The sequence below is a fragment of the Bombyx mori genome, chromosome 15 (genome assembly GCF_030269925.1).
Source record: "Bombyx mori chromosome 15, ASM3026992v2".
Classification (NCBI taxonomy): Eukaryota; Metazoa; Arthropoda; class Insecta; order Lepidoptera; family Bombycidae; genus Bombyx; species Bombyx mori.
The window spans coordinates 4,281,505-4,425,683 of record NC_085121.1 but is presented as its reverse complement, the minus strand read 5'-3'; the positions used below and the strand labels follow the sequence as shown (position 1 = coordinate 4,425,683).

General features: G+C 35.1%; 4 protein-coding genes across 9 annotated transcripts in view; 3 read left to right on the top strand and 1 right to left on the bottom strand.

Annotated features, from left to right (window-relative positions):
• The first annotated feature begins 37,749 nt into the window (after positions 1–37,749).
• Positions 37,750–94,881, top strand: LOC100306947 (cacophony). The gene is given in 40 exon segments (XM_062672438.1): positions 37,750–38,173; positions 43,845–43,979; positions 46,516–46,648; positions 47,942–48,081; positions 49,266–49,363; positions 49,984–50,139; positions 51,286–51,506; positions 52,302–52,405; positions 53,033–53,148; positions 53,253–53,312; positions 54,088–54,189; positions 55,200–55,397; positions 55,922–56,136; positions 57,097–57,309; positions 58,109–58,282; positions 58,541–58,597; positions 58,797–58,886; positions 59,563–59,669; positions 60,514–60,636; positions 61,484–61,663; positions 62,662–62,928; positions 64,252–64,395; positions 65,635–65,836; positions 66,425–66,589; positions 67,904–68,014; positions 69,789–69,872; positions 70,721–70,903; positions 77,318–77,409; positions 78,072–78,225; positions 79,379–79,506; positions 79,599–79,801; positions 80,439–80,650; positions 81,200–81,235; positions 84,410–84,522; positions 84,844–84,998; positions 86,239–86,319; positions 87,177–87,370; positions 88,611–88,720; positions 89,366–89,497; positions 89,499–94,881. Coding segments are annotated over 40 exon segments (5,625 nt in total). The 5' UTR covers positions 37,750–38,153; the 3' UTR covers positions 89,716–94,881.
• Positions 94,882–97,051: 2,170 nt separating this feature from the next.
• On the bottom strand, positions 97,052–119,267 carry LOC101739273 (Small RNA 2'-O-methyltransferase). Of its 6 annotated transcripts, none has more exons than XM_038015969.2 (24): positions 118,845–119,267; positions 118,129–118,299; positions 116,449–116,708; positions 114,472–114,644; positions 113,923–114,013; positions 112,968–113,210; positions 111,932–112,196; positions 111,353–111,522; positions 110,817–110,943; positions 108,715–108,793; positions 107,014–107,280; positions 106,489–106,540; positions 106,209–106,252; positions 105,664–105,765; positions 105,062–105,549; positions 104,362–104,728; positions 103,123–104,009; positions 103,031–103,053; positions 101,469–102,927; positions 101,251–101,391; positions 101,054–101,170; positions 100,196–100,423; positions 99,212–99,326; positions 97,052–97,229 (listed from the first exon to the last, which is right to left on the bottom strand). In XM_038015969.2, the coding sequence occupies exons 1-24, from the start codon at positions 119,109–119,111 to the stop codon at positions 97,111–97,113; spliced, it is 6,255 nt and encodes a 2,084-aa protein (XP_037871897.1). In that variant the 5' UTR covers positions 119,112–119,267; the 3' UTR covers positions 97,052–97,110. The 6 variants fall into 6 exon arrangements, with proteins under 6 accessions (XP_037871897.1, XP_062528420.1, XP_037871898.1 ...); XM_062672436.1 differs by having other exon boundaries at positions 104,362–104,680; XM_038015970.2 differs by having other exon boundaries at positions 105,062–105,546.
• A 6,393-nt stretch (positions 119,268–125,660) lies between these two features.
• LOC101739413 (uncharacterized) lies at positions 125,661–131,080 on the top strand. Its single transcript, XM_038016049.2, has 10 exons — positions 125,661–125,713; positions 126,019–126,093; positions 126,290–126,363; positions 126,614–126,881; positions 128,157–128,328; positions 128,541–128,721; positions 128,939–128,995; positions 129,147–129,276; positions 129,362–130,006; positions 130,346–131,080. Exons 2-10 carry the CDS (start codon positions 126,041–126,043, stop codon positions 130,806–130,808), a joined length of 2,043 nt encoding a protein of 680 aa, XP_037871977.1. The 5' UTR covers positions 125,661–125,713; positions 126,019–126,040; the 3' UTR covers positions 130,809–131,080.
• Positions 131,081–139,740: 8,660 nt separating this feature from the next.
• LOC101739926 (protein obstructor-E) overlaps positions 139,741–144,179 on the top strand; it is a 10,917-nt gene continuing 6,478 nt past the window's right edge. The window contains exon 1 of the mRNA XM_004928565.4: positions 139,741–139,950. Within this exon, the coding sequence (XP_004928622.1) occupies positions 139,908–139,950 (43 nt within the window). The 5' untranslated portion in view covers positions 139,741–139,907. The remainder of the gene's footprint in view (positions 139,951–144,179) is intronic.

Genomic DNA, 144,179 nt, shown 5'->3' with positions numbered 1-144,179 from the left:
CTAATGTCTACGGGCTTTGGAAACGTCTAATAATATTTAAAAAAAAAAACACCGTGCTGTAGGAATGTTGATATGTCGCCTGAAAGCCTCGCTTGCTTAGGATAAACCAACTGTTAGACAGTTATATTACAGTTATAACTGTACCTTATCTATCAGGTGAATTGTTTTACTGAATAATTTTAACCCATTTATTTCGGTATTCCTCTTGAAATTGTCGCTAAATCGAGCCAGATTTCAGGTCAATCAGCAAATAGGACAAGATGCAGCCGTTTGTAATTGGGTCAGTTAAACACGAATATTGGTGGATATTGTAATAATTTTTATATTTTTCAAAACTCCTTTGAGCAAAAAAAAAAATTAAATTAACAGCAAGCTTTGCTTTGTAAAATCGAGCCGACTCATCGTTGATTCTTTGCCAGGCCGAATGAGAAATGAGGAGAACATAATGCATTAATAGCTTTGTGCTACATTTCAGTACTTAACCAGATTAAATTTGTTAGCTTACAACATCAAAAACAATTATCTGGTAAGATATTGTTGTAAATGTTTACGATTGACTTCCACGATAAAGGAATAACATCGTGTAATAAAAATCAAACCCGCAAAATTATAATTTGCGTAATTACTGGTGGTAGGATCTCTTGTGATTTCGCGCGGGTAGGTACCTGCCGTGAAGCAGTAATGCGTTTCGGTTTGAAGGGTGGGACAGCCGTTGTAACTATACTGAGACCTTAGAACTTACATCCCGAGGTGGGTGGCGCATTTACGTGGTAGATGTCTATGGGCTCCAGTAATCACTTAACACCAGGTGAGCTGTGAGCTCGTCCACCCGTCTAAGCAAAAAAAAAAAAAAAACAATTATCTGGTAAGATTTTTTTGTAAAATAACTCGTACGTTATTTCAAGAAAATAATAAAACCGAATTTAGGCTTAGAGATATTGTTAGTTTGGTAAGGATTTATTTTAGATAAAATGGACAAGCAATGACAAATATATCTAAGATGAGGTAATCGGCAATTAAACTCACAGACGAGTTAATTTTTCGAGGTTCGAATTTCGACTTTACCGCCCAAATAGTGGTGAGGATGGTACCAACGCTCTCTAAGCATGCTAAATTTAAAGCTATATATATTAAGGCATCGCTAAATATGTGAAAAATATATTACTACGCGTGCACCTATCTTAGATTTATTGTACTATGAATAATATCGACCTTGAAAAACTAACACCAACTAAAAAAAAGTATTATTATTATTATAGTACAAAAATAATTCACCTTACAACACAAAAACATTCTATGTAGTTCTTCCGACCAGACCTTAACGAGTCTGAGGTTATACTCCTGAATTCGAAATTTAAAATGGTTTATCTAAAAGTGAAGAATAAATCAGTTGTATATGATACATACATTAGAGCCTAACAAAGCTTAGTACTTGTTGTTCCGGATAATACAACGATCTCAGGATGTGATCAATCAGCGCCCGCGGTGTCGATTACTTAACAGTCTATTTGTATCCTGTCGGTGTCTTTATGTGTTCAACCCGTTGCCTTCAGAGATTTATTCTCACGTTAATCTAATTCAATTTAATTAGGTGAAAGAGATGAGATTATGAACAAAAACTATAATAGAACATTTAAAATTATATATTACTAGCGGCCCGCTCAGGCTCCGCTCGGGTCTTTAACAAAAATTTCAACGATATTTGACGTTGTTTTATTTTTTTAAATCAAAGAGCACTTATTGCGGCATAACTATAATAGTTAGACATATTATTATGCTGTTGCGATGTAAAGAATATTTTAGGTAATTTTTTTACACCTTGGGTTACATTATTAGAGTTTTAGCAGGTATCTCTATTTTTTTCAAAAAGGATTATAGCCTATGTCACTCGGGAATAGTGTAGCTTCCAAACAGTGAAAGAATTTTTCAAATCGGTTCAGTAGTTTCGGAGACTATTAAATTATTATAAATATAAATTATTATTAAACTATTAAAGTATATTATTATAAATACAAACAAACAAACAAATCTTTCCTCTTTATAATATTAGTATAGATTTATGATTTGCATTGCAGGGCATTATCAATGTAAGTTCAATAAAAAAAAACATGAAATAAAATAAGAATTTTGGCACAATCAACAGCTAAATTAAAGCAGTTCTTGATCGTTTTTAATAATTTTACTAATCATTTGTTGAATTTCCAACCTAGAAGTACGAAATTCTAATTCAATAGCTAAAAAAAATCTTATAACTTTTAAATTATTATTCTGAGGCAATCAAAGCGATTCGGGATTCGCGAGCGTGGATTCTGGCGAAAAACATTATTTCATGAAAAAAAAAACACAATCTCAATAAGTACGCAGAAAACATACGCATTAAAGGTTTTTCTTTATGTCCTCGTTAAGTACGGATATTTAATTAATTTCCCAGTTTCCATTTAACGCTTTACTTCAGGAAGATCTAAAACAATCTAAACGAACGAATCAAGGTCCTATTTAGATTTTAATCGAGATTCGACAATAAGTAATGATTATTTTTTTTTGCTTTGATGGGTGGACGAGCTCACTGCCCACCTGGTGTTAAGTGGTTACTGGAGCCCATAGACATTTACAACGTAAATGCGCCACCCACCTTGAGATATAAGTTCTAAGATCTCAGTATAGTTACAACGGCTGCCCTACCCTTCAAACCGAAACGCATTACTGCTTCACGGCCGAAATAGGCAGGGCGGACGGGCGGATTATAATTTTGCGGGTTTGATTTCTATTACACGATGCTATTCCTTCACCGTGGAAGTCAGTCGTGAACATTTGTTAAGTACGTATTTCATTAGAAAAATTGGTACCCGCCTGCGGGATTAGAACACCGTTGCATCGCTAGATACGAATGCACCGGACGTCTTATCCTTTAGGCCACGACGACTTCAAAATTACTTATGACTATGTACTCGTATTTTCGGAATCGGTTACTGCAGTTTCACTGGTAGTCCTTGTGAGTCCAAACGGGTAGGTACCACCGCCCTGCCTACTTCTGCCGTGAAGCAGTAATGCGTTTCGGTTTGAAGGGTGGGGCAGCCGTCGTGACTATACTGAGCAATACCCTTCTGTGTGGTTTTATAAACGAAGAGGATACGTAAGAGCTCGTGATGTCGCATTCAACTAGGAACAATGATAGTGGTCTTCGAGCATAAATCAATACCTAGAGACAAATATAACCCAAGATGAATTCTAAAAAAACCATTTGAATATCTCTGTCGAGTGTGACTTACGGTTTTGTTAGAATTTAGATTACGAACAAAATGGCTGTATACAGTTTTTTTATCACACAAAAATATATCGAGGTAACTTTTTAAGTCATAAACAAACTTAACAACAAATACTTTTTCCCAAAAAAAAAACTTTATAAGAATTATTGAAACAATCGTAATTAAGGTGTAGAATCACTGTCAGTATTGTAATGTCTGTCTGTTGGTCTGTCTGTTTCTGATCTGATGTGTCAATTGAAAAAAAAAAACACCCCCGCATTTGCTTTTGACACGCGTTGAACGTACGAGAGACATCGGGTCGACCCGATAATTGGATTTATGCATGGAAACGAAGTTGAAACGTGAAATAAATTATGTTCTCGAACGAAAAACTTTTAAAGTACTGTATTCACTGTTCTGTCAGTGTCGCTGTCACTATAACTTTAATTAATACGGGAAGCAAAAACTTTATATCCCTTTTTACGAAAATTACGCGGACGGAGGAGTATGAAATTTCCCACACTTATAGAAAACTAGATGATGACCGAGCTTTGCTCGGTTTTTTTTTTGATAGCGCCATCTTGTTGTGTCTTTAAAGCGGTTAGTTGCCCTCAATTAAGAAAAATAGTATTACTATTCGCCAATAGATGTCGGGAAGAGTTGATTATTGAAAACACGAATAAAACAACATTTTCTGAAAATAAATCGTAGCTAGATCGATTGATCGCCCCCGAAATCCCCTGTATACCAAATTTTATGAAAATCGTTGGAGCCGTTTCCGAGATTCAGATTATATATAATATATTAATATACAAGAATTGGTCGTTTAAAGGTATAAGATATAGAGAAGAAGTGCACAATGCTAATATTTTTTAAAAATAATGCATAAAAGACACATTAAATCAATAAAGAAAACATTACACACACTACATTCCATGTATTTGATGCACACACGCATGCATACTATTTATTGTCAAACTTTTGTTCTTGACGTCTGTGGTCAAATTGAGAGTAGATTAAATATTGTTTGTCTTTATTAATATTTTTTTATAGTGTAGCCTTGGCGAAATTTTTTATTATAGAAGTATACAATACAATCATAATAGTGTACAAACTTACAATTCCAATTAATTATAGTCGAATTTCGACTACTGCGGGACCTCTAGTAACTTTAATTGTGCTCAAATAATCTGATTATTAACCATGAAACATTTGTAATTTCCGATCCAATTTGACAGATTGAGACTTCGCTACGGATTTTGAGCACCGACTTGTCTCACTCTATACGATTGCTGTGGTATATTTTTCTTTCCAACACGACGGCTCTAAAAGACGTCAGTGTGTGCGTACTCCATATAATCGGATGCGATTGAGTTGAAATTTTAAATAGTTGTTAATGTAAACTATAGGTACGATTTCTGGAATATTATCATAACCACACTAAGGTGTCGTGTGAACAGAATTAAATGTTTTAATCATTACCATAGTTGTTGTCTTAGTATGAATAATTAATGGAAAAATTGAAAAATACTTTTTTGTTCACTCAAGGATCTATTTCTACATGTTTAGTATATTTATTGAAAGTAATGGACGACATTCAATGTGAAATAATTCTAATTTTCAAGATAGGCTTCATCGCAATATATGCCAGCCGTAGTTTAACTGCGACCCAGTTTGAACTGTTTGCTTAGGTGTTAATATATAGAGAAGCCCCGACGAGCCGTAAGCAATTTATTGTTGCATTCTGGAACATATCAACAGGGGATTAGATGTCATTTCTGGATCAAGCTTAACTTAAACAAAGATACGTCGTGCCGAGGAAACAGAACTGGGATATCTTACAAGATGTTAATATCGGTGTATGTAATATAACAAATTCTAATGTGATGTTCCATATACATATAATTTAATGGTTCTGGTATTAAAAGCTTAGAAGGTAAATATTATATTGTTTCCAAGTGTCTTTTTTGTCTTCATCGCATGTTTTTGCTTATGTATTCCACTTTGAAATATATATTTATACTATAAAATATAATAAATTCTGGTAATCAGTTAAAATTATATGAGCCGTGAGATTATTTTTATCTATAGTATATTAGCAATATAATGATTTTAAGGACGGGAAAATTAAGATATTAAATTCCTGATTCAAAAAAGTCTATAGGTTCCCTAAAATTAAAAATTTATGGTATGGTATTTTTACTGGTGGTAGGACCTCTTGTGAATCCGCACGGTTAGGTACCACCACCCCGCCTATTTCTGTTTAATTCAAAAAAGACCTTAGCGTTAACTCGGTTTTCGTTTCTGCATACGCTGAATGTCAAACTTAACCTAGTTTATCGTATTGAGTACGCTGTGATGTATTAGTGTCAGGGCAGAGTGTGAGTACCTCAGTTATGTAGGTATAACTGAGAATTGTTTGACCTGACGCTCTCAAAGAACCACATTACATAGTTTGTACGTTTGTTTTTTTTTTGCCCTTGTAGGCAGACGAGCATACGGCCCACCTGATGGTGAGTGATTACCGTCGCCCATGGACTTCAGCAATGCCAGTGGCAGAGTCAAGCAGCTGCCTACTAACGTTTGCTAAAACATTACATTTTTTATTTTATTTTATTTCTTATATGTTTGGACAAGCTCTCCCCTGATGTTAAGTGGTAACTGGAGACCATAGATATCTACGACGTAAATACACCACCCACCTTGAGATATTAGTTCGAAGGTCTCAGTATAGTTACAACGGCTGCCCCACCCTTCAAACCGAAACGCATTACTGCTTCACGGCAGAAATAGGCAGGGTGGCGGTACCTACCCGTGCAGACTCATAAGAGGTCCTACCACCAGTAATTACGCAAATTATAATTTTGCGGATTTGATTTTTATTACACGATGCTATTCCTTCACCGTGGAAGTCAATCGTTAACATTTGTTGAGTACGTATTTCATTAGAAAAATTGGTACCCGCCTGAGATTCAAACACCGGTGTATCGCTCAACACAAATGCACCGGACGCCTTTATCTTATGGGCCACGACGACTTCGTACAAGTTAACTGTAGATATCATATTCATTTCAATGTTTTTACTTCGGGACTGAAATGGGCAGCTTGTGATTTGTGTTACACATCCTATTTCTTTCATCCTGGTCGCTTATACCTATTTGTATACATCAACCAAAGTATGGTCGCGTTGTTTTGTATGAGTACTGCGGAAGATTATCCTATATAATGGCCGTCTGGTGTAGTGGTAAGTGACATGGTCACTACACAAGGGGTTCGTTTCGAATCCCGCCAAGAGAGGATATTTGTATGATAAATATAAAATGTCTTTTCCAGGGTTATGGACGTATATTAAATATAAAAAATCTTACATTTATTTCTGTTATCTGGTACCTGTAACCCAAGTTCTTTACGAACTTAGCACGGGACCAGTTAACGTGGCGTGATTAGATTAGATAGTAAATATTTATTTATTTTTATTATTTATTCCTTTATATCTTTTAGGCCTCGACTAATTTGAACTCTGAACTCGTGAGCATAATGACGACTATCGAGCGTAGGTAATCGAGCTGATGGCCCCCACAATGTTCCATAAAGTGCTACTAACTCATACCCATAAAATGTGAATCGGAATAACGACCGGCTACCTCTCAAAGCCGGAGAGATGTACCAGTGCGGACTTACATGACGTCTCCTCTATGTATCGTATTCCTCAATGCTGAGGGTCGTGACCACCCCTCCTTAAAATAATGGTGAAGGAACATTATATAGTGTTGTTTGCTTGTTTATGCTTTATCCTTACTGTTAATTTATTATGTGTATGTATGTTGTCTATAGTGGAAATGAGTTGCTCGCTCCGGGCATTTCATTATTGTAATAATTGTTATGTTATAATACTCATGTAAAAATGAATATCTAAAAAAAAATCTAATATTATAAAAAATAATCTAATACTTAAAAAAAAAGACATGCCCGCTGAGTTTCTTGCCAATTCTTCTCAGGACGGAGGCTAGTTCTTGTGAATTGGCGGTAGTTCTTTTGACGTTCAATAAGTATGGACTTTCATTTATGTTGAATAAATTTTTTTTGATTTGATTTGAATAGTACACCGCAACATACCTGCTGTATCTTTATATGTCCAGAACTTAGGGTAATTAAACGGTTGTCTGGAAGAGATCGCTTTTAGCGATAAGACCGCCTATTGTAAAAATGTATCTGCTTGTTGACTGTTTTCTGATGTTAATTGTGTTTTGGTGTGCAATAAAGTATGTTCTCTCTTCTCTCTCTCTCTTCTGTAGAACTTTCTTCTGCAAGATCTATGTTATTGTCTCTGGCGGTGTGGAGAGTGTTTTGAACCCGTCCATGGAAAGCCCCAACTCCTTGCTCATCCAAAACGACAAGAAGTCTACTATGTACTACAAATTCTATCATTAAAAAGCAATATTTTTGTCTACTTCTAAATTCAATAAATAAGTGATTAGTGTATTTGAACCTAACAACATTTTTACGATCCTTTATTTTACTTTCAACTTCATTGATATTATTTTTGAAGGTAACATTCAAATTTTCAAGTCTACAACTCACGAGGAACTCTTTTTTTTTATTGCTTAGATGTGTGGACGAGCTCACAGCCCACCTGGTATTAAGTGGTTACTGGAGCCCATAGACATCTACAACGTAAATGCGCCACCCACCTTGAGATATAAGTTCTAAGGTCTCAGTATAGTTACAACGGCTGCCCCACCCTTCAAACCGAAACGCATTACTGCTTCACGGCAGAAATAGGCCGGGCGGTGGTACCTACCCGCGCGGACTCACAAGAGGTCCTACCACCAGTAATTACGCAAATTATAATTTTGCGTGTTTCACTTTTATTACACGATGTTATTCCTTCACCGTGGAAGTCAATCATGAACATTTGTTGAGTACGTATTTCATTAGAAAAATTGATACCCGCCCGCGGGATTCGAACACCGGTGCATCGCTTCAACACGAATGCACCGGACGTCTTATCGTTTAGGCCACGACGACTTCATCACGAGCTAATATAGATTTTTAGGATAGAAATCGTTTAGATTTTTAATTTACTAAAAGCCTTAAAAATATTGATTAACGCTCATCAAATGAAACTTAAACAAGACAATTAAGTATCAGATGATTAAACAGATCGATCTGTATGATGTCGATTTCTGATTTCTGCTAATGGATTGTGATTAGTCGATGACCGTCATCGAACAGAGCTCCCGCAGCCTTGATCAATTAGACTTGACGTTGTGTTATCGAAACGTAATGGCCGCCGAGTGACGTCATTGCCCACCATTGCTCACCCTGTAATTGTACACCTTAAATACCATACTATTGTTGTTCGAAATAACAATTATTTGACATATTTTTCGGCCGATTATTGACTGACACAACGACGATACGGTGTATTTGAATTAGAACTAGTGGTCCCGCAGTAGTCGGAATTCGACTATAATTAATTGAAATCATAAGTTTGTACATTATTATGGTTCTATTATCAAGCACTATTTTACTTCTATAATCACTGATTTCGCAAATAATATTAAAGACAAACAATATTAAAAACCTATTTTCAATTTGACCACAAACTTTATGCAATAACAAAAGTTTGACAATGAGTCTACACAGGTGTGTGTGTCAAATACATGATAGTGTGTGTAATGTTTTTTTATAAATTTTATGTATTATTAAAGCATAATTTTTAAAAAATATTAACATTCTGCACTCCTTCTCTATGTTCTCTATAAGTGTGAGCAATTCCATTTTCCTCGACCGCGCAATTTTCGTAAAAAGGGATACACAGTTTTTGCTTTACGTATTAATATATAGATGTGACAGTAGACCTCATCCTATAAAGTTTCCTCTCGGTTTATAAAACTAAGCCATTAGATGTTTTTAGATAGTAGCAGTGTTTATGATTATACATACAAATAGCTCTTAAACGTGTCACGTGAATCGAAATAATCTATTTAACAGGATATGCGACTGAAATTGAATAGATAGTTGTTATATGTACCAGCAATTGAGAAGATAATAGATTTCTACCGGTCCACGTTTAATGCGCCAATGTAATAGACAATTTCGTTCCTTTGTATCATCTCTTAAATGGTTCGTCAAACAAACGTTGATTTTTTAAATCAATACTTCATTAAAAACACTATCAAAATTTATTTGAAGCATGGTTCGAAGGATAGGCAAGTATTAGGAACTCTTCTCAAGATGGGTCTCGGCAACCACTTTAGATGATAGAAGCTCCAATTTTAATTATAACTATTATAGATATTATCTACACAAAGCTTTAAAAAAAAAAAAGAAAAAAGAAAAAAAAATTGTACCAACAAGCTACCTATTTAATCTCAAATAATTCATTTCGGTATGAAGTGTGAGAAAATGGTTAAATAATGCAAAAGAGACTTCAACAATTTCTCATTGTGATTAGCGGTCTTTACATTATCATGTCTATGTCCACATTATGATACGCGTGGGCCATAAATTCATCTCTTCGTCAACATTCATACCATGAAATCTATATTTTCCAATAGACACTTACTAAATTGGGCATATAACGTAAGTAATACCGAAAATAATCTATAATAGTTTATTTTTCATGTACGTACGTACATATATGTATGATCTTGATTTTTCGTCGCTTCATTAATTCGTCTGACTGTCGTTTCTTACCGTATAATATTTCGTATTAATTAATTGATAATGATCTTCGAATAAAAACAAAAAACAATTCTACATTTGGTAGGCAGCGGCTTGGCTCTGCCCTTGGCATTGCTGAAGTCCATGGGCGACGGTAACCACTCACCATCAGGTGGGACGTATGCTCGTCTGCCTACAAAGGCAATAAAAAAAATTCTACATTCAACGACGATGACAGCACCAGACAGTACAAACCTAGATGTGACAAGGCTAATTAAACCAAGATCCCAAATAGCGAATACTTTTTACATATATATTAGTTATTCATATATGTATAAGGATATATAAAATTATGCAAACCCAATATCGAATCAAAAAAATAAATTAATAATAAAATAAGATAAAAATGTTATAAGATAAGAATCCAAAAAATATATAAACTAAAACAATTACCTTCTGTTGAATTATCATAGAATAAAAATATTATGATTGAATTAAAAAAATATAAAATAAAACGTGTGGGACTCGGGGACTGCCGCGGTAAAGCTATTACGTAGCATTTTTTGTCAACTTATGCAATTATAATTAAACAATAATAATTTAATATTAAAACAATAATAAAATAAGACCACGCTATATATATAAACATTAACAAAAGCAAAGCACTAACTGTCCCCTTCCCACTCATAAGCTAGACGCCGCGCGCTTATTCACAAACACTACACAAGCGCAACTTGTGAATGTGTTGAGCGCGAGTTACATGGTAGGCGGAGTGGGAGTGTTAGGTTTTATTTTCGTTACGGAATTTCTTGATTCCGTCGCCGCGCTCAAAGCGCGCGATAAAAGCTATGCAATAGCTTAAAAAGCGCACATTCGATACTCAAATGCTGCATTTGAGTCGAGTTTATCGAGTTTGTGTCGAGTTTGCACCAATTATCTGTTTCATTCCGTAGTTTTCCATTTCTAATGTAAATAGTAAGGCAAATAGTAGCAAAATCAGATCGGCTGGCAATTATCGAACTATATCCGGGATTACATTCCCCCGGCGAATATGAAGTTACCGTCCGGTTCTATTTGCATAAATTGCGATTTCAATTAAACTTAGATCCGCAGATGTGCTTGATGCATTCGATCAATGGTGCTCAAGCTATTGCTAACTGGATAGCTGTGAATGTATGTATAATCAATTATATTATTTAATTGCTTCTACGTTGACTATTAATTAAAAGTGAAAATAGAAATAAGGTCCCTTTTTAATTAATAAATAAATACCAAACAAGTGTTCACTAATGGCTTTATAGAGTGTATGCTGGTAGTAGGGCCTATTGTGAGTCTGCCAGAGTAGATAATACTTTCTTTTCTATTTCTGCCGCGAAGAAACTATATATGCCGGCATGAAATTAATGTTATTCGCTGTTTCATAGTAATAGCAATGGCGCGAACAAGTCGCAATCAACGAAGACCAATTAAGCTTGTAATAGAGCGAGCTTTGTATTAATTTAAAAATATAATATTTCAAGGAATAATTTCTAAATAAATATAAAAAATTAAAACGATGCGTTTCAGTATCAGTAATTAATTTTACGTAATATTTCTTTTTTTTTTGTACCATCGCTAGGACATAAGAAATTACTATTACTAAAAGATCGTGACCACGAAAAGGGTAAACAAAATCTAACGAAACAAAAATAATAAACGAATTAATTGGTACCTCAAAATTAGTTTAAATAAAAAAAAGATGTGTGGTGTCGTGGGACACCGGATAGGAACGAAGTTCCTTATTATAAAAATATTAATTTAAAGTTCTATTCGAGGTATAAAGAAAATAAAACTGGAGGTTTCGCAACAACCCACGGTCATTCGGCAACGTGCGAACTTATTGTGGTACACTTCATTCATGGTTGTTTGCATAAGAGTTAGTGTATTGCGCAAACGAACGCTCTGAGATCGTGGTCAATGAATGATAAAAAAATATGTTATTTTTTTGTACGTTATTACAAAGTTAAGTCGTACACTGTGTGCATTACTAATAAAAATCTTACGTTACGGACGTTTTTTGCCGGTTAGGGTACCCCTCCGCATCATCCCATAAGGAAATTCGTTCCAAAAATACAAAAAAATATTATGTACTCGTATACTATAGAAGACAGGGAAAGAACTATAAATAGACATAATTGACATAGTCAAAGAACGAAGGTGTGCTATGCGTATGACGCACGTTCGCAAGCTAGTGGGAAATAGGGAATTTTATTCGGAGAATTTCCGCAGTGTCTCGGCAACCACTTTAGATGATAGAAGCTCCAATTTTAATTATAACTATTATACATATCTACACAAAGAATCAAAACAAAATAGTACCAACAAGTTATCTATTTAATCTCAAATAATTCATTTCGGTATGAAGAGTGAGAAAATGGTTAATGAAATGCGTTTATTTCAGGCAACTCAAGCCCATAATATTTCATATACAATTACATAACATCTAAATCAAAATACAATAAAATTAAAATTACAATTTATCAGAATTCCTCAAAACAAAAACAAACAAAAATGAAACCAAATCAAATGAAACCGAATCAAAATTATTAAAATTAAAATTGTCAACTACTAATATAAAATTAAAATTAATAAAAGAACTAATACAATAAATAATGAAATAATGTTAACTGAGTAACAACCACTATACCATTCACTGTGTTAGATTAGTGAGAGACAATAAATAATACAATAGAGACTTCAACAATTTCTCTTTATGATTAGCGGTATCTATATATTAATACGTAAAGGAAAAACTTCGTATCCCTTTTTTCGAAAATTGCGCGAACGGAGGAGTATGAAATTTCCCACAATTATAGAGAATATAACGAAGGAGTGCCGAGTGGTAATTTTTTTAAATTATGCATTTATAATACATTAAATCAATAATAAAAAAAAGGTTACACACACTACCATGTATTTGACACACACGCATATGAATACTTCTATGTTTATGGTCAAACTTTTGTTAGTCTGTGATCAAATTGAGAATAGGTTAATATTGTTTATTTGTCTACAGTGTAGTCTTGGCGAAATCTGTAATTATAGAAGTATAATAGTCTTTAACAATCTATACTAATATTATAAAGAGGAAAGATTTGTTTGTTTGTTTGTTTCGAATAGGCTAAGAAACTACTGGACCGATTTGAAAAATTCTTTTTCCATTAGAAGCCGACATTGTCCCTGATGAACATAGGCTACTTTTTTTTATTTTTTATTTTTTGTTTCATGTTTGTTTTAATATTTCCGAAGCGAAGCGAGGGCGGGTCGCTAGTAGTACTATAATAACGTTCAAACTTATAAATTCAATTAATTATAGTCGAATTTCGACTACTGCGGGACCACTAGTTTAGATTATTATGTCCATCTTCACATAATATCGGGTAGGCCATAAACTCATTTATTCATCAACACTAGTAAAGAATCGCTCCTGTTTGGTTAGAAATTTCGGCACTCGGCTTTTCCCCGGGTTACGTAACACGTTTGAGGTTCAAACTGGGTTTAAGGAAAAGAAAAACAATAGCGGTTTGAATGAGCTACTACTATAAATCCTACAGGGTACTCATATGGTAACCCTAAATCGTGAATGCCACGAGTTATTGTATAATTTAAAGTGAAAGAAAAATGATATCATACACACAAGCAAATATTAAGACGGAACAACAAACCCAAATACACGGGACCACGTGTAGATAGATTTTTAAGAGGGTTAACATTCTAAAAATTTAGTTTTATATAAATTATTAATTATAGAATATGTCAAAATAACAGATCAGGTCATGTACATTTTACTTATGACATTCGTTCGTGTGAATATTTCCTAAACACGTTTTTTTTTTTTTTTGCAAAATTTCTGATTTTTAATTTCCAATCCTAATTTCAAAATTGAAGAAATTGAGCATAGGTAATTTATCCCCAAATTTTTATCGATCATTTCGATAGTGCGTTTGTCATAGATTAAAATTAACTAGAGGTCCCGCAGTAGTCGAAATTCGACTATAATTAATTGGAATTGTAAGTTTGTACACTATTATGATTGTATTTTATACTTCTGTAATAACAAATTTCGCCAAGGCTACACTATAAAAAAATATTAATAAAGACAAACAATATTTAATATATTCACAATTCGACCACAGACGTCAAGAACACAAGTTTGACAATAAATAGCATGCATGCGTGTTGTGCGTCAAATACATGGTATGTAGTGTCTGTAGTGTTTTCTTTATTGATTTAATGTATCTTTTATGCATTATTTAAAAAAAATATTAGCATTGTGCACTTCTTTTCTATATTCTCTATAAGTGTAGAAAATTTCATACTCCTCCGTCCGCGCAATTTTCGTAAAAAGGGATACAAAGTTTTTGCTTCACGTATTAATATATAGATATATACTGTCATTAACTGCTGCTAAATATGCAAGACTGTCGTACTAAGCAAGCCAGCAGCATCGCTGTATCATTAACTGCGCTAGGTGTTCGTTAAGTCACTTACACATTAATTAAATGCCATGAAATCTGGCCTTGGTCTTTAACCTAGTAACTGCGTACCTCTTGGACGGCTTTATGAAACTCTAGTAAGAATTTTAGTAATCGATGTTTTAATTAATAACAAATCACATCACACACACACACACACACACACACATACACATTAAAACTATATATAGATGAATAAAATACATATGTATGTATGTATGTACAACTAACTGTATATAATACGTATATACATTTTTTATTTATTTAAATATTCAAACCTATGTACATAGCATATTTTTAAGCATTAATTTTGAGATGAGTTTGCCAATTTACCCAAGAAGATCATTTAGGAAGCTTAAGCCTACTTGAACTAACTTGAATACCCCCACTATTAAGAATAGCCGTCAAATTCTCACAACAAACTGTAACATTTACCCATAGTTTAAAGAATGCGCCCACTATAATATTAACATGATAACCTTTGAATTACTGATTAAGGATATATTAGACAGAATGTCCACCAATTCACCAAAATACATGAGGTGCGACAAATGTCAAACCCGCAAAATTATAATTTGCGTAATTACTGGCGATAGTATCTCTTGTGAGTCCGCGCGGGTAGGTACCATCGCCCTGCCTATTTCTGCCGTGAAGCAGTAATGCGTTTCGGATTGAAGGGTGGGGCAGCCGTTGTAACTATACTGAGACCTTAGAACTCATATCTCAAGGTGGTTGGCGGCATTTACGTTGTAGATGTCTATGGGCTCCAGTAACCAATTAAAACAAGGTAAGCTGTGAGTTCGTCCACCCACCCATCTAAACTTAAAAAAAATAATAAAAAAAATGCATCATTGCAGAGTAAATGTCACATAAAACACGAATTCGATGTCAATTGAGACAACATAAAGTACGGGTTTCTCATCGTAATATTCCACTCGTGTCAAATTAACTACCACTTAAATCAAGAACATTGAACATTTATTGTTGAACAATTAATAGTGACATCATGCGTTGACGTAATCACCTCTCAGCTATCATCAAACGGTGTGTAACTACACGTCATGCGTGGCCACTTGTCGTCACTTCATGCTAACCATTAAAAATATTATTAATTATAATTTGTAATTAGTTTTTTATCTAAATCTCAAATTTATCTAGTTAATTGAAAATTGAATGAAAAAAATTTAAACGAATGTAAAAAAGCGAATCTGTAAAAAGTTAGTTAGTATATCTGTTAAAAGGAAAGTGCATAGCAGACACTCTCTGATTATCTTATTTTCATGTTAGAGAGAGTGAGACAGTACTATAATACGGTTAATCCACGTGCCAGCTTTTCCTTATCCAAACTTTAAAGTAACTTTTTAAAGTATAAAAACAAAAATAAATATTTTAAATAAAATCAATGTTCGTTTATTTGTTTTCTTATAGTCGTAAAGACTACTAAAGTACTACTAAAAAGAAAGAAGAACTAGTTAAGAATACATTCGATTGTGATGTAATGTGGTGTAAGGGCTATTTTTGCCTAAAAATAATATATAAATACCTTTTGTTTATTCTGAAACATAGATAATCCAAAATTATGCAAAAAACATTAGCGTTTTAGAGTCAAACCTTTTCGCCTTTAAGACAGCATGGAACCGGCTTCAGTTTGAAGTCGACCTGAATACCCGTTGGTATACGAATTTTCATAGCACTAAGTAAGCAGTCATCTTCGAATTCACGCCTGATACAACGTAGAGTTTGTCGTCGACTTCAATGCCGAATGATTAAATAGCTAAATATGCATTTGACATATAATTTTCAATTAATGTTTGATGGTCACTTCGTTACATGCGTCTATTATTCTTTGGCTACTCCTTAGTGTCCGTATACCTATAAAGGTAAAAGGTTAATTATAATTATGGACATATGCTTACTATAAAAAAAATACAGTTCCCTCGAATAGCTTTAGCTACCCCTCACAAAAGAAAGAGTTGTGAATAACATGATATACAAAGTGTAGAGAAACCTCAAGCTAAAACATGAATATGACAAGCATAAGTAATTGTTTTCGTAAGTAGAGATTTCACAAATACGCGATGAATGATATATATATAAATATATAGTAGACTCCGTCACTTTTTTTTTTGTCGCGGATTCCGTACGATATTTTTAATTGAGATACGTTGCGTGCTAGAGCATACAAATTTTTGAACGTGACGTTTTAATGTTGTCCAGCTAGTAATCAACTACCACTAGTCTTAGTTCAGTTAAGAAAGTTCGTATCTAACTTACTTGCCGAATATAATCAATTTATCGGCTTCATGTTAAACTTCGGCGCCTGTAGGTGCAACTAGTCTCTCTCAACTACACCCGTATAATTCACTTACCGTGTTTGTTGTCATACAAATACGTAACGTATCAAGTCTCGTGATGAGACTACTGGAGAATTAGGTGGTGTCCGCTCATTTTAGTCATAAAAATTATAGCAGTTACATTTGGACGGGATCCCGTGAATTTAGTTGCTTTGAGCACACGATCGATGCAGCTTGGCTAAATAGTAGAATATATAGTACATATTATTATTTTCTTCGGTCTTCGCGAGTCATCGATATAACTAAAACAAGTTATATGATTTAATCTCGAGTTTTTCATTGTCATTGTATTATTTTCGATATTTCGAATATTTTATAGTAACAGTACAGAGTTTTAATAATTGTAAAATATAATTAAATATAATAAAATCCATTCTTCACTTTCCAATGAACACATTCACGGCAAACGGCAGTATTGCCTGTCGTTGACTTATGTTACAATTATAACTCTTAAGCCATATATTAAAAGCGTGTTGGTTAACATAATGCTCTATGTCATTTCTGTCTGGATCACAAATAAGGCCAGAAATATCTATAAGGTGAGTTAATAAACTTTCAACTCTTCGACGATTGAACTTTATTATTATTAAAGATAATCGTTTAATTAAGACCCGTTTATTACAGAAATTTGAATTTAGTTAAATCATAGCTGAGAACACTCAAAAGACTTTATCTCTTATCTCGTAGATTTTAATGTTCAAAATTGAAATTAGCCCTCCGTCATGCGATTGCGTGTGCGTACAATGCCCTTATTCATAAATATATGTACGAGGAAATCATTATACAAACAACGCTGTAAATTAGAAAACTCGTAACTGGTTCTCGTTCTTTTGTACGTGCGGACGATACATAATATTGTGGTTGTTTTGGATATCGGTATGGGGTTTTGAATCGATTCGAGTAAAAAGGTTTGATCGTTTTAAAATTCTAAACTTTTTTCAAATTCAAAACGATATTTTCATTCGAAACAAAACCGAAGCGAGCTTGCCATTCGATCGCACGTTCGTTAGCATGGAGACTTTTGTGCATATATGCCTATCCCGCGGTTTCGGATTGACACAGCACGTGTGTTTTAACTTGGTTTTTCTTGAACTTTTATAATCGGGAATTTCCACTGCCGTCAATCCTCATTGGGATTAAATTGACACTTAGGGATGTAATAAATTATTTGGATATTTAAAGTATCGATTTAAAGTAGCGATTGTGATCGCATATTTTTTTTATTAATTAGATAAACAAAAGAACTCACTGTCTTACCTTACAAGTCATAAAGTGAATACCCGTGGTCACCTTTAGACCTGAGAATTTTTAATCTTAATAATGTAATTATTAATGCTTCAGTCCATTATTGATGCTTCGTTATAAAAATAGATTGGCAATGTGAATTTACTCGAGTGGGATGACAATACGCCCTGCTCCCAATGTGATTCAGGCCAAATAACGGCGGGTGGTCGGAAGTATTTGATATTATGTCGTAGCTGTACCAATACAAGGTGCTCTTATTCACAGGCCCCAAAGTGGACTGCAAATGATTATTTTTATCATTTATAACAAATGCTTATGCAATAAACTATGTCACTGTTTAAAATTTACCTTATTTTCATCTATGGTTACTGGTGGTAGGACCTCGACTGGTATTTTATGGATATGGATAAAGAGTTGCTTGTTGCATTCGCTCACTAAAATAACACATAAAACACATTCTGTAATTTACAGGGCGTTTCGTTTTTTCTAAATTAGAAATTCAATGTGAGCTTAAGTACGTTTGGTGTAATAACAATAAAATATACATATATTAATACCTGACACAAAAACTTTGTTTCCCTTTTTACGAAAATAGGGCGGACGAAGAAGTGTGAAATTTCCCACATTTATAGAGAATATTTAGAAGTAGTGTAGAATACAATTTTTTTTTTAATTATGCATAAACAATACATTAAATCAATAAAAAATTTACACACACTACCATGTATTTGACACACACACACATACACACGCATATACACCCTTTTGTTTATTGTTTATCAGTCTGCGGTCAAATTGAGAATAGATTAATATTTTTATTTATCTTTAATATTATTTGTCTATAGTGTAGTCTTGGCGGAATCTGTAATTATAGAATAATGATTAAAGAAATGATAAATAAAGAAAAGAGACAATCTAATATATAAAATTCTCGTGTCACAATGTTCGTTCCCATACTCCTCCGAAACCGCTTGACTGATTCTCATGAAATTTTTTATGCATATTCAGTAAGCCTGAGAATCGGCTACTATCTATTTTTCATACCCCTAAGTGATTAGGGTTGTCCACCCCTAACATATTTTTTTTTATTTGGACTTTTTTTTTTGTTATAATGAGGTATTATGTGGTTGAATGAGGTTTTGTTATTTTTAATATATATTCCCTCATCGTTCACAGCAATACATACCTCTTTCACTCATTTACCACATCCTTACACACTTACAATAAGTTAGTTTTTTTTTCTACATTAGAAATTCCCTAGAAATCTTATATATGGCAAAACAATGTTTGCCGGGTCAGCTAGTATAACTATAAGAATGTTCAAATTTATAATTTAAATTAATTATGATCTACACTAATAACAATAAAATTGCCATTATGAACACAATATCAACATCAAAAAGAGCAATGCAACGAGAAGTTGTTGTGGCCTAAAGGATAAGACGTTCGGTGCGGCGGTGCATTTGTGTTGAGCGATGCAACGGTGTTCGAATCTCAGGCGGGTACCAATTTTTGTAATGAAATACGTACGCAACAAATGTTCACGATTTACTTTCACGGTGAAGGAATAGCATCGTGTAATAAAAATCAACCCGCAAAATTATACTTTGCGTAATTACTGGTGGTAGGACCTCTTGTGAGTCCGCGCGGGTAGGTACCACCGCCCTGCCTATTTCTGCCGTGCAACAGTAATGCGTTTCGGCTTGAAGGGTGGGGCAGCCCTTGTAACTATACTCAGACCTTAGAACTTATATCTCAAGGTGGGTGGCGCATTTACGTCGTAGATGTCTATGGGCTCCAGTAACCACTTAACACCAGGTGGGCTGTGAGCTCGTCTACCCATCTAAGCAATAAAAAAAAAACACAAGATAACTCATAAGGCCAATTCAAAAATGAACAAAACAGCATCGAAATATGATTATGAGCATTTTATTGTTTTTTCGCTTCACAGAACTGCCGTTGTGCGTGCCCTTAATACCTTGCTGTAAACAAGTCTCTGTATACACGGATATGGCGCGCGTGCGGTCTCTCTCTGGACGGCTTTAAAAGATTCACGACGCTACGGGTTCAGATACTTAAAAAAAACTAACTTAACGACAAACCTCTATTAAGATCAAATCAAATCAAATCAAAAAAAAATTATTCAACATAAATGAAAGTACATACTTGTAGAACGTCAACAAAACTACCGCCAATTCACAAAAAGTAACCTCCGTCCTGAGAAGAATTGGCAAGAAACTCAGCGGGCATGTCTTTTTTTTTAATATTAGATAAAAAAAATATTAGATTTTTTTTAAATCTCTATTTTTACAATGAGTATTATAACGTAACAATTATTACAATATTGAAATGCCCGGAGCGAGCAACTCATTCCCACTTTGTGCAATCTTCTAGATAATCATTGACTTTATAGTAAGCTTTATTGCACAGATGTTCTTTAATAGTTTTCTTAAACCTATGTATATGTAGGTTCTGAACATCATAAAGAAGATAATGATGATCGCATCGTGAAATTCGGGACGTTAGCTCTGTTGATCGACTTCGTGAAAAGTTTTGTTTTAAATCGATCATAACGCTATTTTTACCTTATAAATACAAAATGAAATTCTCGTAGACCACAGAGGTGCTACGAGAGTTCGTAGCAGTGGTTATCTTCATGCGCCTTAACAGAACTTCATTATTATTTTTTTACATACAGATTGGTGAACAAGCTCACGGCTAGCACACAGGGTGAATGCCGTCACTCGCCTTGAGACATCAGGTCTCAATCATGACATCGGTCAGCTCTTTTCCAGCTATCCAAACCTTCAACCAGGAACGTTTGACTATTTACCTACTCATGCTGGCTAATAAAATACCCTCCCTACCTGAGTAGATCTAATCTAGTTGGTAATTTACGAAATTTTAATTTATTGATATAGACGAAGCGTAGCGAGCTTAATGACAGTATTGATGACAACCGCTACGGCGTAGCGCCGAAGCCGGCCGTAGTACCGGCCTACTGATTCCTAACAACAAATTATTATGCTTCCTTCTATATTATTCATTAATCGCTACTACAGCACTGTTCCTATTTCACCGTTCATAAAACTTGTTATTATGTAGTTAGCTTATCAGTTTATCTATACATGTATTAAACAGCAGCACCCCTCTATCTAAACACGAGTTCGACAGTGTCGTAAACACATAAATATCATTATCGTTGCTTACCAAATTCACACATCATTCGCCCTGTGATTTATGCTCTCAGTGTTATAATATACAAACGTTCTTTCCTGCAATGTCAACAATATTCGTGACGTCACAATAGTACGTCACACCAAATTTCTATTGACTTAATTGGCAGATGCTATTAGTTAGTTACAATCCGATGCCTTTACCTAATACCTGAACAAAAATACTGTGACAATTTCTTGAACGGAGCCGAAGATGACGAGACGGGCTCGTGACGTCACGCAGACGGCACTCTGCGGCTGCGGGCTATCGATCGGACAGAGTATCAGCGTCTCACTCTAACACGCAACGTAATATATACCTATCCTGCTTTCTCATCAGTCCGTACCCTCAGTGAAAGCTGCGTTCCGTAATACGCTACTAATATTTATTTTAACGCAGCTGCCGGGGTGAGCACGTGGCATCTATCAGAAGACACCGGCAGGGCTTCTTGTACTTAATAAAGAGCCTCGACTTGTATTGAATGATGATGTGACGGGAAAATATAAATGTTAACTGAAAATTAATTTCCCTTTTTATTCATCAATGAATCTTTGATGTTCATTGAATATAATTTGTTTGTTTTTATAATTAAAATGATTATTTATTTTGATACTGACTGTATAAATTAATATATGTTTTCTCGTGATCTATTATAGAATGAATTTGTAAATAAACAAAAAGTAATAGGAATTAGCTATTTAGAATTAAATTACGAATCATTTTAAGTCCTTTTTGAAAATTTATTTAAAGTGCAGAAATATTTATTCTTAGTATACACATATTGACATAACTTATTTTGAAATATATTTGACGCTACCGTTTTTTTTTGTTATTATATACAACAGTAAATAATATTTTTATTGTTTAACTTTACCTATATTATTTTCATTTTATTAATCCTAACGATTCAAATACTTTTCAGTTTTCCCGGTGACGTATGAATAACCTTCGATTGACATTTGAAGTTTTTTATTAACTTTCGTCAAATTTTCTAACTAAAAGGTATTGACATTAATTACATTTATTGACGTATAAAATGTCTTAATTATGTCTACGACACGTGAACACTGAAGAAAATAGTATACTGCATAACATTAACTTTCCGTCTGATATGTATATGTACATATATGCGCCTTATAGAATACAATAGCATAGCCTATACTAATGTTTCGAAAATGTCAAGTATCAGATCACCCCTGACATTACGGACAACGATTTTTCGGTTAGTTTAGTCACTGGCCCGTAAAGATGTTTTACGCGAGCTTGCGTTGGAGGTGTTTCAATGTAGTTTTATAGTGATGTTTCGACTTATACCTACCTACCCACAGTGGGATTGAATACAAATTATAGAGGCTATACAATTCAAACGCAATGCTTAATTTCTGTCATTACACATTTTTTATCTCGGCAATAACAAAGTAACGAAGTAATGTCAAATGTCTCAAAAAAAAAAAGTATTTATACAATATTATTTGTATCTTATGAGCTCTACTTTTATTTGATATATGTCGTTTTATATCTATAAATCGAGAAATAGACGAAATCGGCAAGAACATGAAAATTTCGATTGTTTTATCCAAAATTACAAAACACTACATCAACTAAAACAACACTACAAAAACAATCTGGAGCGCATATAAAAATACATATAAAATAAATCTGTTCATGTATGTATGTATGTTTTTTTTTATTGCTTAGATGGATGGACGAGCTCACAGCCCACCTGGTGTTAAGTGATTACCGGTGCCCATAGACATCTACAACGTAAATGCGCCACCCACCTCGAGATATAAGTTCTAAGGTCTCAGTATAGTTACAACGGCTAACCCACCCTTCGAACCGAAACGCATTACTGCTTCACGGCGGAAATAGGCGGGGTGGTGGTACCTACCCGTGCGGACTCACAAGAGGTCCTACCACCAATATGTATGTGTGTATGTATGTATGTATGTATGTATGTATGTACATATATCTTTCCATGTGCTATTAATTAAGTGGGCTTAATAAAAGCCACTGTCGCTCTGTTTTCATCAGGTAACAGAATCGGTAATCATGTTCGTTAAGTTGATTGACTCAATTATACTCAGCGATTTTCGATCTTAACTCATTTCCGTTCATCGGAAAGCAATCGATGCTCAACGAGCGAACAAGAACAACTGTAAATGAATGCTAAAGATGCACAATTAACGATCTCTTCAATCTTCAATTACAGATGATTTTAAGAGAGAGAGAGAGAGAGATATAGTTTCTTGTTTTCCAATTGAAACTTAATAATTGAATGAAGAATTAACATTTTTCTATATTCCCAAACTATTTGAATTTCAAGATTTATTTTAATTTCATTTCGTCTTTACACTATTAATAGGGCTCATACGACGTGGTAAGAGCCTGTTAAATAATAATCTATGTAATGTACATAGATAACCGCGAAAGTTTGAAACAATTACTTTTATGTAATTTATGTCATTTCAACTCACTGTAGATATTGTAATTTATAGGTCGGTGCTACCAATAACTTACTGATTAGCATTACTTATGTCTCAATATTAGACCATAGATTTAGATATTAATTTTTAGATTTAGATATCAAACTTTTCAAATGTATCTTTTAAATCATACTCATTTTCTTACAACTCTTATTTAAATTATTTTTTATTGCTGGATGAGGGGTGGATGAGCTTACGGTAGGCAGTGGCTTGGTTCTGCCTCTGGCATTGAAGAAGTCCATGGGCGACGGTAACCGCTCACCATCGGTTGGGCCGTATGATCGTCTGCCTACAAGGGCAATAGAAAAAAAGGTCTTTCTGGTTAAACAGGCTCTGCTATCACAGACAACGCTTGCTTTAATTGAATATGTAATTTTGAAAAGGGCACATGTCGCATATTTTGTCAAATACGTTTTTTCATATACATGTAGTTTTGAGGCTTATCTATACTCATTTTATAACAATTCCAGTAATTTTCAATTGCTAATTAACCCTATAATATATCTCAAAAGTTAATATTTTAAATTTTACACTGCTTTAGAAAATAATCAGTTTTTTTTTCATTCCTGAACATTTTACATTTTCAGAGATGTGCCCTTTTCGAAATTGCATATTCAATTAATCTAGAAGAAAATACCACCAACTTCAATCGTCTATAACTCTCGGACTCATTAAAAAACTCATTCACGCCATCGTTCAGTCGTCGGTGTCGGTGTCCGCGCTCCGGTCATTTTTATCGGGAAATTGGCCTATATCCGATCGCGAACGATACCCAGCCGTCTGTATAAATCAAACTGTAGATCGCTGACACTTACATACATACAGCTATGTAAAGTTCTCAGTGCATTTCTATGAAGGAACGTTTTCAGTTTTTCGATTATTATAGCTAGGTTTTTTTTATGTATAATAATAGTATTATTACGTATATAATAATAATAGTAATCGTTACTGGTGGTCGGACCTCATGCGAGGCCGCACGGGTAGGTGCCACCACCCTTTTTCGGCGCGCACTGCGGTACCGTAGGTCTGGTGTAGCCGCCGTGGTGGAGCTCGATGGGGTTTAGTCGGTAGTCGTTCTGCGGGGCAAGTGCTTCGCGCGCCTTTTTCAAGGCGTAATCTCCTGCGAAGAATTCGGGGAGGTGGAGGACCTTAACCCTCCTCGTCATCCTCTTCCTCTCAGGAGGCGCTGGAGTCCGACATAACCCGGTTCGTTACCCCCCCGGACCGGGTATCCGAAAATGGATTCACCAGCGTTAAAAAAAAAAATTGGTGCCACCACCCTGCCTATTTCTGCCGTGAAGCAGTAAAGCCTTTCGGTTTGAAGGGTGGAGCAGCCGTTGCAACTATACTCGAGACCTTAGAACTTATATCTCAAGGTGGGTGGCGCATTTGTGTTGTAAATGTCTATGGGCTCCAGTAACCACTTAACACCAGGTGGGCTGTGAACTCATCCACCCATGTAAGCAATAAAAAAAGTATGTTAGCGGAGCTCATAGAATTCTGAATACCACTGCCAACGTTGAAATATCAGATCGAAACCTCTTCTGCGTTGATACAAAGGTTGTCCTACACTTCAAACTACGATGTATATTTGATTCGCAACTGAAGTAGATTCACACAGAATTAGGTTAGGTTACGTCGTAACATAAATTCTAATATATAAAAACTAATACAAAAAATAATTACATACAAACAAACAAAATAACTAGTTGTTACAATGAATGAAAAAAGGGCGCTTTAACTAGTGATAGCTTCATAATGATTATATAAGGTTGGTCGTTATATGGTCGTTGGTACCGGAAATCAAATTCTTTCTGGCTCCCCCCACTCCCAGAGAAACGTAACAACATGATGGAGTAACAGAAGCATTCACGACTCACTCGCTCTAAAAACTGTTTTCGCAAATCATAAATAACGCTGATGTTTCAATTACTTAAAATTAAACCTATCCTACAAACCAACTTACTTACGACTTACGTGGACTCACACCACGTTCCACAAACAAAAATCAAGATAATTATTAAGGTATCAATTGTACTGAAAATTTATTTAAGAATATTACGACTACAGACGGAAGATTTTGAATATAGAGAAACATAAATACCACAATCACATCTTCCAACAGCCCCAGAGAGTATAATAACTTATAAGCGACTTAATAGGAATAGCCCGTACCTAATATGTCTGTAATTGTCCTGAGACCATTTCCACCATGGTCATCGCTAGCCCATGAATACACACTCCTCCTCTGACCCAAATAGTCGATAGCTTTCGAAGCGAATCAAGTACGTATGCCTTAGACATGTTACCGTCAAAAACAAAAGCCGCCCAATACGATCGGTATTTCAGTCACCGGCTGTTACATGACTATACGATATGTCGAGCGATGTGTACTTTATTACGCGCCAGACCCACTAAAATATTTTAGGTTTTTTTATTGGTGTTGATAGAATAACTAGGCTCAAAATACATATTACTATATAGACATTATAAGATTAATACCGCGATCGTGCTTGACAAATGAATTCCAAGTTACAATTGTAAAAGACGACGGCTATTTTACAATAAAATTCTAAATCGAAGGAAAGAAATAATAATGCATTTTCATTTTCTTGGCAAACATGGTGACTAAATTTTCGAACGTAAACACAGTATTATTTTATTAATTTTTTTTATTACTTGGATGACGAGCTCACAGCCCACCTGGTATTAAGTAGTTACTGGAGCCCATAGACATCTACAATGTAAATGTGCCACCCACCTTGAGATATAAGTTCTTAGGTCTCAAGTATAGTTACAACGGCTGCCCCACTCTTCAAACCGAAACGCATTACTGCTTCACGGCAGAAATAGGCAGGGTGGTGGTACCTACCCGTGCGGACTCCCAAGAGGTCCTACTACCAGTAATATACTTACCAAACGCTCAAAATCGAAGTACATTATCAACAGAACATATGACACATACGTATTTCAATTGACATTAGGTTCTTCTTCCTATTCGTACACTCTTGACAGAGTGGTCGTGGTCATGCATCAGTCGGATCCTGCGATACCGATGCTCTCGCGATGCGACGCCATGTGGCACGATGTTTCGCAGAGTGAAAGCAAACATTTATGTTGGAGTGAGTAACAGATTTTATGAGGTCGGTCCATCGTGTTGGAGATCGTCCGCGAGATCTTTTGCCCTCGACTTTCCCTTGCACCACCAACCGCTCAATGGAGTCCTCATTACGAGTGATGTGTCCGAAGAACTTGAGGATTCGTAATTGGACTGTTGACGATAGTCTCTCCTTGATGTTGAGCTCTTTCAGGATCGAAATGTTGGTACGGTGCGCGGTCCACGGAATTCTGAGGAGACGTCTCCAACACCACATTTCTAGTGCGTCGATCTTACGACGGTCTTGCATCCTCAGCGTCCACGTCTCAGCCCCATACAGAAAGATTGGAAAGACCAGGCATCTCATTTTTTGTATTTTTGGTTATTCTGCGGTCTCTCCAAATCTTTGTTAGCCTCTCAACTGAGGATCTTGTCACGGCGCAACGTCTTCGGATCTCATCTTCGCAGCCTCCAGCGTTGGTGATAGTGGAGCCTAGATACCATGACATTAGGTACTTTCTAATTAAAATTGCAAAGCATATGTTTTGTCGTAATCAAATGAAACGCTATAACATAACAACCTATTGCATCATATTGCATGGTAGTTTAGTGGTAAAAGAACATGAATTAAATTATGACAACCGCTCGCAAAATTTTCCATTTACTTGTTATCACACTAAAGACGCCACCGAAAGAAATAGGGTCATCATTACCCGAACTAACCGCACCTACAGTAACTTAACTCATTGGCAGTATTGCAACATCTGCGTAATGTTTACACTGTGGCGTGTCGGCCCGCCATAAATCGGCTGCACACTCGCGTCCATTCACTAATGGCAGTTTAACGTAAAATTAACGGTAGAGCTTTGAGACAGTGTTTGTTTTATACTTGACCAACATTCATTTTGTTTTCGTGTCCTATTTACCTGTTTTCTGATATATCAACTTATTTCTTTTTTTTGTGAGGTGATGCGTATTTGCACTGGTGGTAGGACCTCTTGTGAGTCCGAACGGGTAGGTACCACCACCCTGCCTATTTCTGCCGTGAAGCAGTAATGCGATTCGGTTTGAAGGGCGGGGCAGCCGTTGTAGTTAGGTATACTGAGACTTTAGAACTCATATCTCAAAGGTGGGTGGCAGCATTTACGTTGTAGATGTCTATGGGCTCCAGTAACCACTTAACACCAGGCGGGCTGTGATCTCGACCCATCTAAGCAATAAAAAATAAATACATAAAATATCAGTCGTTTTTAGGCCCACCTATTGTTGACATTGCCCGTAGACATACAACGTGAAAGTAATAGCTTGATACATGAGGTTGAAATCTGGATTGTACTCTCCGAAACAGGCAGAATTATACTAAATATCTTACTCAAACTCCTAAGATATAAAACATTAACAATTCTTTCGTAATATTAACGGCAAAGCTTAATCCGTTCTACATTTCACCGTCCTGTAAATATATTATCATCGGGTTTTATAAAAAGACGAAAGCCCCCGCACTTTCCCCAGTTTTCTATAAATACCCGGGTAAGCCGGTTAAGCGTGCCAACCCGGTTATTTACGCCCAACCGAGTAGTATCGCTGCGATTGTGCTCGACATGAATGCACAATCATTCTGCTTTTAAATAATAAACAATTGCGTTCGTTTTGTTTGAGGTTTCTTGTCATAATTAATAGACCGAAAAATATCATCATTCTTTGAAAAGGACAATCCGTTATCAATATAAAGGTTATTTTGTTTTATATGTCTTTTTTAAAGTGAATATTCTTCTTCGACGGTGAAGGAATAACAACGTGTAATAAAAATCAAACCCGCAATATTATAATTTGCGCAATTACTGGTGGTAGGACCTCTTGTGAGTCCGCACCGGTAGGTACTACCACTCTGCCTATTTCTGCCGAGAAACAGTAATGCGTTTCGGTTTGAAGTGTGGGGCAGCCGTTGTAACTATATTGCGACTTTACAACTTATATCTCAAGGTGGTGGCGCATTTACGTTGTAGATGTCTATGGGCTCCGGTAACCACTTCACACCGAGTGAAGAGTGAGTGAAGTGAGCTGGTCCATGCATATATGCAATAAAAAATAAATAAATAAAATGCTAATACTAAATAAAACGAAACTTTAATTACAAAGAAAAATGTCGCGTATTAAGCGCAATGTTGCTTAAACTAAATATCCTTTCACCCCTGCATATATATATTATACAAGTAAGTACATGAGTGTTCGCATGACAACAATCACGTCAAAATGTTTATTTTCAACATTAAATTGGTCTCAGGACACTGAAGTAGGAAACCTATGGAAATGAAACGTCAACAAAAAATTCGTGCCACAGTGACGTCATCCGGCCACAAAACATGGCGGTTTTAGTGCTGCCCAGAAGATTTTAATGTTAGTGGGTTTTATCGATAAACGTTCTTGGTTCATTTTATTTTAAATATTGTTGAGTATGAATGTATTTGTAGAATTTATACTTTAATAGGAAGTAAGTATTTTGTTATGTGCAAAGATGATGTGATTTAGATATTATGTGAAATATAAGACGAGTTCGTGCTTCAAATTTGCCAAGTAAACAATATGACGATTTTTAAAATTTGCTACACTGATTTTATAAAGTTGGCGTTTGCCGCAAAACATAAAGATATGGCGTAGTACAGTGCCATCTGCCCATTTCTAGCATGCTGAATGTTATCGTATTTTGAGTACGTGTTTTTCTTAGACTATTACAATCTATTGTAATTGTTTTGCTGACTGTAAAGTCCGTAACACACTACCGCAGCGCACCTCAAGGAAGGTACGCCGCACCATTTGAATCACTCTCACTTGAGAGTGATTCAAATTTTAAACTTATTTATCAAGGGACCGCCTGATAAAAAAAAACACCTACAGAACATATTTTATTCGTTAATAAAATTACAAACGTCATTCCTTGTGACTTCCTCTCTAAAATCACTTAATTATTAAATATTTAACGAGTTGACAATAGTGTTTTACTTACTGCGGAATAAAACTATTTTATTTAAATAGTTCCGAAGAGATTTTGTCGGTAGCCTTTTTCCTGAAATATCTAAACAGAATGTCTAAATATGTTTTCATGACATATTTTAAAGAGGTATTTATGATAAGTGTCATGATCAATAGATTCCGACCGAAAAATGGTGTCCGATTTTTCGGATGAGGGCTCCATAATGAATTTAAATATATATAGATAATAGTTTTGGGGCATCGGTTTTCTTGAGATCCTATAAAATATGTTTTAATTATTATTTTTGTATGTTTTAAGCATGATAAAATAAGAAATTTTATATAAGCAATCATATTAAATCGATATCAAAGTCAATAAATAATGTACAACCCAAAACAGACGGCTGAACTGACGTGACAATGACATTTGGCGCGCTAAACATGGCGGATTTTCGGCCTCATTAGACGGAGATGGATACATTTACGTATATTCATGTTTCATTTTATGTACGCGCTGAAATACTGTTATATTGTTTTCCTGCGAGTTAAAGTGCTGAGTAAGAACGAGATAGATATATGTTTATGTATGTGCCTTCAAAATGGGTGCTATTTATATAAGCAATTGTACGTATAGAACAATATGTCGTGTCCCTACTATATAGGTCTATGTCTCAGGATGTTAAGAGATGTCATTGAGCAATATATAAACTCGTAAAAGCGTGTTGAAAAACTGTTTCACAAGATTTTGAATTTTATAGATTGACACAAAGACTTAAAGTTTTTATTTTAACCTATTTTGTCATGAACTATTTTTTTATTTTTTATTTCTTAGGTGGGTGGACGAGCTCACAGCCCACCTGGTGTAAAGTGGTTACTGGAGCCCATGGACATCTACAACGTAAATGCGCCACCCACCTTGAGATATAAGTTCTAAGATCTCAGTACAACAGCTGCCCCACCCTTCAAACCGAAACGCATTACTGCTTCACGGCAGAAATAGGCAGGGTGATGGTACCTACCCGCGCGGACTCACAAGAGGTCCTACCACCAGTAAAAATATTATAATTTATATACTATATTATACTAAAACTATCACCAACCATTATTAAATACTGCAGTTTGTTGAAGCTACGTCACCATATACGTCACCTACGTATGTTACACTTTCCCAAAAACTTACCCCGAGTTCCTAAAAGAACTACACTAAATTTTAAGAAAATCGGAACCTATTTGTCGAAACATACATTACATACACATATCTGAGTCGAATGAAAGACCATAGAGTGAAATAAAAAATTAAATAAAAAGCAAAGCGAACTAACAATCAATTCATCTTTTTGTCCTAGTTAGGGTATTATTTATTTATTTTATTTATACTTTATGCACAAAACAAAACTTGTACACAGGCGGACTTAATGCCATGGGGATTCTCTTCCAGTCGACCATAGGGTGGTGCAGAGATAACGCATGGTAGGTGCATTAACAAAAGAATAACAAACAACAACAACAAAACAAAAAAAAAAGAAGAACAAACTCAAAATAAAAATCTTCCTTAAAATAACATCTCAGTATTATAGAATACACATACTACAATTTAATATACCTATGTATAAAATAGTAAAATACATACATACACATGAAAATACACAATTTAGTATTATAGTTAAGAATGGCTAAAAGTAAATATAGGTATATATAATAATATAATAATAATAATTGAAAAATAAAATAAATTAGTTTGGAGATGATTCTTCCAGTTTTTTATGGATGTGTTCGCGAACTTTGAGTTTAAAAGTAAAGCGATTGCTGATCATCCTGATTTCTTTGGGAAGCGAATTCCATAATATTATGGACTGTACAAAGAAAGAAGAATGTAAAAAATCCGAGCGATGGATAGGACATTGTAAGAGACGATTATGTGAAGAACGTAGAATTTTCTCATGGCTTGCGTTCAAGTATCTAAAATGCGATTTTAAGTAAGAGGGTGAGGAGGCAGAGTCCAAAAGAGAAAACAAGGTAGTAAGCGCTCTCTCTTCTCTACGCTGACGGATCGGTAACCATTTCAGACGAGTTCGATGCGCGGACACATGGACATATTTTCTGAGATTGAAAACGAATCGAATGCAATTATTGAGAAGGCGGTCTAATTTGTTGAGGAGATCTGCATTCAGGTCATAGTAGCACACATCACCGTAGTCTACCATAGGGAAAATTAAAGTCTGCACAAGCATGGCCTTTACATTCGATGGTAGCATATTTTTTAGCCGATAGAGAGATCGCAAGATCCTGATGTCTTTTTGACTAATGGATGTTATTTGCGCTCTCCAACCAAGTGTAGTGTCAATGTGTAATCCAAGATTTTTCATGTTTCGGCTAAAGGGGATGATTATGTCATTGAAAACAACAGGCAGCAGCTTAAAATTACTGATCTTACTCATATTTCGATGGCTACCAACAATTATCGCCTGGCATTTGGTAGGATTCACCGCCAGACCAAACCTATCGGACCAATTTTTGATTGATTTTAAATCATTGTTTAGTTTGGTAATAGCGTCCGATATGTGAGTGTGTATTAGAGAGTAATTATGGTATTATTGTATTTATTATTAACCCTTGGCCCGCGTGCAAATTTCGAAGTTAACGCTAAGTAGTTTCACGAGACTGCATAAGACGGTTATGGTTTTTCTGAGAATCAATCGTACATGAAGTGTATTCAGGTACGTCGAGATCACGATTAGTTGACATTTTTGCCGTCTTCTTACAATTTACCTCGTATTTAAGTGATTACCAGGACCCATAGACCTACGTGAATACCACCGATCTTTGGGCATGAAATGGGAAATTCAATAGACATGTAGCATCTGCGTTGATATCACCGTCCGGCCCGTTTGTGTAGTGAAGCAATTTTACTTTCCTATTTGAAGAGTAGAATAGCTTCAGCTTCAGCTTCAGAATTCAACATCGTAGCTGTTCTGGTGATCACTCAACAACCAGGAAGAGCCTTCTTTTTCTTGTCCTTAACCCACTATGTGGGTTCGGTACAGCATGTACTCTTTTTCCATTCAGGTCTATCATATGTCATCTCACATCCTTCTCTCGCATATCCTTTTTCAAACAGTCCATCCAAGCGTTTTTTGAACCACCTTTTTAATACCAAGAAGTTTATAAGCTCCTTTATCCTCATGTATCAAATTATACTATGCATTCCGTTACATTTCGAAAATAATGTAAGTATCAATACTATTTATTGTAATAAATTGTCGATATTTAAGCAAGGGTCGTTAATAATATTTAATTAAACCATTCTTACTCTCTTGACGCGTCAAATATGCACCAATTTAGACTGCGCTGACCCAAATTCAGCATTTCCACCTCTCGAAATGAATTATTAGGGCGCCAGTGCAATGAAATTACATGTATAATGAACACTTGTGACGCCTTTCCACGTTATTAATTTCATCTAATTAGGACTTTGGGAACAATCTTTAAAAAAATATTGTAATTTAATCTTAATTCTTGACATCAGATACATAGAAACTAATGTAATTTTTGCAAAAATATTTAATATTCGTATGTAGTTTTTATGCCCATTCTTGTTTTCTTGATCCCTTGATCATAATTTTTCGATACTATTTTTACCGCGAAGTAGTTGGTAATGTGTTCTAGTTCTAAGAGTGGGGATAACGGTTAAATAAGCTAAATTGTTGCTCATTTAATATTCACTTTAATCCGAGATTTATAAGATAGCCAGCAAGCCTAATTTTATTAGTAGCAATATCTTTACTCATGTCCGAAGGTAAGTGGCGGCATTTACATTATCGATCTCTATAGACTCCGGTATCTGTTAAACACCAGTTAAGCTCTGCGATTGTTCACAGATCTAAGAAACAAATAAAAAGGTAGTCAGTCCCCTTTGACATTATTTTTTAAAATAATAACGGGAATCATCTAGATGATCTAATGCAGAGCCATAATTAAAAACCTTGTGTCGTGGTATTGTTCATGTTATTCGGAATATCAAATTACACGTACACACACTAACATGACTGTAAAAAGCATATTTATATAAATGGTATTAATTTGATTATAAGCGTATTCTACGTATCGAATTAAGCTAAGCCCATTATTTAAGTTTCGTTTTTATTACTCTAGATGTGTGACTTTCTTTCTGTTAACATGGTTTTAAGCAGAACCTCTAGAAGATCCATAGATATCGCAACATGAATTCCGTCCTCTATAAACGTGAACGTTATGTTATAACTACGTTATGTTATAGCAAAAGCAATCAAGATATTGTTACACACCCATGTGAGCTCCCAATATCCCTTGGTATCGTATTTTGACCACAACCTTTTAAACATCCGTAAACGGTTGTCATATTATGTACACGATACTCGAAAATTTAACACGTCGACTACCATGTAGGTCACCGGTGTCCTATGCGGCGCACTGAAGTAATTATGTCGATTTCTCTCTTCGATCTTCTTACTAAGGCGCCGGAATATCTTGTAGATTTTAGGATAGACGAATTCGAAGAAACTTATAATGAATCTATTTCTAAGAGACCTTTATGATTAAAACATACATTAACTAACAAAAGAAGGCAAAGTTAGCCAATACAGGCGCTTAGTAAACGAAGAATAATTACTTCAGTGCGACACGTAAGACACCGATCATCTACACGGAAGACAACATGATTTCTTTTTGATTTTTTTTATTGTCCTTGTAGGCAGACGAGCGTACAGCCTACCTAATGGTGAGTGGTTACCGTCGCCCATGGACTTCAGCAATGATAGGGGTAGAGCCAAGCCGCTGCCTACAAAAAAAGCCTGAAAAGCAATCTTCAATATTCACAAACCTAATATCTTAATATGTATTATATATTATATAGACTGGCTTTCGAAACCTGTAATTGATGTTAGTCAAAAAGGTTTCGAGTTTGTATCTTCGCACACACTATTATCGCAATTAGTATTCCGAATGGAAACCTCTAACAAGGACAAATGTATCCATTGAGCAAATACGCATTGATTTACCGGGCAAACATCCTTCACACTCCCATATTCATTCAGGGAGTAGACTGACCTCCAGAATCGGCGCTGTATGGCGCCGCGCTGTCGCTTTGCCTTATCTTCGTCGGTAGGATCTGAAGGACACGCTGGTTGGCGACACTCCAACTAAACGCCTCCTACGCCAACGAGGATATATGGAATGTCTCACTCAATTATGTAATCGAACGATTTCTAAATAATCATATACGATGTAAGGGATAATACAAAAGTCTAAATACTTATTATATCTTTAAACTTCCAATCACTGTCGAGTGTCAGTAAATTACTCAATACAAGAAAATTTTTGATAAAATACAATACGCCGATTATTATATGTTCTACCAATTGAACATAGCCGAATCAAATATATAGTGGACACAAGGAGTCACACTTGATGCATAAATAACTAATTTCATTGTCCAAAATAACAATAATTTAGAAATCATTACAGTCACATCTATATTTGTGTATATCATTGTCACTACACTGTAAACAAACTTTGTAACCAGACACTGCGGAGCCTGGTGTGTCATCGCAATAAACTTTGCTGAAAATACCTTCTGAAAACGTTTCTCAGATCGGGCTTCATTCGTTGTTATTCGAAATTGAATGCACACGTTTTATAAGCCTGAAAAATAAATAGAAGAAACAACATTAAACATTCAAACACGATCACAAGATGCGTTGTTAAAATTGTCAGCGTTCGAATTGGATTTTGGATCTTAAACGAATTCGCTTAGTCGAATAGTTTTGTGAAACTGAATTCAATGATTTAAACTTTGCAAGACATCAACTAGTACTAAAGTTTTTAGAGAGTAGAGAACTTTTTAAATAGCAATTTTAAATGCTATTTTTTCATTGTTTTGTGAACTATCTGATCGGATTTAGGACATGTGCTAATAACATTCAATCGAAATTCGTCACAGAACGAATGAGAAATTTAGTAATATAATATGTATTAACTCTTTTATTTATTTCAATTTGGTATAAAACAGCGTAAACACGGACATAAAAATCAAAATCAGGATCGAATGACGCAACTTTTGCACATTGCCATTCGCGGATTTATAGCACACTTACTTATTTTACTACTTATATTTCATATATGAAAATAGAACCGTAAGATTTGTTCTCAAACATGTACATGTTAATTAGCCACGTGTAACCCGAATTATTATATGAATCATTACTAATTTCGTCCCTAAGCAATAAGAGAGGGATTAGAAAAAACATGTTGTACCTTTTATTTTTAAAGTAAATGTCGGTGCAACTAATTTTGATATTCTAACGTTTTTATTTATTGAATTTAAATTTTTAAAATTGGAATTTTCTCTACATCCTACTCACGTTTGAAACTCGTTGCACAGATACGGTAAAACCAACGTTGCTGTTACATTTCAAAAGCACGGCCAAAACAAAGATTAAACTGTGGCCTCATTCGGCTACCCTATATCTGCGAGAGGCGTCGTGATGTCGAAGTTGGCGGCGCCGTCGCGTCTGGCCAGCATCTTCCGAAAAAGACCCAGATATCCAGGCGCCTTGGAACGAACCCAGAGAGTATTTTTTTGTGTATTGATGTAGGCATCGAGGTCATCTCGCCTGTTATGTTAATGGGACATCGGCCGGGAAAACCCTATGTTGTACGTACTTTAATAATTTGTCAGCGTCGTGACGTGAAAGGTCGTTTCTCTGCGCTGCTTCGGGAATTAAAATTGTATATTGCCAGTGAATTTCTTAGGTTCTTAAGAGTTTGAATTGAAGTTGTTCGTAATGAAGAAATAGTCCCCGATTAAATACGATTATAGTTATCCAGATATGTAATTAAAAGATTGCCATTGGTTAGTAAACGCACTTCTAAGTGGCTAGAACTGTCTGACATATTTTTTTTATAGTTCCTTATTGTCAGAATTAGCTTTTTACGATACTAAAAATTTAAAAGTCCCTCCCGGTATTCACAAAACTGTGACCAAAAGCTTAGTAAAATTTGGACAAGACAACGTGACGCCTGGCAGATCAGAAAGTCAACAAGAAGCCTCGTTCAAGTATCAGTTGAATGGAATATTTGAAATGTATTCAACTGATAATAATTTTTAATAAATGTATCTTTTTTATTTGATTGGTTTTGTTGATTTTAAGTATGTTTCAATGATACTATGTACACATATGGACTTGTTGTTGTCTGAAATAAAAGAAATCATTCATTCATTCTGCTGAAAAGCATTTTGTTTACACCCATCGACTATTTCAGTTCTTATTTAATTATAATTCGTCTACATTTCAAATTAATAATATGCGCCACTTTTTCTAATGCTAACACAGAGATAGGCAGTTTTTAAATCATGTATACGTACAATTGAAACACTAAACACCTTTGTATCTGCGCATTGTTTCCGATCCAACGGTTCATGGCACAATGAACTCTGCGTGAAATTTACCTAGAAGATTGATTGCTTCCACATGTGTTACCGATACGTCTATGTGTTCTAGCGGTAATGTATGTATCGAGAAAAACCGAACTTATGTGACGTTGATGTGTTTACGCACCGAATTATTATGAATTTACGAAACAGCACACACAAACATAGAAAAAAACAGTTCTTACGAACGTATATTTTTTTAGTTTATTCATTCACATACAAAAAATAAACATACCAAATAAAAAAGTATGAAATTTAATAAATACATGGACCTTAAAAGTAATGTAACTAAAAAATGTAAAAATAATATTCCAAATTATAAAATTTAAAATTATGTAGTAGGTATAAAATATTTGACGAATTTACAATTTGTCTTATTATTTAAAAAAAAAAATCGAGACAAACAATGTGCATCATCAGCAATCCTTCTGTACCACTTGATACAAATAAACTAATTTCTAAATTCTCATCTTGCACAATTGATTGATTTATTACATGTAGAGGGTAGTTCAATTTATTGTTCCACTACACAACACTTTTATCAGTTTACGTAATAAATTGACAGTAAATGTACACTGCCGAGCTCAGACAACAAACAAGCTAATTATAATTACTAATTATCAATAAGTTTGATTGACTTTGAACTAAGTCGATTGCTCATAAAGCACACTGTAACATACGGTGATAATGATGAACTTATACAAATTAAAAGTGTAAACATGTCATAGTGATTTGACTAATAGTGTGACAAACATGTGTAGTTCTATGAATAGCTTTAATCAGAAATCTTGATAATTTGCAAATTAAATTAGAATTGGAATATTTTTTTGTGAAATATTAGTGATGTATTAAATAACATATCAATTGAGTTAGTGTACGAAATGATATAATGCAGAACGTGTGCTTGGAGTGAGTAATTACAAAAATAAATCAAGTTATACCTAATCATAAGTTGACCAAGTGCTAAAAGGCTACGAGAGTCCATAGACAATGTCAAAAAAAGTGGTTTTTTTTCATCTTGGCTGCATAATTTGAGTGGTAGTCAGACTGGTGTTACCACTGTTGTACTTATTCCACTAATGAAACAATCTTACATTACCGTTTTTTGAGTATCACTACTAAATCATATTATATTAAAGGTTGGTAACCACTAAAGAGCAACTTATACTGGGCGTAGTGCTTATTATGAGAGCTAAATTATAGATTTTACCATTCTGCTTTAAAGCATAATGATATACATTTGATTCTTGAAAACTCATGTCTCATGTATCTGTTATTTGTTCTGTAGCATAGATTGGTGATCAACCTCACGACCCACCTGGTGCTACCGGTGCTTAAAGACATATAGTGTGTTACTTTAAAATGCTATCGGTAATATAAGAAGAAAGAAAATCGGATCTTTACCTTTTCATTTCGTCCACGGTGTTTTCCGAGCGCTATGACATGTCCTTCTTCAAACGAGGCTTGCGGAGCGTACTTAATGGTAGGCAGCGGCTTGGCTCTGCCCCCGGCATTGCTGACTTCCATGAGCGACAGTGACCACTTACCATCAGGTGGGCCGTATGCTCGTCTGCCTACAAAGGCAATAAAAATAAAAAAAATAACATAAAAGTATTTCAAATAAGGCGCTCACTTGTTCAATGCACGAAACATGAAAGCACGATGTGTCAAACAATTTAGCACTTTGTTCTCCTTCTCTTTTACTTACTAAAGGACCTAATTTTAGGAAAAAAGCGACAAATATCTACTTCGGTAATATAAGAAGGCCCTATTCTCATATTCAGGCGACAATAACTCGAGTGTTTCGGCTAATGAGGCGGCCGAAGGGCAAAATGCGGCAGTGTCCTTAGCCTCGGCCGATCACTCGACCTGGGCTTCCCTCCGCTCTCATCGGGGCCACACTCGATAAACACTGCGACGATCTATTGTGCTGATTTTGAATTTTTCATATAACGAAAATGCTAACTAATGCTCAGCTCAAAAACGACGTTAACAGGAGGACGGTTAGTGAAACTAATGACGAACGATTATGTTATACTCATTATATTTGAAGTCCGTGTTTAAAAAAATATCCATACTAACATTTTGTTAAAACAATTTACTCTTGATATTATTATGTTGATTTCTCGTTTGAAATCTCACCTGTTACTTTTCTATTTATAGTCTACGTAATGACGTAATGAAAACGCAAAAAAAAAACTTAATAAGTAATTCATATTTTCTAAAGAATCTTGGCTTTTCATATTTCTTACAATACTAAATTATGATATGAAAAAAAAACTGTTTGGCTTATTTGGGTTGTGATTCCAAAGCCACATTAAACTGATAAAATACATTTCGGGGTTTTAGTCTAAAACCTAAAAAAATATGTAATAAACCTAAACCTAAATCTAACCTAAAACTTTTTGGTCACAATAAAAAACATGTAGGTATGTAGCTTAGAATGAAGTTATACACAATTTTTTGGAACATGAAACTGAATTGGCGCCAATTTTGACATTATAATTTGTTCATGACCATTGATTATAGACTCTGTTTTGAATTCGATAAAAAATAAAACTAGTATGTATATCATAAAAATTGAGATATAAAAAATTACCTATAATGAAATATTTGACGTAAAGCAATCTCATAATACATCGTCGTGGCCCGAGGGATAAAACGCGCAGTATACTGTTATCTAACTATGTATTAACTTTTCTAATAAAATACGTACCTATTTCATTTTCATCAATAACATTGTGTAATGAAAATGAAAACCACAATTTTTTTTAAATGGTGTGCTTACAAAAGACAGACAGACCTCAAGCCTCAAGACGGCATTCACGATATGATATTCCTATGGACTAGAGTAACTATTTGACATCAGGGATGCCGTGAGCTCCTTATAACATTTAAGCAATAAATTTTATTTTTTTAGATTACTAGCTGACCCGGCAGACTTCGTAGTGCCTCAATCGATAAATAAAAGTCTTAAACTTTTGGGGGACACATTAAAGGAAAAACAAAATTGTTATTTTTATTTAATTCCGAGAATTTTCATATTTATCTACCTTTTAAACCTTCTCTGGACTTCCACAAATAATTCAAGACCAAAATTAGCCAAATCAGTTCAGCCGTTCTCGAGTTTTAGCGAGACTAACGAACAGCAATTCATTTTTATATATATATAGATTACGCAATTTTAGTATTATTGACTTGACTGATTAGTCAAATCTCAAAATCTAATTTATATTATTGCTATTTTAAAAACTACATACAAATACATTTTATATACAAGGGAACGTCACGAAAAGTGATTAAAAAGATTACAATGCAGTTAGTTTTAAAAATATATATCTCAAGTGATTTGTTCTCTCAATGCTCTCTTAAAATTCACTCGGCATAGAAACTAAAATGGATAAGCCCATTGTTGGCGTTTATTTAAAAATATTTTTACAACATTTTATCCCAAAATGCAGAATGAAAATAACGACTGGAACAATATAATCATAATACATCTTTGCCCGATTTTTTTTCCAATATTTTCATTGGATATAGAATAGAAAAGCAATATAGATCAACTGCAGACTTTTTAATTTAGGTAATTACTGTGAAAATTGTCGGCATACTCGGGAACCACCGCCCTGCCTACCTCGAGCAATAATGTGATAATTTAATAAAATCTTCACCCATTCGACTCAAGCTATCTATCTACAGGAAAACAACTGAAAACTAAAATCAATTCATTCCAAATTCAATACAATTAAACCTTCACAATAATCGTTCGCGCTCACCCAAGTGCCCACAAATCTATAAATGTAATATCGAAAACGATTCAATCCACTTGGTTAATTAAAATAAAACATCAGCTGATCTCATCTAAAATTTCACGCAAATAGATTTCGTAACGAAATGTCAAGTCAACCTTTACCGGCGGCATCCGTATTCGCCTAATTACCGACCGATATTTCTCGAAGTCTGTCTGTTCCCGATACATTGGACTATTGACCTGGATTTGTGAAGGTTTTTCGGCCAGTTACGTGTCGTCAATAGCCCTATGAGACTTGTCAGAGTATAAGCAAGAAGTTTTGGTCAAATATTTAATACGGTCTGAATTATGTAATTTAACACATCAAGACTCTTCATAATTTAAATTAGTTAACCCATCTTATGTTAGGTACGTATTTATGTAAGCAATGTTGAATACATTATAAACTAATTATGGACTTTAATAAGCTTTAATAAGACCGATAAGGCGAAGCAAAACGCGCCTTGCTCGTCTTGTGGTCAGCTGTTACTGAAGTCTACTGAAGTCACAACATGATTATTGCCGATTTTGAGACAAGGTATCAACTATTAAATTGAAAACCGAAAAACGTACTTCGCCCCAAAAATGGGCAGTATGGCAGTACCGACTCGTGCCGGTTTATAAGGCTACTACTACTTTTAATAGTGTCCTGGTTTTCTTGTCCTGTCGCGTTGCATCAACTCCACTTAGTAAGATCGGGGTACGGAGATTTTTTTTTTCTTGATGTGTAGACGAGCTCACAGCCCACCTGGTGTTAAGTGGTTACTGGAGCCCATAGACATCTACAACTTAAATGCGCCACCCACCTTGAGAGATAAGTTCTAAGGTCTCAGTATAGTTACAACGGCTGCCCCACCCTTCAAACCAAAATGCATTACTGCTTTACGACTGAAAATAGGCAGGGTGGTGGTACCTACCCGTGCGAACTCACAAGAAGGCTTACCACCAGTGAATAATAATAAATACGTTATATGCCCAAGCTATTCACCACATTCTTTATAAAATAGTTGTATTTCATAGCTATCTTGTGTCTTAATTTAGTGAGTTGGGTAAGTCTTTTCATCACATTCCGCTGATTTTTTTTATTGCCATTATGGGCAGACGTGCATACGGGTCACCTGATAGTGCATAATTACTGTCACTCATAGACGTCAGAAATAACAGGAGGGCCGCAAAGCCGATGTTTAAAGCAGAGTTGCAGCACTCGATCTTGATGTTATTGGTTACCAGATTGTGAATGCAGATTTAATGTTTCCAACTACCTCGAGACGTGTGGTCATAATTGTATTGTGTAATGACTGTCTCATATTTCAAATAGAATCGAATGTGTTCACGGCATAAATATAGAACCTACCTATACGGGCTCAAAGTGCGACCTAAGAGCAGAAATTACGTAGCTTCTAACTTCTATTACCCTTCAGTTACGTGCCAGAAAAACACGTAACGATTACATTAACATTTCTGAAGTAAAAACTTCCGCGCCACCGATACGCCGTCAAAATTAATTAGTCTAATGCATCGGTGGCTCCCCCTTTTTGCTTCGCTTTAGCACGATCGACTTATAAGGCACTGACCTATATTTCGCCTGTCTGTTCAGTTCAGCTACAACACAGCTGTAAAGGGCTTATAAATACGTCGTAAATCTATATTTTCTCGGCTGGAACAAGTTAATTTTTAATTGTTAAAGCTTTAAGTACGTATTGTGTGTACGTAGCGTTAAGTCCGTTGTTTTAATAATGAAAAAAGGTTCGAAATTTTTGGTTATTAATTATTTGTGCTTTTGATGGATAAATATAAACGATAAAGCAGTAGAGATGTCAAAATGGATCTTAAGTTTTCTGTGAAATAGTAAATATCATACGTACATTCGCCACGGTTTTTCGAGTTTTCTTTTTTTAATTAATTACACACACTTTTGCTTATATTTTTATCCTTCAATCAAAATCCATATAAAGAAAACTTAAATTTGACTCTCATCATTCTTACGTGTTATTTGGAGACTTACATAATTCGGTCAAATCTATTTGCCATAGATTATTAGCTGGAAATTAGTTGTTGGCTTAACTGTCTCTATATTTGAGTACCAAATAGGAAGGCTTCCTCCAACTTTCTAATATCCGCCGGGATCCAAGCAACTTGGGTCATTTGATATTGACTACGCCTTTTACATGGCCATTGAAAGCGGTTTCCGGTTCATTTTAGCAGTAATTAGAGTAACTTTAGACTACTGTGCTGCTGCTATTTAAAATACGTTGCATTCAATATCATTAAACGAAGCCTTATACTACTATCATATTTATGGTTGGGTAAATATAGATCCTAATTTTTTGAATATTTCAGATGACAGCCTGTTTTTTTCAAAGCAGATTTTTGTATTTCTATTAAAAGGATATTCATAGTTCTTGGTGTTTATTTCCATTTTTCTATTGCATAGATAGGTGGACGAGCTCACGGCCCACCTGATGTTGAGTGGTTACTGGAGTCAATAGTCTTCTACAACGTAAATGCCGCCACCCACCTTGAGATATGAGTTCTAAGGTCTCAGTATAGTTACAACGGCTGCCCCATCCTTCAAACCGAACCACATTATTGCTTCACGGCTGAAATAAGCAGGGTGGTGGTACCTACCCGTGCTGACTCTCAAGACCGTTCATTTAAAGTCGGTATTTTACCGTTGTAGTTACCTGTGACGATAAAAACTAGTTGCCGTGTGAGCCGTGTGATTTCTTTTTAGTATCAACCCTACGGTTTAAGTGACGTATATGCTTAATAGGAATGATGTGTTTTCAGGTTGGCGGCAGCGCAGGAGGCGGCGGGCGCGCAGGCTCGTGCGGCGCCAGCTGATACCATGGGCGGCGCGCACCAGCCCGCAACTCCGGGGCCCAGCTCGCTGTTTATATTTTCCGACGAAAATCTAATTCGGAGGTCAGTATTCTTCAATTTTTTTTTATTGCTTAGATGGGTGGACGTGCTCACAGCCCACCTGATGTTAAGTGGTTACTGGAGCCCATAGACATCTACAAAGTAAACGCGACACACACCTTGAGATAAGTTCTAAGGTCTCAGTATTGTTACAATGGCTGCCTCACCCTTCAAACTGAAACGCATTACTGCTTCACGGCAGAAATAGGCAGGGTGGTGGTACCCACCCGCGCGGACTCACAAGAGGTCCTACTACCAGTACTACGTAATTCTACTTAGTCTCACGATGTTCCCCACTTCTTCTTGTTTATGTCCATGCTACTGCACCTATTTAAAGAACTTTCTAATTAACACTTCACTGGTGGTAGGACCTCTTGTGAGTCCACACAGGTAGGTACCACCACCCCGCCTATTTCTGCCGTGAAGCAGTAATGGGTTTCGGGTTGAAGGGTAGGGCAGCCGTTGTAACTATACTGAGACCTTCGAACTTATATCTCAAGGTGGGTGGCGCATTTACGTTGTAGATGTCTATAGGCTCCAATAACCACTTAACAACAGGTGGGCTGTGAGCTCGTCCACCCACCTAAACAATAAAAAAATAAAATAAATACTTGATTTGAACGGTTTATCGCACGCGCGCGGTCTTATACCGTGCACCCTTCCTTGTGTTCTGTAGACTGGTTAAATATACATCAGTATTATTTAGATTACTTAAAATCGTGGAACTGAAAACTTCTTTAGTATCTTTGTGATTTGAAATTCCGCAAAACGAAAAAGAAGTATTGCACCCTTTTTTTTTTTGTGTGGAAGCTCAGGGTTACGGCCCCTTCGTTTTGTGTTTTTATTGTTTAATGTAGCTGTGTAATATAGATTAATGTAGAAGATTATAACTAATCTGTTGTTTTGAATATTGTAGTCTAGAACCATCGTAACGTAACTGCCTTGGCCTGTGGGCCACAGTCAATGTTTGACAATAGCAATTCAATTGCAATGCATAGCAATGCATAATATTATCTCGAGCGAGATATCGAATAAGACTCTTTTAACATGACTTTAAGACCTAAAATATTGGACTAAAATATTCATGATAATTAAATACGTTGAGCATATGATCATTCACGTCATATCAATGAATTAAACAAAAAAAATTACATTTGTTTCAATTCTATGTTCCCAAATTTTATTTGAATGTAATACATTTCCATTTGGACACCCTCGGAAATTTCCGGATAATGTTGGACCAAGTCGGTTACTAGCTCGGCCTACAATAGCCTTGGCTTCTAAATATTAAACGAACGCCTTGTTTGGCCCTTCATGCATTTTGTAAATACGAGGCTCTTCCTCCTATATCTCAGCGGAATCCAATTTCGACCGTAAACAGAATGAAAATACATTTTTATTACGATGTTTTGAACTTTTAGTGACTATAGTTATGGTTTAGATTTTGTTAATGACTTTTCAAACTCAGCCACGCTTCCCTGGGACTATAGTGAATAATACCTCATAATTGGAAGCACATTGTCGGATCTAGTTTTGCGAAAAACCCTTTCATAAGCATTCGCTTGTTTTTTATTTTATGCATGCCATATTCTTTAAAATAAACTATAGAGCAAAATCAAGTGGCTTAAGATCGAACCTATGATGAAGTCAGAATCGTCCCTTTTCAGCCATGCTTGTGTGGTTGAACTTGATGACATCGTGCCTGGGTATCTGTGACCATTCTCTTCGTACCGCTTTAGTGATTTAAATTTTACCACCTGTTCATTTTTACAATCTTAGTAAAGTGCATTTCTTTTATGCTGCATTTTCCTGACATTCTTTCTATTCGATTGTATTTTACTACGAATACTACATGGGTTCAAATATTTTGCTTTACTCCTTGAATAAACAAAAACGTTTCATGATACCTATCTAGCTACCATAATATTGTTACACATATGTGTATAATGGATCATGTATATGTTTATTACGACTAATACCAAGCAGATGAGGTCTCAAAAATTGCATTTGTCTCTATGCCGACTTTGTGTATTTTATTTCCTACCTATGCTGACAGCCTTGAGATGCTATTTTAGCTTCTCCTTGACGTGTAGGTGAGCTCACGGGGCTCAAACCGGGAGCGTTGCTAACACTGGCCCTAGCAAGAGCAGTGGTACGCAGAATCTGCCACCGGATCGGAAATGCGACCCACTGAGAAGTTCCGGCGAGAAACTCAGTGGGGTCAGTGGGGTCTATGCGTTAATTCACTGTGATAGTTTTCTTTATGTAATGCTGTCATAGCAATAGGTACGGCTTTCTATATCACCTTACTCCATCTTGATAACACAAGCATATTAATATCGAAATTAACGCTAGATTGTGAAAAGACTCTGTTTATGAAAATGACAGATTCCAAATTAAAAAATTACTACTTTTTTGTTGTTATATTATAAAAGCAGCATTAAAGAGCCAGACTGATTAGATTAGATGATTCAAAACCTGTAAATAACTTCTAGACGATATTCTAGTTAAATTAAATCGGAATCGTCCTTAATTTCAGAACTACAAAATTTATTATCGAGTGGCCGCCTTTCGAGTACGCGGTGCTACTTACCATCATCGCCAACTGCGTGGTGCTGGCGCTGGAGGAGCATCTGCCCAACGGCGATAAGACCATCTTAGCACAGAACCTGGTAAGCCTTTTCTATACTTACCTAGACGTTACTGGAGCCCACAAACAACATGACCACCACGTTGGAATCATGTTCAGTAACAGGATTGTATACCATCAATTCCCTATCAGGGTCATTTTAATGAAAGATATTTCGTATTCTGGGTGTGCCTCGCTCGTACGTCGCATTTATTTTCAACGCAATACCAAGGATAATCCTGGGCCATTTAATGGGGAACGTTTATTTATAATATTTATAAAAGATATGGGAAATTCTAGGAGGAAAATATGGTGAAAGTTCTCATGATGTCGAGAAATTATTTTTGAAAAATAGTAGCAGTAGTGTAATGTTTTCAGATAGCCGACCAAAATATTATTATTACGATAGTCTAACTGCTTCTAATAATAATAATAATCTTCTTTGAAACTTCGATTCCAATTGTCATGGTGGTGTATGAGTAACATAGCCCATCTTATTACTAAACTTATGCAACGAAAATTGCTTCAAAATGCTAAGCTTGTAACAATTCAATATCAGACGGGGTAGATGACTTGGCAGTGGAACAATAATAACTTGAAATATTTGTATCAACATTAACTGTGCAATTACTAAAAACTGGACTGTTTTCTCTTTAATATAATTTTATTCATTGCCTAAGTTACTTATTGTTTAGCGGTGATAGGCTATTTTGGGAAACATACTAAGACCTTCAAGAACTATCTCTGTTAGCAGCTTATATTTCATAAATAAACAAAACTTTAATTCTGCCAACGGAAGCTAATAGGAAAATAGTGTTAATTTATTCTGAAATTAATGGCACTTATGGATAATTAATTAGTTTTAAGCCATGACAATTATAAAACTGCATTCGGTTTAATATTTTGATACTGGTTTTCGAATTTTGGTAATTAAACTTAAAGCCACAATACTTCGATTATTTCTACATGTACGCTCAGCCACAAAATTCCATTAAGCTTCCTGAAATATGCAGATAATACATGCAATGATATGAATTATGAATTAATAGTTGCTTCTATTAGTCTTACTACATATTTTTTAATAAGATTTGATTTGATATATGTCTATGTCTGTTTGTTTGTACGTAAGGGATTCTTTGAACCTTGAAAATTTTCACAGGTATCAAAATCCTACAATACGATAATAAAATAAGATAATACAATATTTTTTGTAACTTCTAATATCCTGAGCAGTATCGCTATAAGAAATGATGGAATTTATTTTTAGTTCGGTTTGTTATTGCAAATGTATTTTCATAGTTTTCATACTACATATAATATTTTATTTTTGTTACAGGAAAAGACCGAGACGATCTTTTTAGGCATATTTTGTGTAGAAGCATCGTTGAAAATTTTAGCCTTAGGTTTTGTTTTACATAAGGGATCTTATCTTAGGAACATTTGGAACATCATGGATTTTTTTGTTGTGCTAACGGGGTGAGTACTCAAAACCAATTAACCAATGGTAGCACTTAATATTATTACACGTGTGATTATGTAAAAAATATGATAACGTCAACATTTTGTAATGACAAAAGAAGCTCTAATAAAATTACCTAATCACACTAAAACTTTAGTATATGGATTTAGACTAATACCATAAACGCCAACTGATATGTATTCGACGCGCAGTCTACAAATAATCACAATAAAAAATTATATATTAGTATTTTGAAACTTGACCTCTTTGTCCACTGCGTGTTACAGATTAGCAAAAAATTCGAAATGCAAAATTTTAGCTTTGAAGAGATCAGGGTAAGCAATTGGCTGAATCTGAAACCAAAATTTTTAGGTTACGCATAGGTTTCTTTAGACGGTTTCAGTGTATACGATATTCAATAAAAAAAAACATAACAAAAATAGGTCGATGACGATATTCGCCGAATACAACGTGGACGTTGACCTGCGGATGCTGCGCTCGTTCAGAGTGCTCCGACCGCTCAAGCTCGTCTCGCGGATACCAAGTAATTCACAGTAATTGGCGAAAAGTTCATATAATTAATTACTACCTTATTTATTGTCATAGAAGGTTCTGGCTAGATGTTTTTTGGATTTTTAAATTTCGAATTATTTGAACGTAGATAAAATCGTTAGCTGTGAAACATAGTTTTTTTTTTCAATTCATTAGCAAATGATTAATGTAGTAATGTATTCTCGGTTTGTTCACTGACACGTTTATGTAACACAAATTAGTAAATGTGTGTTTTTCTCATGCGTAATAAGATGTGAAATGTACTTTTAATTAAGGCTACGTGTTGCATAAGAGTAATTTGCTATAAGTTTTTGTGTATTGTGTAGGTGTTCTCAAATACGAAAGGCTAAATCGTAATTAATTAATTTAGTCCAATTAACTATTATATTCTAGGTGTGAATAATTATGGTGTACATTAGATGGATATCAGTAAATTTTAATACGACGATAATTAGACACACGATTTCATAGAATGTAGCACATTTGTTTTAAAGAAACTTGGAGATTGTGTAAAGTCCATTGCGGCCAACATAGCGAACGAAACGTGTCTGACAAAATTATTCCCTGACAAGCACAATCTTCAGTAGCATTTTATTACTAAGGTAGTTGCTAGTTCAAGCTATAGTATCGAGTGATATGTGTTTGGCAGTATCATCACGCAGACGCCGATGGTGCCCGAAGTCGACTTCAGGACCTTGCGTGCCATTAGGGTGCTGAGGCCCCTTAAATTAGTATCGGGCATTCCTAGTGAGTTCTAGAATCTTCCTAGCTTAGTTTTAAATAGCATCACGAACATTTATGTTGCATATATCTAAATATACTTAATTTGTTTAAATTTTTTGTCTTGCTAGCGTCAAATCTTTTGCGGGGATGGAAGCGACCATAGGATTGTATTGCATAATAATATGAAAACGTTATCCACGTATTGCATCGTGCCATATGACAATGAAATGTATGCAACAAAATTGTTCAGTTTGATTGTGAACTAATTTATTTAATATGTTCTGTCATTGTATTCTTCGATTGAGCATTAACTCTTGTAGTTCTCATATTTATTTATTTAAATTGTAGCTCATATTAATCTTTTCTATCTCCGTCGCATCTATTCTGAATTAAGTCTTGTTAATGAGATACTTAACTATACTCTATATAGAAATCATAAATTTTCAGCAAATCTGGCTATTCAATAACTGTTGGATTTTGTTTATACATAATATGTGTTTAACGTTTGTACCTATTTCTGTATAAAAATAAAAACATTTATAATCAAATACTTAAAAAAAAAACAATTCTGCGATCTATTCATATCGTAACTTTAAATACCTACCTTATGTCTTTGAAATAAAGCTTATAATTATATGCATCAGGTCTACAAGTGGTCCTGAAATCCATAATAAAGGCGATGGCCCCGTTGCTGCAGATAGGCCTGTTGGTGCTTTTCGCGATTGTTATCTTTGCCATCATCGGCCTCGAGTTCTACTCAGGGGCGCTGCATAAGACTTGTTATAGTTTAGAAGATATTAGTAAGTTAATTTTCATATTAAAGTCACCAATTTTCAAATTGTCCAGGCAAGACAAAAAGTCGCGATTAAAAAAAGATATGTGGTGTCGTGGGAACGATAGGAACGAAGTTTCTTATTATAAAATATTAATTTTAAGTTTTATTCGAGGTATAAAGAAAATAATTATTCGGGTATACATTTTTTAACATGATTTTTTTATTGATAAAAATAAAAATAAAACTACTTTTGGAGGTATACGACGCCCGCCACATACTTTACAAAGTTATCAACTTTATTTTATTCACAATGATTTATAAAAAAAGATATAGTAATAATATGCAAAGAAACAGCTATTTATATGAATAATAATAATAACCGTCATAACGTAGACTATACTTTAGACACTGTATAGCCTCATACTAATATAATAATAAAAATCTTACGTTCCGGACGTTTTTTCCCGGTTAGGGTACCCCTCCGCATCGTCCCGTAAGAAACTTCGTTCCAAAAACGTAATTTTATTATCAACCGGTCGCAATAAAAGACAATATATAACATCAACTAATGCACGGGGTTAAAGACCTCATGTGACGCAGGGGAGCCTTAATCGACTGACTTTGCTTTTGCGGATTAATTACGAATTTCCTGAAATTATGAGTAACTTTGCTGAGCGAATAAAGTATTCCTTTCGTTTATATTGAGTATTAGTGAGTGATCACCCTCGCTCATGGACATTAGCAATAGAAAATTAGCCGCTACGTATCGCCGAGAACTCTCTCCAAATCTCGTTTGAATGAAGACACGACATAGAAGTTAGCAACGCCGTGAAATGGGTTAATTGCAGAACCAGATTGCACTTTAACTCTGTTTCCGTTAACTGCGACATAGTGTTAAGTGGTTACTGGAGCCCATAGACATCTACAACGTAAATGCGCCACCCACCTTGAGATATAAGTTCTAAGGCCTTAAGTACAGTTACAACGGCTGCCTCACCCTTCAAACCGAAACGCATTACTGCTTCACGGCAGAAATAGGCGGGGTGATGGTACCTACCCGTGCGGACTCACAAGTGATCTTACTACCAGTAAAAAATCAAAAATTTTTAAATCAAAAAAGTAAATATTCCAATTTGTTGTTTAAATTTTGATTGTTAAAATGATCCTACAGGTCAAATAGCAAATGAAGGTGACAGTGCGACACCGTGTAACGCTGATAACCAAACACTAGCTCCGTACGGGGCGAACGTTTGCAGAGATGACATCAGCACGTGTTTAGAGAAATGGGAAGGGCCAAACAGGGGCATCACGTCTTTCGATAATATCGGCTTCGCAATGCTCACTGTCTTCCAGTGCATCACCATGGAGGGCTGGACCGCCATTCTCTATTGGGTGAGTCAACTTTTTGATAGTAGACTAAGATACTGGGAAGAAAAACTCTCGCCGTATCTTCTCAGTGGGTCGGGTTTCGGATTCGGTGGTAGATTCTGCGAAGACGTCTCTTGCTAGGGTTTGTTAGCAACGTCGTCAGGTTTGAGCCCCGTGAGCTCACCCACTATTTTAGGTTACGCTGAAAAAGCCTCTCAAGGCAATCAGCTTAGGTAGGAAAAAAAGGAAGGAAAAGAAGGAAAAAGTTAGTACTGAGTACTGAAAAAATTGTAATTAATCACTTAATACTAACTAATTGTTAATGTAATCAAAAGTAACTGTCGTCTTTTTCGAAAACTCTGCGACGTGATGAAATATTTAAATGAAATAATTAAAACAAACAACTAACAAAATTGTCACAAACAAACTCTTAGGTAGGTGACCATAAGGTAGGTCAGTTTTTAACGCAAATAATAAACATATTTTTTTAATAAATAATAATTAGCGCAGCATTAAAATATCGCCGAATAGTCTCAGTCGTCCGTGTGACTACGAAAAATGTAATGATTTCGACACGTCGGTGATTATAAAATGAAATAAAAGAGTTGTTCACACAGATAGTAGGGAAATATAAAAAAATGTCACAATCTCTGGCAGGCGAAACCCCTGTTGTTTCTTTGAAATTTTCATTCATTTAAATACTACTTGAATAGTATAGTTTTAATAATAATAAAGTTTAAATTTCAATATTAAACGCGAGAATGTATGTTGAATTATGAAAAACAAATAAGTCATAAATCTGGTTATATTTTGTTTCAGACAAACGACGCGCTGGGTTGTGCGTTCAACTGGATTTACTTTGTGCCTCTAATAGTATTGGGTTCATTCTTTATGCTCAATTTAGTTCTTGGTGTCCTTAGCGGGTAAGTCATAATAATTTTATTTATTCAACTTGCAAAAAAACAGTGATTATTTAAGTTACCCTAGTTCGTTTTCATTGATTTAATCAATGTATTCTTCATTTCCTAACTTTTTTCATTTCTTTTTATTTAATTAACAAAACATTTCTTGTTTTTATATAGTTATATAATTTTAAAATTATGTTACATTTTTTTTAAATCATCGTTACCCCCACGGATAGAGAGTTTTCCAACGAGCGAGGTCGTGTCGAGAGGCGGGCTCAATTCGTTAAGGAAAGAGCTCGTCAACTGTTCAACCGAGACTTCACTGCTTATCTTAACTGGATTACTGAAGCAGGTTCAATCAACCACACAATATAACGCTAAAATTAAAAAAAAATGCCTCATCTGTTTCATCGACAGTCCAAACACGACTGAAAGAGACAAAACATAGTGTATTCTAAGATTCGTTACGTCATTCAAGAGTTGTGTTAAAGCTAATTTATAAAAAACGTTAGATAAGAATAGGTATTGCTCACATTATTGCACATTGTAGAACTTAAAGAGTCTTTTATTTGTATCAGCTAATTTTCAGTCGGTATGTAGGAATGCTAAGTCTGCTAGAAACCATTTGTAACGCTATTGTTGCAGTGAATTTGCTAAAGAAAGAGAGAAAGTCGAAAATAGACAAGAATTTCTTAAGCTACGAAGGCAGCAACAACTTGAGAAAGAGCTCAACGGTTACGTTGAGTGGATATGTAAAGCTGGTGAGTTTTAGCTGTTGAACGATACGTAGATATTCATATTGTTTTTCTAGTGATTGTTTTATTTTTATTATAATTTGAAATAAAAATGTAATTACCTTTTATAGAGGAAGTTATATTAGCGGAAGAAAGAACAACAGAAGAAGAAAGAATGCATATAATAGAAGGTGAGTACGTTGATGCTTATTTGTAATCACATAAAACTAGCTTGTGGTTGGTTGTCTCAAGTGGTTATCAAAACTCATGTGGACCACAGTATAAAACTCACTATGTAGCAGGATACATTAGATCGAAATTTTGATTGTGTTGCATAATGGCTATCCAACCTCGGAATGGGAATATCTACAATTCACAGTTGGATATATACCCATCATCATCAATTAAAACTTTTAAAACACTAAATGCTTAGAATAGCCCTGAAATTGAATGGCTAGGCTAAATAGTAATTCTGGTTTCTGATGAAGGTGTGTGTGTGTGTGACCGAGGGATTTTTCCTATTAAAATATGTATTTGAAATATTTTTTCAAACAGTACAACATTTTATTTTCATCAACTTCGGATCGGTTGTAAAATTTACATAGGTTCCTGATCTCCTTATAGGACTTGCCTATATATACAATTTGAAGTCATCAAATTGGTGCCTCAGACAATAAAACACCCAGTGTGGTCCTACCTAGTGATGCAACTAGATAAGTTGGTGTTCAAGCCCGGTAGAAACACACGCTTAATACGTGTTCACAATTAGTATCAAAAATCTAAGTCACAAAAAACATTCTTTGCGAAATTACTATGATAGAACGCCTTTTAAATGATCTCATGTCTCAAGGAGGGTGACAACATTCATATTATTGTGATATGTATATATATCTTCCTTGTACTTGTCTACCGATTGATGCAATAAGTTAAAAAATAATCACGCTTAATAGTTATTTGGCATTCTAGCACGGAGAAGAGCAGCTGCCAAAAAGAAATTAAAAAATTTAGGGAAAAGTAAAAGCACTGACACAGAGGAAGAAGAACAAGACGAGGAATGCGGGGACGACGGTCAGTAGCTATTCATTTATATGTTACAAATCTATCGTGTGACCCAATACTTCTCTATAATTCAAACCACTATTCTGTTTGCTTTTATGATAATTTTACAAGTTTAGTTTACGCATGCATTTGCTGTTAAGATTTAATGTGTGTATCCATTTTCGTATTTTAAAAGTTAATAATAATCAAATGTTTTGTTCGTCGTATCATTAGTTATATCAACATTAAATGTAGATAAAACTTACATGTGAATGTTGCATGTTCTATTTGTTTTTACGAGAATTATCTTCTTAAGGCATTAAATTCACTTTTGTTACTTCGTACTCTATTTGTGTGTTGGTTGTTTACAGTTCCAAAGAAAAAGCAAGGTATGGGATCAAACGTGGTTCTGGTAGAATATTCCTTTAAATCTTCTTTGTAGTAAAATAGATTAGACTTAGCTTTAGGCTAGCGAATTTCTTTTCGAACCTTCTTTGGACGTTTATACGTAAAATGCATCATGAATTCGAAACCTTATTGTACATATTATTAAAGTTTACTTTCACAACGTAGAGGCGTGTTTCTTCTAACCTTGTTTCCAAACTGTCTTGTCTTTTCCCTCGTCTTCTTGGCTTTATCTTAGAGTTCACGAAAAAAATTGTCTTAACGTTACCGTACAACGTGACGTGTTCTAATTGTGCAGAACCAAACTGTCCCAAAAGAGTTCTGAGATTTATGTGCGAGGGAGATCGTATTTCGGCTCCGATTGAATTTTATTACGAAAATGACATCCAATTTGAACGGGTTATGGATCATTATGACCAAATCCGTACTTGAGATTTATGGAACATTTGGACCACTGCGTAGTAATGATACACTAAACAAATTAGCTAGATGTAAAATATTTAGTGGAATGAACCTAATCTCTAGTGAGAGCAGTTGATTAAACAATTAACTGGAAACTACTATTTCTGTTAATTGTCCAATCAACGTTTTTTTTTTAATTTTGAATAATAAAAATGTCTTTCTTAACGCAACAGGTTTTCTAAAAGGAAAATCGAGGTCGCCTGGCAAATGCGCAGATTTCTGGCGTGCTGAGAAGAGGTTTCGGTTTTGGATTAGGCATACGGTGAAAACCCAGTGGTTTTATTGGTCGGTCATCGTATTGGTGCTCTTCAACACGATATGTGTCGCCGTCGAGCACTATAATCAGCCCGAATGGCTTACTTCATTTTTATGTGAGTTAATACCATCATTTTTATTGGTAGTAGGACCTCTTGTGAGTCCGCGCGGGTAGGTGCACCACCCCGCCTATTTGTGCCGTGAAGCAGTAATGCGTTTCGGTTTGAAGGGTGGGGCAGTCGTTGTAACTATATTGAGACCTTAGAACTTATATCTCAAGGTGGGTGGCGCATTTACGTTGTAGATTCTACGGGCTCCAGTAACCACTTAACACCAGGTGGACTGTGAGATCGTCCACTCATCTAAGCAATAGAAAAAAAAATGAATATTAAAGATGCTATTAATTCTTAACTTCATACTTATCGGAACTTGTTTTTATTAAGTAATTTCCACAATGCTTAATACTAGACATAAATTGGCCAAAAATTATATAGTAATACAAAAAATTGGACATCGATCGATCGATCGATCGTCATACTTAGTAAATTTATATCTTAAGCTCTAAAGAGTTCAGTAAATATTAACAAATAAGTCCTAAAGTCGTTAGTCACGTTTATTAACAAATTATTTGTCTTTTCAGATTATGCAGAGTATGTATTTCTTGGTTTGTTTATGATGGAAATGATAGTTAAAATGTACGCACTGGGTCCACGAATTTACTTCGAATCTTCTTTCAACCGTTTCGACTGCGTTGTCATTTCCGGCTCAATCTTCGAGGTTGTGTGGTCGGAAGTGAAGGGCGGTTCCTTTGGTCTTTCTGTCTTGAGAGCTCTAAGACTGCTGAGGATATTCAAGGTAATTATTAACATATTAATAAAGAAATTAGCTAAGATTCTTTTTTTCTTTAATTGCCCTTGTAGGCAGACGAGCATACGGCCAACCTGATGGTGAGTGGTTACCGCCGCCCATGGACTTCAGCAATGCCAGGGGCAGAGCCAAGCCGCTGCCTACAGCAAAACTAGAAAAGAAGCACTAAAAAACCGAAAAACTAGCAAGAACTAGAAAATTTAGTTAATGAAGCATCTGTGATGTAAGCCGCCTGGTTTATCAATAAGCTATGATATATGTAGATGGTGTGGAGTGGCTTTTTTTTTCTAACACATACATATCTAGCATGTGTTCAAAAATTACTGGAGCGATGAAGGAATGACATTGCTTTACATAAGTGCGGCCTTTTTTAACGCTACACCAATTTTTTTTTTATTTTTTTTATTTTTTTTTTATTGCTTAGATGGATGGACGAGCTCACAGCCCACCTGGTGTTAAGTGGTTACTGGAGCCCATAGACATCTACAACGTAAATGCGCCACCCACCTCGAGATATAAGTTCTAAGATCTCAGTATAATTACAACGGCTACCCCACCCTTCGAACCGAAACGCATTACTGCTTCACGGCGGAAATAGGCGGGGTGGTGGTACCTACCCGTGCGGACTCCCAAGAGGTCCTACCACCAGTAATTACGCAAATTATAATTTTGCGGGTTTGATTTTTATTACACGATGTTATTCCTTCACCGTGGAAGTCAATCATGAACATTTGTTGAGTACGTATTTCATTAGAAAAATTGGTACTCGCCTGCGGGATTCGAACACCGGTGTATCGCTTCAACACGAATGCACCGGACGTCTTATCCGTTAGGCCACGATGATAACAGCATATTTCTGCCGCAAAACATTTGTGATCTACTTCCACTCTAAAGACTACCAGAACTAATTGAACAATGCTTTGAGTTACATCAAAACTATTTTTGCAGGTCACAAAGTATTGGTCATCATTAAGGAACCTGGTGATATCTCTACTGAACTCAATGAGGTCTATCATTTCGTTGCTGTTCCTGCTGTTCTTGTTCATTCTTATCTTCGCTCTACTCGGCATGCAGCTCTTCGGAGGACAGTTCAACTTCGAGGAGGGCACGCCGGCGACCAACTTCAACACCTTTCCTATTGCGTTGCTCACTGTCTTCCAGGTACTTACCCAATAACAAGCAATTAGTAGTAGATACGATATTAATAATTATAATAAGGCACATAATCATCATTATCCTGCCCTTCTCCCAGTCACCTGAGGTCGGCGCAACATGTTTTCTCCTTCCATACTCTTCTATCATATACCATTTCTTCGCTCACTCCCTTCTTACCCATATAATCTTTCACGCAATCCATCCATTTCTTCTTAGGTCTACCTCTTCCTCTATGTCCTTCCACATTCATAGTTAACATTCTCTTACCAACCCCATTTTCATTTCGTCTCATCACATCACATAGTAAGGCACATAATATCAACCAAATTTATTAACTTTTCGTAGTAAAAAAAACATAATAGCTCCCTTTGAGTCAATTTCAGTTTCATTTGCATATATTCTTTTTTGTCTGCTTTTTCCGAGCATTCAAATTTTTTCTTTTTTTATTGTTTAGAATCGAACTTGCAGTCCACCTGATGTTAAGTAGTTACCGAAGCCCATAGTCATATCTACGTGAATACCGCCACCCAAATTAAGACACGGGGTTTAATCCTTGTATATATTGAAAAAGGCTGTCTCAGGAATAGGCAAGGTGGTACTTAGGTAGGTGATACCTACCCGTGCGGATAAGACGCCTCACCTAGTTTGAAGACAACAATGATCGCTAGCTAATTAAGACAAAATAATGTGTCTAAAGGTTTAACCACATTCTTGTTTAGAAGATGTGACAACTGTTCAAAATGCGAAAAACAAATAATAAAAACAACAAAACAACGAATTGTTAAAGGGTTAAATTTTTGTGTAGATTCTCACAGGTGAAGATTGGAACGAGGTTATGTATCACGGCATCCAATCTCAAGGAGGTATTCAGAAGGGCATGCTGTACTCATTGTACTTTGTCGTTCTGGTCTTATTCGGCAACTACACATTGCTGAACGTGTTCCTTGCCATCGCTGTCGACAACTTGGCTAATGCCCAGGTGTGTATCTCACCGTCCGTTTCAGCAGCATTCGTTGGTTGACCTCCAAATTAGATTGACCTATTTAAAGTATTGAAGTGTATCGTTCTTTAGGTTTATCGAATGATGAATGAATTTCGATTAGGATGTCAACGAACGCAAAATCCTTTACATGTTGTACTATATGACGAGGAAGCTAATTGTTCTATTTGTGTGAACGTAAATGCTGATCTGTAAAATTCCGCTTTCCGTGTAAATGTTGCAATTGTGATATTTCAGGAACTGACAGCCGCCGAAGAGGAACAAGTCGAGGAAGACAAAGAGAAGCAGCAACAAGTAAGTAATTGCTTCTTTAAAATAAAAATAAAAACACGAAGACGATCACGGCAGTTCGCTATCTACCAATGCTTTCGAGTTCTGTAGATTCACTATCTCAATGTCATAGCATGATCCACTTCTTCACGAGCGTCTTTACAAATTCCGTGATTGGATATATCCGAAATTTCATGTGCGAAAATCTGTTCCGACTAATTAGGAATTGGAGAAAGAGATGGGTGCGTTACACGCGTTGGACGGGACTCCACCTGGAGTTGACTTAAGTCCGTCGTCGCCGGCGAGTAGGAAGGTAAACCAAGCGATGGTGGCTGAGCTATGCTTGATCGTGTGCTATCAATTTGATGACTTAAAATATTGTTGATATTCCATATAGACTTCTTCTTTATCGGTGCTTACTATGAGGCTTTTTGTCACAGCATGGCTAAATAAGCATGGTAGACCAAATCGTTTATCTCTTGAATTAAACTATCTTGTAATCAACACAACACAAAAGGCAATATTAACAATATTTTAAATAGATCATCATCAACGGGTCGATGTCGCTTCTGTGGGCTAAATTGTAACAATAGGTATTTTATAAAAATATTTGTCGTTTATACCAAAATGGTTAATTTAAAACAAAAATCATATTCATGTTATTTGGGATGTTTCACGTCAGTAAAATGCTGTTTTGGTTTAAGCATTAACATTTTCATAGCATACTATGAGTAGTTCGTATTTCCCATAACATTGTAGAAAACATTGTTTAGCTGATTTGAACCTTAATAAATATGCCTTAACATCACAGCTATTTTCACGATGAAAACAAAACATTCACGATCAAAAATTTCTCAGTAGTGCTGCGCTCACATTTGAATTTAATAACTCTCGATTTCCAAAGATTTCATGACGACGTGTGTTTTTTATTTCAAAATACATTTATTGTTATCAAAATAAATGTTATCGTTAATGCAAAACTTTTACAGAATAAAAAGAAAGAAGAGGCCAAAAAAGATGAAGATGAAGAGATACCAGACGGACCAAAACCAATGCTGCCATATTCGTCCATGTTTATTTTATCACCTACTAATCCGTGAGTTACTAAGATGTCTAGAGCAAGCAATATTAGGAAAATTGTATTTACTAAAGTAGATGGACTGACGAACTTGCCTACCTGTCATTAAGTGGCTAACTTCAGACGTGGAGTCGAAGTCCCAGATGCATTATAGACACATGACTGACTTCGCGCGAAAATGTCATTAGGAATATATTCTAGCACCAGTAGTTATACGATTTCATATTTTTTGTGAGATTGTATTTTATCACGTTATAAACTTATTATATTCTGCTACTGTGGAAGACGATTTTCGGCTGCGCTAAATAAGCTAAATAACTCTACGGTGTTTGAACACCGGCACAGCTCTATCGCTCGATACAAAAACACCGGGCGTCTTATGCTTTAGGCCACGACGATTTCTTGATAAAGTTGAGTCTTTACCGGAGTCCACAGGTAAATCATTTCACCTTGGAATTGCCGTCAACAAACTTGACAAGTGATGTCGAAGTGTCAATTATATTAAGAGCTCTATCTACCTGCCTAAAGAACTATTTCGCCACAAAAATAGTTTGAGGCTACTTGACCAGGGCATACTAATACTACTGGTTTACTTTTGGTACTACTACATTTACAAAACTTATTTTTAGGTTATTAAACTACCTTGCATTTTGATTTAATAAATTTATAAAGTAGTTCAGAAAATTAAATTACCTCCGGAATAATCGGTCTTTACCGGTGAATGTTTTGGACTATTAAAAGCTCTTGAATAAAAAATACAAAAATGATTCAACTTGTATTTTACAACTGATATTTTATTTCATTCGTTTTAATTTTGTGTTCAAGGACGACTATTGGCTTATCAATATTTTTCTTGTTTCAGAATAAGGAGAGGCGCACACTGGGTTGTAAATTTAAGATATTTTGATTTTTTTATCATGGTAGTTATATGTATGAGCTCTGCAGCTTTAGCAGCCGAAGATCCCGTACGCGAAAAAAGCAAATGGTTAGTTCTGTTCTTACATTAATTTCTTTATATCTATCCGAATATTATGAATATGTGAATATGAAGATACGTGTAAATAACCATTCCCATTAATCATCTTTAATAGAAACATCTTCATCAATCTTATGCTTAAACATTACTACATTCTTGTTTTGACTTGCGAATCCAAGGATTTTTTGCTGATAGGTCGAAACGCGTATCTATTTTCATCTTATGCTAAGCTGTAGTGACTAACAAAAGAACTCAGCAAACAAGAGAGTTCTTAACAATAGTCTACGGAACCTTTGGTTTTGTTGATGCCTAAAAGCAAAGGTATCTACAGTGTCATATGGACCTTAGATATATTCAAAGACAAAACAAAAAATGTGTCTAATTATGCAGAATGGAATGAAACTTTTGAATTAAATTTTTAATCATTTCAACTGTTTCGGTGGAAGACGTACCTACTTAACGTAGCATACTTGACTCATATTCACGACTTTCACGGTGACCGAAATATCATCTAATAAAAATCAAATTCCCAAATATTTTAATTTGCGTATTTACTAGTAGTAGGGCGTCTTATGAGCCTGCATAGATAGGTACGACCACACTGCCTATTTCTACCGCGAAGCAGTAATGCGTTCTGGTTTGGTGGACCGTCGTTGTACTACATAACTGAGGCTTACAATTCATGTCTCAAAGTGGGTGGCGGCATTAACGTTGTTGATGTCTATGGGCTCCGGTGCCTATTTGACACTGGGAGGGCCGTGAAATCGTTGGCTCATCAAAGTATTAAAAAAATTATGTATGTAAAGTTCACTGATCGAACACGGCCACTTAACATCTACGTATCTATATTCCTTAGGAACGAAATATTAAATTACTTCGATTACGCGTTCACGGGCGTTTTCACTGTGGAGATGCTGCTGAAGATCATCGATCTTGGCATCCTGTTCCACCCGGGTGCCTACCTCCGCGACCTCTGGAACATCATGGACGCCGCCGTCGTGATCTGCGCCCTCGTCAGCTTTGGCTTCGAGATCGGGTATGATGAATTCTCTCATTGCGAAGACATTTTAGTCAGCACTATTTTTAAGACAGTATAGGTTGTTGCCAATTCAAGAAACAATTCACAGAGTCAACTAACATTTTTTTACTTTCTACTAACATCTTTAACATTGCTTTGATTACACTGACCTTTTTGCCAAAACCTCTAGATCCAATTCAAATCCCGCAGGCTAGTACCATTTTTTTAAAGAAAATACGTTCTAACTCATGTGGACGAATAACTTCCATGGTGAAGCAATAATATTGTGTAGTAAAAATCAAACAAAAATATAATATGGAACATACTATACAATTGAGACGTATATATTTTAAGCCTCAAATTAGTGGAATAACTCAAGTTTTTACTGGTGGTAGGACCTATTGTGTCCGCGCGGACGCGGTACCACCACTCTGCCTATTTCTGCCGTGAAGCAGTAATGTGTTTCGCTTTGAAGGGTGGGGCACAGTTGTAACTTTACTGCAACCTTAGAACTTATATCTCAAGGTGGGTGGCGCATTTACGTTGTAGATGTCTATGGGCTCCAGCAACCACTTAGCACCAGGTGGGATGTGAGCTCGTCCACCCATCTAAGCAATTAAAAAAAAGTAATGATGTCTATGGGTTATGGTAACCATATCAGACCAGGTGTACCGTGAGTTCGTTCACTCATCTATACAAGAAAAAGAGATGTACCTGATTGCGAAATTTAATTTCTGACTATATCGTCATATCATCAGCCTATGGCTGGCCTGTCCAATTGCACACCATTGAGCATTCCAATTTATACCTATATAAAATTCAAAAGAAAAGAGGACGTGGGTACGCCTGCCATAAGATGTACCGACGACCTGTTGAGGTTCGCGGGGATCCGCTGGATTCAAGCATCGCGGGTCTTTGTGGCGAGGCTTGCGGGAGGCCTATGTTTAGCGGTGGACGTCTGTGGTCTGATAGAATAGAATAAAATAGATAATTAATACCTTATCGTTTTGTTTCAGGGGCGTTAAAAGTGGCGCGGGTCAGAATCTGTCGACGATAAAGTCGTTGAGAGTGTTACGTGTGTTAAGACCGTTGAAAACTATAAAACGTGTTCCAAAACTAAAAGCAGTGTTCGACTGTGTCGTGAACTCTTTGAAGAACGTCATTAACATTCTCATTGTGTACATATTGTTTCAATTCATATTCGCCGTAATCGCGGTGCAACTTTTTAATGGTAAATTTTTTTTCTGCTCGGATATCAGTAAGAATACGAAGACAGACTGCCAGTAAGTATTATTTGACATTAACTACACATAATTATTTAAAATAAAAAATGTACTCATCTTTTTTTGTTAGCATAGAGTTTTTTCGTTTCAATTTATAGATAACATAAATATGTATATATGTTTTCATTGGGGATTGTAAGTTTTTATGGTATTTGAAAAAATTCGATGATAAGCTTCGTTTATTTTTTATAAATAATTTTGTTATTGATATAATAGCTTTTATGAAAGTTTACTGGTGGAATAGCATTGTGGGCCCCTAATGGTAAGTACCAGTTACCAACAATTTGCCCACTTCTGCCGAGGAACATGTGAAAGAGTGCAAATCCAACTGAAGTTGTCCGCTTCATTAACAAGACGGAAGGCGGCATTTATGTTGTGCCGTTTGAAGCTCCAATTACCATTTAATAATAAGTGGGATATTCTTCTAAACCATCAAAATAAATGGTGCGCGCGTAATTAAATTTTTGTTTTGCTTTCAAACATTTGCCATAGTTACAACTAAGCGTGGTTAGATTTCACTGAAAAACATACAATTGTCATAACTTCATATCTTAGAATATAATTATCCACTTCTTCCTCTGGGTTTCGTGAAAGGCGATTAAAAGAGTCATTGGGTTCTAAAAACTAACTTTCTCTAAATCTAAATGTTATTAGTATGATAGTGGGATCGCGTTTCATAGTGCGTATTAAGAGCACGAGTAGGTACCACAATCCTACCTATTCCTGCCACTAATTTACTCGTCCCGTACAATTGAGCCTTCGACTGAGGGTGGATAATTTTTTTTTTTATTGCCTAGGTATGTAGACGAGCTCACAGCCCACCTGCTGTTAAGTGGTTACTGGAACCCATAGACATCTACAACGTAAATGCGCCACACACCTTGAGATATAAGTTCTAAGGTCTCAGTAAAGTTACGACGGCTGCCCCACCCTTCAAACCGAAACGCATTACTGCTTCACGGCAGAAATAGGTGGGGTGGTGGTACCTACCCGTGCGGACTCACAAGAGGTCCTACCACCAGTAATTACGCAAATTATAATTTTGCGGGTTTGATTTTTATTACACGATGTTATTCCTTCACCGTGGAAGTCAATCGTGAACAATTGTCAAGTACGTATTTCATTAGAAAAATTGGTACCCGCCTGCGGGATTCAAACATCGTTGCATCGCTATATACGAATGCACCGGACGTTTTATCCTTTAGGCCTTTATCCCATACAATTATCGACTTTATATTTGAAGGTGGTAGGCGGCACATACCTAATGAGGCAAATGTTCGTTCATCTATTCAGAGCAGTAATAAAGAGGAGTTTTAATTACAGAGGGTCGTACTTCGTGTACGAATCGAACAGCTTACTGCCGCGCATCCACAGGCGGACGTGGACGACGCAGTCCTTCCACTACGACAACGTCGCCTCCGCCATGCTGACGTTGTTCGCTGTACAGACGGGTGAAGGATGGCCACAGTACGTAACCTCAACTATCATCATCATCATCATCATCACCATCATCTCAGCCTGTCTACTGTCCACTGCTGAACATAGGCCTCTCCAACTGATGTCCAGTGCGGCCGGTCCGTTCCCACCTGCATCCAACGTGACCCTGTAATTTTCACCAGGCTGTCGGTCCAACTCGTAGGTGGCCGTCCCTTACTGCGTTTGCCAGTACGTGGTCTCCACTCGAGGATCTTTCTGCCCCATCGGCCGTCCGATCTTCGCGCTATGTGACCTGCCCACTGCTACTTCAGCTTGCTAATACCACGGGCTATATCAGCAATTTTGGTTCATCTATGGGAGATCATTTAAATTTAACCTCAACTAAATCAATGGAATCTAATTATTTTACTATTATTTTAATTACTCGAATAAACTTATATTGAATAAATAAAAAAAAATCTCAACCGTGTCGCACTCTTGACAGAGTGGTCGTAATCGTCATATAGTCTTGGAGTTATTAGGAAAATAAAGATCCTTTATTCCCTGCCTTTGTTTATGTACGTAATTTATAAAAATATATTTTTGAGGTGTCTCAGATTGTGCTTGTCGAACGTATTAAGTCTCTCCCAGAACCCGTCATGGGACTAGAACGATCTTTGCAAGTGCTTTCTCTCTCTCTAGACACCTCTTCGTCTTCCTAACTGCATTTCTATCAGCCCAGCGACCGAAATTCGACCATAATCACTGGCATCTCAAGACTTAGATTCATTTCATGTTCTCATTTGTTTTATTATTGAAAATGTAAAGAAGAATAACGGATAAGGAATGGATATTTTTTTTGGTATATTAAGCAACAAAGAAAAAGAAAATTAGTTAGGTATAGGAGAAGATAATGCTATTTGACTTTTTTTTCTTGTCCTTGTAGGCAGAAGAGCATACGGCCCACCTGATGGTGAGTGGTTACCGTCGCCCGTGGACGTCAGTAATGCCAGGGGCAGAGCCAAGCCGCTGCCTACCGTTACCAAATGTTTTGTCTTTGTCTGTTTGCAGCAGAGCGCTATGTCTTTGACACTGCTGATATGAGTGATGATGATTACTTAAAATCAGGTGTACCGTATGCTCCTCTTCCTGCAAAGGAAGTACTTCCTCTTCCAATAATCTAGATACAGAGATAAAGGCTCATCCTATTTCATATTTTGACATTAAGCAATATTAAATTGAGCTCTTTCAAAATAATGACATATTTCTCAATTTAATCGTCTTTCGCAGAGTACTACAGAACTCGATGGCCGCAACGTACGAAGAAAGGGGACCCATACAAAATTTTCGTATAGAAATGTCCATATTTTATATAGTTTACTTCGTGGTGTTTCCATTCTTCTTCGTTAACATATTCGTAGCTCTGATTATTATAACGTTTCAAGAGCAGGGCGAAGCGGAATTGCAAGACGGCGAAATCGATAAGAATCAGGTAAGCGATTTAAATCTGTTTTGTTATCTATACTCAAATATCTATAATTATAATTGAATTAATTACTCGGAAGATTTTTTTACTGATGGTAGGACCTCTTGTGAGTCCGCGCGGGTAGGTACCACCACCCTGCCTATTTCTGCCGTGAAGCAGCAATGCGTTTAGGTTTGAAGGGCGGGGCAGCCGTTGTAGCTATACTGAGACCTTAGAACAGATATCTCAAGGTGGGTGGCGCATTTACGTCATAGATGTTTATGGGCTCCAGTAACCACTTAACACCAAATGGGCTGTGAGCTCATCCACCCATTTATGCAATAAAAATATTAAAAAAACTTATTCGACTTATAGTCAACAGACTACTGGAGCCCATAGACATAACCTTGAGAGATAAAGTCGAACTGTTGTTCTGCACTTAAAATCGGAACCCATGACTGCTTCACGGCAGAAATGGACACAATTATGGTACTTACCAGTTCGGACGTATATAATACGCTCTACCACAAATCACTATCTACCTACAACGACCCAGCCTTGTTAATTTGAGAAAATGTTTTTTAAAAACGTGATAATATTATCTGTTGTCTCCAGAAATCATGTATAGACTTCACGATAGAAGCGAGACCTCTCGAAAGGTACATGCCAAGTAAAAGGGCGAGTTTTAAGTACAAAGTTTGGAGAATAGTCGTTTCCACGCCCTTCGAGTATCTCATCATGACCCTCATTGTCCTCAATACGTTATTGCTCATGATGAAGGTATGTATATGTCGTGGCTTCTGTATTTTAGAATTAAACGTAATTATAACAACGATAAAATATTGAAATCTCTCTAAAAAGATAATTAAAGCACTTTATAATGTGAAAAGTAGAAGACCAAAGATAAAGTAGTTGCTGAAAACAATTAGCCGACTCACGAGGCACGTACGAACATGAAATAGACTAGCGTGTTAACCCTGACCCACAGAAACCAGCACAAACACTTGAAACGTACTTAAAAGATTGCCGCCTAACGTGTTGGCTAAAGCGATAATTGTTGTACATGTCCATAGTATGTGTTGGCACTTAATATTATAATAATGTATTTACACTGAATATATTAAAGTACGGGAACCGCCCCAGAGACATTAAATACGAGGACATACACACTGACACAGACACACAAACACACATTCACAATTTTATGTACAAACTTGAATGTAGCCACCGCATTCCGTGTCGGTACACTGCATCGGAATGCGCCCTCGGACAACTACTGAGCCAATCCCGACATTCAAGGTGTATCGCTAACGTTATATTTTTCGTTAATCCTGTGTGGTTTTTGTTCAGTAATCCTTGTGAGTCCTTGCTTGCTGTTCATTTCATATAATGTATGTTGTATAAGTGTTTACTGCACGGAATATTCTTTCGGCACATTTATGGCATATGTTACACGACGAGCCGTGATCGTAAAGCACATCTCCGGTTAGGAACTAAGATGTGGCATGGGCCATATGTGTTGTACGTGTTGCATGATGTGGTTCAAACTATATGTCTAAATTTATTTATGTGGAGGTTATGCATGCTTGGTGGAATGGCCTACTGCCAGGCGATATAAATGGTGGCTATCGGCTGCTTCATTGTGATTGGGAACTATTCAAAATTATAATCACCAAAACATGATTCGATTTGATTGTATTATTGAAAATCTAAAATGAAGTCTGATCAATTCTTCTATCTCTTTAAATTCCCATTCGTTTAGAAACGAACTTATATTCAAGATACATGACGATTAGACGTCGATTTAATCAAGCTTTCACTTACCATTGTGTCCCTGTCAGTGCTCTTATGTTAACTCCGTTCCCCATAGAGTACATTCCTCGCAAATTCCTAACAACTTAATCAGTTTATTTATATACGTATGTACATGCTGTAAATTCAACTAACGATAGATCACTCAAACCTACATTAAAGTCCTAACAAGTTTTCTCGAGTACCGAATACCCACATCACAATACCTATTTAAAGTAACAAATGTATTTTCATTGCCTTGGGTTTGTCAATTACTCCCGGCACTTGATTACCAAACGGCAGTACTATCATCAAAATGACGACTACGCGGATTTCCTCAAGTATTCGAATATGGGGTTTACTGGAATGTTTTCCGTGGAAACGGTGTTGAAAATCATCGCTTACGGTGTGAAAGTAAGTACACTAACACAGTTGAAACTGATACATAGGCTATCAACAGAAACAGATACGATACATACAAATGTACTCTTTCTGTTCGTTTATTTAATATTGTGTTTTTGTCTATTTACATGACTGAATGGGAATATTACGAAACAAGTATTTTTAATCCCTTCCTAATTACCACCCGACTCTACTATCTCTCTGAACATTTTATAAGAGTATTTATTTGCACTGTCGAGCATGGCTTTGTCTACTGCAGCATGCTGCACGTTCTATTGTGCACGTGTTTTTTTTTCAACGCTGCTGGCAAATGTTTCCTGTTGAATTAAGGTAAGCGGTAATGAGTGCTTCGATCAAAAGTTTTCTGGACCGTGACGTTGTAAAGGTATGTAAAGATTCTTAATTTTTTTTTTTATATTTTAACTTTCTAAGCTTACGGAATGAAATACGTGTTCGGCTTTTACACTGGCTCTGCATGAACGGCATGCGTGGATGTGCACCACAGACCCACTGAAACACAATGACACGCTCACAGAACGACACCGATACGAATAAATCGGGGAAAAGACACTCACAAAACTGCGACACTCACGTTCAAGCCATGGAATATAATATTATTATATTGTGATTTGAATTTTTAAAGCCAAATGCTAGAAGACGATACAGAATGGCGATTTCGATGTTCGAGATTTTATATTCTGAAATCGCAAATCAACGAAAAAATGATATGAAATGTGCGGATCGGTTTAGCATTTGGCCGTGATTGATTTTTACATATTTTATTTATATTAAATTTAAAAAGAACATTGGTATTTTGTGGTAGTTTCACGAGGCTCCACCACTACTCATGGACTCGTTAACATTCATGAATCTGGTCTTTACGATCTTCTTCCTTCTCGAGACTGTACTGAAGCTGATCGCCTTCGGTTGTACGGTAAGAATAAGACACAGATGTAATTTTATTTTATTTTGTTTTTATATTTTACAAAACACGGTTTGTTGTTTTTGTTTTAAGGTAATTCGTCGCCGAACCGTGCGCGTTTCATTTTGATAAATTTATCAGAGAGCAAATATTTTGACATCACCATCATTATCTTAATTTTCATTAAATATTCCGGAGATGCTTTAACTAACGAATGTTGTGTACATACAATCTCGAAGCTGTTTCGATCTACCATATGAATATTTGCTCGTAACATAGTCGTTATGATTTTTTAGATTAGCGTTCAATATTCAATACTGACTTGAATATTTACATGCATAGAAGTCGTTTTTATAGAGAGTTTGCGATCCGCTTATTTTAAACCACAGGAATCAAATAAAAGATTTTGTTTTATAATTAATATTTTAGGTGACGACCATTTTTGAATTTATCGTTCATTAATTTTATAGAGAGACTCCTAGCTCCTGTCCTGTATCATTTTATTCCTCAGAATTCAATAAATAATACATGTGCGAAATTATGGCCATGATAGAAAGTGTACATTTGTATTTGAGAATTTTCAATCGATTTCTGCTTTTATTTCCTAACTTAACCTAAATTATATTTTGATAAATTTTCAAAAAGCCACTCATTAGGTACGTAAGGCCCTCTTAATAATAATTTTGCAATAAAGTGGAAAATATTATATAATTTATGTACTCATTTTAATTTATCGATTACTTTATATTTCAAAGAAATTCAAATATGTTGTTACTTGATATCAAATCTGAAAAATTTACTTAAACTTAAATTTTATTTTAATGAACTTAATGCAAATTTATTAAGACGTTTTTGTGTTTCCAGAATTTTTTCAAAGACCCGTGGAATACTTTTGACTTCATCACGGTCATTGGAAGTATTATTGACGCCCTAATTATGGAGTTTGGCGTAAGTATGCCTTATTTTAATTACGAGTATACTTTAAACAGCTCTACATCAAGTCTCTGATATTTCACTTAACACGTGTTCTGATTTTAAGAGCTTCAATGTTTAAATTATTTTTTATATTTTTGTAAGTTTCATTCGAATTAAAGTGAAGATAAACATATCCTGATTACAGACTGACCTTGCTGAAAATTGCGCTGACCTATCGTGTCAGCAGGTAACGAAACAAATCCAATAGCTAATGACGTTTAGATATATTTGCCAGATTGTATACTGATCTAGACAGTGTGTTAAATAATTTGTTTGTTAATTAACATCAAAATATGTAGTGCTAGATTATTTTAGAAAACCATAACTTTTACGATATCTAGTGATTTTTGTAGCTCAATGTACGATCCGAATACTATAGGGGTTTTTAATATTTCTAGTCGTAAACGTTAAATATTATGTGGTGATTTGTTAGAGTATTTATATGTAAATAACTCTGCTAGATGCCATTCGTTCGTCATAATATCCAAATAGTTCTAAAGTTACCTAGTATGTACAATAAAGTAGTCGATAACTTTACTAATTGAATGTTTTATTTTATTACAAATTACATTGCTGTTTTAGAAATTTTAATCGATCTAATTATAGTTTCGAATACTTCTTTGTAACTAATAGTTTTTTTAAATAGTTTGCGTGGAAAGCAGTCCATCATCTTAACCGATTTGAATATTTATATATATTTATTATTCTGTAGTCGTATGTGCTGACCCCCACCTAGTGGGATAAGGTGGAGAAAAAGAAGATTCTTTAGTCGTATATCGTTTGTTTGATAGTATTTGTATATTAGAGGATTGCGTTTTTAGGAGAACACTTTCAACGTCGGCTTCCTTCGCTTGTTTCGGGCCGCTCGACTGATCAAGCTGCTCAGACAGGGTTACACCATCCGGATACTTCTCTGGACGTTCGTGCAGAGTTTCAAAGCCTTACCCTACGTGTGCCTTCTCATCGCGATGCTGTTTTTCATTTACGCCATCATCGGAATGCAGGTACGTACTTTTGTATGCAATATTTTATCACAAACGTGTAACCAGTAACTGTAGTGGCCAAGGGCTCAAAGGTATATGCTGCGTCGAGAAAATATTAAATACGACAATGGTTGCTAGAAATTTACCGGAGTTGATTAAGAGAAAATATATTAGAAAGTATTGTTTAAAAATAGCAAATAGAATCTTAAATAGAAACAAGAGTCGCCCGCTGGCAGCCGAACAGAGCGGACGGGTATTTGGACGTATAACGTATATCTATCTGAATACGCGAGTGATTGCGCACGTGTCTATAATTTGGTTTTTGTTTTATTCAAATATTGTTTTGTGTTACCTTCAATCGAGGACGGGATTATTGACTAAATCGGGACTGCGCTCGGGCGCAGTCCGTCCGTATTCTGGTCAATGAGGTGTACGACTATAATCCTAGTGCACTATGAGTGAAAAAGCAAACGAGACTGTTGAGAGCAACAAGATGGAAGCTAATATGAGTAGACAAAATATGGAAGATGAACGAATACAATCAAGAAGAAATGAAGACGAAGAAAGTATTGATGAACAGCACAATAAATCTGGAGAAGTAGAAGAAGAAGACTTGATGGAGACTGAGTACAATATTAGACAAAATGAAGAGAATGAAGAAGATTGGACAGTAGTAAAGAGGTCCAAGGCAAAACGCTGGAAACCGAACTCCGTTGATGTTTGCATCTCGAGCAAAAATCAGCTACCAAAACAATTCGCATTGGCCAAATTATTTCATCGACTTAATATTGGTGGTATAACTCGTGTGAAATATATTAATGCTTTTAAAGTCCTTCTAGCATTTGAGGACATAGCTTTTTCCGAAAAATTCGCGGCATGTCCTGAAATTCAAGAACAAGGCTGGAGGATTCAAAATTCATGGGAAGTAAATATCTCTTATGGAATTGTCAAAAACATGGAAATAGGCATATCTGAGGATGACCTTATGGAAAACATTAGGACCAGCAATAATTGCGAAATAGTAGCGATCAAACGATTGAATAAACGGAACCCGGCTTCGCCAGGATGGATAGACAGTGAAACCATTCGCCTCAGCTTCAAGGGTAACTCACTTCCGGAATATGTATATTTATTCAATACAAGGGTAAAAGTCGAAGCATATATTTTCCCCGTAACACAATGCTCAAATTGCTGGCGTTTTGGTCATAGTGCCAAATATTGTCCTTCTACAAAAATATTCTGCCCTAAATGTGGGAAACATCACCCTAATTGCGAGACCAATTCCTTCAAATGTATAAATTGTAAAGGTAACCATATGGCCCTAGCTAAGACCTGCCCAATATATTTGAAGGAAAGAAGAATAAGAGAAATCATGTCGGAATTTAACTGTACGTACCGCAAGGCTTCATTGATGTACGTACCACCTTTTTCACCAGCTGTTCACAGAGAAACGAGTGAGAATATCACTTATACAACGCAGAACACTACCTTTCCTACTGACCCACGTAATAAGAATTCATATGCATCCGTCGTGTCTAAGATAACTCAAGATGAAAATAATACACTTTTTTCTAACGAACATTTGAAGAGTTCCAAAAAAAATAAAAGAAAATCTAAAAAAAGGAAGCAGCGTTTTTCGTCGGATCAGTCCATTCATGATTGGGATGCGTCATCACAAGCGTCGGAGACCAGCTCTGATACTAGTGGACCTATCAAGGAGGGAAATCAAGACGCGGGGCAGGCGGGGTCCTGTCACCCGCATATACCTTCTACTTCAACGACGCAAGATCCTAAACCACAAACGATACTACACGATACATCTAAATATTTTCGACGTGACCGTACTAGGAAGACTCACTCGGGGTCTGATATTTCAATTATGGAGGTTCTGTACAAACTTAAAGAGGTAGTATTTTGCAGTAATAAGCCTTGGAGTGTTAAATTCAAACTATGTATCAATTATCTATTAGACTGGACGATTAATGTAATGTTAATTAATTTACCAGATGCATCAACGTTTAAAAAGTGGTTTACTTTAATTTTCGATTCTATCAATGGCTAACGGATCTGACAAAATAATTAATTTTAAACTAATTCAGTGGAATGCACAAAGTTTGAGGCCCAAGCTTCTAGATTTCAAACATCTTTTAAATCAAGAAAAAATTCATGTCGCTGTTGTTAGTGAATGTTGGTTGGAGCCACAAAGCGAATTAAGAGTTAGTGGTTACAATATTTTTAGAAAAGATCGGTGCGATGGTTACGGCGGTGTCTCAATTTTTTGTCACAAATCCATTAGATCACAATTAATACAAACTAACATAAATTCTGGGATAGAAATTATTTCTGTTAGGCTATTTAACTGTAATTATCTAGAAAGTATTATTGGAATTTACTGCCCACAATCGGTACGTACAACCCGTAGAGATTGGGAAGCTATCTTTTCCCAATTTACCAGTAACTCTTTAATTTTGGGGGACTTTAATGCCCACCACCTGACCTGGTCATATAAGACAGATAGCAGAGGGTCCCAACTGTTTGACATTGTAAACGAATGCAATTTAATTTCTCTAAATGATGGTAGTCACACACGCATTAAATTGGTAGCTGGAAATTTACAATGTAGTAGCCCTGATATATCTTTCGCCTCTCCAGATATAGCTTTCAAATTTAATTGGCAAGTATCAAATGAGACTTTAGGAAGCGACCACCTGTGTATTAAAATTACTTCAGCATTTCGTTGTTCTTCAAATTCTTTTAAAAAACGAAATTTTAAAGCAGCCAATTGGACAGAATATAGTAGCCTGTTAACGGACTCTTTCGCTGAATTTACTCTTCCGGATGAGCCTTTTACTGGTTATAATTTATTTATTGACACGATCAATAAAGCGGCAGATAAGTGTATCCCATCTATTAAGTTTTGCACAGATCCTTGTGCTAAGTTTGCCCCAAAACCTTATTGGAATCCAAATCTATCGAAATCTATTGCTTTACGTAGACGCGCGCTTGCTACTTTCAGGAAAAATCCTATTCCGTCAAATTTGATCATTTTAAATGACTGTATTAGGGAATCACAAAAACTTTTAAGGAAAGCTTCTGGAGAACATTGGCACGAATTCTGTGATTCCTTAAATGAAGTTTCACATACGAGTGAGTTGTGGAGCAAAATGAAATGGCTGAAGGGATACAAATCAGAGAGAGCTTACGTTGACCCAACTAAAGCCGAAACGCTACTTAATAATTTGTGTCCTCTGTTTGTTCAATCATGTCAACCTATATTCGTTTCATCGAATCCTTTCTTAGAGGCTCCAATTACTTTAAATGAGTTAGAGGTAAATATAAAATCAAAAGATACCGCCCCTGGATGGGATGATATATCATTTTCTATGATTAAGCGATTACCTCTTAAAGGCAAACAAATACTGCTCTCTTTGTACAATAGCTTTATCTTTGGAGGCATTATTCCTGATCAATGGCGTGAGATTTATATTTTTCCGATTCCAAAACCAGGTCGTGATCCGTCCTCCGCTTCTTCTTTGCGACCTATTTCTCTTATGTCATGCGTGTGCAAAGTGTTTCATCTAATTTTATGCAGAAGATTGGAATGGTTTCTGGAAAAAAATAACATTTTCTCTAATGAAACAGTAGGTTTTCGTAAATCAAGGTCTTGTCTAGATGTTTTAAGCCGAATGGTTTCAAGAGTTCAGATTGGTTTTTCTAGAGACAATTTCACCATGGCTTGTTTTCTCGACCTGGATAACGCTTATAATAATGTTGAAATCAATGCTTTACTTAATAAACTAGATGGTCTTGGGGTAGGGGCAAAATTCTGTTTATATTTGTGGAAATTTCTAAGCCTACGGGTTTTAAAAATCAAAACTGATGACTCGTACATTAGCAGACATACAGGACGAGGTTTAGCTCAAGGCGATCCTTTATCACCTCTATTGTTTAACGTAGCAACTTACAAAATTTGTCATATTATTCAAGATATATGTGTAGCCCAATATGCTGATGACTTTGTCCTCTATGTAACAGACAGCGATATGAATACGGCTAGAAACCGTCTGCAAAGATCTCTCAACCTTGTAATAAAAAATCTAGATGAATTGGGCCTTAACATTTCTGCTACAAAAAGTAAAATATGTGTTTTTAGAAAAGGCCGGAAGGTATTACAAGCAAATATTTTAGTAAATGGTACACCACTGAGCGAAGTAGATAGTTTTAAATACCTTGGTTTGTGGATGGATAGATCTCTGAGATGGAATAAGCACATAAATGAACTTTATCAAAATGTTTGTAAATTTCTTAACGTTTTTAAAGTGTTGGCGGGGTCGGGATGGGGAGTCCACCCTGCTCATCTTCGCAGGCTATATATATCAATCATACGAAGCCGTCTAGATTATGCAAGTTGTTTCTATGATAACAGCTGTGATTCAAATTTAGTTAAACTCAGTAAAATTCAAAATCAGGCAATGCGCATTATAGGAGGCTTTGTTAAGAGTACTCCAATACATGTTATGGAGAGCGAACTTTGTTTACCACCTCTTCAGACTCGTAGAAGATATCTAGCTGGAAAATTATGGCTTAAATCTAAATCAATAACAGGCAACACCTCTATTGTACTATTAGACCAACTCAATTCCCTTATGTCTTCTAGATATTGGAAAGACAAAAAGACACCACTGCTAGTTTGTATTCATAACAGTTTCCGCAACATAGTCATTCACTGTAGAGATCAGTTAGGAATGTTCGCTTTAAGATTATGGATCAGTGCATACAACCTATGCGACCTAATTAAACTTAACATTGAAGGAATGAATGAGCCTAAGCGTAGTTATAACCATTTTATGTTACGTAACAGCTGCGTACGTCATCTAGAGAACCACTATTCATCCTACTACCATTTGTATACAGATGGATCAATAGAAAATAATCTAAATATGGGAGCTGCTGTATTTGACCCACAAACCGGAAATTGTATGAAATTCAATATTATCTCAGATGTACGAGTGTCAATTATGCACATAGAACTACTAGCCATTTTAGAATCTATATCATATGCTAGCTCAGTGGACTCTGATAAGTTTGTAATACTTACTGATTCTCGTAGTTCGCTGCAACACTTAAACCGATGCGTTTATGGTGTTAGGGGCAATCCAGTTGCTTATACAATTATTGAGCAGATACATAACTTAAAAGCGAACGGTAAAGAAGTGATATTGCAATGGATACCTTCTCACATCGGTTTGTGTGGCAACGAAAGGGTGGATAAGTTAGCTAAGGAAGCTTCTAGTGATGGTGTACCATTGAACATAGTTCCTAATTATACCGATTGTGTCAACTTAGTAAGAGAGGAATGTTATCGTCTATGGAAGGTATACTTCGATGAAAGGTCTTTGGAAAAAGGCGTGTGGTACAAAACAATTCAAAGTCTACCATGGAAAACGCCATGGTTTGATTCTTGTAACCTTAATAGAACCACCCTAGTGACTGTTTTCAGACTTCGTTCCGGGCACATCCCACTCAATAAATTTGCTCATTTAATGGGGAAGGCTCCTGATCCCAAATGTTCAGTTTGTGATGTAGTGGAAGACGCTTTTCACATTATGATGGAGTGTGCGCGGAATGATGATTTGAGACAACAATTCTTTGCAAAACATACAGATTTCCGACAAGTTGGAGGTGTAAATTGCGTATTAGCCTTTCCGGAATCCGAAATGGCTAAGTCACTTTATAAAATAGTGTTGATGGGCCTTCAGAGACGATAACAGTTTTCTTTATTTTTTTATATAATTTTTTGTTACTATCTTTTGTTGCACAATGGAGTGACATATTCACTAAGTGAATAATCTCCTTAAATAAAGATTAAAAAAAAAAAAAAAAAAAAATAATAGAAACAAGTGAAAGCAAACTATGATAGCAATATATAGTAAGTATAAATTGTATATCATAAAAATTGTATTAGATAGTTAGACTAATTGTGTTAGCATAAGAAATATAACCTGAAAAAAGACCATTATGTAAAAATTTAAACGATTTATAAAAATAGATGTGTAAGCTTTAGGATTGTAAGACTGTACGCGAAAATTAAGTAAAAACTCCCGATCCATAGCCCTTACATTAGGTAAAAATAAAAATAAATAAATAAATCCAAACGTAATATTAAGAGCCATGTCAACGACATGGGAAATAATTGGGAAGGCAAAATTAGAGGTTTTAGCTGGTAGGAGTCCAGCAATACCCGAGCCCTCCATTTTCGGGTGTCCATGATGGATTTTCCGTCCTGTTTTGCCTGTATTAAAAAAAAAAAAAGGTATATGCTGTAAGCGTTGTGTGTGATTATAACTAATGTTAATGAAAATGTTACTCGCAATGTTGATTATGCCAAACAATAGAATTAAGACCAGTTTTAATTAAACTGCGCTTTTTTTTCAGGTGTTTGGAAATATAGAATTAACGCCCGAGCAAGACATAAATAGGCATAATAACTTTCAGAGCTTTATTCAAGCCCTGATGCTTCTGTTCAGGTAATCAGTCAAAGAATATTTGTGTGAATAGATAATTAAAATGGTTCTAGATGGGTTTTGGGTTGATCGACAGACGACTTGTCAGCTCACTCATCTCTTTTCTGTAAAATGGCTCTCTGTTCCTTCAAAACGTAATGCCTGAGGGCTTAACAGCGGAAATAGGCAAGATGGTGGTACCCGTGCGACCTCATGATACGCCCAATATTATAATCGTTCGAGCTAATTGATCAAAACCTTTGTCAATGTTACTTAATAAAAAAAAAGACGTGTGGTGTCGTGGGACACCGAATAGAAACGAAGTTACTTATTATAAAAATATTAATTTTAAGTTCTATTCGAGGAATAGAGAAAATAAAACTGGAGGTTTCGCAACAACCCACGGTCATTCGGTAACGTGTAAACTTATTGTGGTACACTTCATTCACGGTTGTTTGCATAAGAGTTAGTGTATTGCGCAAACGAACGCTCTGAGATCGGGGCCAATGATAAAAAAATATGTTATTTTTTGTACGTTATTACAAACTTAAGTCGTACACTGTGTGCATTACTAAAAATCTTACGTTACGGACGTTTTTTCCCGGTTAGGGTTCCCGTCCGCATCGTCCCATAAGCAACTTCGTTCCACTAAAAAGCATTTAATGACTTTGATCTATGGTTTTCAGGTGTGCCACAGGTGAATCGTGGCCTAATATCATGTTAGCGTGCCTCAAACCAGCCAAATGTGACGGGCGCGCTGGCAAACCGCCACACGAAGCTTGCGGAAGCACCCTCGCTTATGCATACTTTGTATCGTTCATTTTCTTTTGTTCATTTCTCGTAAGTACGATTTCATTTTGGTTATTACTCTTAAGCGCATTATGCCTTATATTATTTAAAAAAAAAAAATTACTGGTGGTAGGAGCCCTTGTGAGTCCGCACGAGTAGGTACCACCACCCTGCCTATTTCTGCCGTGAAGCAGTAATGTGTTTCGGTTTGAAGGGTGGGGCAGCCGTTGTAACTATACTGACCGTAGAACTTTTATCTCAAGGTGGGTGGCAAATTTACGTTGTAGATGTCTATGGGCTCCAGTAACCACTTAACCCCAGGTAGGCTGTGAGCTCGTCCACCTACCTAAGCCATAAATAAATAAAGAAATATACATTCGAAATTTGAACTAGAAACAACAACTTAGAGTTCCACGCTTCAAACCGAAACGCATTACTGCTTCACGGCAGAAATAGCCGGGGTGGTGTTGCCTACAAGGAGAATAAAAAAAAGAACCCTTTTGATTGAATAAATTTTATCTATTTATCTTTAGAATGGTGAAGGAACACTACTTATCTGCTTAATGCTGTTTGTTTGCATCATTATCATTTATCATTTCCATACTGTTGATTTATTATGTGTATGTAAGTAGGTATATTAGTATGTATTGTATAATGGTATATAAATCAGTTAGTTATATATTTCATATTATATTTAAACGGTATATACCTATTTATTGTATGTATATATATATATATATATATATATATATATATATATATATATATATATATATTGTCTGTAGTACACCGCAACATACCTGCTATATGTTTAACGACCGTCTGGTGTAGTGGGAAGTGACATGGTCACTACACGATACGGAAGATATTTGTATGATAAATATAAAAATGTCTTTTCCAGGGTTTTGGATGTATATTAAATATATGTATGTGTATAATAAAAATCTTATATTTATTTCCGTTATCTGGTACCTGTAACACAAGTTCTTTACGAACTTAGCACGGGACCAGTTAACGTGGCGTGATTGTTAAACAAAAAAAATAATATTTTCCAGAATATCTGTAAATTAAACGGTTGCCTGGAAGAGATCGCTTTTAGCGATAATACCGTCTATTGTACAAATGTATCTGCATTTTGACTGTTTTCTGAATGTAAATTGTGTTTTGGTGTGCTATAAAGTGTATACTCTCTTCTCATTGACAGATGTTGAATTTGTTCGTCGCCGTAATTATGGATAACTTTGATTATCTAACGAGAGACTCGTCGATTCTCGGCGCCCATCATCTCGACGAATTCGTCAGGATATGGGCCGAGTACGATCCAAACGCAACGTAAGTTATAATTTCATTTTGTACGACTCGTTTTTGATTTTTATTGTATGCGTTTTAAAACAGGCGTAACGTGTCTGATTTGTGAATTTCAGAGGGAAAATTCATTACACAGAAATGTATGATATGTTAAAAAACATGGATCCCCCGTTGGGGTTTGGAAACAAATGCCCGAACAGACTTGCGTATAAGAAGCTAATTAGAATGAATATGCCGCTTGATGAAGAAGGAAAAGTTAACTTCACCACAACACTGTTTGCCTTAATAAGAGAAAATTTAAATATCAAGATGAGATCTGGTGAGTATTATTCTATGGATTAGCATGCGAAAGAGTAATATACATTTTTTACTTCTCCACACACATCTTCACTTTCCCATTTCTAGGATTAGTAGGATAAACCCCACTTTAGTGGCGGTTAGTGCGATAGTAAATTTTTGACGTCGGTACTTCGATTTTTTTTTATTGCTTAGGTTGGTGGACGAGCTTACGGCCCACCTGATGTTAAGTGGTTACCGGAGCTCATAGACATCTACAACGCAAATGCCGCTACCTACCTTGAGATATGAGTTCTAAGGTCTCAATATAGTTACAACAGCTGCCCGAGCCGGCCAACCGAAATGCATTGCTGCTTCAAGGCAGAAATGGGCAGGGTGGTGGTACCCACCTCACAAGACATCCTACCACCAGTAATTACGCAAAGTAAAAATTTTCGGGTTTCATTTTTATTACACGATACTATTCCTTCACCATGGAAGTCAATATTGACCATTTATTATAAACGCATTTCATTACAAAAGTTGGTACCCGCCTGCGGGATTCGACCACCGATGCATCGGTAGATACGAATGCACCGGACGTCTTACCCTTTAGGCCACGACGACTTCAAATAACTATTATTAGTGACTTATTAATATTTAATATATATTTTTACTAGCTGAAGAAATGGATCAGGCAGACGAAGAACTCAGAGAAACAATAACCCACATATGGCCATTACAATCGAAGAAGATGCTCGACTTGCTGGTGCCTCGAAATGATGTCCTCAACCAAGGAAAACTAACAGTTGGAAAGATCTATGCTGGCCTTTTGATTTTAGAGAGCTGGAGATCAACTAGATTTGGCCAGACAGAACCACGGGGTGACCAGGTAGGTCGTGACAAGCAATCCGCATTCGTAGCCCTGTGAATCATTTTCACCAAAAGTAATATTAGGTAAAAAGATGTTTAAGTACCTACCGAGTAATCTCAAATCACTTTGTGTATTAATTCACTCACAAGAGATGAAGCCAGAGTTTATCCCAACGTCTGATGACGTACCTATTTTCAATGTAAAAAATATTTGTAATTTTGAGCCAAATGTAACCATTACGTGGGTAGGTAAAAGTATTTTTTTTTTGTTATTCAGTAGTTTGTTGATGGTCCCCTATAAATCCCCACTTTAGATCGTTCGAGGTAATAATATACGTAGTTGAATAGATATTTTGTGTTGTCTAACTGTGATGTATTATTGTTTACGACTGAATTCTATGCAATAACATAGTTAAGTATTTGTTCACCTCTTTCCTTGGTACGGTTTTGGCGTTGTTCGTAATAAGACAGATTACCTAATTTGTATTAAAAAAATAATAGTTACAACAAGTCACTGTAGCTGAAATCGACTCCGACTAGTCGCCTACATTGGTGGTTTACTTTTCAGGCATACAACGAGAATAGCCCTACGGCGATTCAGCCGGTAGTATTAAAATATTTTACTGAACGAAACATTAAATACATTTTTCTTGCACTATTTCTAGATTATCCTTTATTTTATTTGGTCTATGAATTTTTTTCTCGCATCTTGTCTAAACGTTGATTCACTTCTAATGCAAATCTAAGAAACATGGGCTATGGCATATTTGAAGATTTACTAAATTTCAAATGTTTGTTTATGAATTAATGGACTCAATAAAAATAGTTTTAGATATTGGGTGTGATCAGATTTTTTAGTACTAGTGAATAGTGGAGCACTTTAAAATAATAGTTTCAAAGAAATATTATATGCGTTAGATGCGCATTTTTGCCTGACAAGTGTCCGGACGGAGCTTTGTAAACCACAATATAGTGACCTGTCCTATAGTTGCAAAATTTGAAGTAGACGGGTGTCTATGTTGAACAGTAGTTTAGTGACGTAGAAATAAACGTCATTTCTTAATACATTAAATCGCTCGCTATAAGGGTCTATAGTACTTGAGTTCTCTTCTGTTATATAGAAAATCCTGAAACAATATGTCTTAATTGCATATGTATATAAAGCTAGAACAAACAGCAGTAAATATGTTTTAAAATAAATTCATTGCTTAAAATTTTCGGAATAGAAAAAGTTTATTTCAAATCACTCAACACACGAAATTATAATGATAAAGCTTTATATAATGTGTGATCTATATTTAAAGCAATTAATATAATTTTTTTCGTTATAAATCACTCAATAGATTTATCCACAGTAAAAAGACAATTTAATAAACTAGACTGTGAAAACGTTTTATCCACACATTTCACTATGTATGTATTATATACCCTCTCATAATAAAATTGTGAACACTAAATAGCTGAAAGTGATAGACGGAGATTGTATTATAGACTCTTATCATATCTTAACTAGATTTTGATGTGGAAACTATGCATTAAGTTCTTTGTCTTACAGGAATTTTAATAATAATATTATGTGCATGACGGTTAATATGATAATAATAACCTTTTAATCCTTCGCTTAATCGATTTGAAAATTTCATAATTCGATTACATTTTGGCTCAGTTACTACATTTTTTTAGAAGCCTATTATTATGATAAAACCATGCTTGTTCGTTGCGCTCTCGCCCTTATAAAATTTCATATAAATTAAAAATAAATAATCTGTTACTAATTAACAAAGCGACGCATGCTAAACAATAATAATACAAAAAAAAAACCTTTTTTAAAAGAATATATGTACTTATGCCTCTGGCTTCAATATTTACTGCACATTATTTGAGAGCACATTTATTTAATAACCATGCTTTGTAATTTGCAGCTCTTTATCCTAATTTTAACTACATTTCGGCATATCCTACATAACTGAAACTCAGGTCTATACACACATACAACAAACTACTACCTATATCAAAACTTATTGGTTTTATATTTCATACAAAATTTTCGGTCTAGTTGCAATATTCTGCTTACCTAACTCATGTGTCCATTGTACAACCGTTGGACTTCTGTTCTATCCTCAAATACATTTACACTATTCTCCATCGACTGTATGGAAGGAACTCCAGCGTGGACACGATCTTTTGCGCAAACTCATGTAGGCTTTAGAAGCTAGTTAGGTCCGAGGAAGCTTAACTGAGTGTGACATGAGCATGCGCAAGTTTAGTATTTGGGGTGTGAAATGGGGTGCGTGGTGCAGAAGGCGACCTTGTTTAACTGCCTGCTGAATGTGGCCGCGGGCCTCGGGCCTGGTTCTCGGGCCGGCTCGCTCAGCCACGAAGGACCCGCAACCGAAGGACACCCAGACCACACATTAGCGAACCTCGCAAGGCGCAATACAAGAAAATCTTTCAAGTAAGTTTCAATTACATTTTTAAACTAACAAAAAGTCAAAACAAGTTGATAGTGGGGTGTTACCGTCGCTTATGGATGTAAGTAATCCCAAAGGTCCCAAGGCCAAGTCGCTGCCTACCGCTTACTCGATTTATTGTTTATTTAGAACTTATTCATTTGAATTAAGGACCTTTTTATTTTAATAAAAATAGTGACCGCCTCAAATCGCTATTTTAAAAAATCTTATCAACACAATTTCTAACCAGTAGTAACATCGTGGTCATCATGAACTTTCTTTGTTTCAGGAACAATAAAAAGGTGAATACCAACTCAAAAATGATGAAAAAATTTGACCCAATCGTAACTGTTGTATATCTAATCAGTGAAATCCTCTAGTTATTGTCTAGTGCAATCGATGTACCTACCAATATCATAGACAAACCCAAATTTATTGTATTTGTTTTAAAAAACCACTAAAAAAACTATTGGCAAATAACTTTAAACATACATTTGTGATGTTGGTTGTTTATTTGGTCTGTAAATGTGTTCGCTAAATGAGTGTTTCCTCTAGAAGAAGTGTTTCCTACTACATCGATGCATTTTCTTGTGTCATAGATAGTCGGTGTTGTATTAAAATGTATGTTAAGAGCTTTCTTTGGGTGTTTACTGTCTAAGTTACTGTAATAATAAAAACTTTGGTTTAAATTTTAGAAATGTATGAACAGTCTCGTCGTACTTATAACGTGTAATAATTAGGGCCTTAGGCTCGATATAGTGATCGGATCGTGTTGTGTTGTTAACGTCCAAAGTATTAATTATCATGAACGTTTTTAAAGTTTACAGATGGTTGTTGATGTTTAGGTAAAAAAAATTCAGTATTAGAATTTAAAATCTCACTTTTAGACATTCTAATCTTTTATCTCGAGATAATAGGGAATGTTTGTATCTTACGTTGTCTTTGAATAACTTTTCCTGATTATTTAGTTTTTATAGTATCTTTCTCTATCAGTACACTGACATAACATTAACGACAGTCATATTATGAGAACATTACACTAGAACATGTTCGTATTATTTCATTGTTTCAAAGATGCATGATACCTCGACCTGCAACACGCATGTTAAAAGATAGTTTGTTAGAATTGTACATTTGAATTGATGGTAAGTAAAACTTATGGTATTGCACGATGGCACATAGCATGTTACGCAACTGGGGCACTCAAACGTGTGCATGATTATACTGTAACAAATTTTGTAAGTATGGGACAGCAAAAATTATATCTGGTGTAGATATCAACAATCAAATTTAAAAAATATATATTTTAGTATGTAATCGAATTTTAGGTTTTGGAACTCCCAGGATCACACCACGCGTCAATGGAATCATTAGATGAAGGAAGGCTACAAGCCCCGCAGACTTACCAGAACGGACACCACGGAAGATCGTCCAGCTTAAGGTAAGAATCAGCTTGACTTAAGGCGAAAAAATTATCACTCTTGTAATCTTTCATTTATTATTTAGTTTGTGTTATTTATTTTATAGTGACATCGAAGAAGAGAATGATCTCAAAGTTGTCGTAGTGACAAATGGTATGTTCACTACACGTGGTCTACGTAAACTAACCGAAAGTTTTATCACACGTCTTGCTAACGATGATTAACTATTAATCTTCAATGAAATAACCTTAAATGTAGCATGCTACTTCAAATGCATGACGTATTAAATTATTTTGAATGGCTTTTGTTTCTCTGTAATAAAACCTATTTGGTTTTTATAGACGCACGCCAAGTCCAAGAAGAAGAGGGCATTACGGAGGTTATCATCACGACATTGGCTTCTCAGACACCGTTAGCAACGTCGTCGAGATAGTCAAGCATGAGCACCAGAGACACGGGCGAGCGCATCGAGCACCTCATCACTACTACCCACATGGTAGGGAATTCCCCTTCGACGTTTTCCATTAATTAAATTAAGAATATAATTCATATCTTTTAAATTCAACGAACAGTCCCCTTATTGATCTGCTGATAAAGTTTCACGACATTTTCTTAGCTCACTTAGTTTTTATTAGGATTTAATTATTAGAATCAGCAGATTTGCGAACTTTTCCCATGGCTTAGTGCTAATTTTCATTAACAAAATCTATAATATATAAACTATATTATACCTACGAGACACCTTAGTTATAGCCTTATTCTCCAGCTAAACGCCTTTACTTCGATTTTATTTTCATTCCTGTAGTATTTATTCCTTCATCATGGATTTTTACCTTCAACAAAACCAACTGTCTTCGATAGCTTGTTCTGTAAATTAAAACAGTTTTGCAAACATTTTTTCTCATAAAGGTACTCTGAAAGTTTTGTGTGGAGATTGGAAGATTAGCTTTAAAGTAGTTTGGTAGACTCATGTTTTGTAGACGTAGAAACTTAGAAAAGTTTCAGCGAATCACTTATGCTCGAGCATTCTTCAGATCAAATATAATTAGATTATAAAAACCTAGTTCTTAATTGAAATATACTTAGCTAGTTCTATAATCGTAGCTATTTTTATCTACTTCACGATTGCTCAGTTTTTCTGCTAATAAATCAATCACGATACTGACTATTTGAGTATTAGTTGCAAATGGCAATCCATTTGAAATATAAACAAACAGTGATTTTAATTGAAATAAGTACATTACAATATTAAATCGAAACAATGTAAGTCTAATTTGCCTGCTGCATGCACGGTGCCCACTCGATCCACCCTTGTTGGCACCAAGAACAGCTTTGCTCATGGGCCTTTAATTTATTACCAAGAGGTGCTTGGTGCATGCCCTTCAAACGTCACTTATCATGCAGCATGCAAATGCTTAACTGTACTACCTTGAAAAAAATTTGTTAAACATGAGAAAACTCATCCACGACATTATTATAAAACCATCCATTCAAATCAGACAGTCACAATTGTTAATCTACATGATTATACCTCTATATTGAACACACAACAAATAACAGATTCCATATAAATCTTCTACTTAAGACTGCCATCGTATTAGTGTCTAAAACACATTTATTACCACGATAGACAGACATCCAAAACTTTTAGAGTCACCTTTGTGAGTAAGGAAATAAATTCGTTAGTCCCACGGGTAAACGTGGTGGAAGGTACATGAAGGTATTCCTGACAACAGGGAAGGAGTGGAGGGCGCCGCACCCCACGACCAGCCTGAGCCAGCCCTCGCGATCGCCCAGCCCGCCACATCACACCTACGGTGAGATCCACTCGCCACCCACACTGGAACCTACATTAAGCTGCTTTCAGACTACGCTATAATATAATATCATATAGTATATAGCTCATAGCACAACAATATCGCACACAATTTGTTATGGACCAAAATATTGTTATGGACACGTTCACACTGTACTATACAGCTGTACTGGCTAAGTATAGGCTGCTGTTCTATATGGCACTATAGTATAGCGTAGTCTGAAAGCAGCTTCACACTAACATTCATTACACATTACTAATCAAATTCTCATACCTATAGACGACAAAATACGAATGTTTCTATAACAATTAGAATTTAAAACCTCAACATTCATATCGAATAGAGTTGTATCACAAAAATTTGTTTACTGCCCACTGATAATTTTCGTCGAATTAAATGTCACAATTAAATGTGTCTAGCGGCAATCAAACGTTAACTTTTAGTTCAGATTCTTTCGTTTATCTTAATTATTGTAAAGCAAAGGGTCTGTCGAATCGTAACACAATCGTCAATAAAATAATCCACGTAAATAATATTGCACAAGACCCTTTGCTGGTGCTACAAAAGTATGTTAAGCTCATAGTTTCTAATAAATGTTGCGTCTGAGAGAAAGAAAACGACGAATGAATGATTGGATGAAGACTACTACGAAATTGTTAGTGTATAAGAAAATTGTTTGCACATCTGTTTGATATGTTACATGAAACAATATTTTGCTTTGTTCAAATTGATCCCTTTTATTTTCCTTAATTTAATCAAATCCATTATCGTATTATATGTACTGTTATAATAAAGCCGTGTTTGTTGAACGAAGCGATCGATCCTATTGGAGGACTTCTAAATTATTCAAAGAATAGTTTGGGCTCCGATAGGTGGTGAGCGGGAGCGGGAACGAGACCGCGAGTGGCGGGAGTGGCGCGACCGGTCGTGGGAGCGCGAAGGCACCAGACGCGGTCGCGGCCGCCAGCTCCCGCCCACGCCCACCAAGCCGTCCACGCTACACGTCAAGCAGCAGCCACCATTCACAAGAATCAGCCACAGTCCTTCGCACGTGAGTTTACCTCTTCTATAGTAATATATAAATCTACAGTGATTTTTACGTTTGTTCCGTTATAGCTACTGAACCATGCATCCGATTGACTTGAAACTTGGTATCCGTGTAAAAAATAAATGTACTTCATGGATAGGCTGATATTTATATGAGTGTTGGACCCCCTACACCAGTTGCGGGGGCGTTAATGATGAGAATCTTTGTGGGGGTGAGAAATAATAGTGTTAATTTTAAATGCCTAGCGAAGCGGGCGGATATAGCTAGTCTTATATACGAGTATTAAGACTCACTAAAAGCATGCATGCTCTCGGATGCGAGAAGCAAAAGACCGAAGAGAATGGTGTGCATTCGAAGAGACCTACATTCGACATTGGGTGGGGACACACACGGGTTGAAGAAGAGAAAACAAACAGGCGCTCGTGCATGGGCGGATATTATCCATTTTTTGGGCATATCTCCAGGGAGGAAGGGACTCCATAGAGCGCCTTGTTGTTCAGGGTAAAATACCACCAGATCACGTGGAAGGTTGCCCATGCGATGGACCGACCAAGTTAAGTCGGCAGTTGGCGGTTGTTTGCATGAATGTACCAGGGCACCACAAACCGGAAGCAGTGGCGATTGCTCGTGAGGCGCATAACATCTGGCCACAGCAATGATACTGAATGACGCCCACGACCGCTCAGACAAGAGTGATACGACAAAAGAAAGAAAAGTGAAAAATGTGCTCTCTGAGGAGATTGTTATGAAAAATGATCTGCGTAATCGCCTACTGCCGGTAGTGTATAGTAAGCTCGTACAAGTTGATTGACCCATCAACGATTTTTGATATATGGCAACCTTGTGCGCCAGTGGCAGTTGTTTTACTGCACTGATCATTAAATCTTTATTTGTAAGTTTTCACGTTTTCCTGGTCGGTTTGTAAATGATGCGATGGCCAGCGACTTGGCTCTGCCCCTGGCATTGCTGAAGTCCATGGGCGACGGTAACCACTGACCATCAGGTGCAGTATGCTCGCCTGTATGCTTGTAGGCACAAGGGCAATAAAATAAATTGCTTTCGGCTTGGCCGATTTACCAGCTGTTTTATTACCTGTCTTGAGTGAATAAATTAATATATTTAAAATAAAATATCATAGCAAGTCTTATCTGTTATCAACTAATTATTACAAGATTTTAATTGCTATTATTAGCTAGTCGTTAATGTAATATTGAAATCTACCGTTCAGTTTAAACAATTTCAGTTATCACTAAGGCACACGGTCAGAGAACCCGTGGAGCCCTTACATGATGAGTACGAATACGGCAGAGAAGTTGAAAGACTGATACACCGAGATTATAGATCTAGAGAAAGGTAATTATATAAAACTATATAAAGTTTATGTAAATGAACGGTCAAATTTTTATTGATTTATCGATTGATTTTAAGTTTGTTGTTTTGAATCTTAAAAGTAGGTAGGTATATTAGCAATGAGATAGGTGATTGTGATGTTGAAGTTTTTGTTTTACTAAATGAGATAATGATTTGACGATTTGATGTAGCGTTTATTTTAGATGTAACTTGATATAATAATAACAATTTTACGCGCGCAACTTGGTGTACGTGAAAGAAGTAAAACTTCTTTTACGGTGTGTGGTATTGTTTTTTTCATTTTTCATCCTTAAATCAATTTTCTCTTATAATAGAGAATGCTGTGTATAAGAGAAACGACCTAGCTCGCTTTCTCCTTTCCCTCTCTCCACGTTCGAGTGGTTCACAAGACGCTCTGTCTATTATCTCACTCTCGCTCTTCCTAAATTATATATTTTCTCTCTTGCCGTAACGAATCTGTCGTGAGTTAAGTTTCACTCCCAACGCGCCTAATGAAGTTTCACTTCAAAAAGTCTATCGCGCATGCGATTTCTCAAACTCGACTCAATGCACGTACTGTTAAACTTGACTGTTTGGCGCGAATACTGGTTGAATCATTTCTTTTAAAATAGGCATATGTGTACACAGACGCGTACGAACGTACGAGCCGGAGGTAACCGCGCGACCATACGAGGCTCCGCTGAGCTACGAGGCGGCGCTGGCGATGGGTCGCGGCGGAGGGGGCGGGGGTGGGGGGCGCGCGCTGCCGTCGCCGGCGCCGCGGCTGCCCAACGGGTACAAGCCGCGCGCACGCCACTCGGACTCGGACGAGGACGACTGGTGCTAGCGGCGCGGGCGCGCGCGCACTCACACTCCCGCGCCGCGCCGCACCACCTCCCCCACGACGTGTTATACTGTTTACCCGACTTTTCGAAACTTTCGTTTGTAATCCGCTAAACATTTTACTCGTTGATTTGTATTATCTACGGTTAAGGTGATCTAAGTGTAAAACGGTGCCGGACGTTTCGTTTGCGCTAGGATTTTTACGTAAAATGTTATTAGTATGTATTGTAAACTTTCTATATTACATTTGCACTACGTGAGGGCTATGTTTGCCGCCTGGTGAAACGAAGAGGGTCGCGCCGCCTCCGTTGCTACTCCGTGACCGAGCAAGTCGAATGCCGCAAGCGACGGATAAGCTGGTTTACAATTTTATATCTTACGATTTCGCAGATAAGGTCTTAAATGGTAAGCCAAGGGGTTCGGCGAAGCTGCGGAACGACACTATTTAATAAAAGTTATTCAGGGCGTTACCACCACTGCGCCCCTGGGTCGTTGCGGCGAGACCTCATTTGAAACCGTTTCATGTTCAAATGAAAGACGTTGAGAGAACACTAGAAATTCATCGTCAAACAAATTATTACTAGTATTGTATAAATATTTACATAGAAAATAATTTTTACTTAGTTAATATCGTATTAAATAAATAATTACATTTTTATTGAATTTGCTGTCCTTCCCCCAAGTGCTTTATACCTACGTTATTTAAATTTAAATACGATTATATTATAATGGCGGAATATATTATTATGTAAATTTAAAAATATATCTCTGCGTTAAACTATACCCAAATTGTTGATTCGTGAATTATATTTATCGCTTATAAGATTTACGTGTCTGGTGCAATGATTTTCTTGGATTAAATTCTTAAAATTCATATCATTACGTAACTAACTAAACAAAACTAACATTTTCTGTTTCAATTAATACTTTCATTACTCGCATCTAATTTTCTTTGCACAAACAAAAAAACACGAGATGTTTTACATCAATTTCTTGAAGAATGAATATAATTTTATGAAATCGAATTATAAAAATCAAACCAATCCAAGATCAAATCATCACCAGGCAAAAGTTTTTTTTTTTTGTACAATCAACAACAGAATTGGTTTAAGATTTGTTTAGAAACTAAAGACGCTCTTTGCGTGTACGTACATGTTAGATTTGATATGAATTTCAGATTTTTATAAATTATTAATATAAATAAATATAAAATGGTACAAAACCAATTCTGTCGTAGTATGTACCGTTCGATAGTCCGATATAGTCCTTTGACCATCACGAACAAAAAAATACATTGTCATATATTAGTCACTCGTTAGTGAACCTCTATAATGCGACTGTTGTACTTTAAGGGTTAGATGTCGAAAGAAATAATTATATATATTGAACTAATATTACAGAATAAGAAGTACTTTGATATCAAAAAGTTAAAATAATTACATGCAAAGCCTATGACTTGTTTTTACAATTTAAATGTTTAGAGAAAAAATCCCTATGATCATTTACCGCGAACTGTGCCTAAAATAGGGAACTTTTTAATGAATCATTAAGCAATAAAGACATAAATTTTGAAGAAATAAATTATGATAAATTTATTAAAAATATATTTACGCTCTATAATTTGCGTAATTACTGTAGGGTATCTTGTGAACCCGCACGGGTAGGTACCACCACCCCGCCAAATTCTGCCATGAAACAGTAATGCTTTTCAGTTTGAAGGGTGGGGCACTGTAAAACTGAGTCTTAGAACTAATATCTCAAGATGGGTGATGGCATTTACATTGTTTATCTATGGGCTCTAGTAACCACTTAAATCCAAGTGGGCTGTGAATTCGTCACCCATCTAAGCAATCAATAAAGCACGATATTGGAATATTGTGTGTCACGACGCCGCATCCGCCTTTGCATTCTGTTATCAAATTTTAATATGCTAATTAAATGTTATCATAATAACCATTTCATTCGACCACTACTTTAATATAAAGCACTATAATTAAATCATAACAATACTAAATAAATACATTAGATACTTAAAAAAAAAACAATGCTTAATTTACATTCAAGTTAGCTTTTGCGAAATAAGATTCCTAATCGTTATCATATACCTATGAGACAAGGCAAAATTTAAGAAACATATTATCAAAAATGTATTAAGCAATCGTATCCGCAAAACTAATACGTAAAAGGCTCGTGTTTATCTAGTAGGCTTTATAATATAACATAACAATAAAACTATTAAAGTTGACATAGTTGCGTGTACAACTCAAAACAGACCAATGCCTTGTTTTCGTTAAACGTAGGTACAAATTCAGTGTTAGACTAAGTCGGTGTTCAAAGTGTTTATATGTTCGTTTCATAATTAAGACTCATAAAGTAATGAATGACACGACCATTACGTATTAACAAAACGTAAATATCGCTAAAAAGCAATAACGTGTTAATTGTAAGTTTAAATGTGTTTTAACTTTTTCTAATATTAAAGTGAACAAAACCTTTGTTAATGCTATGATCGTATTTTTAGCAAACGAGTACAAAAAATAAAGTACAATAGTCGTCTTTCCAGAGCTATCGTTCACCATCAGGTACATTCGTCGCGAGGCATGCTGTAGGATAAAACGTACGTCACATTAGTGCGAAAAAAATTTGTAAATACATGATTTTCTGTGATAACATGATGGTGAAGTAAGGAACTTATTATTAGAACTGTGTGATTGCATGGGCAAGGTGGTTCATTTCTCTAAGTCTGCGCACGTTCTGGGAAACATGTGTATCAAAAATACTATTCAATTTTGCTACTGACTGTACATTAAAATAGTTTTATAAATTTTAGTAATAAAATTCTAAATCTTAACGTATCGAAAAAGAGATCCTAATTTTCGTTTCAATACTATGAGACATCTCATAACAAATTACATAAAACACAACGTTTTTAAGTATTTTTAATTAGTTCGTATGTTCAACGAACTATCTAAAAATTCTCGAATTATTAATTAATATTGGAACAACTCAAAAGCAACTTGTTTCCCACCAACGTGCTATATTTAAACGATAGATATTTTAGTGGAAATCGGATATTATTCTCTCATATATTTTGATCGTTGTTGTTCGTTGCGAAGGACAGGAACGGGTATATTATAGCTTTCATATTTTACCTCTGTTAGCTAATAGTTATTAGTACAAAACAAAACCAGAAACGCCGTTCAATCGTATTTTGTGCTATACCGTCAGTTATCGTCATTTATACGTTTGAAAAATATTAAAAGCCTCTATTTGTATTATGTATATTCGTTATGACATCATAGCAATCAATGCGTTTTGAATTAATTAATGATATTATTGATGTTACAATTACAAAGCTGCGTAGGATTTACATTGTTTTGTTTCGTAAATGTTTCGCGCTAAAAAGCGTAATCCACAGATTATATATATAAAAATTGTTGCCATCGACTACAGTGTGTTAGATTTTATTGTAATATGTAGTTTATTGTTTGATCGTTTATCGATTCATGAAATATATTTATAATGGTTATTTGAATAGAGGTTCTTTCGTTTTGTAATTCACAACATCCTGTGTGTTATACGATGTTCAAACGAGCCGATGGACTTTCGATGACAGAGGTACAATGAGTGCGTCCTGCTTCAGTGTTTGAATGTCCCACGACTGTGACGGATGTTTCACCGGCATATGTACGTGTGTGTTATATGTGTAAATATTGTAAAATATAAAAACGGTCGAATGAGCCGTCTGTGAAAATGTCTAGTTATATGTAACTAGTTAATGATAGCTAGGTAATATCGTCCCAACTGTCCTTTGAATTTAAGTTGGCTGTTTCACTGCCTTAAAATTAATAATTAAAAGTTCAACGTAATAATTTTTAAACTAATCCAGATAGGCCGCATCTCAATTACGTAAGTTATATCTTGACATTAGAGCCATAAAGTCGAATATCAATGGTTCCAAAAATTCAAATTATAACTCGTTCTAATGTATTTTAGATATGTGACCATTTTAGGATAAGATTTTTAAAAATCCATTGATCTAAAAACTCTGTACATTAGGTCGAAACTTACAAAAAATACTGCACACAAATGCGTATAAAAGAGATTTCAACAAAAAGTCGCACATTGTGTTTCTTGTGTCGAGGTATATACTTTATCATTCAATACTCACGTCAAAATTATAATAAAATCAAATATCGTAATAAAACTAGCGAAGGCGTACTTACGGTTTTTTATAAAATTTGATAATGAAACATTCAATAATTATAAACACAACGCGTTTCTATTTAACGAATGTAAAGCAGCATTGATGTAATTTTATTCTTATACAGTTGTTAAATTAAAAAAATTACAAAAATGTATTTGTTGTTGTAAAAACACTTTCTTGACTCACTTCTTGCGAGGTTTTGCTGACGAATTTCGGTGTATTATTAGCTTTGAAAACATAATTTAAATCTAAGGATCTAGATCTAAGGACATTGCCATAATTACGATCAAAAACCTACGTATACAGGGTGAATTTTTCAAGTAGGCGTGGAGGGCCAAATCTGGAACTACGAACAAAAAAGCAAAATCGGAAAATGCTAAAAAATTCACGGTTTCAAATAACTTCATTACAATTTGCCAAAACATCAATTTTCGAAATCAATTCCGAAGATTTAAAACATCTTAAAACCATCGCTTTTTAAGTATTGATCTAAAGAAACTTCTAATTCCATTTTGAAATCGATTAAAATTCTGATTTGATATAAAGTAATTTATCCAATAAATTATCTAAATTTAAGATTAGGACCTGTTACTTAATTGTCTTAAAAGAGTTAACTTTGTATATCGTTTCAAAATTGTCAAATAACAGTTGATATAAATAAAAATTGTTGAAGTGAGGCGAGAAAGTTTCACATGATATAAAAAAAATGCAATATAAAAAACATGCCTGCCTTGTATCTTGTAATTGCTTCAAAAACCATGTTTTATATCGAGAATTATAGAGATAATTAGCATAGAAAGTTCATCGGCACAGAGAGAGAGAGAGCACTAAATTGTTTTCGGCATTTCCCAATGACATTTACAGGATAGAGCAATCCTATTGATATTGTATTTAATAAAGAACCAAACTTAAAGTTAGAATTTAAGTAATTTATTATCCTATAACTAAAATACTATATGCATGTTTTCACTATACTGGTAAAATGGTTATGTACAATACGAAAGAGCTAATGTTTTATAATGAATTCTTGCTCGCCTGTAAAATTTTGCAGAACGAATCATATTATAAGATTGTACAATATGAATAAATGCAAAAAAAAAAGACATTTCCTCGATTTCGTGTACTCAATTTCTTTTAGTACCTCAAGTTACATTTTACCTATGGATAAGATACACTTTTCGTCTTCGGAGCTTTCGTTTTTGGAGTGAATAAGCTTTAGTATTAATTATAAAATCTGCATGCTCGCTTAAATTGCTGTAAAGACTAGAAGTAGAGTACTATTACACATACTTCCCGATTCCGCTCAGCGCAATGGAAGCTCAATCGTTTCGGATAAATGGAGTAATAGCGACTTTATTGAAAACTAGCGGCCCGCTCCGGCTCCGCTCGGGTCTTTAACAAAAATTTCAGATATTTGACGATGTTTTATTTTTTTAAATAAAAGAACACGTCTTGTGGCATAACTATAATAATTAGACATAAGTATGCTGTCGCGACAATTTTGGTAAATACTAATGTGTTCTACAAAGTCGCAGTACATTATTTTATTCTATCATCAATAGTTTTCGTAGGGTACGCGATGTAAAGAATATTTTAGGTATTTTTTTTACACCTGGGCTTACATTATTGGAGTTTTAGTAAGGATCCCCAATTTTTTTTTTCTCAAAATATGATAACCTATGTCACTCGGGAATAGTGTAGCTTCCAAATAGTGAAAGAATTTTTCAAATCGGTTCAGTAGTTTCAGAGCCTATTCAATACAAACAAACAAATCTTTCCTCTTAATAATATTAGTATAGAAGTATAGATTTACTTGTTATAATTACGGGTATTCTTTTCAGCAAAGTTGGCAGCATTGTGAAATTGCGTCTATCGTGACCCCGAAGCTACTAGTACCAGGGGTGATAGGCCATAGGAGTGGGTAATATCGGTTTTGCCGCGTATCGAATCGTATCTATATATCGAGGATCAATATCGGATATTGAATCTATATATTTTCTGAATCTATATATTGATGGATGCTAGTAGATTTTCTCGATTCATGATATTTGAGATTTGAAACGATACGCTGATATAATATCATAGTAGATATAGATTTAAGTCAACGTTATACGGTTGGTTTTCTGATATCAATTTATAATATGATATTAAAGTAATAAAAAGAACATGAAAATAAAAATATCAAAAAATTTTCAGTTTTTAGTATTTTGTGTCTTAATTTAAAATTACAAAATATACCAAAAGAGTGTAGATTTCAAAAGTTTAATACAAACACAAGAAATAAACTCAATTATTTGGATTCAACTAAAAATAGAAAAATGTGTACTTTAAAAATCAAACACAATAAACTTTTAAGTGTTTATAAACACTTGTCCAAAAATTCTAGTTCAAGGTCAAAGCGCGTGAAATTAAATTCAACGATGCAAATAGGCTATACTGCATTCAAGTTAGGGTCGAAAGTTGAAACTTCTTTCCTTAATTGTATCCTGCTGATACGCTAAGAATAATCTACAGACATATGGACTTAAATATAAGGTTTACAATTGTATGGATAATGCCTGTTTCTGTTTCATTCATCACATGATATCCCTATCGTGCGCTCACTCACTCTGGCCGATTCGATACGAACCAAACGAATATCGCTGATATTCACGAATCGAGCAATATCGTGTATCGGCTGATATCGAAATATAGATTTCGATTCACGAATCGGTACGATATGGCGATGCGCATCACATCGAGCAATATCGTGTATCGGCTGATATCGATATATAGATTTCGTGCGGGGCGATATCGGATTCAATGATATTGGTGCGATATATAGATATTGAATCTATATACGATTTATATCACCCACTCCTAATAGGCCATGATAATACAATTATCAGGCTACGAAGAAATAGATGCAAAAGAATACCATAATTTCTAAAATTTGATTTTAAAAGATTATGTTTTTGTTGAATATTTATTGTAAATGTGAGGTAGCTGCCAAATCTATAACTATTCCACCGGTTTTTTTTTATTGCCCATAACCCGTAGACATCTACAACGTATATGCGCTACTCATCTTGCGATATATGTTCTAAAATCTCAGTATAGTTACAACGGCTGCCCCACCCGGAAACGCATTACTGCTTCACGGCAGAAATAGGCAGCGTGGTGGTACCAAGCAGTGCGGTCTCACAAGAGGTCCTACCACCAGTAAATTCGGATATTCGACCGAATCAAATCTAATGTCATCACCGTAACCTATTCAATGTAAATGTACAATTCAAAGAACGTCAACAAAATTAACTCATAATTTATTAGGCCCAAAATATAAATATTTAAAACGGAAACATAATTAATTATCGGAATCCGGAACGTCAGTGTCAGTTGAACTAACATCGGCCTCAACGTCGCTCGATGTAACTGGTTGATCAATAGTACGCCTTTCGCGTACTCGTCGCGAGTTAGTTGCTCCTGAGATAATGATTATAATCAATTAAGAAAACCGTGAACACAATATCCAACTAGTAGGTTTTCACTACAAAGATTGTCATATTTGCCAAATATGATATATTATTGACATATGACAATTATGACATATTAATGACAAATACAATCCAAATAAAATCAAATACCATGACATGGGGTAAATTGGGATCCTGGGGTAAATTGGGACAAACCTGCGGAAGATTCTCAAAGTACGTGTAGCACGGAATCTACCTAATTTTGTTTATGTTAATATTTATCAATGTATAGAAGAAAAACCAAGTTAACTATGGAAGTACTAAATATGAGTTAAGTTGGTCCCAAAAATTCGTCAAATTAAATTGAATATAGTGGTTGAAAAGTGCGTTTTAAAACAGCTTAAAGAACTTTTAAAAAAAGTAATATTATCGTTGTTTTTTCAATAAGATCACAGTTTATATAAGTTTATAATACACCTGGAAATACCACAACAAACGGTAAGTTGCAATATTCTTATTTTAAATACAATATTTCGACAAAATAAAAAATGTATATTTTTTCCTTTCTTTTTGGGGAAAATTGGGACGTATGTAGGGTAATTGGGAACGAGACTGGAAAAATTTGGGACGAGAAAACACAAAATTGGAACGCCAAAAGACAAAATAGGGATGGCTTGTTAGGGTTGTCACTGATATCTTATAATAGATTTTTTAGCCTATACTATCACTTAATTGCGTGATGTAAAGAAGGTTAATGTGTTTATCAGTTAGTTTATGTAAGTATTATAGGTAAAAGAAAAGTATATATATAATTACTTTTTTTTCGCGACATTTACCTTGTAATATCTGCCCGGTCGTATGTTCTTTATAGCAATAAAAAAAATTAAAAGTTAAAAGAACTCAAACGAATCAAAACTTTTGTTATTTCAGAATCTATTCACGCGTCGAATCATGATTTTGTTAACATTCAAAACGCACACACAAATAAAAACAGGCCTCAGATTTTACATGTAACATTAATTAAAAATCCGAGATATCCAATTATGAGTGAGTGAATTAATTGAGTTTAGTTATTTAGCTTAGAAAGAATTTCTTTTATTTTTGTTATTATTGGCAGTAATCAGATAAAGCTGTTTTTTTATCTTATTCACCTGATATCTTACTCTTGCTCAAAGATTATTTTGAAAATGTTGATTAAATAAAATTGTATTATTGCATTTCCGGTCCTTTTGTTTTCTATTTTTTATTCTATTTTATCATTTTGTTTCAGAGTTGTGATTTTTAAGGAAATTAAATAATAATTTTCTAAAATATAACATGCACATACTTTTTTTGATCATTGTATTGTTGATTATCATTCACGTCACATCGCTTCGGAATAGAAACCAGCTTAATTTACACTATGTTGTGTATTGTGCTTAAATTATGGATTGTATTCATCATTTCGGTCCATATAAATAATTATATGGCACCTACCTATATATCGCAGTACTGCGAGTTGACAACCCTTACAAATATCCCAATTTAACCCTTAACCGTGTCAATTTACCCCGGACGCTGGGTAAATTGGGACGGCCATTATTTTACCGATTATTTCTTTAAAATGAATAATTAAAATTATGTAACGGTTTTTATCACCTAGGTACGTTCAAGACTCAACTTATTTCTTTGGTTGAGCAGTGACTATTTAATTGGAACTATTTTAAAATTCAATCTGAAGGTCGATTTTGTCCCTATTTACCCCATTGTACGGTACACTCATTAGTTGCTCTACTTTGCACTTAATCAAATTTACTGCATTGTGCATATTATGTTCGAGTAATCACTAGATAGAAATGAGCTAAATAAAGAATACCTACTTATAACCCGAAATAGGTCGCACACTACAACTATCAATAAATTTAAATTAAGAACACAACAAACTGTAATTTGTTTTTCATAGACAAAATTATTTTCGTAACTAGATCTAAGCTGTCTATGGATTAATCTTACCTTCGATGTTGAGAGATTGTTCGGATCTAATTTGGTTCAAATCTGATGATACATCAATACCTTCACCAACAACTTCCAGTTGGACTGCAAACGATGATGGGTCGATTGTGATCGTCTAAAAAGTTTATATCAAATGTTTTTTTTTTGTTATTAATACTCATGTATCGGTTTAGAATATTTTGGATACAAAATAATTTTTTTTCAGCTAGAGTGAAATCGTAATGTTTCGCAAACGAAAAAATAATAGGAAAAATCAAAAACTCCTTTTAACAACAGTGCTTAAGAACAATTATTAAAAATAATATTTTTTTTTTTTTTTTTTATTGCCTTTGTAGGCAGACGAGCATACGGCCCACCTGATGGTAAGTGGTCACCGTCGCTCATGGACGTCAGCAATGCCAGGGGCAGAGCCAAGCCGCTGCCTACCATAAAGTACTCTCCGCAAGCCTCGTTTGAAGAAGGACATGTCATAGCGCTCGGAAAACACCGTGGAGGGGAGTTCATTCCAAAGCCGGATGGTACGTGGCAAAAAAGATCTTTGGAAACGCACTGTCGATGAACGCAGCGGTTCCAGATAATATGGATGAACTCTGCTCCGATGGCGGGAGGTGCGATGATAAAAAGGAGATGAGGGAATCATCTCGAATAATACTAAATTATTTGCAAAAATAAAAAGGAATAAAACTCAAAACTCGTAATCTAATTTCCGTAGCCAAGAAGGAACCGATAACAAAACGATTCAAAACTATTCTTAAAAAATGACCTACGGGATGTTAAGTGGTTACCAGAGCTCACAGACATCTACAACGTAAATGCCGCCACCCATCTTGAGATATGAGTTCTAAGGTCTTATAAAGTACAACGGCTGCCCCACCCTTCAAACCGAAACGCGTTACTGCTTCACGGCAGAAATAGGCAGGGTGGTGGCACCTACCCGCGCAGACTTACAAGTCCTAACACCAATAAAATATTTTTTTTAATCACCTCACTACGCGCTCCAGACGAAGTGTCGCTGGAGCTTAAAGAAGTCCCTCTACCAGAACTGTCCTGTGAATAGTCACTGTGTATACCGCGACCGTCGCCCGCGCCAGAACCGGCTCCGACAGGCTCCACCACGTTACTGTTCACATCGTACATCGGTTCAGCGAGAGCCATTGGCTCATCGTATGGCAGCGGAATAATTAAACCACCGGTTTCAGGTTCCTCGGACATCTTAAAAGCGATAACGCAATTATAGGTTTTTTTTCTTTAAGCTGCTTTCAGACTGCGCTATACTATACTAACATATAGCATAGAAGCCTATACTTAGCCAATAATACAGTACAGCGTGAACGTGCCCATAACAATGTATGGTGTGTGATATTGTTGTGCTATGAGCTATATATAATACTATATGCTATTAATAAAATAAATAAAAAACTTTTATTTCAAGACATCAAATCTCATATTGTTTTAGTATTACAAATAACTGAAGAACTATGTTAGTATTTAAATAAATCTATCAACTCTATCCCTGGCAGGAACCTACCCAGGGCCGGGCCATCCAGTCTTTTAGATAATACCGTCAAGACGTTGATGGTGCTTCCTTCTACTCTACGCATAACGGATGCCACCTTTTTGGGCATTATCGCGAAGTAGTCATCAGTGTGTGCATCGGCGAACACGCCTGATGCACTACAATAAGGTGGAAGCCTCTACAACGCCCTGAAGGCATTATTATATACGCAGGGCATTATCCGTTTTTTGGTTGTGAGTAGTCCAAAGACCGCTTGTGTAAAAGGTGTGTAGTAGCGTAGTCTGAAAGCGGCTTTAGATATCTCTTCTAATTATGTTTGCAAATACCTCTTGTTGCTGGCTTATAATTCTGAACAGCCAATCTGGTACGACCGCATCTTCGTCTAACACACACGATTCATAGCTTTCCGAGGATCTTCCGGACACGAACATTTCTTCGGAAGTCTAATAAAATTGATATTTATATAGGATCGAAACATATTAGCTTCAGTTAAATGCTAATTAACACACGTTGTAATACTAACAGCTTGTCTGGTTATCTCCACAGCCAAGCTACCGGTTTCTGAATCAATCAAATTTACACGATCCGGTTGGTCGCCCACAAACGGCTCAGAGTTCAAAGAAAATCCACTGAACGCTTGAATAGCTAACGTACCTGCCGCTTTCTGTAATAAAATAAAATAAAATTCATATTAAAATGGTAATTCATCGCGAATTTAAATAATATCATTATTATACATACTTGAGGTACTTGTGTATCTTTACGTTCAAATAATTCCCGCATAGAATCAATTCTCGAAGCCACATCACTAACTGTGACGTAATCAGAATGAGACGGCATAGATTTGAATGATAACAAATCAAATTCATTAATTTCGAGTCCCATGCTACCTAAACTCAAAAACTCATCGTCTAAAGCTGAACTAAATGAACACGTCGGTGCATTATTGGGTTCGTTCTCTAAACCAGAATAAAATCTCTCATCGTCTATGGCTGATGTGAAACTTGTCTGCGATAGAATTTCGTCACCGCTTAAATTGTGATTCTCTTGATTTAGTACCACCGTTTCAGAATCAATCCCAATGTCGCCATCAACAGAATCATCGATAAAATCAAGCGTCCTTTCTATTAACTGCCTTATTCCAATTGCAACGTTATCGGCAGTAGCCGTAAGAACTATATTCGAACTATCAATCCAGTCAGTTACGAGGCCTTGCCTATTGATTCTTTTCTCTGGTGTTGTCGGCTCAGATATATGAACTTTAATTGATGGCTCTACAATGGATGTTAAATTAGAAATAATCTCACAAACGTTTTCATTATCGACTAAGTTTTTTGAATTGTGCGCTTTTGTCTCAGACTCTACATTTAAATCAGATGTTTGTTTTTCTGTTGCATTATCTAAACTAGTGGTATTTAATTTGAGTGATTTTTTTTGTTTCAAACTACTCTTTCGATCCACTTGTTTGGATGTATTTTCCACTTTCAATTGAGAAATGTATACATTTTTTGAATCTCTCACGAACACTCTTTTGTCTTTGTTTTTATTGATATTTTCATTTTGATGAGGGATGTTTTCTTTGTTTTCAGATAGCTTTGTTTTCCTTCCAGTTGTTCTCATGATTGAGGTTTTCGTTGATGCAGGTGATTGGGATTTTCTAGGGTCTAAGCTTTTAGACGTTAAAGGTGGTGAAGCGCTCTGTCGAACTCGTTGACAGCTCTTTTTATTGAATGCTACGCGTATAGTAGCTATGCTGTTAGGCGAGGAACATGTCGAGCTATTTTGTGATTGAGGACTAAAAGATCTATTCGCCCTCTCCTTACTCTGCCAACTTGCCTTGGTTGCAACTTTTGATAGCAGAAACTTATCTTTTTTTTCATTCTCATTACGATAAACCAGGAAATTGTATCTTTCACGACGCTCTTTATTAAAATTAAAATGATTATTTTCGTTTGCTAACGATTTTAGATTTTGTTTGTGAATTTGAAATATGCCTGTCGTCTCTATTGGATTGTTAATAGATTTGTTATTTACATTCGAGAGACTCTTCTCCATTTTCATTCGCTGTCTCAAGTACAACGGTATGTAATTCCTTCGTAAAATAGTAGATGCTTTTCCATATTGTCCATCAGGCTTTATATTTGTGACATCAGTTTTTTTAACAACATATGTTCCTTTTGAATTTTTTGATGAAATCGAACTACAACATTTAAGCGTTATTTACCACACACCATAACCAAAGTATTAGAAGGAAATCCTAAAATATTCATAATGAAAAACTAAACACTTTACTAGGTACATACCTCACAGTCACTTTCGATGCAACCTAAACAGAAATAAACGTTTAATCAACAATGAAAAAAGTACACAACAAATATGTCTTGTCGCAACTTACTTTTGTTATCTTTTTACTTCCTTTATATGCGCGTATCTTCGGTACTTTGCTGGAAACTATCGTATTCTCTTCTCGAACCAATGACTTCGTTTTAGATTCCAAGGCTTTCCGCATTTGAACAGGTCTTTTATAATTCTGCTTTTCAACTTCTTTTCTGGCATCTTTTCCAATAATTTTCTCCTTTGGAGATCTTTTCTTACGGTCGACTGTCAGTTTTGTTTCTTTACTAATCGGACTTTTCAAAGGTTCACCTCTGGTATTAGGTCTATATCTTTGCCATTCTCCTTGATAAACAACATCATGCACTCCCTGCTTCTCCCGGTAGCTATGTACGTGAACAGCTCCATAGCTCAATCTTGGAGTTAAGCATTTTGTAGGTGATATATTTCCTGTAGCCATAGCCACTTTGGGTACAAGCGTTGTAACTGCATCAATTCCATGTAGAGATTGTATGGCGAGTTCTGAGATTTTCGACAAACCTTCGATGGAAGGAAATTCAGAATCGTCAGTTTTAGTGTTACCAATAATTGCTAATTCGGCAGTATCATTAATTTCTGTATTTATGTATGATTCATCTTGAGTTATCGTCGAGCTGTCCATTTTACATTTAAAGCAAGGATCTGAATCTTGAATCCGTATCCCAAAGTTTTTAACTTTAGGTGTCACTATATTACACTGCTCACTATCTAGCATAGAGGTGCTGCAGTCAGTGCTTTTTGTAACTAAATTAGTGAGAGAATCTCCAATTTTTATTCCTGTAGACATTGGGAACCTATCCATTGAGGTTGCAGGAGAAAGCATACAGTATTTAGAAATCTCATCGGGTCCACATTGTACATCTAAACTTATATGTCGTATGCCTTTCGATGTACTGGGTTCATCAACATCTATAAATATAGATTTTTCATTACTAATTAAAATGTCTAAAAGTAAAACAATAATTGACCGATTTTATCTTTAAGACATTTTTTTCTACATTTTGTTTAGTCTACAGACCCTATTGTGATTAATAATATTCTAATAACTTTTTATATCATATTTCATTCATTCATTCATATTTCATATTCCTCCTCCTCTCAGTCTTTCACTTCTGGCGGAGTGGTCGTGGTTACGTAAGTCTTAATGTTTGGTTGCGGCTTTTGAGAGACTTCTCCATCTTTCTCTATTTGTGGCGGTACGTGTACACTCATATTAGTTAACAAAAGATAGAACAGTCGGTTAATGCATTTTTTGACTTACCACTGATGAATACAGCCTGTGATGGAACTGTAGCAACTTCAACTGCCTGACAAATATCAAATACATTCATAGCATCGTTACTAACACTTCTAATCAATTTCTCACTCTGCACAACACTATTATTATCCTCACGAAAATCCGGATCTGTGCCTATAGTACGTCTCAGAGCTAAGGTTTCTGTATTGTCCGTTGAAATAATATCAATAAAAAAGCTTTCTTCTGCTGCCGATATATTTTGATAATCTTGATCCACTCCAATATCTTGAGTTTGAGCTTGAGCTTCTTGTTGCTGGGTATAGTGAAATTTATCGTAGTCTTTCTGCAACGTCATTTCCGGATGGCATAATTCAATAAGACTCTCGGGTATCTGCAGATTAAAATGATTTTAATTAATTCCTAATTATCGCATTCGAACAGAATAGTTTGTAAATAAAAACAAAACATTATTCGGCGTGGTGATATTTATATGTAGTATAGATATCTATCACATACTAGATGATCTTTGACAAAAACCTGAATGGCGTTAAAGACATTCTCATGATAATATTGGATAAATATGTACAAGTTGTGAACGATAGCATTCCGAACAAAAACACATACTCGATGGAAGATTTTCACTTTACCGTTTTATAAATTCCCAAAATTTGAGTTTTAACATCTGTCTCTAAGCTCTGAACTATTACAATGTCCAAAATCTTACCGGTTTAGTTGCAGTCGAACGTTTATGTTCCAAGCTCCGTTTAATCTTCATCGTATAAATACCATATTCCATTGATATGTCCTTGTAACTGCAGGTTTTAACCAAACAACTATAACTGGACTTTTTCCTTATGACTTTCTTTATAATTTTAGTACTTGATGTCTTCCTTTCATCTTGTCTCCGTGGTGTTTCCTCGAAACATTTCTTACTGGTTTTGCGTAGGCAGTCAACTTTATTAGCAATTTTGTTTCTATTGCCTCGCTTTTTATAACTGTTTGACCTTTTGAATTTAAGTCTCTTATTATTCGCACTGTGATCCGTATCGCCAGAGCTATTATCGTATTTATTATAATCATGATCCGAACAAAGATTTGCCTCCATATCGTTATCGTCCCAATCTTTGAGATCATCATCAAACTTCTTCAGATTTAACTTATTTTCATCGGTTTCACGAGTTGGTGAGAATCTTTCAATATATTCGTATTCTACTGAAAAAATCTTGGTATTTTTATTGATATCTAAAGCGGAAAATCGCTCAAATGTCAAAGCAACATTGTGTTACATATTTTAAAAGAAAACACAATTTTTAGGTTCATACGCACCTTTCAATAGATCTGTACTAGAAATACTTAGGTCATCTTCTAGATCTATGTCGATTGGTGAATATTTGGGTCGGGGTGTGAATTCATTTGCATTTAATTTTTCTGAAGCAAAAAAGTATCTGCATGAAAGGTTTGTTGAGCTAAGAAATGAACAAACTTTTCAAATTCTTTTTCTGTTTGCTCACTGCAAATAGAGCATAATAGCGAATACCCCAATCCCTACAACGTTCACATTTAGGTATTCCCCCGCTTACTCTCAATATGTTTATAGTCTTTGTGTTTATAAACAATTAGTGTGCCTAATTAGTGGGCCTCGACCGTAATATCTTCCAAGATATAAATCATAATATAGACCGATGACTTCCCCGTCCTCCATCCCCATGGGAGGGCGGAAGTCCGGCGATTTCCTCCTGACCAAAAAGACCGATGACTTATGTTTCCCTGTAACTTAGTAGACACTCGATAATGTCATTAGGACGGAACGAAAAATATTGAAATGTACTTAGCCTCTAAATGGGTAATCAAAATTTTAATTACATACGCACCCGTAGAGAAAGTCAAGTAGCTATATTTCTCAAGGATTTCGTTTCTGAAATGCAAATTTTGCGTATACAATGTTGAATTAAAACAAACGTACGAAATCAAATGTACGAATATTTAAGATTTCATAAACAATCCCGTCCGAGCTTAGCTGAAATAGCCCCTAGGCTACTAGTGATTAGGTAGGGGGAAAAATATATATATATATACAACTGACAAACAATTTGGTTTATGGAAATTTAATAAAAAAATATAATATATATATAGAAATGTGCAATTACTTACTGCCCTATTTTTTTAGTATTTTCAAGAGTTAGCCCCGGAAAAACGGCGGGATCTGCAAGGTGTTATTTAGAAACTACAAATAAATGTCTTTGTGAGGTGTCTGCGTTATACTACGTCTACTGGTGGTAGGACCCCTTTGTGAATAGGCACCGATAGGTACCACCACCCTGCCTGTTTCTGCCGTGAAGCAGTAATGCGTTTCGGTTTGAAGGGTGACAGCCGTTGTAACTATAATGAGACCTTAGAACATATCTCAAGGTAGGTGGCGGTATTTATGTTGTAGATGTCTATGAGCTGTAACCACTTAACTCCAGGTGGACCGTGAGCTCGTCCACTCACCTAAGCAATAAACTAAATTGGATTCACCGAGAAAGGAACCGCAAAATTTACAAAAACCATGCGAGCATTCTGCGATCGCTAACTGGAATTTACGGGTCGTCAGTGAGAAATAATAATGTTAATTTCAAATGCCCAGCAAAGCGGGCGGGTACAGCTAGTTCTAATTAATCTCCTTATTGTACTTACCGCACTCGATCGCTTTCAACGGAAAGTTCTCGATGTAATGCCTCTTTCGTTTCTCTATAGCCTTCTCGGTGAGGGTCAACAAGTCCAACAGTTTGCACTGCATCCATTTCGCCGGTGGCGGGGTACAACGGTACTTGCTGGACTGGAGTGCTAGCTTCATCAGCCTGCAGACCGCTCGGTCCAATTCAGTAGATATATCCTCGCCCGCGGTCAGCATCGAACGCAATTTACGTAGTTTGTGGTCAATAGCCCGGAGCAAGCATCGCCCTTGATTTATGTTAAAAATCACATTGTAAATTTTGGAAGAAGGTATACTATATTATTCACTTATAAATATGGCTTTATTAAAGAAAATGATGTAACGTAAGACAATGTTTTGTCGATGTTTTTTTTATTGCCGGGTGAACGAACTTTCTACCTATCTGGGGTCAAATGTTCGTCAGAGTTAGTTTTTAGTTAGTAGTTAATTTTTTTTTAATACCATATAGGCAGACGAGGATACGGCCCGCCTGATGGTAAGTGGTTACCGTCGCTCACGGACGTCAGCAATTCCAGAGGCAGAGCCAAACCGCTGGTATCGAGGTATTGAGAATATGAAATTTAATGCCCGTCTTTTTTTACTTAATTAAAAATCCTATACGATGCAAACCATCGCGGAGCTTTCGTGAATCAAAGTGTCAATAAAGAAAATAAAATTTCAACCGGTAATTTTGCCTTAACCAAAAGAATTTAAAAAATCCATATTTAAGGACTAGAATAACTTGGTACATAAAGCTTTGGATATAATGGAATGAACGAATTATATTGGAAACTGGTAGTGTAGGTACTTTATAAAATCAGAATATGCAACATTTTCTTTTAATTATAATGCATATAAAATCTCGGTTCATGTCTAGCATTCTATAAAACACTATATAAAATAATTACAAAATTGTGAAACTAGAAAATAACTATAAGAATCCATACTGTATGTAATTAAAATACTGAGAAAAATCAAATTGTCTATACTAATATTATAAAGAGGAAAGATTTGTGTGTTTGTTTGTTTCGAATAGGCTCCGAAACTACTGGACCGATTTGAAAAATTCTTTTTCCATTAGAAGCCGACATTGTTCCTGATGAACATAGGCTACTTTTTTTTTTTTTTTTTTGGTTTCATGTGTTTTAATGTTTCCGAAGCGAAGCGAGGGCGGGTCGCTAGTATTTGCTAAGGCCTTTTCGAGTACAATATCATTTGCAAATTGTAATATGTTATTTTAAAACCTAAATAAAGCGTAAATTGATATGAACATTACTAGATATGAAAGGCACAAGGTTGGATATCGATTTCAAATTATCTTAACTCTATTTTTTAATGCTATATCCATTTCATTCTATCCGGATACGCCTTCATTTAATAATAATTGATCCAAAAGTTATAATCGAGACTGATAAACGGGCTAAATATGTACACAAAATTTTATATACTTTAAAATTAAACTGCAATCTTTTTTATACGTGTTACACTTTCAAACACTAAAACATATTATAATCTAATTAATAGTCTGCTCATTACTTTGTATTTAATTAATCAAAGAAAAGGTGTTTTAAAGAATTCTAAAATATTTTTTAAGTTCAACTACGACTTCTTTCTAATCAATTTACAATTAACTGCTAAAGAATTATCATTTAAAAGAAAAATGCTTTAAAATTGTGCATTACGAAAATAAATCAAACCATGGTAGTCTTGGTTTGCACTTCCATCGGAAATAGACGTGGACCGAAAATCCGCTGTGTCCCACTGAAAATATCGTCAAAATAAAAATTTAATCTTGATCTATATATTTTATAACGAGTCAAATACTAATAAATTCTGTAATAAATCTTAATATAATCCGCAAAGATATATTCTTGTCTGGCTTTGGTGAGAGGAATTTAAATCTTGGAGTGTCAGTGATTATGGTCGAATTTCGATCATTGGGCGAACGAAAGTCAATAGAAATTAATTACGACATATGCTAGCCCTATCTTTAATTTTATACGTTACAGAAAATACTTTTATAGTATATTATGCGTGTATTATATACCTGTAGCACACTTTATACAGTATAAAAATATCTACAGTCAATTTTATATACCTATGTATGTATATTTCGATTTATATAAAATCTTTAATGTACTCTTAGTACATATTCAGTATTCACGAGTTTTAGATTTATTTGAAATTACTTTTACGGTTTAATGTCACCTTTTTTTTAACTATCACGAAACCTGTAAATTTTTGAAACATCAGAAAATAATAAATGCGTAATTTCATTTATATTAATATGGGATTCTAGTGATTTTTTAATTATGCCGAATATATATAATTTTGATAGTCATTACTTCACGTTAAGTCGACATTCCTGCTTCTTGATATTTACTAACACTGATATTCCTAAGATATACATACCTATTTAAACTTTAAATACGGGATTTAAATAAAACTAATAAATATAGAGGTAATTTAAATATTTAATCTACATTCATGCACATTTATTTTACATAAAATTCTAAAATCAACTGATATTCCTACGATGTACATACCTATTTAAACTTTAAATACGGGATTCAAATAAAACTAATAAATATAGAGGTAATTTAAATATTTAATCTACATTCATGCACATTTATTTTACATAAAATTCTAAAATCAACTGATATTCCTACGATGTACATACCTATTTAAACTTTAAATACGGGATTTAAATAAAACTAATAAATATAGAGGTAATTTAAATATTTAATCTACATTCATGCACATTTATTTTACATAAAATTCTAAAATCAACTGATATTCCTACGATGTACATACCTATTTAAACTTTAAATACGGGATTCAAATAAAACTAATAAATATAGAAGGAATTTAAATATTTAATCTACATTCCAATAGAATGCCAGTTATTTTACATAAAATTCCAAAATCACAACTTACTTATACGAGTATACTACACAACAAAATGAAATCTAGTTAAGGCTAGAGTACCCCGAAAAACAGTTTTGTTAGACAACCTACAAAAAGAAGTTCTTGTGGTGTATTGGTATCATCTAAACGTCTCGGTCAGTATCGACCGACACGTTTCTACCTGTGGACAGACGCCTAGATAGGCCTGGTTTGCTTTACAGCAATATTTTGGTCACTAGGTTGTTGATGGTTGTTCGTAGTTTTAACCAGCTACAAGTTACTGGTGGTAGGACCTCTTGTGAGTCCGTACGGGTAGGTATCACCACCCTGCCTATTTCTGCCGTAAAGCAGTAATGCCTTTCGGTTTGAAGGGCGGAGGAGCCGATATTCTCAAGATGGGTGGTGTTATTTATGATGTAGATGTCTATGCTACAGTAACCACTTAACACCAGGTGACAAACCAGGTGGCAAGTGGGTAAGCAATACAAAAATAAAAAATAAAAATCGTGACCCCCTAGGTCAGGAGCCTAAAGCATAATCGGTGGTAGAACCCTGTCATTTTGGCTGACGATCACCCTCCAAACAAACTCCGCCGCCAAGTAGTTTAGCTGAGTTGCGGAATATGGGTTGGAGAGCCAGTTCTATTCCTTCAAATTCCTCTTCCTTAGTGAGGGTGAATCTTGGTGGTACTTAGAACATGCGGAGCTTGTGTAAGCTGCCTGTAGGAAGCTTTGCCGTCAGAGTCAGAGAATGGATTGCAGCAACAGCTTCTCACACAACGACTCTACTCTACTCTACCTTAAAACTCTATTTTAATTTAACTCAACAAAAACCTTATCCGAGATCAAAATACAATATACTAATTAAATTTCTTTACATCCGATACTGATTCGTTTTCTTGCCAGTCGTCAATTTGTGAATCGATAGTAACATTGTCGATAGCCAATCTTGAATATATCACCATGTCATCAACGACTTCATATCCGTTCCATTCTAAAAGTTCTCTGTAAAACAATTGTTGCAATCAATATGGCTGAATAATGGGGTAATATAGATTATTTTAGCCGGTGGATATTGTAGCCCATTGTCATGACACGAGATATAAATACAGACTATTTTTTATGAGACTCATTCAGCAGTTCGCTTTGTTCAATACTTTTTCAATATACCAATATAGTAGTAATCTATTAATTAGATCTATCACTTTGTAGTTCATATTTTCATTCATTATAATTAATGACTAAAATCTATTGATTTTAATAGAAAACATAATAATATATGGAAAAAAACATTCATTAAGCATTTGCGGGGAAAAAAACAATACTATGATATTCTGCTGGAACGAACCAAATTCGAATACTGTTTCAATAAAATTAGTTTTTTTTTGTTTTAAATATATCATTACAAATTTACCTCACTTTCTCCACATCATCGGTTATATGTTGAACTGTCTGCATCAGATGCTGCAGTGGAATCTCCAATTTGTTTAAATCAACAGATAATATATCATCATATTGTAAATCTATCAGTCTATTCATCTCATCCGATATCAAGTCCAGAATGCGGCAGTCGTCTGATTTAGTCTAAAAAGATGAAATAGAAACTTCTAAAAATATGTACATTATTTACTGATCAACGTTTTACTAGCCATGTAAAAAATAAACCTTAGAAATAAATAAATAAATAAATAGTACATATTTTGCTAGATATTTAGTGCCGCCCAATATCGCATTGCAATGAACGAATGATGTGAACTAAATGAACTAAGCCCACTGAGTTTCTCGCCGGAACTTCTCAGTGGGTCGCGTTTTCGATCTGGTGGTAAATTCTGCGAAGCACTGCTCTTGCTTGGGTCAGTATTAGCAACGTCGTCAGGTTTGAGCCCCGTGAGCTCACCTACTAGCCCGATGACGCTGATATGGTCTCTCCAGACCATCAACTTAGGTAGGATTTAAAAAAAAAGAATGAACTATTTCGACACAGAAATCTCACCTCAAATGGATAATTATATTCTCGAACAATTTTATAATACTGATTCCAATACGGCGCGTTCTCTCCCCAGTTGAAATTATACCAAATGTGCGTTTTCTCATCTTGTTGATTCAAGCCGCTTTTATTAAAATTTAACATTTTCGTGAGATGTTTAATTTCCTCCACTACTTCCCTTGTGTGAACTAAAGCATCCACTTTATTCTTCGCCATCAAACCTTGTGTTGTTTTAGAGAATTTCTTAACTTGCAGCGTCGTACAGTTCAATCTGTGAAGATACTTCTCGTTAAATTTACAAATGTTAATATCACCTGTGATCACATCCTTAAAATCTATACATGTAATAATATTAATGTAATTAAACATTACTAGAACATTACATAGTGCGCGTTTGGGATGGTATAGACATGTGATGAGACGAAATGAAAATGAGGTTGGTAAGAAAATGTTAACTATGAATGTGGAAGGATATATAGAGGAAGAGGTAGACCTAAGAAGTAAGGGGAGTGAGCGAAGAAATGGTATATGATAGAAAAGTATGGAAGGAGAAAACATGTTGCGCCGACCCTAGGTAACTGGGAGAAGGGCAGGATAATGATGATGATGATGATAAACATTACTAGAACTAAAACAGGTCAACATTACTAAGTACTGATCAAAGATCCGTTCTAAACTGTTGCTTTGTTAATCGCAAATTTAAACGCACTAGGTTTCGTCATTCCCATAGTCGCTGAATATCGTCGAAATCATCATTAGATGTTTAAGTGCTTTCGATTTTTATTTTTAAAACTATTTAAGCTAAGCTTCAAATTACATTATATAAAGCCCGGTTCCCAATAGATATGGCAACTACGAATATATAATAGCAACTGTCAGATACTAAACTATTTATTTATGTATTTAAAATACATCTATTTAAAAGAAAAACAATTTCCGTCGGTTGATAAACAGCTAAGAATTGTTTTATTACTGTATTGAGTTTTATTTACACTCAAAGTTGGGAAAACTACAAGGATATTATAATTCTTTAAGCTATGACCTGCTGTAAACATCTTCAATCTCATATACTTTGTTAACGACTTTCTTCCTTGGATATAAAATATTAAAACACATATCTTCATTGTCGAACATTAAAAAATTCCTCGCTAGTTCAAAATCTAGGTTACATTGTGTTGATTTGTCTTGAAACTCTATTTTATGTGATGAATTTCGTTTTGATGGAACGTAAAACGTGACCTGCGATTGTTTCTCGGAAATCGTGATATCTGTGTACGATTCGATACTGGAAATAAGGCATATCTTACTGGTGGTAGAACCACTTGAGTCCGCGCGGGTAGGTACCACCACCCTACCTATTTCTGCCGTGAAGCAGTAATGCGTTTCGGTTTGAAGGGTGGGGCAACCGTTGTAACTATACTTGAGACCTTAGAACTTGTCTCAAGGTGGGTGGCGCATTTACGTTGTAGATATCTCTGAGCTCCAGTAACCACTTAACACCAGGTGGGCTGTGATCTCGTCCACCCATCTAAGATATGAAGTATATTTATGTTAGGCGGCGTTGGCCTGCCACTAGCTGAACCCACTTTTAGCATCAGTGTTACAGATCCGATCGACTAATACAGGGTGTTTCAATAGGAACCCAATATTTTAATTTCAATTAAAAACACGTACTTTTCGAGCGGCTCATCACATTTCATTAGTTGCAAAATTCGATTAAGTTTGAAATGTAATAACCGACAAATAGTCACCATTGCTGTATTGATGAAGTATTCAATTATTTTTTCACAAATAACTTATGATTGTTGTAAGTTATGCGTTGGATCTCGGCCTTGAACTCGGGAATTATTTCCGGTTTATTCGCAAAAACCCATATTTCACGAAATACCAAAGGAAAAATACGCACGCACGACATTAAATAGCGTGATCCTGGTGAAATAATTGGATCGGCCTATACATTAAAACAATCGGGGGCGCATTTGTAAATGTTAACTTACTTATTAACTGGATAAATCATCATCTCCGTCATCAATTCTGGGCTCTCCCAATTATCAATCACGTCACTTAGATCATTAGGAACAGAATCATCTGTAAAATTACTAGCATTATTGTAATTTGTAAAGCAATAGAGTACTTAAAACTTTTTCTAAAGATATTTTAGTTTTACAAGTTTAAACAAAGTAAAAAACAATACATGATTAAAATCTCCAAATCTTACTCAACATAAAAAAGTTAATTTAGAATTTACTAGCGACCCGCCCTCGCTTCGCACCGGAAACATGAAATTTTATTATTGATTATTTACGACATCACATTAGAAAGCTCAAAAATAACAGTATTTCTCCACTATTTAATGGATTTTATTATACATATAAACCTTCCTCTTCAATCACTCCATCTATTAAAAAAAAACGCAACAAAATCTGTTGCGTAGTTTTAAAGATTTAAGCATACATAGGGACAGACAGATATAGGGACAGAGAAAGCGACTTTGTTTTATACTATGTAGTGATTTACACTCAAATTTTGTTCCAATGAACACTTACTAGCGACTAATGCTAAACTATTGAGATTCAAATCTTTTTGTTTATGATAGTTCTTAGAAACAAACAGAGCCATTTGACTGCAGCAGCCTAGATGCTCTGTGCCTTCGGGCCCAGGTCCTATACCTCTGCATGAAACTGTATATTCAGGGTATCTTGTAACTATATTACTGCACCTGAAATTTAAAAAAATTATATCTATATTTATGATTTTTAGAACAATTGATTTTACGTCACAGAATATGACTTTCAACAAGTCAATTATATTTTACTTAAATCTTATATACCTTTGAACGAGCAATTCTTGAATATTAATATATACCTAGTCAGGTCATAAATTCTGTCACATGTTTAATGTAAAATAATTGAAACAAGTTTATTCATTATGTAACCATTCATATACCAAAATGAACTTAACAAAACATAGATTCTTATGACACTAAAGTTAATTCAAAATGACCTCCGTGATTTTGAATACAGGCCTTCAATCTGCGCGGCCAGTCGTCTATCGCAGCACGAACGAGGTCCATGTCAATATCGGCGGCTGCCTTAATCAAGGATGTCTTGAGTGACTCCAAATTGGGATGAGGCTTTGAGCACGCCTTTTCCTCCAAGTGTTGCCATATCTTGTAATCTAACGGATTCAAATCTGGACTGGAGGAGGGCCAGTCTTCGTGCCGGATGAAGTCGATTTCACGCGCCGCCAGCCAGTCTTGTGTGCTCTTCGCTCTATGAGCTGGCGCCGAATCTTGTTGGAATACCCAGTGCCTGTTATTGAACATGGTATGAGTAACAGGTTCCACAAGGTTCGTCATGACTGTATTTTGATACACAACTGCATTCGTTTTTACACCTTTCTCACAAAAATGTACCTCTGTTAAGCCCCAATAAGAAACTACCAACCATACCATGAGCGAGGATGGAAAATGACCTCGTTGGACACGCGGAATACGATTGTTCGCTTCTTCACTACTGTGTGCGTACACCTTATCATTTTGTTTGTTGTAGCCCTCTTCTACGGTAAAAATTATTTCATCCGAAAAAAGAATTTCCCGATATTTTTTCCCGCGTACCGCTTCAACAAAGCGCGGCATCTCTTCAGTCTCAGGTCCATTAGACGAGCATTCAAACGATGTCCTGTTTTTCTTCGATATGCCCGAAGCCCTAAGTCTTCATTTAACACCCTTTTCACCGTGGTTCTGCTTAACCCCATCCGAAGGGCCAACAGTTTCTGCTTACGTTTGGGATTTCTTTGAATTCGCGCCTTCACAGCTTTTATCACTGCTGGAGTCCTAACAGACTGAGGGCGACCACTTCTTGACCTGTCATCTACACTAGAGTCTTCATTGTATCGTTTGATGGTACGATAAACGAATCTTTTGGTTATATTAAAATTTTTCAGTATGTTAAAAATTTGAATTGGCGCGTAACCGCAACGATGCAACGCAATAACTGCAACACGGTCTTCTTTAAGCGTCCACTCCATATTTAAAAATGAGTAAAATTCTAAAAGTATATACATTTTTATTTTCATGAACAATTCGAAATTCGAATTCAATAAACTTTTTTGTGGCCAGCATTCTAAAAGAAAAGTTTTTACTGTGTGACAATACTTATGACCTGACTAGTTATATATATAATCTGAATCTCGGAAATGGCTCCAACGATTTTCATAAAATTTAGTATACAGGGGATTTCGGGGGCGATAAATCGATCTAGCTACGATTTATTTTCAGAAAATGTTGTTTTATTCGTGTTTTCAATAATCAACTCTTCCCGACATCTATTGGCGAATAATAATACTATTTTTCTTGATTGAGGGCAACTAAGCGCTTTAAAGACAACAAGATGGCGTTATCAAAAAAAATCGTCTAGTAACAATAACAGTAAAAAATAACTAAAAATCGCCTATATAATAATTATTAGAATAATTATAATTTGTAGCTCGAAAATGACTTGCATATAGTATCAACGGCTTACCAATCATGAAATTGATCTCTGCTCCATTCAAAAAAATGATCGAGCCTTCTCAAGCCATTTTTTTCTAATGATTTGAACAGTACATTGAAATCACCATTTGGTGTGGTAAAAATGACAATCCATGGTTTGATAAATGCAAACACAGTGTGTACAAGTCGTTCCAGGTCATGAGGTAGCATATGTTCTATCATTTCTATGGCTATGACTGCATCACAACCAATAAGTCTGTAATCTGGGTCTGCTGCATTGCCTTGGAGCAGCTGAAAATTTTAAGTAGAACATAATTATGTCTAGTGATAAATATGGCACTGATTTGAACAAAGATGTGTTCTGTCTGAATAACTGGGACCATTGGGAGGTTGTCTTAATCCTAAATTTTATAATTTTTTATAGCCTTGACAACTCCATTGTGTGATTTATAAATGTTAAATTTTGAATGTACAGTCAAAATCTGTTATAACGACATCGAAGGGACTGCTCAAATTCAGTCGTAAAAACCGATAGTCGTAACAACCGGTGATGTTTAATGTGTATCGTGCAAGTACAAACAAATCGATAGGGAATTATTGGAAAAATATATTTACATAATACGCGATTTTTCTTCAATATTAATTTGTTTTCTTTTTCTTTGCGACATTTTGAAAGTTTCACAAATAACTCCACAAAGTTTTGGTGCGTCTTGTCTATAGATAAGTAACAAACTAACTGAAGAGATATGAAGAAGCGGGCTTTGATTCTACCGCATGCACGTGTTTTGTTTCTAAGAATTAGAAAAGACCCTACACTAAACTAAATCCTATTGTTTTCTTTCCTAATTTTAATAGCCATTGAAGACAAATGTGGATACCTATTCAAATTGTTTACAATACAGCTTAGCCGGTCGTTCTAACAGATCTAATTCTCCGAAATATTAATTAAATGTGGTCGTTTTATGAGGTATGTCGTTATTACCAATGTCGTAGAAAGCAATATTTTTAATAAGGCGGTCGTATGACATTCAGCCGGGACCTTTGTTCTTGGTTATTATAACCGGCATGTTGTATTAAACGCTGTCGCAGTAAACAGTTTTGACTGTATTATTTTTAGATAATTGCCTTCAGTATCATTAACTAGCTCTGCTCTCCCTGGGAACAGTTTGAAACTTTAACTTTTATTTCACTATGTAGCTTACTTTAGTTTTCATCGTTGAAATAAGATGGGTCAGAACTGTACTAAATTAAAAAAAATATGCAAATATTGTTTACTGCTGCATTGCATGAGAATTGACAAAGGGATGGGAATAATTCAACATCATAAACACTTCACATACCTAAGGTACAATAAGCTCATTAAGGTAGGAAGCTTAGTGAGCCAGTAGGTTTTCCTCTATGCAATCAAAATAGCAATAAAGTGATTCACGGGAGACCTATGCTACCCAACTTAGCCTGAATGATTGTGAGTTATAAGTAGATGGGGCACATTGGTCATAGAATAGATCCAATATCAAGCAGTGTAAGATGAACTGTTTCTGTAGATCTTTTTAATGTTACTTAAGAATTTTTATTACATTTAAAATTATTAAGTTAACATTAAACTTTCCTTGTCTTCAAAGGACTCATTTATAAAATTATTACATTATACACTAATATTATAATACTGCTTTTTTTATCAATGAAACTAAATGTTTTCAAGTATACATACTGAAATTTGTAATGGTGTTTCTCTTTTAGGTGCATACTCATTACAACTCAACAAGTCTGATGAGCACTGCAATGGTATAGTCTCAAGATCAACTCCCAAAATTGACTTGATTCCGGAAACTTCCTTCAGGTACTTAATGAAACTCATATCATGGTAACCAAGGTCTACCACCTGCAACAATAAATCTATCTACTTATTTAAGTTTATCCAAGTTTTATAATAAAAGTATTTTCATTTCAAATTATTCAAATAAATATCTTTAGTACAAACTAGTTCACAATTATTAAAACTGAATAAAAGATTAATTTTTTGCTAAGTGACGGTGTAAGGTTGTGTAAGGGTTAATTGTCCACACTTAGGTATTATGTAGTCTGCAATCCAAGAACAGTATGGGGACGTTTAACTATTTTTTTTTTAAATCCATGGAATAAAAATTACATTACAAAATATTGCTATTATTTTTATAAAACTTTGGTAATTTTCCTAAGATACACAGCAATACAATGTAGGCAATCATAAATTTTCTTGAAAACTTTTATTATGTTACAGTAATATTATAGCCTCATTTGAGTGTATTTTGCAAATTATTCATGTGTCTCAATGTTACACGTTTTGATAAATATGACCTCAACCAGTCAACCCATAACATCCGTATGTCTCCATAGGACTCGTCTAGTCCATTCACTATAATTATGAAAAACCATTATTTTATAAACCTTATCCAATTTTCCGCTCCACCGTTCGTCCAGTAGACAGTCGACAATAGCAGCATATCGCTGTACATACATTGGTGGGAAGAAAATAACGCCTTTTTCATCGTCATATTCGGCGAAAACATTTTCATCGGGTTCATCGTCATCAGATTCAAAGGAACTTTTAGTGAGGGACAGTGCGAACTTTTGAAAGTACGGCCTCAAAAGCCTATCTAACGCGGTTAAAAGAGACTGGCGGAAAAATATTAAAGTTTGAATAGCGATAATCATAACTGGTTGATAATTTAAAAATTTAACCGCGTCTTATCTCGTGAAAACGATCAACAATACGATGATGTTCACATGTTTCGGAATACTTCAACACACAAATACAAAACAAAACAAAGAGATTAAAGTCCACCCCACTCCATACATAAATAAAGTGTAATAACTAATATCGTGTATAATCTATGATAATATTTATTATTATCTATGATAGGGACTTTTTGGCGGGAACGCGAGGAGTGAAGTTGTATGATTTGTTTTATTTTGTCTATTTATGTTTCTTTAGGTTTAAATGTGTAATAACGGTGGCTTCGCTAGAAGTAATAGTGTTCTGTGAACGGTGGTTTAATGACTGTTTAATATCTGTGAAAGTGTACAAATGTGGGGAAATAAAACAAAGCCGCCGAACGTAACTTCTCGGGATCCTCCAAAAAGTCCACTGAAAAAATCTCAGTAAATGACCACCATTTTATTGAGATTATATTTCATCCTTTATCATCTCATCTCATTTCGTTTAATTACATCCCAGTTGATTAGTGTCTCAAATTAATCATCTTCATTTCTTTTCACTTCATATTATCATTTTCCATAAAAATATCCCATATATATCATCTCATCTCATTTCATTTCATGGTATCATATTTTATAAAGTAAAAATATATATAAAAGATTAGGCAGTATGGTATGATACCTTTGCCTTTCCATTTAGAAAAATAAAACTACTACTACTAAAAAAAATTAGACTTTTCTAAAATCTCAACGAAAAGAATTCGATTTCTTTTCAAAATTTTTGACACATCATTTCAAATTAATTGACAGTATGTGACATTATACATTTAGAATTTAGATGAACGTAACGGACCCAATGAAGTAGGAAACCTATGGAAATGAAACGTCAACCAAAATTTCGTGCCAGTGTGACGCATTGAAGTAGGAAACCTATGGAAATGAAACGTCAACAAAAAATTCGTGCCACTGTGACGTCATCTGGCCACAAAACATGGCGGTTTTAGTGCTGCCCAGAAGATTTTAATGTTAGTAGGTTTTATCGATAAACGTTCTTGGCTCATTTTATTTTAAATATTGTTGAGTGAATGTATTTGTAGAATTTATACTTAATAGGAAGTAAGTATATTGTTATGTGCAAAGATGATGTGATTTAGATATTATGTGAAATCTAAGACGAGTTCGTGCTTCAAATTTGCCAAGTAAACGATATGACGATTTTTAAAATTTGCTACACTGATTTTATAAAGTTGTCGTTTGCCGCAAAACATAAAGATATGGCGTAGTACAGTGCCATCTGCCCATTTCTAGCATGCTGAATTTTATCGTATTTTGAGTACGTGTTTTTCTTAGACTATTACAATCTATTTTAATTGTTTTGCTGACTCTAAAGTCCGTAACACATTACCGCAGCGCACCTCAAGGAAGGTACGCCGCACCATTTGAATCACTCTCACTTGAGAGTAGGAGTGGGTGATATAAATCGTATATAGATTCAATATCTATATATCGCAGCAATATCGTTGAATCCGATATCGCCCCGCACGAAATCTATATATCGATATCAGCCGATACACGATATTGCTCGATGTGATGCGCATCGCCATATCGTACCGATTCGTGAATCGAAATCTATATTTCGATATCAGCCGATACACGATATTGCTCGATGTGATGCGCATCGGCATATCGTACCGATTCGTTAATATCAGCAATATTCGTTTGGTTCGTATCGAATCGGCCAGAGTGAGTGAGCGCACGATAGAGATATCATGTGATGAATGAAACAGAAACAGGCATTATCCATACAATTGTAAACCTTATATTTAAGTCCATATGTCTGTAGATTATTCTTAGCGTATCAGCAGGATACAATTTAGGAAAGAAGTTTCAACTTTCGACCCTAACTTGAATGCAGTATAGCCTATTTGCATCGTTGAATTTAATTTCACGCGCTTTGACCTTGAACTAGAATTTTTGGACAAGTGTTTATAAATACTTAAAAGTTTTTTGTGTTTGATTTTTAAAGTAAACATTTTTCTATTTTTAGTTGAATCCAAATAATTGAGTTTATTTCTTGTGTTTGTATTAAACTTTTGAAATCTACACTCTTTTGGTATATTTTGTAATTTTAAATTAAGACACAAAATACTAAAAACTGAAAATAATGTAGCCAGTCCTAAGCCTGGTAAAAGCACGAAGGAAAGTTTTTTTGATATTTTTATTTTCATGTTCTTTTTATTACTTTAAGATCATATTATAAATTGATATCAGAAAACCAACCGTATAACGTTGACTTCAATCTATATCTACTACGATATTATATCAGCGTATCGTTTCAAATCTCAAATATCATGAATCGAGAAAATCTACTAGCATCCATCAATATATAGATTCAGAAAATATATAGATTCAATATCCGATATTGATCCTCGATATATAGATACGATTCGATACGCGGCAAAACCGATATTACCCACTCCTACTTGAGAGTGATTCAAATTTTAAACTTATCAAGGGACCGCCTGATAAAAAAAAACACCTACAGAACATTTATTCGTTAATAAAATTACAAACGTCACTCCTTGTGACTTCCTCTCTAAAATCACTTAATTATTAAATATTTAACGAGTTGACAATAGTGTTATAAAACTATTTTATTTAAATAGTTCCGACGACTTTCTTGAGATCCTATAAAATATGTTTTAATTATTATTTTTGTATGTTTTAAGCATGATAAAATAAGAAATTTTATATAAGCAATCATATTAAATCGATATCAAAGTCAATAAATAATGTACAACCCAAAACAGACGGCCGAACTGACGTGACAATGACATTTGGCGCGCTAAACATGGCGGATTTTCGGCCTCATTAGACGGAGACGGAGACATTTACGTATATTCATGTTTCATTTTATGTACGCACTGAAATACTGTTATATTGTTTTCCTGCGAGTTAAAGTGCTGAGTAAGAGCGAGATAGATATATGTTTATGTATGTGCCTTCAAAATGGGTGCTATTTATATAAGCAATTGTACGTATAGAACAATATGTCGTGTCCCTACTATATAGGTCTATGGTGTGACGTCATCTGGCCACAAAACATGGCGGCTTTAGTGCTGTACAAAAGATTTCAATGTTATCAGGTTTTATCGATAAACGTTCTTGGCTCATTTTATTTTAAATATTGTTGAGTATTATTTATTTGTAGAATTTATACTTTAATGGGAAGTGAGTAGGTATATTGTTATGTGCAAATATGATATGATTTAGATGGGTGAAATCTAAGGCAAGTTCGTCCTTCGAATTTGCCAAGTAAACGATATGATGATTTTTAAAAGTTGCTACACTGATTTTATAAAGTTGTCGTTTGTCGCAAAACATAAAGATATGGCGTAGTTCAAAGCCATCAGCCCATTTCTAGCATGCTAAATGTTATCGTATTTTGAGTACGTGTTTTTCTTAGACTATTACAATCTATTTTAATTGTTTTCCTGACTCTAAAGTCCGTAACATACTATCGTAGCGCACCCCAAGGAAGGTGCGCCGCACCATTTGAATCACTTTCGCTTGAGAGTGATTAAAATTTTAAACTTATCAAGGGACCGCGTGAAAAAAAAAACACCTACAGAACATTTATTCATTAATTACAAACGTCATTCCTTGTGACTTCCTCTCTAAAATCACTTAATTATTAAATATTTAACAAATTTACAATAGTGTTTTACTCACTGCGGAATAAAACTATTTTATTTAAATAGTTCCGAAGAGATTTTGTCGGTAGCCTTTTTCCCGAAATATCTAAACAGAATGTCTAAATATGTTTTGATGACATATTTTAAAGTGGTATTTATGATTAGTGTCATGATCAATAGATTCCGACCGAAAAATGGATTTTTCGGATGAGGGCTCCATAATGAATTTAAATACATATAGATAATAGTTTTAGGGCATCGACTTTCTTGAGATCCTATAAAATACGTTTTAATTATTATTTTTGTATGTTTTAAGCATGATAAATTATGAAATTTTATATAATCAATCATATTAAATCGATATCAAAGTCAATTAAATAATGTACAACCCAAAACAGACGGCCGAACTGACGTGACAATGACATTTGGCGCGCTAAACATGGCGGATTTTCGGCCTCATTAGACGGAGACGGAGATATTTACGTATATTCATGTTTCATTTTATGTACGCACTGAAATACTGTTATATTGTTTTCCTGCGAGTTAAAGTGCTGAGTAAGAACGAGATAGATATATGTTTATGTGTGTGCCTTCAAAATGGGTGCTATTTATATAAGCAATTGTACGTATAGAACAATATGTCGTGTCCCTACTATATAGGTCTATGAACGGACCACACTACCTAGTTTGTAGAGATAAATAGGTAGGTACGTATCATTAAGGCACAAACAGCATGGTATAATCTCGTTTTGTGACAGCTAGGAAATAACAAAAATGAAATGGGATATCATATTTTCAACCAGTTTTCATTTTACATATATATTATATATCATTAAAATATTAAAAAGAAACATTGCTAATTTTTATTTAATTTTAATCACACATAGTATAGTAGTTTGATTAGAGAAAATTGGTGCGTATACTAGACTAAATTATCACAACTACTATTAATTTAGTTGTAAAAATTTTTTTTGCCAGTGTCCCGTTTTATATATAGTTGTTGCAAAGTACAAGTGCGCGTGGTTTTATTTGTAATTGTAATCATATACACATATTCGCCAGTGTGTGTACCCGACGCCGACGGAGCGATTAGTAGCGAATGCGTTGTCAGTTGCTATTGTTCACGAAGTACGGTCAGCATGTCAAATCTTAAAAGTGAAAGAAAACGGAAAGTAATTCCTGGTGAGGTAATATTTTTTTTTTTAAACTTGTCCCTATAAATCGATGTAGTTACCAACATGTAACTTATACATATATCTAATAGGCTAAAAATATCATTCCTGCAGCGGAGGGCATGCAAAGGTAGATTTTGGGTTCGTTAAAGACAGGTTCGTGGATCGCATTTGATATTTTAATTTTTTTCTTGAAAACTATAAGGCGTATCAAAAAAGTTTAAAGAAAGTTTAATACTTTAAAAAAAATACCTATCAATTAAAAATATTTATGTACTGTTTCCAGGGACGTGCCATTATTGCCTGCGTGTACCACTTTCTTCAAGAAGAGTATAATTTTATGAAAGCGAACAATATGTATAATAGTGATTTGAGTCCTTTGACTAATATACGGAAACGTACCGCTAAAGCTACAGCGATAATTTTTTTTTTGACCACACCTAAAAAGTAAATAAAAAAATACTTAAAATATTAAAATTAGTGTAATCCATAAAATAAATTAATGAATGTTTGTTTGCTAACCATACGTTCTCTTACGCCTACATTGACGCGTATACAAATTGGTCACTCATCAACTAAGGGCGGCGCGCAGTCGTACTTTGCAACAACTATACTAATGGGACATTTTCAATCTATTTACCAAAAAACTCACTTATATAACACAATATGAATTAAAATTATGATGTCCATATTGTGGCATTTGTTACCCGAAACAAACATTATGCATAAACTAATAAAATGTTCTGCGAATAAAGTTAAATATATTAGAGATAGAAAGCAAACAGCATAACAATAATCATTGTAAATCTTAATGCAACTACAATTTACTATAAAAGCACTTACAAATTGTGAATCCAAAAACAATAAGGCTAAGTGACAAATATTCATTGATCATATAATTTTTAACTTGTTGATATCACGATCGAATATGAACAAGTTATTGAAGCTTTATAAAATTGGTAATTACTGGTAGTTGTGTTCTGTGATCCTGCATGGATAGGTTTATAATTTTTATATTGCATAGTTTTTTTTTTTTATTGCTTAGATGGATGGACGAGCTCACAGCCCACCTGGTGTTAAGTGGTTACTGGAGCCCATAGACATCTACAACGTAGATGCGCCACCCACCTCGAGATATAAGTTCTAAGATCTCAATATAGTTACAACGGCTGTCCCACCCTTCGAACCGAAACGCATTACTGCTTCACGGTAGAAATAGGCAGGGTGGTGGTACCTACTCGTGCGGACAAGATGCCCTACCACCATTAACACCTCTAATTACGCAAATTATAATTTTGTGGGTTTGATTTTTATAATATGATGTTATTCCTTCACCGTGGAAGTCAATCGTGAACATTTGAAATTGTACATATTTCATTAGAAAAATTTGATACACACCTGAGAGATTCGAGCACCGGTGCATCGTTACACACGAATCACGAATGCACCGGACGTCTTACCCTTTAGGCCACGACGACTACAGAGTAGGTACTATTATATTGCTTATTTCCGCTGTGAAGCAATAATGCGTTCTGGTTTGCAAAGGGCTACCGTTGTACTGTAAAAACTGAAAATTGATATTGGATCATTAATATTCTCTCGACCGCTAAAAGATCCTCCACTAGATCACACTTAATATCCGAGAGGCGTCTCCAACACTAGACACTGAGACTAATACTATTAATTGGCAGAAAAAAAAAACCATAGACAATACACTAACAAATAGCAAAAGGTGAAAACTTACTAATGTCGAAAAGTCGAAATTAGACAATAAAAATTTGTTTGTTTTCAAGTGCATAGCAAATTTTCAATTGAGAGTATGAAACATTTGTATATTATATAAATTAAAGAAATGAAAGTGTCATGCGAAATGGATTCGCCTTATCTTGTTTTGAGCACACTTCAATTCTAACAAACAGTCGAATCTAAATCCAAACACCTTAGATACAGATTGGAATCATCAGCAGTTTCATAGCATAGCTCATTATTACTAGGTACTTTACTATCGAATTAACTAGGAACATTTCTTATTTTCAGGACGCGTCTAAATAAATTCCAGATGGAAATGAATGAACTTAATAGTTGTGATGTGCAGGAGAACGCGGAAATGAGGTTAGCTAATAGAAAAGACAGTGTAGTTGAATCATATCATTTGCGCCAACGCTCATGCGTTTTTATGTTTATAATGAAACAAGAAAACATTTCTAAATTAGAAAAAGTTTATTTCATTCTACTTCCGATTTCCTGTCAAGCTCATCAACAAAATGGACAAACAATTCGCGTTTTAAATTAATTTTATTGATTTCAGTGATGCTCAATCAGACGATGTCGAACCGTATATATTAGTCAAAGATGAATCAAACAATATTACAATCTTTAAAGGTAATAAATAAACTTAGCCATTGCTAACTGTTATTGCAAAATTAGGTGAAGAAAACATTTTAACCTTAAATTATATTTACCCTATGGCACCAAATGGCACTTAAAACTGAGCGATTATCTCTAAATTTTTATAAATAAACAAAGTATATTGCTTTAAAAAGTTAGATTTGCTGTTGTAATTAATTTAAATGTTTTTGCTTAATCATACATTTTATGGGATAGTAATTAATTGTTGTAATTTTATTTCCAGGAAATTCACAAATCTTTCTTCCTCAATTAAACCACTGCACAGAACACTCTGATCTCTTTTTATTAGAAGACGATACCCTCGTTAAACCTGGAGATAAATTTGCCACACATGATGATTTTGTGCAGTACATTAATGAAAATGCTAAAAGATGGTGTTTCTATTACAAATGTGTTGACTCGAGGAAGGCTACAGAACAAGAATCATATTTATATACATGCATTTACCTAAAAAATAAAGAAAAATATGTTAAAAAGGGTATCAGAAAAAGGTAATAATCAAATTTTTGTCAATAACTCGATTAAGGAACTACTGGTGGTAGGCCATATTATAAGCATGCACTGGTAGATATCACAGTCCTGCCTATTCCTTCCTTAAAGGATTGTTCAGTTTGGAGGGTTATACCACACAACTGAAACTGGCCTCCTATCTCAAGTAGAGTAGATGGTATGGATAAATAAAAAGTAACATCTATGTAGATGGAACATTTAAGTTACAATAATTCTGTGTTGTTTATTAACACATCCACCAGTAATCCAAGGACTAAAATAAGCATGTTGAGTAATCTTTTTTGTACTTTTATTAGTTAACCCTAAGTAGAACTCGTATTGACAAAAACAAATTTAAAATCTTCAGAAATCCGGATTTTATTCACGTTAGACAAAGAGATATAAACATGTTCTGTATAAATTTATAACAAAGTCCTGTTGAAAGTTTTGGCCAATTTGAAGAATTTCTTCAATTTGATATTTAAATTTAATTAGTTTTAGGAAACACGACCACAATGCTTGTTGAATTGTTTTGTAGAGCGATTCAACCATAAAGCTGTAAGCCAAATCGAAATATATCATAAACATGTGTTGTGTCTGCTGCACCATATGAACTTAATGAAATGATTCAAAAACTAATTACAAGCTACCTCAACTATTTAATTTGTTTTTAATAATTTATAGATATTTATGGCTACAGTCAACTAAGATGTTATAACAATGTTATGATATTTAGAAAATGTGCTAGTCACCAGCAGCTTATTGTAGATTTAATTAAGATAAAATATGTTACCTAGTACACATAAATAATGGCTAATCATTACTGAATAACAACAAGCCCTTGAAACTTTTTGATAATTTTTCTTTGTGATAATTTTGAAAATAATTCAATTTAAAATTATCATAGTACATGAACCTGCAAGTGATTTTATAGTACCATAAACACCTGCATTTGATTTTATAGTACCATAAACACCTGTTTTGAGTTTTATAGTACTACTAGCGACCCGCCCTCGCTTCGCTTCGGAAACATTAAAACACACATGAAACAAAATAATAATAAAAAAAAAAAAAAAAAGAAGGCTATGTTCATCAGGGACAATGTCGGCTTCTAATGGAAAAAGAATTTTTCAAATCGGTCCAGTAGTTTCGGAGCCTATTCGAAACAAACAAACAAACAAATCTTTCCTCTTTATAATATTAGTATACATAAACACCTGCCTTTGGTTCATAGCAATAATAAAAAATTCCATTTCAATTCACATTTATTTTTCTAGGACCAATAATTTAAAGACTGACTGTCCGTGCAAGATAAAACTGAGAAGATTACCTAATGAGGACGAATTGACGGTGGTGTTTGTTTGCAATCATCATGACCATCCTCTTTCTGAAGAGGAGTTCTTTAAATTGCAACACGGCAGACGTTTGCCGCCATTCGTAAGAGAAGAGGTGAGAACACACAAAAAATTAATTTGTGTTAATTTTAAACAATCAGAAGTTTATTTTTTCTATGTACTAGTTTTTAAGACTTGTTGCATTTCTGGTACTGTTTTATTGAGTAACCAAATAAAGAAGACGACTTTGAACTCTTCAATCAATTTGTGGCATTTTTCTGTGTTTTTAGCATTAGTACTGTAATTTAATCCATACTTCTATTCCAGATAATGGACATGTTAGCTTTAAAAGTGAGTCATGCAAAAATCAGGAAATATGTTCACATGGAGACTGGGTTTAAAATGAGTCATTCATTTTTCTACACATTGGAAAGGAACATGAAAACAAGAAATATTAAAAGAGACATACCACTCACGAGGTTCAATGAATTGTCTGAAAAAATTAAATGTAAGAAAGTTGCTATCTAAAATAATCTCAGAGCCCATAAATAGACTTCACCTAAAATACTACGAATATATTTAATTTTAAAATAATTTCTCTATTTTCTGTTCTTGTTTCTAAAATCTTAAGGGGATCAGATACTTCATTTATGTGTTGTTTAGAAGTGCTTAATTAAATTAATTGAATTAAAACTGTACTACACAATTGCTTACTCAAATTTCAGTGGTTGATGCAACATATGATGATGATGAAGACTATACCAGCAAAAAACTAGAAAATAGTAAGTATTGAAAACACTAATAAAGTATAATAAGATAAATTATAATAAGAGAAAATAGATTTAAAAAAACATAGGTTCTAATAATTTAGTAATGCACATATTGTCCTAGTGGGTGTAAATATCTAAAAATAATCACAAATAATTCTTATAGGCTTAAAGAATCGTAAAAGAATAAATTTTGATGATAGTCCTGACTATTTTCTAAGTGAAGATGATCTTCAGGAATCGTTTAGATGCAGTGGCGACGAAAGCATTTGGAATGATGAATGTGAACAAAAAAGGTATTTAAAATTAGTTTCTCAGATATTTATACATAACTGTACCGTTAAAATTATATATACAGAAACTTTTAATTGATTTTTTTAGATCTCCAAAAAAACAAAAAAGTAAAAGAATTCGAACCCAGAAGTACAACATGAGTAATAATGATCACGGAATAGTTGAAGACTCTATAACAGAAAACAGTATAGACGAGAACTATATTGCTTATGAAACTGTTGTCGCAGACGAGGAAACCAATGTTGACAGTAAAAAAAACACCAAAAGCATCAAAGAATCAAATGATTTAGTTACAGAAATAATAGGCAATGATGACAACGCTTATGTGATCAGTGAATATGTCGAAGATGGAGAATCTATAACTTACATCTATAGCAACCAAACGATTGATCCTGAAAATGGTACGATCGGCTGTATAGACAGCGAGGGTAATGTTGTATACAAAAATAATACTGCTGACGGTACCACAGAATTGATCGATTACAATAGTACAGAAGTTATAGAATATTTAGAAGATGTAGAAGGTATTAGTGAAAACGACCCCAAACCTGGAACATCCAGTGCTCAAGCACAGGAAAATGGAGCGAACACGCCGAATTCGCAGGTCCTGCCTGTATTCGACGTGTATATGAAAGACGGTAACGTTACCGGTTTCGTTTTAAATGATGACGCCATACACAAATTGAGAAATGACGCCAGTGATAAGGCTGTACAAACAGAAGACAATATGAGGTAAAACATATAGAACTGGTACTGTACAGTAAAAGTTCTTTATTCGTATTTACACTATTCGCGGGTTAAAAGAATGCGACCCAATTCCTATATTCGCGGCTAAAGATTTATTTTTTCGAGGATCTAATCGGTACATAGACACTGATAAAAAGGATTCCTATATGTAGTTAGATATCCAACCGAATATCCTTTGTAAACGCTCTTTTCCATATTCACGGTTTCTGTATTCGGGGCCTATTTATGAAACATAATTATACCCCGCAAATAAAGAGCTTTTACTTTTTCATATACCTTAACAGAGGTTTTCCATAATGAATCGAACGATTTTCTTGTTTCCAGTGAACCTAATTTAAAAAATATGCCAGAGTTTCGCAAATCGGACGCGATCACAGAAAAAGTAGGCGACACAATACTGAGGCACGAGTACATACACAAATACAACATCGATAAATACATGTTGCAGCCCTATTTCCCGAAATATATCGAGATGCTCTCGAAGGAACTCCGATTGAACGTTTTGCAAATGTTCACGAACATTTACTTGGAGAAGGCAATGTTCAAAATGACGACTACACAGAAAGGGAAAGAGGGGAATACGAAGATATTTTATTTAACGAATACACCTCGTACTGGAAGGAGGTCAGGCGATGTGGTCCCCAACGGAGAAGAGTCTGGGCGACTTTTAGTCGACGTCCTGTTGCTCAGAGAGAAAGTAAGGGAGTTGAAGAGGAAAAATCAAGAGCTGGTAATCATCAACAAACAGTTGGAAGAGTTGACGCACGCAAATCAATATAACAGTTGAAATTGATTTCGTTGTTGTGGAATTGTTACGATGAGAGTAGATGATAATATTAGTATTTTTTTAGATTAACTATGCTTCAACAGTTTTTTTTTTAAACAAATTAGAAATATTACATCTCTATGTTCGTTCTTAAAAAGGCCAAAAAAAATATACGAAACCACGCCAGTTGGGTCTTTATTTGTAAATATTGTAATTACGATAATTGATGTTATTAAATAAGCATTTCTTTTAACTTGTAAGGATTGTAAAATATAGTTATTTAGATTTTTTAATTTTTTTATGAACTTCCCTTTTTTTCTTTGAAATAACTAACACAAATAAAGCAGAAATAAAGCAGATTAGAAACAATTAAAATCTTCAATAAAAAATCTCTGTCTACCTGGTAATTAATGATTATTGAAGGTCAAAGACACCGCAACGTTAATACCAGAGCCCAGTGTGCTTAGTCCGAGTTTTTAACGTTCTCGATAGCGTAAAAGTTAACTCAAAATTGTATGCAGTTGGAATAGCGCCCATAGCGACAAACGTTCCAACTCCGTACAAATTTGAGTTAACGCTTACGTTATCGAGAACGTTAAAAAACTCGCACTAAGCATACGCCATATTGTATTAGCGATTGTCCAAACTTCAATCGGAGGGAATTGAATCAATGTAAAAATATGAGTTGTATGGTTTTGGTGTGTATTCGCAATATCTGTCTGGGTTGGAGGAATTGCTATTGGCCCAGAAGTCATTCCATATTCACTAGAACGGGTGGACAAACTCGTCGACTACAGTTACCTGAGCACCCCTGAGGGCTACCCACCTACTCTCACCAGCTCAAAGGTGCTCAAAGGCTGCTTTTGCCGTTAAAACCGTTTTTGATTGCACAGGAAGGACAGAAAGGTTTATACAAGTGCTTTATTATTCTGCAACGCGAAACAAATGATCGTTTCCAGGCAGAAATAAGCATGATTTCGACACAGCTTAAAAGCACCACCAGTAATGAGATAGGTAGTAAATTAAGAGTATAGTTCTTTGCTTTCTCTGTACGAGCATACAGAATTCGTCGCCTATAAGACTATGTTATTGAAAATTAAAAAAAATGATAGTATAGGCTGGTGGACGAGCTTACTGCCCGCCTAATGTTAAGTGGTTACCGGAGGCAATAGTCATCTACAATGCAAATGCCGCCACCTACTTTGAGATACGAGTTCTAAAGTCTCAGCATAGTACAATGACTACCCCAACCTTCAAATCGAAAGCCATTATTGCTTCACGGCAGAAATAGGCAGGGTGGTGGTACCTACCCGTGCGGACTCACAGTAGGTCCTACCTCCAGTAATGTTTGATTTTTATTACACGATGTTATTCCTTCACCGTGGAAGTTAATCGTGAACATTTGTTAAGTACGTGTTTCATTAGAAAAATTGAAGTCTAATTTGTGTTGTATAACTGCTGCCCCTAATATTAAAATACGATTTTATAATTTCTTCGTAGCAATAAAAAGCAAAGTGGTTTTACGGCAGCATCCTGGTAAAATAATTTGAGAGCATTCCGGTCCGATTTCCATTGAGAATCTTTGTCTTAAAAGACGACCTCTATGAGAATAGACAAAAACACGATTACCAACACGGGACTTATAACCTACATCATTACGAAACGATTACAAATCTATTATTATTTGAATATACCTACACTGAATGAACTAGGTTATCAACATAATTAGACTGTAACAGTCTGATGATAATATTAAGTCTGTTGGCTGTTGTCAAACAGGGGTGAAAGTATCACAGCATTGTTTGAAAGCTATTGTTCCGAGCTCAATAGGTAGGTATGTCGTGTAAACCAGTTTCGATCATGTTTTGATAGTGACGAAATTATTTATACCTACTAACATGATGCTAGGTAAATCCGCTATTACTTACTCAGTTATATCACGGGGCTGAATCATAGAACAGTATACTAAAGAATTGTGTTGTTCTTTTTAAAATTCCTATCTTGAAAACTTCAAAGCCATTTTCGCACAAAAAACATTTTTTTATTCAAATATCGTGTAGTCCTCCTCGCATCGTTCTCTTCGATGGTGAGGATCGTAATGTCCATGTAACTATTATCTGTTGAAGATAATCTACTAGCAACCCCATTTTCCAGCAGCGCGGACAGTATCCGCGTCCTTGGACGGACCTTGACCAGACCACGGAACTCATTTCTTGTTTAAGCTGTCATCTTTTACCTCCAAATATTTCTGATAATATGTTCGAAGTATTGAAGAATCCTAAGGATACAGACGTATTGAGACGTGAGACGACAGAGTATTGACGCATTTGTTCAGTGTGCTTTCCAGGAGATATGGGACAGAGTCTACATCCAATATAATACAAAAACTTTAAATTAGATCGGATTGAATCGTAGTATTTTTTACAATTGTCGGTTTTAATAATAGTCATAATGTAACGAATGATGGTATTTTAAAAAATTATATTTTATTATTTTCTGTATGGATTTAACATAATACTTAATATTTCAGGTGGCTTATAGAAAACGATTACACACAATGTTTTCATTGTGCGAGTATTCTTTGTATAATTATTGTATAGTATCCAAAAAATATTATTAGTATCAGGATTTTGCAAAATTTCTTTCACTAGTCCATAGATGTCGCTACAAGATATATTTTAAGGTTTAAAGCCCGCATTTACCTAAGTCTTGTAGAGAAGAAATAGCTTAAACGCAACCTTCGTCATTGTCATTAACAATGAAAGACTTATAGCATACCTATTAGATTAGTAGAGACATCGTTTACTTTAACAGACAGCACCAGAATATATTATATTATTATTACATATATGTTACCTTTTTGCTGATAGAATAACTAAAAAAAAAACGTTTGTTTCTAAGCTGCATACTAAAAACCAGTGTGTCAAAATTAAGCAAGAAGGCGGATAAAATACTGCCCGATTTACATACGCTGTATCCGTAATAATGATCAGTAAGATAGTTTAAATAAACGATAGTTAGGAAAGTGTACGCAAAATTAAAATTTAAAAGCGTATCTTACTTTTTATACAACTCTGAATACATAGTCCTAAGAAATAGTATAATTGAAATGTCCTTCATTCTATTATACCGAGAGGAAGGAAGAATCAACTGAAAGTTAAAGGTCACATTTGACGGTGTCCTGGCAATTACAACATTCTCCGTAGATAGGCATTCGAAGTTCGTTGCAGTCAGAATCGAGGTCGCAAACTTCGACTCGCTCGACACTCGTTGGTATCGACACTTCATGAAAGTAAGACTATTATGTGCACGCATATGATAAGTTCAACACGGGGTTGCTGTGTTTTTAGATTCTCGGAATTCATGAGGATTTATTAGATTGATTTCGCGATACACTAAACCACTATACTAGATAAGGTGAGCTGTTTTCTTTCAGGCCAGCGGATTATGATTTTTTTCCTTAATTATTCATTGGTACCTTAAAAGGCTATTCCATATGAGAGAATTTGCTAACACTAGTCCTAAGCTGTACAAAATCTATCACCGGATCGGAATCGCGACCCACTGACAAAATTCATCCGATCCGGCGAGAAACTCGGTGACACTCAAGACAGAATTCTAAATTGTGTTTTCATTGTTCTAAAAGTTATTTTTAACAAACGAGAGACTACTAGACGGATTACGGTTGTAATTTTTCTATATAACTAATAAAGTACCTAGACGTTTTAGCAGTCAAGTAGTAGACTATGCCCTAGATTTTTTTAATTATCTACAGATCGATATTAAATCTGGTCCCTTATTCTATTTCCCATCCCCATAGATATTCCAGATAGAGATATCCAGAAAAAATATATAGTACTACCTCTTCTTCTTTTTCGTCTCCTTCTTCATTACCGAAGGTCGTATTCTTGAAACTTGACCGTGGCCTGTGTCGTGAGCTGTTTCCACCTCGTCCGGTCCTCGACTTCTCGTAGGGCGCTTGCGACTGACAGCCCAGTTAGGGTGTTTATTTAGTCACACCAGCGGTTAAGTGATTGGCCGCGGGGTCTCTTTTCTTCCACCCTGCCTGTCACAATCACTTCGCGTAAGCTATCCGGCTGTTGGCGGGCAATATGACCGAAGTAGCTCAGGATACTCTGGTAGCATATTATTGAGAGCCTGACTCGGATGCGAAGCTGATCTAGAATAGGCTATATGTCTTAGAACTACCTACTTAAACAAAATATTAGAAATATATAAGCTCCAGATTTTTCAGTTTCGTACTTCTCGCATCTCTGTAACAACGAGTAGGCGAAACGTTTGATAATCACATTCAGCATACGCATGATGTAACATCGCACCTTTTTACAACGTCAAATATCTTTTGACCTATGAATAGCGATGCTGTTCAATAGATCACGGGTCACAGTAAATTTGCAGTGCATGATAAAGTTAGGCAAATAATTTTATAACTTCCGGCTTCATACGCTGCAGCCGTCGATTTGGCAATTCGCCACAGTAGAGACATTTAAAACGTATGAAAGTTGTACAAAAGATACGGATTGAACGGCAAGTGGGTACTTAGAGTTACGTTCACGGAATTTGTAATAATAATTCTGAATTAATTTTATGTTTGACGTAATTTTTACCTGTACTCTAAAATTAATGGTCGAAAACAACACTTTTTTTGCTATAAGCTTTTATTAGCAATTAAGCAATGATTAATAAAATAATGAATTGTGATGATCTGAAAGACTGTAAGATAACTACGTGCGTATATAGATGTTAAGGCCTATATAAGTTCACTCTAGACGGTACCACCAGCCCAAATTTGCTGTAAAGCAGTCTTGAGTCCTATGGCGTAGAGCACGACCTCAAAGTTAGCTTATAGAAAGCTCTGCACAGAGTAGTCTGGAGAGACATGCTGGACCAGGCTAAGGCCCACCCTGGGCTGTAAGGCTAAGATGATAATGAGTCTTGAGTCCTGGCTGGATAGTAGACCCACCGATACATAATACAATAGAGAATCTATAGGCTCCGGAAACCACTTAGCACTGGGTTACTCTACATATATTATTGACAGATTAATTACAATCTCTCGGTAATTCCTGTATCCGAAGTAGTTTGTTAGTTAGCAACTAAAATTCTAATTGCTCTATCTGGCATACATATATACTCGTAATATCAAGATTTGAAATTACGCGGCGCGACTACTAAGTCACAACTTTGTTTTTATTAAATTGGAAGAAAATTAAAATGCAAGGCGCATGAGCTATCCCGAAATACCGTTAGTTGAAACAGAGCAATAGTCCAAAAGTATCGTTAGTTCAGGTCGAAGGTTCGATTTGAATAATAAAATATCGAACTGGATAATGAACTAAATAAAAAAGTTTAAAGTGGAATTTATATTTTCATCAATATGGACATAATTTATTAGGCACTTACAGTAAAATTTATGTATCATTCACAATTAAAAACACTACAAATACCTCTATGTGACATCTATGTAACATGCACATACATTATTTATATAGCGATAAGTTTTAACAAAAGTAACTTTATATTCTTAGTTTCCAAAGTTACTGTGCATCTTTCCAAATCTGAGCTGAATGAAGTCTCATTGATTGTGAGATCATTTAGAATAAAAAGCATAAACAAGGGTTGATATAATTGTAATTAGCGACTTAAAATAATGAGTAAGCTGTAATTTTTGCACAAAATTAATCATTTCCATTTCATTTCCAGTTAACTATTATAAATAAAACTTTTAATTTGTAATTTCGAAGTTTTTTAAATTAGTGTATAAAATGGAGAGTGAAAATTGTTAGGTTTTATTGGAAATTTCCACAGACAGTAAACATTATCTGAGACTACCTTATTTTTCTAAAATTACTTGCGGGTTTAGATTTGAAGTAGAACAGCCTATACACAAGTGGTATTTTGACGTCGTGTAGACGGTAGCAGTATTGAAGTTACTGTATCAATGGGATCCGGTAGCTATTTAAATTCAGGTGAAACTTGTATCGCCAGCGTATTAAGAGCAAAAAGGTACTAATGTAATTTATTGTGATAGGGATGTAGGATTGGTAATAACGGAACGTATGAAAAGAGTGTGGAAGATGTGTGAAAGAGTGCTAAGATTTGAGTGAGAGAAAATGGTAAAGCGAAAATCATAAAAGAAAAAAGCAAGATCACTAGGACGATTGATTCGGCAATGTGTAAAATAGGTGTCAATTAATTTATAGTTATAATAACAGGAGGGTTTTGGTATAAGCACAATAAGGCTACACTCCAGTGAATCAGATTTATTTCATGTACCTCGTTTCCAATTCTACAGGGATGAAATTAATAAATTCAGCTATTGATTTTAGGATATCAAAATTGATAATTAAGGTGATGCGATTTTACTGAGATGTTTACAAACTTTAACGATTGCGTTCAAAGATCAGGTATTTTTGACCCAGCAACATTCAAATCAAGTTGGCATCAAATGTTTTGAAATCGTACATGTTGCGAAATCTAGACTTTAAAAATTTAACTAAGAATACTATTTTCGAGATGTTACAATATAGCCTGCATAATTAGTGAACAAATATATTCTGATCGGTTCTTGTAGTAATTCTGAGAGATTATTTAGACATTTTAAACTTACAAGCTACACACATCTCCACGTAGCTACGGTCCACAACGGCGAATACGCAAAATCCTGAACAACGGGCTTCTGATGGCTCTTATGTTCCATGGAGAACATACAAGCCATCTGAAGGAGAAGGAGTCCTTTTGTGAGCCCGCGCGGGTGGGTACCACCACCCTGCCTATTTCTGCCGTGAAGCAGTAATGCATTTCGGTTTGAAGAGTGGGGCAGCCGTTGTAACTATATTTGAGACCTTAGAACTTATATCTCAAGATGGGTGGCTCATTTACGTTGTAAATGTCTATGGGCTCCAGTAACCACTTAACACCAGGTGGGCTGTAAGCTCGACCCCCCATCTAAGCAATAACAAAAAAAGTCCATGGGCGACGGTAACTACTCACCATCAGGTGGACCGTATGCTCGTCTACCTACACGGGCAATAAAAAAAGGCAAGCCGACGGTATACTAATTGAACATGGATCCCATTTGGACATCGAATTTCCACGCAATTCGATAGACAGTGAAAGCTGATCTCGCAGTTTACGAGAAATGCAGGAGAGCTTAAACACCACGAACTTCAAACCTTTCATGATCTCGCTTCTGTTCTTTCTCTCTTCATTCCGAGAAATGTGACCGTGAATCTCTAGTACTTCCACATCATTGCTGTATTTTTCCTTTCTATCTTCTTTATTCCTAGGCCCTATCTCAGTACCATTAGAATTAACATGATTTACAATTCGAACTGAAGTCTAAATGTGCTTGTACTGTATGTATCAACCTTATTTTTTTAGCGTAAATAATCTAAATATATAATATATTATGTTAACTGAAAACTTGTTCAACGGGAACTATTTAAACGTAAAATTTTTCGAAAAGATACACTTACCTATAATATGTAAAAAAAACTCTTTAAGGGCCAGGGAAACTTGTGATATTTTTGTTTTTAATTAAAATTTTAATTTTATAGACAGTTGAGCGTTCTACATTCAATGGCTACTTGGATTTTATTATTATACTAGCTGACCCGGCAGACTTCGTAGTGCCTCAATCGATAAATAAAAGACACATCAAGGGGACACATCAAAGGAAAAACAAAATGGTTCGTTTTTATGTAATTCCGAGCTTTTTATATTTTCTCACCTTTTAAACCTTCCCTGGACTTCCACGAATAATTCAAGACCAAAATTAGCTAAATCGGTCCGGCCGTTCTCGAGTTTTAGCTAGACTAACGAGCAGCAATTCATTTTTATATATAGAGATAATTCATGGAAATCAGAAATATGTACATACTCTATCCATAGAGGCATCTTTTGGGAAACGCACCTAGATCCCTTTGTCCGATCAGTGAGAGCCGCAATTCAGTTGCACAATGAAGTTTTTATATTCTAATTTGTATTTTATGTATAATTAGTTCAACGCTCTTAGCTTTACTTTCGTGGTTTAACACTTTTTACCGATTTTTTTTTTATTTTTTTTTATTGCTTAGATGGTTGGACGTACTCACAGCCCACCTGGTGTTAAGTGGTTACTGGAGCCCATAGACATCTACAACGTAAATGCGCCACCCACCTTGAGACATAAGTTCTAAGGTCTCAAGTATAGTTACAACGGCTGCCCCACCCATCAAACCGAAACGCATTACTGCTTCACGGCAGATATAGGCAGGGTGGTGGTACCTACCCGCACGGACTCTCAAGAGGTCCTACCACCAGTTACGATACGATACTAACTGAATACTCAGTAGTGAAATTAAAGATAATGTTCTTTATTCTTTACCAGGGCCCAAATTACCGATTACCAAGTTACCGAATTTTTTCAACAGTAGTTCAGTGGTTTGGACGTGAAAATGTAACAGACAGACAGAGCTACTTTCGTAACAATAATGTGATTTGCTTCGGAACTTATAATATTTAACATCAAAATAACGACAAGCTTTCCGTAACATTTTAATTTTAATGAAACAAAGCCTAGATACTGCTCCGATATCTCTCCCATTATGAAAACTACACGAAAATTCGTTCACTAGTTCCGAAAATAAATGCGAACAAACAAACATACAAAATACCGTTCAATTACTTTTCTTTGCTCTACTTTAAGTTAATAGAAAATGGAACCCCTTTCTATTTTTGTTACTTTTTTTTCAATTTACGGATACACTGAATCCTACAGTTTTATTTTATGTATTGATATGATTTTCTTCGCACTTAAGGCATCGCTAGACGGTTTAATTGTAACTCTTGTCAGCAACAAACGAAGAGCGTGACGAATTACTATAACGCATTGTTAAGAGAAGATTCAAGAAACCACAGCTGAAAACAATGATTGCTGCATTAATAGAAGAATTCGAACCGTCTTTAAGTACCGGTTTGTGTACGTACGCAGAATACGCGGCAAGAAAAGGCGCGCGCTACCACCGCAGCAGTCAGTCGAGTCGAAACCGTTGGCGCTGTCAGACTATCTAGTCATTAAAAAAAATAAAAGAATATTTAAACAAAAAAAAGGTCATCATGAGAGTGTTCATCGTATTGACGGCAGTCGCTGCAATTGCAAGTAAGTTCAACATTACAAATATTAATTAAAGATTTAATTATTTTTTTTGGCACACGTATTTTCAATACTAAAACGGAACTTTAAATGAGATTTTTTGTAAAATTATGTCACCTTACTATTAAACACTGTTCCGTCTTGACGAAAAAAAAATATGCACAGAACATTGTGCAAATGCAATATTTCGATTGAAATAAATAAAAAAAATCGTACTTGCTTTGTGTAAGGCGGTTAAAACCACCACAGCCCTGTTTTCCGATTACGAAAATATCGTGTTCTGTTTCGATAATGTAACAATATCCTTGATATCAAATTATATATTCAGTAAGTGATTAATAATAAGCTATTCTGAATCTACACACATAGTGACTGTCGCGTAGCGTATGCTTAGGATTGCTACGAATAAATTCTCGTCATCTGAAAGATTTCAACGAGTAGAACCCATTTCAAAGAATTTACTACTCTGTAAAGAGACAAGACATAAAACAAAAAAGGCCTGAAAGGCAAATGCATTGTAACGTATTATTCTATATATATTATTTTTAGTTTAAAAGATAAATTTAATGTCTCTATTGAAAGTTTAAATATATTTAACCAAATTATTGAATTTGGTTAGATTTATTTAGATAGGTATTGTACCTATCTTAATTTGTAATAGTTGGTTACAAAGAAGCTTCACTAAAAGATTTTATAAAATATAATCATATTGCATGTATCATTTGCTATAAGCACAGATGCATTTAAAAAATTAATAGCATTTTTATTTCAATTTAATTTTTTTAACTACATAATAGAGCTCGTAACATCTCAATATATCTACGTGATCACAATGACGGCAAATACGTACCAATTGTCATGATGTAATTGAGAAAGCGGTAACAGATTATGAAACATTATACAATTGGCGCTACGAATCGTTGAGTCTGCTAATTACGCGATAAATTGTTACAATCAATTGCGCTGACATGACATTAACTGTATGCAGAAATATAAAACGTTTGCATTTCAAAATCTGGCAACACAAAGTTGCGATTGTGTTAGCTTGTCGTAAGTTTCACACAATTTCTTAAGCTAAAATAATACACACTGAAAAACTACAGGCCGCCTTTTAAATATTATCGACTATTCGAATGGTTCGGGAGAAAACGAATAATTTTTTTATTCTGTGAATGCACTGCTCATAGGTCTTAGGCATTTAAAAAAAATAGAACATATTGGTAATTGCCTTTAATGCCACATCACTAGTATTCAACATATTTATTTTCATATCAAAATTTTAAAGTAATTAATACATAAGTGAATTTTTTTGTTCCGATTTCACGTCTTAACTATTCAACCGACTGTCATGAAACTTGTCTACACGTTGTCAAAAGTACGGGTCAAAATGGATATCAAAACGGGTGCTATTTTTCACTCAGATTAAAATTTTGAAAATTCCTGAAGTATAAATGGTATTTTTTTATTATACCTTAACTCGGACGAAACCATGTCTATTTTTTTTTATTACTTAAACAGAACAACGATCTCACGGTCCATCAGGTGTTAATCAACCATCTATCAATCATGTATCAGGTAATGGTACCTGCCCGTGCATAAGCGGCCCTACCACCACAAAAAGTGTTTTTCAAATTGTATGGAATTACAAAAGAATCATTATCCAATTTCGTTTTCAATCCATTAGCGTTACATGGCCAATAAATTAATTACAAAATCTTACTTACGAGAAAGTTGATTTCTCGATGTTATGTAAAAAAAAAAATTGAATGATTGCAATAACAAAAAAAAAACCTTTGAAAGTCAAGCGGTTTTCACTAGCTAATAGTTTTTTTCGTAATCCGACGACATTGACATTCGTTTTGTAGAATTTCGGTAGAATATTTTCATTATAATATATTTTATTTTTCAACATAATTTACGCACTCATTAAAATATACGAAATTCGGTTGCTATTATTGCAATATACTTCGTAGAATGTTGACATCGCTTGATATAGAAATTTTTACGCAAATACTCGAAGGCCGCTGGAATATTTAGTTCACATGCAATGTTTATTATTTTTTGGGAAATTCAATTTATTTGCAATCCAAACATAATGTATACAGGGTAGTCTTTGACTGTTATTAGGTTCCATTGGCGGCGAATAATGTAACTGTTGAAGATATAATGGCTTATAATTTTAATTGTTATAATTGTTGTTAATTGCTGGTAAAGAAATTACCATTTGAAGACAAATAATCTCAAGCAAGATGAGTGCTATGCATATAGCATAATAATGACAATACATAGGCATTTTTATACGCGAATAGCTTTATGTCCAGTAGATCTGTATTTGTATGACACTACATAACACTATATTTGAAGAATACGGATACACTGTGGTTTCACCGGATGTGTAGGCGAGTTTCACGGGGGGCGAGAAACTCAATAGGTTGTCTCTGCATCCTAAGAGATCGGCAAGGACGGTGACCGATTCTTGGAATACCTAAACGCAAGGAGAGTACATAGGGAACATCCGAAATTATCTGCTTAGAGCGAAATTACTCCATTTGGCCATTTGACGGATTCGAATCAAAGCTCACCCTGTCGACATTATGTGAAGGCTTGGAGATATTGTTAACGGCTCCGAAACAATCAGTGTCAACTCGTAACCAAGCTAACTAGTAAATAATTAGTTTTGTGTTTGCATTATCCATAATATTTTATTCTACCTTTACATAATTTTTGTTGGGGAAAGCATCTCATACTATCAAAAGACAATCTGGCGATCCACGATTATTTTCAGTGAAACGGTCGATTTTAATACTTTAGATGACAGTCACAGAAAATCGTAACCGGAACACGCAAGTTGATATAAATCTTAATGATTTACAGAAGCGTATTAAACTATAGTATAATTTGCTTTAACATTATTCACCGAGAACCAATGCTGTTGGCAGCCCTATATGTAACTGATAATTTATAAACTAGCAGAACTAGGGACAGCCTCTATAAAATCCAAAAATACCCTCTTGTGTCAAAGTCAGGGCTGTCATTCACGTTGTAATACTTGAGACATCGATTTCAAGTTTTAAGGTGGTATTAATATTGAGGTATGTGCACCAAAAATTGCTTGATTTATGAGAGATGTGAGCAAGTCTGCTTATGCAAACAAAAAGACAACAAAACCGAGAAACTCTGCTTGTATAAATAGGCCCAAAGTGTGACATTTCGTACTCTACACATAACTCAAGCGTTTAAATATTTTGATTTGAGAACTATTTTAAAAGTAAAACGTGTTTTTTCTTTTTGTATAATTAAATAATAAATAAATATCTATATGCCCACTAGTGGTAGTAAAAAATTCAAAAATTGTCGCCATTATCAATTTCATGTAAATTAAGTTACGATTTTTAAAACATTTTAAGACAGCTGTAGACCTTACAAGCGTGCTTAATGGTTAAGTTTCATTAGTTGACATGGGCTCATCTCCGACCCCGAAGGATGCAGCGATGCAGTGGTTTCGCAAGCAGTAGCACACTTTCACTTCATTGCGTCAGAGAGCTTGTTGCGTACAATCCGTGCCGATAATGTTACTTTATTTTAATCGCACGTGCTGGCTTACGATTGCTAATCAATTGTGGTCGTGTAGCCCACTGAGTTTCTCGCCGGATCTTCTCAGTGCGTCGCCTTTCCGATTCGGTGGTAGATTCTTAATGTATGTCAGATTCTTCAATCTCTGTTCTTTTTTTAACATTTATAGTTGAACTAGGCATGGCCTCACGATCTCACATAACAACAGATTAATATTCATCACAGGTTTTTGATTTTTGTTAATATATTCCTATGATCGTATAGCCTTGACACTTAAGATGATTTGAATTGCAAAAATTCCGCTATTTTGCTAAATGTCACGTATATTTTATGATATTGAGTGTCATGCTAAGACATGTTTATAAGTGCCACGCTATATTACTGATTTAAAATCATATGTATGATATAGTAGGTATGATGATCCATATTAGACTTGAGAAAAAACACAATAATATTGTTTGTTTGAAGTAATCGAAATTATGTGATTGCTTCACTTTGTAGGATATTTGCTTCAATAGAATAAAAAATAAATACGATACTTGCTTTAAGAATAACATGCAACTATTGTGTTTTAAATATTTAGTTAGAAAATTTTATTTTACTTGCCCAAGCCCGTAAATTGCCCAAAAATGCGATAGCTGGCAGAGCTACTTTGTGTGTTC

Bases quoted from the DNA above. Each gene is read 5' to 3' on its own strand.
- LOC101739273 (XM_038015969.2), bottom strand. From the start codon at position 119,111: ATGATTATCGCTATTCAAACTTTAATATTTTTCCGCCAGTCTCTTTTA. The intron at 101,171-101,250 runs GTTAGTATTACA...CAATTTTATTAG, and splicing joins TGGAGATAACCAGACAAGCT to ACTTCCGAAGAAATGTTCGT. The intron at 99,327-100,195 runs GTGATTAAAAAA...TAAACTTTTTAG, and splicing joins CGTCTGGAGCGCGTAGTGAG to ACGATCACAATCGACCCATC.
- LOC101739413 (XM_038016049.2), top strand. From the start codon at position 126,041: ATGGAAATGAATGAACTTAATAGTTGTGATGTGCAGGAGAACGCGGAA. The intron at 126,094-126,289 runs GTTAGCTAATAG...TATTGATTTCAG, and splicing joins CAGGAGAACGCGGAAATGAG to TGATGCTCAATCAGACGATG. The intron at 128,996-129,146 runs GTAAGTATTGAA...TAATTCTTATAG, and splicing joins CAGCAAAAAACTAGAAAATA to GCTTAAAGAATCGTAAAAGA.